At 41.4% G+C, this 122296-nt stretch overlaps 3 protein-coding genes and 1 non-coding gene across 4 annotated transcripts; 2 read left to right on the top strand and 2 right to left on the bottom strand.

Moving 5' to 3' along the window:
* Positions 1-4475: 4475 nt before the first annotated feature.
* On the bottom strand, positions 4476-23406 carry ptcd3 (pentatricopeptide repeat domain 3). Its single transcript, XM_061252451.1, has 24 exons — positions 23269-23406; positions 22953-23005; positions 20798-20837; positions 20657-20702; positions 20450-20518; positions 18121-18225; positions 17111-17234; positions 16764-16867; positions 16563-16627; positions 15592-15679; positions 14130-14190; positions 12143-12225; positions 11915-12059; positions 11244-11294; positions 10977-11066; positions 9663-9691; positions 9415-9521; positions 8432-8510; positions 8240-8330; positions 7872-7957; positions 7643-7791; positions 7428-7469; positions 7141-7299; positions 4476-4675 (listed from the first exon to the last, which is right to left on the bottom strand). The coding sequence occupies exons 1-24, from the start codon at positions 23355-23357 to the stop codon at positions 4624-4626; spliced, it is 2007 nt and encodes a 668-aa protein (XP_061108435.1). The 5' UTR covers positions 23358-23406; the 3' UTR covers positions 4476-4623.
* On the bottom strand, positions 8631-8772 carry LOC133135961 (small nucleolar RNA SNORD94). The gene has a single exon (XR_009709468.1). It is a non-coding gene; the product is annotated as a small nucleolar RNA SNORD94 (small nucleolar RNA).
* A 2846-nt stretch (positions 23407-26252) lies between the features above and the next one.
* polr1a (RNA polymerase I subunit A) lies at positions 26253-80588 on the top strand. Its single transcript, XM_061252449.1, has 34 exons — positions 26253-26459; positions 27198-27402; positions 27842-27991; positions 28087-28194; positions 28749-28834; positions 29672-29772; positions 30291-30377; positions 30746-30848; positions 31557-31719; positions 32825-32992; positions 35570-35692; positions 39152-39379; positions 39632-39886; positions 42103-42294; positions 43410-43559; positions 47013-47196; positions 47564-47646; positions 47984-48142; positions 51520-51618; positions 51724-51876; positions 52049-52131; positions 52215-52380; positions 55222-55443; positions 55786-55964; positions 57981-58148; positions 68117-68252; positions 70541-70698; positions 71650-71779; positions 72024-72140; positions 72897-73154; positions 74168-74368; positions 74445-74562; positions 75026-75190; positions 79895-80588. The coding sequence occupies exons 1-34, from the start codon at positions 26383-26385 to the stop codon at positions 79993-79995; spliced, it is 5076 nt and encodes a 1691-aa protein (XP_061108433.1). The 5' UTR covers positions 26253-26382; the 3' UTR covers positions 79996-80588.
* Positions 80589-82991: 2403 nt separating this feature from the next.
* Positions 82992-92054, top strand: st3gal5 (ST3 beta-galactoside alpha-2,3-sialyltransferase 5). The gene is made up of 7 exons (XM_061253322.1): positions 82992-83358; positions 84811-84931; positions 85983-86100; positions 87943-88280; positions 89539-89725; positions 90095-90253; positions 91392-92054. The coding sequence occupies exons 2-7, from the start codon at positions 84831-84833 to the stop codon at positions 91665-91667; spliced, it is 1179 nt and encodes a 392-aa protein (XP_061109306.1). The 5' UTR covers positions 82992-83358; positions 84811-84830; the 3' UTR covers positions 91668-92054.
* Positions 92055-122296: the final 30242 nt, after the last annotated feature.

Raw genomic sequence — 122296 nt, 5'->3', positions numbered from 1 at the left:
TTAGGAGGATAACATGTACATAGCCAATTAAACCGCCTGGTGAAATAAAGGTAATGGCTAACATTAGCTATGAAGTTAACTACTAGTGATTGATTTGTGGCTTCCAATATGATATAGGTAACAAAGAGGACTTCTCCAGGTTTTTCTCCTTAACTAAAAATTGTCATTCAGCATTTTCACCTGAAAGACCTTGCATATAAACTATTGAATCATGATCACATAACATTTATAATGTGACCTCATTGAAGTGGGTATGGCGATTGTCACCCAGGAAGTAGGCAGGAGACAGGGTACAATAAGCACAGGGACATAACATTTGGACCTGCTATTTGTTAAGATACTTATGATGTTTAACTTGATTAATGTTTAAACTAGGTAATTTGGGACATTCATGTTTTTCAGAAGGATTGATAAGAGGCAGAATGATGGGAAATATTCATTTTTTTATCAACTTTTTAAGTGAATAGATTTGACTTATGTTCTACACAATTCACAAATTCTTCTGAAATTATTTTTGATATTGTGCGTGTGTGTGTGGCATAGGGGTGACAATGGCTCAGGTGGTAAGAGAAGTCGTCTAGCAGTCGGAGGGTTGCCAGTTCGAATCCCACCCTGGGTGTGTCAAAGTGTTCTTGAGAAAGACACCTAACCCACAAATGCTCCTGACGAGCTGGTTGGTACCTTGCATGGCAGCCAATCGCCGTTGGTGTGTGAGTGTGTATGAATGGGTGAATGAAAAGCATCAAATGTACATCGCTTTGGATAAAGGCGCTATATAAATGCCAACCATTTACCATTTTTCTTAATAGAATTAGTCCATTGCAAGGACAATTAACCCCTTCACTATGGTAACAGGATATACCTGTTTGAAACCCATTTTAAGATGTCTTTACTTTAGTAGTTCCTTCTTTTGTAACGTGGGTGGCCAAACAAGCGTTTGACCTCACCCTATCTGCATTTTGGAAATCCACATACTACAAGAAATAAGGTGAAGTCAGTGTCACTTCCACTACAAGGGTCCAGCAAAGTCTAAAGTTCATAATTCAAAAAACACAGAGAAACATCAATATAATGTTCATTGTTTACTTAGAATTTATCTGGAGGAATTCTTATCATTATACTTGTACATAGGAATGTTATTATCAACATTTTGTATAGGCTCTCTTGGACACGATGAGCCTACATATAAGCATCTCTGACCAGTATCGGTAATGTAGTTGCAGGGAAAATGCGTTACTCCCATCTGTGTGTCAGAAAATTCAGTATAACTTCAGCTCATCAAAGAACCATTACATTACATTACATTATTGGCATTTGGCAGACGCTCTTATCCAGAGTGACATACAGTTGATTAGACTAAGCAGGGGACAATCCTCCCCTGGAGCAATGCAGGGTTTAGGGCCTTGCTCAAGGGCCCAACGGCTGTGTGGATTGTATTGTAGTGACACTGGGATTAGAACCACTGACCTTGCGTGTCCCAGTCATTTACCTTAACCACTACACTACAGGCTGACTGAAGGCATGTTATTGAAGTGACGAATAAAAAGTATTTTAAGTAATAACATTACATTTCCAGTGGTGTATAATTTGTTAGACTTGCATAAAACAACACAGCATTTTTTGATTTAGATTTTCTTGACCTGTTGCTGTCTGAGGACAGCTACAAGGAGAGGGAGACAGGCGGGGGAAGTGCAAACGTCTAGTTAAAAAGTGTTATATAGTTGAATAAGAAAAATGCAGTATTTTATACCTCATAAGATCCATGCTATCATTTAGTTTCCACCTGTCCTTTTGGAGTTTTCCAAGAGTCAGAATTACTTCAAATATTACTGAAACAAACCCCAAAGGGTTAGTGAAAAGGGTTCAAGAATAGTAACCATTTTATTTTGGATATATTCATTTCAAGATTGTGTCAAGAAAAGGGGCAATATTTAAGGGATTAAGAATGAATTGCATTTTTTTTTTTCTGATTTGCTGGGAGGATGGGACTATTGGCTCACAAAGGCCAAGTCATAAAATATTCTTTATGACATGGTGAAGGAACAGCAGAAACTATTTGGAAATGTCTGATGCTTGAATAATGATCTGTAAGTTAAGTGAAGTACAGTGGGAGCAATAATTATTTGATCCCTTGCTGATTTTGTAGGTTTGCCCACTTATAAAGAATGGAACTGTGTGGAATTTTAATCATAGGTACATTTTAACACTGAGAGACAGAATATCACAAAATAATCCACAATAACATCATCATATAAATTTAATACATTATCGTATTTTTGCATGAAATAAGTATTTCATCCTCTACCAATCAGCAATAATTCTGGCTCCCACAGACCAGTTAGTTTTCCATTAAGAAGCACTCCTAATCTCAACTCAATAATTACCCAAAACACCTGTGTCAACTCGTTACATCGTTATGTAGCTGTATAAAAGACACCTGTCCACACAATCAATCAGATTCCAACGTTTTCACCATGGGCCACCATGGGTTTTCACCAAGACAAAGGAGCTGTCTAAGGACATCAGGGACAAAATTGTAGACCTGCACAAGGCTGGGATGGGCTACAAGAAAATAAGCAAGCAGCTTGGTGAGAAGTCAACAACTGTTGGAGCAATTATCAGAAAATGGAAGAAACACAAAGTCACTGCCAATCTCCCTCGGTCTGGGGCTCCACGCAAGATCTCGCCTCGTGGGATATCAATGATCCTGAGAAAGGTCAGGGATCAGCCCAGTACTACACAGGAGGAGCTTGTTAATGACCTGAAGGCAGTTGGGACCATAGTCACGAAGAGAACCATCAGTAACACTACACCGTGAAGGATTAAAATCCTGCTGCGCGCGCAAGGTTCCTCTGCTGAAGAAGGCACATGTACAGGCCCGTCTGAAGTTTTCCAAAGAACACCTGGATGATCCAGAGGAAGCTTGGGAGAAGGTGATGTGGTCAGATGAGACCAAAATAGAGCTATTTGGCATCAACTCGACTCGCCGTGTTTGGAGGAAGAAAAATTCTGAGTACAACCCCAAGAACACCATCCCCACTGTGAAGCAGAGGTGGAAACCTTATGCTTTGGGGGTGTTTCTCAGCTAAGGGGACAGGACGACTTCACCATATCGAGGGGAGGATGAATGGGGCCATGTACCAGGAAATTTTGGGCGACAACCTCCTTCCCTCAGTGAAAGCACTGAAAATGGGTCGTGGATGGGTCTTCCAACATGACAATGACCCAAAACATACGGCCAAGGCAACAAAGGAGTGGCTCAAAAAGAAGCATATTAAGGTCCTGGAGTGGCCTAGCCAGTCTCCAGACCTAAATCCCATCGAAAATCTGTGGAGGGAGCTGAAGCTTCGAGTTGCCAAGCGACAGCCTCGGAACCTTAAGGATTTGGAGAGGATCTGCAAAGAGGAGTGGACCAAAATCCCTCCCAAGATCTGTGCAAACCTGGTGAAAAACTACAACAAACGTCTGACCTCTGTGCTTGCCAACAAAGGTTTCTCCACCAAGTATTAAGTCCTATTGTTCTATGGTTCAAATACTTATTTCATGTGAAAATATGATATTAAGGCGGCACGGATGGTGCAGTGGGTAGCACTGCCGCCATACAGCAAGGAGGTCCTGGGTTCGAATCCCCGTCGGCTGGGGCCTCTTTGTGCGGAGTTTGCATGTTCTCCCCGTGTTTGCGTGGGTTTCCTCCCACAGTCCAAAGACATGCAGGTTAGGCTGATTGGAGAGTCCCGTAGGTATGAGTGTATGAGTGAATGGTGTGTGTGCCCTGTGATGGACTGGCGACCTGTCCAGGGTGTATTCCTGCCTTTCGCCCAATGTATGCTGGGATAGGCTCCAGCCCCCCTGCGACCCTGTTCGGGATAAGCGGGTTAGGATAATGAATGAATGAATATGATATTAAATTTACAAAATTTATATGATGTTATTGTGGATTATTTTGTGATATTCTGTCTCTCAATGTTAACATGTACCGATTATAAAAATTCTACACAGTTCCATTCTTTGTAAGTGGGCAAACCTACAAAATCAGCAAGGGATCAAATAATTATTGCTCCCACTGTATATGCGTCTATGTGTTGATGCTGTGTCCCAAATGACCAAACACAAAGGAAAAAAAACTGCCTTTGGCTGAGTGATCACAAAAGTTTGCTATTGTAAAGTAGCTATGTTTGCAATATTAATGTAATATGTGCCTTGATTCTATGTAACAAGTGTTCAATGAAGACAAAAAAAAAAAAAGGTAGTCTACAGTTTATCCATTAAAAGCTTATGAATACAGGCTACAAACATAAAAACAAAAAAAAAACAAGGTTGCTGGCATCAAGACATTATATAAGAAAAAGTTCCCCCAACACTGCAACTAGGTAAATGTCTGATCAGTCTCTGGTGTACACCTTAGGTGCTATGGTATTGTTCAATGAAATAATTTCAGCCCGTTCACTTAACAGCCTATACTATGACACACAAACTGGTTTCATCTATATTTTATTAGATTTCAGACACACAGAGCTTTGTAAAAATGAGTCGTCATGGCCATTAGAGGCAGTTCACCCTAAAAAGGTTGCAAAAGCAGCTGCTGGACATCATTCCTTTTTGCTTTCACTGTCGCTTTCACTGTCACTCACTGTTGCTCTCACTGTCGCTGTGTTCCATTTCTGGAAGAGCATTCCTGTGGGGAACACAATCAGTCATCACAGGCCCTTCCACATGTGACACAGCAGAGACCTGAAGTGAGCTAATGTTCGCAAATATATGCTCACTTTTTTGCCACAAACATTAGCTAACAGAAAAGGTAGTGCACTGCAAACAGAAATGGCTGCTGATGGGGAAGATGTGGAGAGAACAAAAGTTGACATTTACATGATATTTGGCTATTATACAGTTGTGTTCAAATAAATAGCAGTGCGTTAAAAAAATAATAAAGTGCAAATCTTTTTTAATAGCTTTTAGTTCAATATTTCAAATGTAGTGGAAACATTACACAGTCAATTCCAAATCAAAGCATTAGCTAATTTTATCAAATCTGCGTTATTCTTTTACAGGAAGCAAGGAAAGGGACTATTAATCTGTTGAAAAAATGGCAGTGTCGACATTTTTCTCTTCAAACTCTCTTCAAACTGTATGAACTGAAGATTTAACTTCACTTTAAATTACTGAACTAATATTTAGTTGCTTAACCATTTTGATAACTGCTGCACATCTGCGTTGCAAGTCAACCAACATCTGGTACCTGGAAACAGGTATTTCAGCCCAGGATGAACAAACTACATTCTACAGTTCCTGTGAATTTTTTAGTTTTGCTTCAGAAACTGCATTTTTAATGTCCCCCACAAGTTTTCAATGGGGTTGAGGTCAGGGGATTGAGCTGGCCACTTTTTGTCTGGAACCAAGATGTTGCTTGCTTACTTGTGTGTTTGTGGTCGTCGTCTTGTTGAAACATCCATTTCAGGAGCATTTCCTCTTTGGCATATGGCAACGTAATCTCTTCAAATATTTAGATGTATTCAAACTGATCCATGATCCCTGGTATACGAACCCAACACCGTAGTATGATTTTTGTGCCACCATGCTTCACTGTTTTCACAGTGTTCTGTGGCTTGAATTCAGTACACGGGGGTCGTCTGACGTACTGTCGATGACCACTAGACCCGAAAAGACCAATTTTACTCACATCAGTCCAGAGAATGTTATGCCATTTCTCTTTGGGCCAATCGATAAGTTCTAACCAATTCTGCACATGCCCTTTTTTCAACAATGGTGCTTTACGGGGGCTTCTTGCTGATAGCTTCGATCAAACATCTTCTGACTGTAACAGCACTTACAGGTAATTGTAGTGCACTTCTTTATACGTTTTCCCCTCTCCAATCAACTTTCTAATCAAATGACATTGTTCCTCCAGTGTTTTGAATGGCCCATTTTACTTCACAATTCAGAAGGAAATGAGAAACATTTGCTTCCCTTCTTCCTTTATAATTCCTGTTTTTTCACAGAATGAATGAATTCTCTAATTAAACGCCACACTGCTATTATTTTGAACACACCCCTTTAAATGAATGAGTCAATTACTCAGAAAAAGCAGCGTGCATGTCATGTCTGTTGTTTTTCTATTACACTACTACATCTATAAGTAAAGTATTTGCCATGCAGAAATATCACTACTACTAATAACAGTGGTTCATCAGGTTACTGATGTTGTACTGCTATTTTCTTGAACACAACTGTAAATCACTTTAATGTAATATTTGTTCTTACCTTAAAAAATACAGATAAGCAACGAATCAGCTATCTGGCATTGTTAAATCTAAGTCGCATCCATTTGTATTCAAAATGAGTTGGTGGCAAAATAAATGGAACGTTCATTTAAAATCGTTCAGCAGTTACTGTTTGTTGCAAACATAGTTCGCTGTGAACGTTCACCGTCTTGAACGCACCTCTGCTATGATACAGACTCCATGCGACACTGATAAGATACATCTGCACTGGTGGAAAAAAGTTGTACTGTTGTCATTCTGTCTAAGAAAGTGTTAGCACTCATAGGTCAGGCCTTTGGGAAGAAATAAGTAATACTATGTAATTAGGTGTTGTTCAGCTCAAGCCTTATATGATTGACTGATTTATGCTCTTTTAACTGAAAGACAAAGCACGTTCACACACCAGAGCACTGCAATACAAGCATGCCTTTTTAACATTGCTTTCACTTAATCACTCAAGCTGGTCAGTTGAAATCTTATTATGAAATGTTATTGTTGGGGTTGTCCCCAAGGTTCTTTCGTACACTGCAAATGCTTTTTATTGTATTTAATCTTATCTTTTCATTTCCTTTATTCTTTGCTGTCATTCCTTTCTCCCATTTCATGAAAAGCACTTTGAGCTGCAATTGTATATGTGCTATACAAATACAATTTAATTGATTTCAGAGAGCGTAATGGGAGATAAAAAAATGTAAGCGTTTCATGAGTGCTGGACCACACCTGGTGTTCCCTGTGATATGTTGTGACACTTTGTCCATTGACAGAACCCATGAATCCATCTTATCTATTGTGCTGTATGTAAATGCACTGGGAGCTGAAAGATTGCACTTGAGCTGCCTGTCCCTGGTTTGTTTACAACAGGTGGTGCTGTGTGCGGTCTCACTTTTGCTCGTCGCTGAGCAGGAAGTCTTGCGCCACCCTGTGGGAGAGTTTTGCAGTGGTAGGCAGGCTGAAGCTGTTGGAGAGCTGCACCAGCTCAACAGCCAGCTGGGGGTCACCAATGCGCTGGGCATAGTTCACAAACTCCTCCAGTAGTTCCGCCCTGTGGAAGGGACATATCCAGCCAGCTGGCCTCCATCAAAGAATCTAAACACTTAAGCTTTTCACACACACAGGCATATGTACAATAGAATGAGAGAAAGAAAGAAGGAAAGAAAGACGCCAACTTACGTGGGGACTCTGTTGTTTCTGGAGAAAAGCTCCAGCATATCCCTGTGTGAAGTTAAAGTATGTCTGAGATATGATAAAATTATTTTTCACTTCAACAGGCCTGAATATTGTGATTTCTGTACAGTACCTCCCCTGAAACACAACCCCCCAGCCCCCCCAATAATACCCGTGAGACCTCCCACCCACATTGCATTTCCTACCTCCCCCAGTCTCACCTGGCCTCCTGTGTCCTGGAGGCGGCCAGCAGGACGGAGGTGATGTTTCCCAGAGCACTGGCTGTCCATGCCAGAGTCTTGGTAGACTGGTCCCTGTTTTGATACACCTTCTTCACATCCAGGACGCAGTTTGCAAAGGACTCCTGAACCTACGCAGACCAAAGGCTGTGTCAGGCAGTGCAGGCAGACAAAGGCGTGGGCTATGCCCTGCCCCCCCCACGTTCCTCACCTCTGGGCTGTGCTTGTCCCGGGCCATCAGTGCTAGTACCTCCTCCACCAGATTTGCCCTATGCCCGTGACCCATCCACTTTATGTCTGAGGAACAGCCCATAGCAGCAGCTGTTATTATAGTTATATACTGTGCATCATAGACCATAGACCAAATAAAAACATGCAGCTATACAAGTTTATTCGAACCAGACCCTAGGGGTGCAATGCTCTGAATTCATCAGATTTGATTCGACTGACAACTCAAATAACATTTTACTTAACGTTCTGTCCATTAACAATTTTTCAATCTTTAACTATCACTTAACAGAGTAGCACAATGTCAAATATGAGGCTATCGATTAATCTGTCCTATTTTTTTCCACCAACCTTTCCATATCTCTGGAATGAGGTCTAGCCTGTTGTCTGCATCCAACGCCTGGAGCAATTCCATCAGTGCTGAAGAGCTGAGGAAGTACAGCTGCAGATATGACATAAGCAGGTCAAATGACCCATTCAGTTAACCCGAGTCTGAAAATCAAATTCACACTGCGATTTTGTAAATGACGCATTCCTGCTTACCGAGGAGGTGATCTCTCGATACCACTTCAGTATCACATCGATGTGTTCCATCATGCAGAGCAGGTTGAAGAATTTTGCACTGATGAGGAGGGGGGCAGGCAGTGAGAACGAGAGTATAAATGAAGGCAAATCCTCTCGGACAACAGCCCATGAAAAGAATTACAGAAAAACACACACTTGCTCCAATGAAGTGGTTTCTGAGGCTCAGATTTAGGCGTTTGTTTCGCACCGATGCCTCCCCCAGGACAGCCAGCCACATGCCGGCTGAATGGAGTAGCCGCCAGTGCTCAGCCCCCATCATCAGCTGAGGTCCGTACCCCTGCGCCAATCATCACTGCCATACTAGCCAGGACTGAAACCACACCATATTACGGCTGTGATCACACTGGTTGCACTGTCTAGCTTGATGCGAGATACATGATTTGATGAAGCCTAGTTGGTTAAAAAGCAATTATAATTATTTATTTATTTTTAAAAGCACTGCAGGCATCTTTTCTGCTGTTGCTTTGCAGCCTTACTACACTCCTATCAAAGTGGTTAACAGCATTAGTGAACTAATTTCACCAGATTTTGTTTATTTTATTTTATTTTTCTCCCCCTTCAACAGAAGCAAAGAGCTTTTCGCCTTCTGGGGAAGTTTAAAAAAATAAAAACTTTTGTGAAATCGGATGCAGATCGGCCAAAATGGCAATAGCCAATTATGTCTTAATCATTGTTTAAAACAGAACCCAATGCAAAATAAAGGCCCTCCTCTATGTGACTAGACAGCTTAGGGGAGGAAGAGAAGAAGGGGGGGGGTGCGGGACAAAAAAAACAACAACTAAGGGGCAAGGTAGGGCACTTTTTTTCCATCAAAGTAGGCAGCTCCACACGTACAAAATGTGAGGGACACAGGGTAGATAAAAGCTGGTGTGTAAAAGAAGCGTAGAAAACGGCTTGTACTGCTTTTCCACGGAGATCAGGACAAGGGCAGAGACACTCACTAGTATATGCTCTGTTGGCGAGGATCTCCCAGTAGCTGCCAGTTGTTTCCTACTTCCAGGAGCCTTTGCAGTTTGTATGCCAGATCAATATCCTTCAGCCGCAAACACTGAAAAGGCAGAGCCCAGGATGACCATACCAAAACCACAATGCACTACATCTCAAAAATAATCTGACTCAGGATTCATTGACTAAAATTGTACCCACAATTCTGTCCAAATGAAAATGTGCAGAACTTAAAAATACTTACTATTAGCATGGCATAGGCAAAGAATAGCACTGCAAGAAATGAGGAAAATAATAAAGGTACAATAGGTAAGATGTGTGTGTTAAAACAGTTACAGTTACAAGACGATTGTAAATCCCTTCCCATCATTGAAATTGGCTCACTGAAATGTTGACTCACCCTCTGCCTGTGTTTATAATCCTTAAATTTGGGTTTCAAATATACAGTTGTCGGCCTGACACTCTGTACCAAAACACTGTATAACTGTACAATAATTCAAGCTCATTGGTTGAAAATTGGTTCCAATTGCCACAGCCAATGGCGTTTCAACATCAGCGCATTTACAAAGAAGGGGGAGGGTTGTGGTTTGAAGGTGCTTGTTGCTGCTATTCCTCTCTTGACCGTGAGTCCAAAAATGACCCATTGTATCTTTAAGCTTTTGCACCTCCAGCCATTTCTTGCTTTCTGCTACATTAGCCTTAAGAAAAAGATTAAGTTCCATCCATCCATCCATCCATTATCTGAACCCGCTTATCCTGAACAGGGTCGCAGGGAAAAGATTAAGTTAAGAACCAGAAATCATTTAGGCCAGTCAAAGTAATCAGATTAAATTTTCTCCAACAAAAAAAAAGGAAAAAGACTATGAAACTGAAAAATAGTGAATGAATGCCCAAAAAGAACAAAATTAAGCTCATTGTCATTATTATTATTACATGTTATTTAGCTGATGCTTTTATCCAAAGCGACGTACAGTTGATTAGACTAAATGGGAGACAAGCACCCCTGAAGCAATGTTAAGGGCCTTACTCAAGGGCCCAACAGCTGTGTGGACCTTACAGCAGCCATGCTACAGGCTGCTTGTGTATTAAAATCAAGTCATCAGGAGAATTTTCCGTTTTCAATTGAAGTTCCACAAAGGGAGGAGGAAGAGAAAAATAAATAAATAAATAAATAAAGATACATGTGCTAAAGCAGCACTGTAAGGGTTTGCAGTGTGCCAAACTGAAAGTCCAGTACTGAAGGAAACAGGATTTCTTTTGAGAACCCCGAATATCCGACACCCTTGTTCTGAATCTATGTGGTTCTGGCATTGATGAACTGAACATTATGAATTTTTTTTTATTCTACTGCAACCATGTCAAGGAGTTCAGTTAACCATTTAGGGGTCTGGGAATAACAGTTCTTGATGCAAGTGGTCTTTAGAATTTCATGATACTATGCAGGATCATACTTTCCCACTAAAAAACAGCACTGCCAAAGCAAAAACCTGATTCAAGGCCCATTAGATACCCATAACAATCAGAGTGTTTTTGTCTGCTTCTGAAAATACACACATACCGTCATCTGGATCTTGGGCAGAAAAGTGCTTTCCCGACACTTCATCCATCACATCATAGATGATTGTCGTGGGCTTAAGATCAAATGAAGCTGCAACAGAAAAGATGGTGGTGTAGAGGTCAGAGAGGCAGTGTGGGGTCGAGGTAAAGGGGAAGAGCAGTGCAGAGGTGACAGGTACACCAGATGCATGGCAAATGGTAAAATAATGCCAATAAATGCAGTAATCTATACCAAAAATAAATCATTTGATGCAAAACAGATTTGTACCTGTCTTGAAGAAAATATCCAGGACATAATAATAAGTTGCCAAACTGGGTTCTGTAAGTGAAAAAGCAAACCGGACACGTTAGAATGACAGTTCATCAGTAACCGTTTTGTAGCTAATGCGTAATTAGAGTAAATTTAACAAACTATCCCAGTAAAGCTTGAATCTAGACATCTAGGAGTGGAAATCTAGGTTGAGAGACAAGGTTAACCCCAATATAGCTCAGGTTTCAGTGGGATATAGCCCAGCTACGTTCTAGTCGGCGACAAAACCAAATTTACACCTGAATGCCGATACTGCGTTCCACCAAATTCACCACAAAAATCTTAATGGTATATAAAAACACATTTAACATCATTTTAGGTGTTGACATAACATTGCAATGTGAGGGCTTCTGTAACATTCTCCCCTGAAAACAATAAAAGTTTGAAACCGGTGAGCAAAAATAGCCTGCTGCGTATCCACAATAAATTTGCCAAATAAGGTTAATCTCTTACACCTGATAGTGGTTGAATGAATCATTGCACAATGGCAGAAGTTAGGGAACACTTATTTGGAGAGAACCCTGCGTAAGGAATGTAAGAAAAGGACAAGCCAACTGTGTATATTTGGCATGGTGGTCAAGCGTCCTCTCTATTGTCTCAGTGGTTGTGGTTGTGGTTGTAGTACTCACCAATGTGGAGGGCCTTCATCTCAGCGAGCGTGAGTAGGGCCTGAGTTCTACCCAGAGAGCCACATTCACGCAGACTCTTCAGTACTGCATTGAATGTCAGCAGGTTGGGCCTCACCTTTTGCTTCTCCATTTGTTGAAGTAGCTCCTGTGGGGTGAAGACGGACTAAGGTGACTCATGGCGCCTACTAACACCATGGTGGCTTTAAAGTTGGCAGTATCCACACTCACCAGGATCAGGTTCGACCTCTCATGGAAAAACTGCCTGACATTAGGGGCAGCACTGATCAGGGCATTGAAGGTGTGAACATCAGCTGAGGGGATTGGAAACAATGCAGATCATACTTATGATGTGGACCAATGCACTCCAAGATGAACATTTATAGCATAAAGATTCACTCAGAAAAAAACAAAACAAAGATTTTCACTATTCGCAGATAAGGCAAACCTTCAGAGCATGATACATGCACTACCCTGATTACTGAATATTATTTTAATACATAGTAAATAAAAACAAAAATATGATTGTATTTTCTGTACACCCCGATTGAACTTTTTTTTTTTTTTTTTTGGGTTGGCTCCAAATCCTCTGACATGCTAACTAAAACTGAATGATTATGATCAACTAGGTACTCTCCTTTGCATGGCTATGGATCATACATGTAGTTTACGTGGGATTTAGTAAGATAGAAAAGACATTAGAGAGTGATGACCGATTTGTGATGACCGATTTAATTGGATCAACTGCATAAAGACAGCACTCAAGTCCTGTTCAGTTTATTTTTGCCAAAATCGCCCTGCTGGTCTTTAAATATAACAGTTGAATGCAATTTTCTGACATTATTATTTTCATCTATGATGGCTCCCTATTCAGAACAGAAATTTGTCACCCGCTCTGCTATAAAGAGCAGATGAATACTCCTTATATAGGCAAAGGGAGGTAGGGACTCTGCAGGGCCCTTTGCAGGATCACGCAACAAATCAAAATGAATGAAAGTAGGCTACAGGGCCCAAAAACACACTCAGTGAGCACTTTATTAGGTATTCATTAGACTTATTTTTTAGAATTCTATAGCTGTAGCCTATAACGCACCTAGATGATTCCACGGTTAGTCACATTTTCCCCAATTCTGATGGTTACATTACATTACATAATTGGCAATTGGCAGATGCTCTTATCCAGCACGACGTACAGTTGATTAGACTAAGCAGGAGACAATCCTACCCTGGAGCAATGCAGGGTTAAGGGCCTTGCTCAAGGGCCCAACAGCTGTGCTACACTGGGATTTTAACCACCAACCCTGCCTGTCCCAGTCATTTACCTTAACCACTACGCTACAGGCCGCCCTGGTTGATGTGAACATTAACTGAAGGTCCCGACCTATATCTACATGATTGTATGCATTGCACTGCTGCCACACAATTGGCTGATTAGATAATCGCATGAATGAGTAGGTGTAATAAAGTAAAAATGTTCCTAATAAAGTGCTTGGTGAGCGTATATACTCAGATCAAAATGTGATCCAAGTGACTTTGACCATGGAATGATCCACATCCAGTACAATGGCTTATTGCAATTAAACAGTTGGGATTTCTTATTAAAATCATTCAACTTCCACAGTTTGAAAGATAAATGTTTGCCGAAAACATTTTCAGCTGTTTGCCAAATTACAACGCAGCCCTGGTCAAATGAGGTAACCTCATTTATAGTGGGAGATATTAGAAAGACCCAGAGGAGTGACAATTGAAGGCAATTGAATCTACACCTTGCTACATTGTAAAACATTGACTGGTACGGGACGTTAGAACAGAATGATGAAATACGGGAGTTTTGAACCGAAAACACGGCAATTGCAGCATAATTTGTTAGACGGTATTGACGTGGAGACAGTCAAGATTTCATATTTATCACAGAATACCATAACACCGTGAAACAGAACAACCCTAGCTCTTTCATCCACAAGAATATTGCTTACAAAATGCGAGCATTTCTGCTCAGTCTGATTTCACAAGGCTGTTTACATAAGCAATGTGCATTGTTATTATCCTGCTGACTGCAGCTTAAACCTGGGGGTTTGCAGGTTTGTGCTCAGGATACTGTTGCGCCAGCAACAAGCCCGTCTCGATTGTGAAATCCCTTTATGTAACCAGAACACTAGACTATCCCAAAACACCAACAAACTAATCGGGTAAGCAACATATATGAAACAGGACTTACCTGTCAGTCTGTCGTTCAGCATGTCCTCGTAAGTGTTGAAGGCCATTGTGTGAGCTTTGAACTGCAGACACAGAGAACATTTCCATTTATTTAAATAATCCAGAAAGAAGAACTAAAGCGTATTTAAAAATAATAATGATAATAAAAAAAGTCTCACTTGGTCTCATTATAATTTGCCATTCCAAAACATAAAACAGGGCTTATTGCTTACTGCTTATTCGCTGATTTCAAATACTCTAAACAGCTGCTATTCTACTTATAAGTGTTGACAAACAGACTTGCAAAAGTCATGGTTTCACATTACCATGACAAAACAATTACGTCAATAATTACCAAAATATTAGACAAGTTATGCTGGTATTTAGTTACGATTAGTGACTTTCCTATTTGATAATGATTTAATAACAAACTCAAAGTCAAATTTCTTATTTCAGATTTTCATTTTTCATCGATTTTCAGTTTGTTAATTCAATGTTAGTTAAGGCGGGGCCTTTTTTTGTTAAAGCGGCCTGCCTTAACAACAAACCACTGTGGGGAAACACTGAATAGATGCTAGATGCTGTGTTATAACTTTGCCAAGACCATAATCATAATAGCCAACTAGGACATTAAGAATTCTATCCAGACTCATCAGCATTTAAGGAAAACATTCATTTCTTCAACTTGTCAGATAAATGTTGCTACGGCCGTGCAGAAACAACAACCAGCTTCACAGAGTTTCTTGTGTGTTAAGCGGTTGCCCACATTTTCTTCAACCCAAGTCCATCTCCATTCATTTTTCACTTCCCTTTCAATTAGGCTTGTGTCTTCCTGAGTTTTAATGAACTTTGCTTCCATGTTTCAGCGTATATTTAGAATTTTGTGCACAGCACGAAGACTGACATGGTGACAGTAGCTCCCTACTCATTTGATGAAAAAAAACTGCCTTACTCGCACACCATTGTTAATTGAAGAATACATGGTTGTAAGACTGAACGTGATGGGATAGGACACATCCAGAACAAAAACGAAGGCACTTGGGATCGAGTTATGACATTTATGTTTTAAGACCTTGCATGTCACAAAAGGGATGTTCTCATATTGATATTATACATAATTCAATTCTTCCTGTATATACTATAATTTTAGGGGGAAAGTAGCAAAGTTATGTATGTCTTATTTATTTTGCAAGAATATTATTTTGGGGAAAAAACAGGCAAACATGCCTGAGAACTTTAAGCCTTGATAATATTTGGCAACTCAATATTATCTTTACATTTCCCCGAATAAATCAATTTGAAAATTCTAAAATATGAAAAATATTTAGTTAGATTACTGGGGGGGGCATGTCCCCTGCACTTTTACAGACAGTAAACGTAAAGCCCCCACCCATACTAACGACACACCTGCGTGCCCCCACTTTAGACAGACTAAGCATAAATGCGCAACACATCTAGGGTTTCCTTGGTAACCGCTTACCTACCTTGACCATGCCTCGGATCAAAGTGCAGTAGGCTCTCTCGTTTTTTTCAGGCATCAGGTTAAAGATTCTCTCTGCAGCATTGTCCCTTCTACAAGAGATGGACAGCTTTTTTAAAGGCTTTATTCAAAAGGAAGGTCAACCGAGAACCTATTTCTTGAACGGCAGAGAAAGCAAAGGATTGTCAATCAGTGTAGGAGATTATGTGGATGGCCACAATCAGGGAGCCCAATCGACTATATCAATCAATCAATTTTCATTTGTATAGCGCTTTTAACAAAGGGCCTTCGTCAGAAAGCAGCTTTACAGAGAAACCGGTCACCAAGAGTACGCCAAAGGGCAACAGTGGCAAGGAAAAACTGCCTGACTAATAGGAAAAAACCTCATATTGTACCGGGCATTGAATAGTTTAGTCCAGAGAGACAGTCCTCTGCTGACCCATGAGCCAAATTTCCAGCAGCAACTTGGTCTTTGCAGGACTCCCACTCAAATAAACAAGCCCAGTTATTTCCTGCCACTTGCTTCAGAATAATGCTACAGGGAAATTCAGCTGCTGTGATTCCTGTGCACCAATCAAAATGCAGGATTTATTGGCTTTCCTTTTAGTCTATAAAACCAAGATAAAGTATTCGGTCGAGACTTTCAAGTACTATTCTCTTGGTGGGTCTCTGGTCAGCTCCCTCTCCTCCAATAATTATGCAAAAATATGTCACGTGGGAAATCGTTTTACAAACAGCTCAGGAAAATAGTTAGACCCTGAAATATGCACACCTCTACCAAAATTCTAATTGTTTTATATGAATCAGTACACAAATTGAAAGCTCCAGGATGATATGAAAAGCTCAAAAACACAAAAAGTATGTTTGCGGGCCTTTAATGAATAATTAATTGCAATACTTAATGAGATCTACAGGTTAGATACACAACTGTGCAGTCTGAGAAGCAGCTAAGGCGGCCCTCGCAGTGACACGTACCTCCAGCCTTTCTGCGATTTGTTGGTTGCCATACGGTCCCATTCCTTGCCGTTTGAATTCTCCTCCTGTAAAAGGCAGAACAGAGATATCCTCAAAACCATTGGTTCCAAAAAAGCAACTCCACCTACCTCTCCTCCTGACTGTTCTAATGATGCCCATGTTATTCATCTCCTTAAAGTCAAAATATTGTGGAGTACGTACTTGATCCTCCAACTCTTCCTGCAATGCCTCCCCTTGCACAGAGGCTCCATAGAAACAGATCAGATCAAGCAGGTCATTTGTGGAGTCTGTGGACACCACAGTGCCTGTGTGAGGAAGAGACAGCTACTTGAAATGACAGCACTCAGTGTTGTGCCAAACAGACACAAAAAGGACAGGCTCCGAGACCTCCATTATTATCCACTCTATGGTTCTCCAGGTCTCATCTACAATAGCTCTGGAATCCTGTGCATCAGGTGTACATCAGGCGTGCGCCACTTGCCTTAAAGAAGGACGCCGAGCCCGTTTCAGGATTGGGGCCATTAGGGAGAGGCAGCTGGTCCACTCACCATTCTGGAGGAGCTGATCGTACATGTCCACAGCCGCTTTCACCTTCATCAGCTTAATCCTCTCCACTAGGGCAGCCTCACACACCTCCTCGATCTGAGGCTCCAGGTTCTCAGGCATCAGGCACTACAGACGGGGTTATAGGATATAACATATACATACAAAAATGTAATTGTAACTGCATTAGTTGTCGGTTTTGAGGGTGTGTGAAAATGTTGTTCGGCCCTATGTAACCATCTTTGTGATGGCTGATGGAAAGCACTGAACTTGGAAAATAAAAGGGCAATTGCTAATGCTTTACATTTACAAAGGTCACCACTCTACAACATATTTATAAGCAGTTGAAGATATATGTAAAACATCAAGCAAACTAATTTATATATCCCCCACCTTTACAGTTGTAGAACATCTTCTGCCATTCCGATAGCAGCAAGTGGACATTAAGGGGCTGTTCACTCAAAAATTAAAAGTGCGTTTCCACTTACCCAGAGCACCATCATTTTTAAATTTTGACATTTTAGACATTTGGCAAACGCTTTTAATCCAAAGCGATTTACAACTGCATAGGTTCTTCTACAAGTTAAAGCATCACATCCATAACTAGTAAAATACACATGAAGTGCTGTTCTAAACAAGTGCAATTTTTATTTTATTTTGTTACCATCAATCAACACATTTGTGACAAATTTTTGAGATTTCATGACTTTTTGATGCAGTTCACCAGAATATAATAGACAGAGCAAGCAGACGTTTTCTGCCAAACACACCAGTATTCTGGGGAAAAGCGTAAATTGTTTTGAACAGCGTTTTAGCCAGCTGTGTGCTGTGCTTGGCTTGCATATCAAAACATCAAAGTGTACATTAGCCAGCTATTGTAGTGAACATTAGCCAGATAGTTAGTGAAGACAGTATAGAAAGACAAGACAGAAACTCCACACATCAGTAGTCAGACTACAAAGTCATTTTTTCTATTTAGAATTCAGTCAGGATATTCTTCTCAACATGAACTTACAGGGATATGAGGTTCAGCAAAGTCCTTCCGGAAGAATTTAGGGAAAGTGTTGATAACGTACTTCGCAGCATTTCGGCCAGATTCCATGGAAAGAGAACACTGTCTCTGTTGAGAAAAACATAAATTTACAATTTTCTTAATGCATTTTATTCATAAGTCAACAATATGGCCTCATCTTTATTTGCCTGGGACAGTGCACATTAATCAGTTAATTTTCAGTTTCCACATGAATGTAAAAGCTAATGAGCTAATTTTCCATTTTCATAAAGAACTTCTTAAAGGACAACTTGGGCTTTTTTCTGAAAACATGTGGTTTACATTGCAGATATCGTACCATGCACCTTTGTCCAATACAAGTTGGAAATTAAATGTACAGTGGTTCGCAAAAGTATTACATTTTTCCAGAAATGCATCAGATTTACATGAACTAAAATGATACATACACATTTGTTTTCTGCCAGTACCTATAACATTAAACTTTCAAAGTCAAAATCCATTTTTACCTGCAAATCTTTTTATCTGCAAATCTTTTTATCATTATTTATTCAAAACCAGCTTTTTACATTGTCCAGGGGTGCTTTTTCCCCAATGCTTATTGGAAGCTCCAGGTGCTTCAGGTTCTTGGGATGTCTCATGACTCCGATTTTCATACAATGCCACAGATTCTCAATCAGATTCAGATCTGGGCTTGTCACTGTAGAACATCAGGGCTTAAAGAAAGAAAAAATCTTGTGTCTGAAATGGATTGTTCAGAACGTCGATTTCTTATTTCGTAGTTTTCTTTTTAATGGATTTTCATTTTTTAATCCAATGTTAGTAAGGCGGGGCCGTTTTTGTTAAGGCCACCTGCCTTAACTATAAACCACTGTGGGAAACACTGAATACCGCAAGATGCTGTATAACTTTGCCAAGATCATCATCATAATGGCTACCTAGGACATTAAGAATTCTATCCATGTTCAGCTTGTAGAATCATCAGCATTGAAGGAAAACATTTGTTTTTTCAACTTCAGATAAACATTGCTACTGCCGTGTATAAGTTTCCTGTCACACACTGAGTTTCTTGTACCAAGTGTTAAGCGGTTGCTCGTCCCCACCATTTACTTCAACCCAAGCCCATTCATTTTTCACTCCCCCTTCCCCTTTTTGCTGAGTTTGAATGAACTTTGCTTCCAAGTTTCAGCGGATACTTTGAATTTCCTGCACAGTACGAAGACTGACACGTTGACTGACGGACTGACAGTAGCTCCCTACTCATTTAATGGAAAAACTGCCTTACTCGCACACTATTGGTAATTGAAGAATAAATGGTTGCAAGACTGGACGTGATCGGATTGGGAAACATCCAGAACAAAAACAAAGACACAAGGGATTGCGTTATGACATTTTGTGTTGCATGTTACAAAAGAAGGGATGATATCATATTGATATTACACAGAATTAAATTCCGCCTGTACATACTATCATTTTAGGGGGAAAGTAGGAAAGTTATGTATTATCTTGACTTGGCCATTGTGTGAGTGGTTGTTGTGTTTTCCCTTTTATTTTTTATGTATTTTTTTATTTTGCGAGAATATTATTTTGTGGAAAAAATGGCCAAACACCAGAAATCCAGCAAAGTGCCGGAGAACTTTAAGCCCAGGAACATTCACCATTTTTTATATTTAGCCACTCCTGTGTTGCTTTGGCTTTGTGCTTAGGATCATTGCCCCTTGCTACTTTCTTACCATTTATCCAATAGTGGTGACTGGCATGTCCAACCTCTTGGATATTTTTTCAGACCCCATTCCTAATTTATGAAATTCTATTAGTTTATATCCAACTTCCTTGGAATGCTCTATGGTCTTCATCTTCACTCCTTTTCTTCAGACAGTCTTTCCAATGATAGCTAAAATGCGGGGGTGGGAGGGGTTATCCAGAAAATGTGCATTGTTTGGCCAATTGTAAAAAAACTGGGTCATCGTTCAGGCTATATTTTTCATCCGTTTAGGTTTCTTTCATTTGGAGCTTCCAGAGCTTGCACAGCATTATTATTTTTGTAATGCTGACAAATGATTGGTTTTGACTAAGATCATGTACTGTTATAAAATACAAGTTTGCAATAAAAATACTGACAGGAAAGATGTGTATGTATCATTTCTAATTCAGGCCAATCTCAGATTTACAAACCACTGTATATTTTCGGACTGTGTTTCCCTTGGCTTCATTCTTCAAACAACCCAAAGGCCCTTGTGCAAAGCCAATGGATAGGTCAGGTTCATCAAGTTTATATTCTGGGTAAAATTTGACAAGGAGCCTTACAGAGAGGCCGGAAAGCATCATTACTCACAAACTCATTCATTGACCTTGGGATGAGGTAGGAGTCATCTGGAAAGATATAAGGTGCTGCAGTGGGATCCTAAAAATATTATAGACATAATATTATTGTATCACATTATAATAAATATGAATTTATACCACAGAGTATAAAAATGCAACTGCAAGTCATCGGCAGCACTGACCCAAAAGGACAGATAATATAGGCAACTAACCGTACCTTCTTGACAGTGGAGGCAAGTGATTTCAGAATGGCTAGTTTGTCCCTATTAAAGCAAAGAAAAAAAAAAAAGTTTGTTTCTTTTCTACGCTCATCTTGAGCAAATCTGCAAAGTATTTTGAACCACTGGAAAACACCTACCATGTCTTCTTTTTTGGAATGACAAGTTCTTCCACAGACCCTGCAAATAAACATATCCCTCATTCAGCTAACTTTTGCAATGCACAATTTACTGCATATAGTGAGCACCATAATTCATTGGACAGTGACACATTTTTTGTTATTTTGGTTCTGTACTCTAGCACTGAGTTTGAAAGAATACAATGCTTGGTTTGCTAAAAAGCACCTAAAAGACCCCCAGGAATTCTGGATCAAAGTCTTGCGGACAGATGAGACAAAGATTAACATGTACGAGAGAAAAATAAAATGCCCAGGATCCAAAACATACTACCTCAGCCGTGAAACATTGTGGACGGGGTGTTATGGCTTGGGCCTGTATGGCTCAAGGGCACACCTGACTTCATTGATGATGTGAATGCAGACAGAAGTAGAACAATGAATTATGAACTCAACAGAAATATTTTATTGACTCAGATGAAACCAATTGCCTCCAAACTTATTGGACAGCACTTCATCATGCAACAAGACAATGACCCGAAACAAACTGCTTGAGCAGTTTGATGGCCAAAAAAAGGAAAATCCTTGACTGGCCAATCACTGGGGCTGAATCCAAATTTACATGATGAAGAGGAGACTGAAGGCAGAAATAAACAAGCAGGAATTGAAGATTCAGCACAGGCCGGGCAGAGCATCACCAAAGAAGATACCTTGAGTCTTCATGTCTATGCATTGCAGACTTCAAGCAGTCATTGCATGCAAAGGTATATGCAACCAAATATTAAAAATGATTACTTTATTCTACATTATGTTAAACTATCCAGGATTTTTTTAATGCCCAATATTGGGGGGGACTATGTGGGCAATTCCACAGTAATGTCAAACTGAGCATGAGAAAATACTTACTTCCGAACGAAACTTATTATGTCCCAAACAGTCAATCATGACCATTTTGAAATCAGATATAATGTAGGTACAATGTATTATATCAAAACTGACATTCTGAACACAATGGTGTCACATCCATAACGCTGGTATCCCCTCATAAAAATCAAGACAAAGAAATACATCCATCCCATCCGTCCATTATCTGAACCCGCTTATCCTGATCAGGGTCGCAGGGGGGCTGGAGCCTATCCCAGCATACGAAAGGCAGGAATACACCCTGGACAGGTCGCCAGTCTATCACAGGGCACACACCATTCACTCACACACTCATACCTACGGACAATTTAGACTCTCCAATCAGCCTAACGTGCATGTCTTTGGACTGTGGGAGGAAACCAGAGTACCCGGAGGAAACCCACGCAGACACGGGGAGAACATGCAAACTCCACACAGAGAGGCCCCGGCCGACGGGGATTCGAACCCAGGACCTCCTTGCTGTGAGGCGGCAGTGCTACCCACTGCACCATCCGTGCCGCCACAAAGAAATACATATTTTCTAAATTGCTATTTTTATGTTCAGCCAAGCCTCCTGCATTACATGGATATCAAACTTTCTCCATTAGACATTCAAATTCAAAGAGTTTTTAGGAAATGTATAGTCTCTCCAAAATACCTGTCTTTCTGCATCTGTGTCACATTTTGTCTCGCTTAATATTTTTTAAATGATTTTTTTGGGGGAGCTTCCCCTCAGCCAAGTCGGTGCTATGATAATATGCATTAACATTTCTTTTCTTTTTTAATCAAGAAGAGTAATTTTTCTGAAGGATTTATTGTCATTTTGTGTCCAAATGTCACATCCATAACGGTGGAATTGCCCACCTACTAAAGGTTCTAGAATTTTCGAAATGGTTCATCCGATATGGATGAAAACACTCAAATTAAAGGTGACAGTCTGCACTTCAACCATTGTCATTGTATTCTTACACACTCAAAGTGCTGGAGTATCTAACCAAAATAACAAAAAACTCAATCCAATTAATTCTGGTGCTCACTGTATCCGAATCTGTGTTGCCATACCGGCGTGTCTTGTCTGCCCGTCAGTACCAAAACTAGCACGCTAATGGCTATTCGTCTTCACGTCAAATTAAGTATTGGACGAACCACCTCAGCTGCCAGACTTTGTACAAAGCAGAAGGTAAGCGTTACAACTCATTTACAAACTATATTTTTTCCCCCAAAATTAGCCACCGTAGCAAAATTATACCTCTTACCAAACTAGCATCCTAATTACCTGGTTTTGGAGCCGTGGCGTTTTGGTACCATGCTGAGCTCACGGAAAAATTCCTGTAAAATAAAAGGCCAGTTTAAATACATTAATAGAAAACAGACAAAACAAAACCCGTGAGGACAGCTTAAAACCCCAAAACAAAATACAAACGGACCTGAACGTGCATGCTACTTGAACTGAACGACCTAGCTAGCTAAATTAGCTCACGACTAGGTCAAACGATGTCTAACGTTAGAAGCAAAACAAACAACAATTGTGACACACGTTTATTTTTATTTTAAAAATTAAAGCAATATCACGTATGCCCATGTATTCTTACCTCCTAAGCCATAAGTGTTCACTTTTACAAATAAATATTCTACCACTCATGTGGAGATATAGCCCTGCTTTAATACAGACAGCAGACATTTTATCACCTTCTTCTTCTTTGGTCCGGCGGTTAAAGCTAAGATGTACATTACCGCCACCTACTGAATGCGTAATCCTCTCTTTATAATTTACGTTTTATCAACTCAATGACCCTGGGAATGTATATACGATGAAGGATTTTGGGGGTATTTTAAGGCGGTTGCATGGTACATTCGTTTCATTCTTTTTTAAATCTTACAGAAGATATCTCTGAACACACAACGCACCAAACCTCAAGGTGCATAGGCTACAGCAGCAGAAGACCAATACGTCAAAAAAAAGGCTAATAAATACCTAATAAAGTGCTAGAGTATTGAGTGTATACAGTACCAGTCAAAAGTTTGGACACAGCTTGCCTTTTTCTGGCTTTTTTGATTAATGTTTTATTTCCACAGTTTGTAATCATGTAATACATATGTGGTCCTTGGAGTGGTGATGGACAACAGGCTGTCCTTCTCCGAGAATATCGCTTCGGTGACCCGGGCGTGCAGGTTCTTCCTGTACAACATCTGGAGAATCCGACCCTTTCTCACCACCTACTCCACTCAGCTCCTTGTCCAAGCAATGGACCTGTCCCGCCTGGACTATTGCAATTCTCTGCTGGCTGGCCTTCCAGCATCTGCCATCAGACCCCTACAACTGATCCAGAATGCTACAGCCCGTCTGGTATTCAATGTTTCCAGACATTCACATGTCACCCCCCTGCTCAGCAACCTCCACTGGCTGCCTGTTATGGCTCGCATCAAATTTGGTGCTCGCGTACCAGGTAGTTAAGGGATCAGTCCCTATATTCAATCACTTATCAAGACCTATACACCAGCAAGACCCCTCCGTTCTACCACTTCGTGCCGCCTGGCACCTCCTCCTCGCCATACCTGCACTTCTCGCTCACGACTGCTGTCTGTCCTGGTCCCACGGTGGTGGAATGACCTCCCAGTGGATGTCAGAATGGCAGAGTCTCTGACCTCTTTCAAGCGCAGACTGAAGACTCATCTCTTCAGGCTACACCTTTCCCGCCCTAACTCACCACCATGATTAGCCTTATATATGCCATAGACTGTAATGGTACTTATATAGTTGTATAGATATTGTTGTTTTTTGTATGAGCTATTGTGTAGAAAAGGCTTGGCCTTTATATGCATTCCCCGCGATACTTCATTTGTCGCGATATGTTTGTGTTAAACTCACGTGTTTTCCTACTTGGTTTGCTTTTTTTCCTGTGCCTGCAGCGATGAGCAGACGTGCCGACTCAGGACGCTCTGACTATAGTTAAAGTTGTTTACCTGCTGCACTTATCCTCGTAGTTGTCCCAAGTAATCCACTCTCGATATTCCGAGTGTTCCGAGTCACTGACGATAAGTAAGTTTATGTCGTAATATGATGTTTGTTGAGTTAATCCACACGTGTTTGCAACCTGTTCGATAGTACAGTTAAACTTGCTCTTGTTATCATTTCCTTGAAGGAATATAGCGTAAGTTTCCTCTGAGAGCACTGTACTCCGTGTGTAGTCTAAGAATTACCGTACGAAAGCCTGTACGTGTGTGGTGTTGACGCCATTATGCAGTACCGTTTTATGTGCCGCTAGATGGCGACACAGACCGCGGAATAACCGTATTCAGGATTAGCGTTGTATGTTTCCAGCGTATGATTTAAGCATCACATTCATAATGTTAATGTATTTATATATGAATGAGCTACAGAAATATTATTGGTATGTGAATGCAGATACGCCCTATGTACCTAAGAGTTATGGATTTTACTGTTAAGACATAATATCCTAATTGTATTTTTATTTTATTCTTTCAGACTCTCTATATCTCTCTCTATACACCTGTTTGTATTGCAACACTGAATATCAATGCTGGAAAAATACAGAGTTCAACCCCATCTCTCCTCCGTCATATATTCTTACAGATATACCATCTAGTATAGTGTCATTACCCTACCCCGAACTAGCGCAATCCTATCACCTCCCTAATATATTGTATTGTTGTACTCAGGGTATTCTAGCTGCCAACTGTGGTATGCTAGTTTGGAAGTTGGTGTACTCTTCAAAGGTTCCGATTTATATCTGTATGGTTACACTAGGACTCGGAACTGTACTGTCCTCTCAGGTCCTCTTCGCACTTGTACTTGTGTTTGATCTGCACTTCGTTGTATGTCGCTCTGGATAAGAGTCTCTGCTAAATGCCATGTAATGTAATGTGACATATATTTGCAATTTGCAGTAAATAAGAATTTTGTGGATATTAATGTAAGCAAAAATTTGATTAAGAGTATACTTAATCATAGGATAATAAAAGCAGTGAGAAGAAGAAAGAATAGGGTTATATATGCACAAAATTCAAAGAACAATTAGATACATGAGAAGTACAGGGAGAAATAGGAAAGCAAAATTAATAATATTCAGACGAAGATTTGGACATACAGAACTGTATGTGATTTAAAATGGAAAACATATGATTATTGTTGTCAGGAAGAAACTACAGAGCATGTAATATTATATTGCCCAAGATATTCAGAGGAGTAAGAGAGGTAGTAGGCTGCTACTACTACTAGTTAAGGCTTAGAGAGAAAGAAGTACATTTGGAGTTAAGAGCCATTTTGCAGAGAAGTTCCATTTATTTATGTTTTAAGCCAGTATAAGTTAATTGATAGAACTTGAGTTTATATTGTTATTTCGTTTTCGTTTATATTTTTACTTTATGAATTTATTAATGTATGCATTTATTATTATTATTATTATTATTATTATTATTATTATTATGTTTTTATTTTTGTTCATTAAGAAATTATGAATGAATATAATTCCGGCCCACACTTAATTCCAGTAGGTGGCGGTAATGCACCTTTCTGATGATTCACTGCCGTTAAACACCAAGAAGAAGAAGCCCGCTGCTCCTTGCGTCGTGTACGTAATAGGCTTACCACGTGTGATGCGTTCCCCTTGTGTAGCTAGGTGAAGTAGTGGCGCAGCTGACAAAGTAAAAAATTTCAGATTTGTTTTGTTCGGATTACTTTCAAAATGTTTCTTGGCAAAGATGTACCATGGAGGCAACTCGAAGGCATGTCGTTTGGCATGTATTCATCAGAAGAAATCAGGTAAATGATGTTAAAATGGCTTACTTGGGGACTTGCTCGCGAGCAGTGAAGCAATGCAGATGGCGATTTCGGTGTTTACTGAGTAGGAATCGCATAAATTATTTTAAGCTTGCTTTACACACGTTGGTCAAGCCAGTTTACTGATATTTGGCCTCTCTAAAATGACACTTGGCTAGATGTGCATTTGTGGACAGCAGAGCAGTAGCTCCCCAACTCCTTGTTACAGTTTCTTTGAATATAGTGGAGGTTTCACTGGTTGCTCTATCATTGAACTTTTAGTTTCGGCGACCGGGACTCAACATTTAATAGAATCCGATTTAATCTATTAAATAATTCGAATAATTGAATAATTTAAGAAATATAACCTCTACTTGTCACTGACCACTCTTGGATGTTAATAATCGGACCTTTATTCCTCTAGCTATTTTTATGTTCAGTCAAGCCTCCTACATTATATGGATATCAAATGTTCTGCATGAGACTTTAAAATTCACAGAATTTTTTGAAAGTCTTTTTATGTAACATCCATAATGCAAGTTATTTGTCACATTTATTCTGACTTAACAATATTTGGGGAATAATGTTTTTGGCTAAGTGGGTGCTATGATAAAATGCATTAACATTTTTTATCATGTAAGAAGAGTGGGATAGAGTTGGAGGGATTTTGTTTGTCATTTTTTGTATCCGTAACACTGGAATTGCCCTGTGATAAGATTAGAGGTAATTCCCTTTTCTCAGGAAGTTGAGTGTGAAGACAATCACCAACAACAGATTTCTGGATAATGTTGGCAACCCCGCCACCAATGGCCTGTATGATCTGTCACTTGGGCCTCTGGATGCCAAAGAAGTGTGTGCAACATGCATGCAGGATTTCAACAATTGCCCTGGACACCTGGGGCACATCGACCTGCCACTGCCTGTCTACAACCCCCTCTTCTTTGACGTAAGTGATCTGCTCTATTCTCTGTCATTAGTTTATGCCCAGAACTACTGACATTTGGCAAGTACTGATTCTTTTTCCTTTAAATATAGTGGTGAAACCATCCAAGTTAATCTGGCTGGTAGACATCGGTCCGTGTTGTGCAATTCTACTGCGACCCTCTCACAAATTTAATCAGGCTAACAGTGATTCTAATTTGGTCCTGACACCCCATATAAAAATGTTATAGAAACATTCTACCTATGTCTGTAGTAATAGTTCTGGTCATTGTTTGTGCACTGCTTTAAAAATAAAAATGTAAACAGCATGAAAAATAGACTACATCTACAGTGGTCCTGTTTTTCTGTCCAGTTTAGCTGCAAATGATCCCAGTCTCTAGCTTTTGTACAAGTCTATCAAACTGTTCCATGCACTCTGTGCTTCCTGCGTGTCATCTGTTCAGAAATTGTACCTGTTGGTTCGGGGGTCTTGCCTGAGCTGCCACATGCTGACATGCCCAAGGGCAGCTGTCCACCTGCTTCTTAACCAGCTTAGGGTGCTGGAGGTAGGGGCACTGCAGGCTGTGGATGACCTGGAGGCTGAATTGAATCAGGTGAGCCTGTATGGATTGGCATTCTATAGAGTGTTACTGGTGTGGTATAAAGCACACACTGTGCTGCTTGAATTCTCATGCAAGCTTTGTTTCAGTTCCTGGAGGGTAATGCCCAGGCCAGTGGGTTTGAGATCCAGGAAGTGCTGGAGGACTTTTCTACAGGAGTGATTAGAGAGCACAGCGAGAGAGGCTGTGGTTCACCTGTGAGTAAGCCAGTCGCCGACTGGAATTTTCACCCTGTTGATCTGACTTGTCCTCACTAAAGGATGGTTTGTACTCTCCCGTTCCTCAACTGAAATCGCAGAACCTTCATGTACGTTCTGTTGTTGCCTGATGTTGGTATTGAATGTTTTCATTCACAGAAAGTATTAATGTACGCCAAAGACACTTGCCAGTCATCAATAATACTAGCTAGTGGCTGTTTTGTTTTCCTAAAAGGACATGTGTTAAACAAAAAAAACTAAAAAAATTGTTATTATTGTTACTGTTCAGTATTTCAGTGTATTGTTTTTTAATGTAATGTATTTTTATTACACAGAAGTTAGTTTAGTTTACTGAATTGACATGCAGATGTGTTTGTCTTTAATGAAACTGTTATGTGCTTAGCACTAGCAACTTCAGCTAATTTAACAACAGGGACTGATCAATGCTCTTGGGTGTCTAATATAAACATAGGCAGCTTAGACATTAAACAAAGGAATCAACAAGTTTTTATTGTTTTGCCGGACGATTAGCTGCGACTCTTGTTTGTTTGCAGGTCAAACACATCTGTGAGAGAAAGAGCAACCTCATTACAAAGTTTTGGAGGGTGCACATGGTCTCCCGGAGATGTCCCATCTGCAAGTGAGTTCTGGGGCGGCCTGTAGCATAGTGGTTAAGGTACATGACTGGGACCCGCTAGGTCGGTGGTTCGATCCCCAGTGTAGCCACAAGAAGAGGGCCCTTGAGCAAGGCCATTGACCCTACATTGCTCCAGGGGGAGGATTGTCTCCTGCTTAGTCTAATCAACTGTACATCGCTCTGGATAAGAGCGTCTGCCAAATGCCATTTATATAATGTAATGAGTTGTCGAGGGCTAACCATAGCAGTGACTAAAAAGGCGGTACAGAAAACGGGAGGCATTGCAGAGAATGATGAAAGAAGTACTCGACTTTGTTGTCCTTGGTTTACATTTACTGTACACCGATTAAGAGCTACTAAACGATTGGTTTGAAATGTATTTAAATGTTAATTTATGTTTCCAATGTTTTGATTTGTCTTTTAAATAACTAAACTATTTTAAGGGTGAGACGTGCCAGCATTTGTATACATAAAGAATCTTCACACCTATTCTTGCAGTGTGATAATACATGGGGCAGCTGACTTTTGTGGATTTGCCCTTATGCAGTAGCTTCAGGAACCACACACATTCAATTTGTTAAATTACGTTTTGCAATCGTGAGGGCATTTTTTTTTCCAAGACAACTTTGGATGAAACTGGGCTTATTGTGTGCCCAGATGAAAAAAATGTAAGCTTCAAATTTGCATGAAAAGAAATGGTGGTTGACAGAATGCTTCCTTATCTGCAGTGTAGAGAGAAGATTATAATATGAAGATTTGGTGTTATTTTTCATTGTAGGGTAAGTGTTAAGGGATAAGTGATAAAAATATTAAGGTGGCTTGTTGGCTCCTCCCTCACAGAACTGGCCGAACTCAAGTGCGTAAAGAGCACAACAGCAAGCTGATTGTGATTCTGCCAACAGCAATGTGTAAAGGGAACAAGAAAGAGGGTGAAACAGAAGGTAACACCCCCCGCAAAGAACTCCAGGTTCAGATCTCACGGCAAAGATTATGCACTGAGATATCAAGAAAATGTTCCTTTCATCTTCCATACTTCCATTTCAAGATGTTTGATAAGTAGCAGGTAATTGCAAAGCAGGTCACTGTGTTGGCAATGGTAGTGGCAATGCATCTTCTATATTTGGCCATGCCTCTTGGTGAATATTAAAGGAAGTGGCATTTCAGAGCATTTTTAATAATGATAACATGAGTATATGTTGCATATGATTTGCTAGCATTTGACACTAAAAGTGAAATTGTAAGTATATTCTAGAAATGGCATCAGATGAAGGGATTGTGAAAGGTTTAAAATATCAGTCTTAATGAATATTCTGATGCTTCAAGCTGTGGTCAGATTGCTGCTTCTCCCATAAATTTGCTATCTTATCCTGAACCTTGTCCAAATGGTACTTCATGGTTGTAAAGATGGCAGCGACAGGGCTTCTGCACCTTATGAGAGCATTTCTGTCTTTCCTGACAGTAATAGAAGATTCACAGCTTGGGAAAAGGGGCTACCTGACTCCCAGCATCGCAATGGAGCATGTGGCCAAACTGTGGGAGAAGGAAGGTACATGTATATCTCTCCATGGCGGTCAGAGACTTGGCCATCCATCCTCACATTATAGTTATTATAGTTATTATAGTTATAGTTATTATATGGGATAACCAAAAAGGACATTTGTTTTGTTTTGTTCACATTTGCAAAACTTTGCAGTAATTTGCAGTAACAGCCTCTCATGATTATTCCAGACATGAATCCATACACTTTACAGTGTTGTGTATTAGAGTTTTGAGAGTGAATGCGTGAATCAAGCAAGATAATATAACAATGGCAAATCTGGCTACAGTGGAGTGAACTACTGCTCACTGAGGCAACATCAGTGAGCTAACACTACTCTACTTCGAGTTAACCATTTGGAAATGGTTGTGTTCCAGGTTTCTTCCTGAAGTACTTGTTCTCAGGGATGGAAGCTTGCCATAAGAATGGCTTCAGCCCCAATATGTTCTTTCTGGAATTGCTTGTGGTTCCTCCCTCTAGGTAAGGTGGTGCCATTTTACTTTCTCACTCCTTTAAAGCTCTGTTACCAGAATCTACTTGTACAGGTGCATCTCAAGCCGTAATCATCAAGATTAAAACAAAAAAAACCTTGAAATATTTCACTTTGTGTAATGAATCTAGTATATATGAAAGTTTCACTATTTAATTAAATTACAGAAAAAAATGAACTCTGCAAGCAAGACTAGTGCATCAAATGCTTTGCAGTGGCACATTTCCCAACGCACTGCCTATCCAAAGTAATGAGTCTGAGCCTTTCTCATACATGGGTATTCTACACTCAGTGATCACTTTTATTAGGTAGACCTGTACACCAGCTTGTTAATGCAAGTATTCAGCCAACCATGTGGCAGCAACGAAATGCATAAAAGTATGCAGGTGTGTTCAAGAGGTTCAGCTGTTCTTCAGACCAAATATCAGAAGAAATGTGACTTTGACCGTGGAATGATTGTTGGTGCCAGACATGGTCGTTTGAGTATCTCGGAAACTACTGATCTCATTTTCATGCACAACCGTCTCTAGTGCTGAGAAAAAAAAGCAGCAGTTCTGTGGGCACTTCATTTAGTGTTGTTGTACAGACAGAAATGCAGACAGATATGCTTTAAACACAAACCATATAGGGCCTTCGTTCACTGCCCTATTTTGTGTGTATGGAGGGATGAACCCTCACTGCAAATATGATGTCCGTAGGTACCGGCCCATCAACCGCCTGGGCGACCAGATGTTCACCAACGGTCAGACTGTCAACATGCAGGCTGTAATGAAAGACTGCAGCATCATCAGGAAGCTGCTGGTTCTCATGGCGGCTGAGAAGGCACGGTCGCTCAGCAACAGTGGAGAAGAACTGGAGGAGGTGAGTTACGGGGGGGGTCACAGGGAATGACTTTAAGGGCAGGGTTGGGAGGGGGGGCCCCATGCACTTCACCTCCTGATTTTTTTTTTTTTAGTGCATTTTTTTTATGCATTCACTTATTAGGTAGGCCTGTACACCAGCTTGTAAACGCAAATATTTAATCAGCCAAATATGTGGCAGTCACTAAATGCATAAAAGCATGCAGACATGGTCAAGAGGTTCAGCTGTTGTTCAGACCAAATGTCAGAAAGTGACTGTGGAATGATTGTTGGTGTCAGACAGGGTGTTTTGCATATCTCAAACTGCTGATCCCCTGGGATTTTCACACATAACAGTCTAAGATTTGCGGGGAATGGTGAGAAACAAAAAACATCCAGTGAGCAGCAGTTCTGCAGGCAAAAACGCCTTGCTTGTGAGAGAGGTCAGACTGGTGAAAGCTGACAGGAAGGTGACCGTAACACGAACAACCACACATTACAACGGTGCTATGCAGAAGACCATCTGAACACACAATGAGTCAAGCCTCTTAAGTAGATAGACGAATAAGTCTAAAAAATAAGTCAAATACCTAATACCTAAGGGATCAGTGAGTGTATATTTGTTAATGAATCAATCTGATACTGTCACCATATTTATTTATTCATTGACTTTTTCATTTATTAGTGGCCCGACGCCACCCCCACTTTGCAGTTCATCTTTATTATAATTGTATTGATACATAGGTTTATCTACTTTTTTGACCCATTGAGATCCTTGCAGATACCCCTCACAAACAAGACAACCTCTCCAGCCCACCAAGTACAAATAAATTGAATGTTGTTTGGCAAATATTGTCAAAAATGTGAGGCTGCTATATACCCTCAAGATCCTTTTTCCTGAAATTCTGGTTTGCTTAACCAGAATAACCAACCATTCCGTATACAGGGGCCCTCAAAGTTTACCCATATTGGACCCCCCCACCCTACTTTTAAATGCATATAAAAAAAAAAAAAAACCAAAAATCTTGACAATATGGTTCTCTTATTTTTTTGGTTTCACAAATGTAAGCGATGAGGTTAAGATACTGATTCCCCTTGTTTCCCACTTTCTCTTCCCACATTTGCAGGAAGCAACCATCAGCAAGACTGACCAGGACATCCTGGTAAGTCTTCCAGGTCCGACGATCACGGACAAGTTCTACAACGTATGGATCCGTCTGCAGAGCCACGTCAACATTGTCTTTGACAGCGATATGGACAAGATGATGACAGAAAAATTCCCTGGGATTCGTCAGGTGGGTGTGTACACCCCACATCCCCCAACTTTATTTGGTTTATATGAATAGGATATGAACAGAATGAGGAAGCAATCACCAAGTTACTTCGCTAATTGCTCAGGGTAGGGATGTCAAGCCAGAAAATGAATAATTTGAATTATAATCTAATGTAATGTTCGAAATTGCTTTTCCATTTCAACACGTTATTTACTCATTTAAATTTAAACATTGGAGCTACTTGAACCCAACATCTGTTGCACAGCCCTGAGAGGTGTACTACGAAGCAAGTTTAACATACCCAGGGTTTGTTTGCATAACCTGGCTTCACAAAATCTAGCAACTGCTATTGGGGCTTAACTGGTACTACAAAGGTGGTTACCAACTTGCCAAGTGAAGACAGGCTTTGTTAACTTTGTTACTGTTCCTGTAAAGGTGGCCATGTATGAAAAAATGAGCCTATAGCTCTGCAGCTTAGGCTGTAGGCTACTTGAGTGGCATATTTCTTACCTGAGGAAAAAACTGATATGAACGTACAGTGGGGCAAAAAAGTATTTAGTCAGCCACCAATTGTGCAAGTTCTCCCACTTAAAAAGATGAGAGAGGCCTGTAATTTTCATCATTGGTACACTTCAACTATGAGAGACAGAATGGGAGAATCCAGGAAATCACATTGTAGGATTTTTAATGAATTAATTGGTAAATTCCTCGGTAAAATAAGTATTTGGTCACCTACAAACAAGCAAGATTTCTGGCTCTCACAGACCTGTAACTTCTTCTTGAAGAGGCTCCTCTGTCCTCCACTCGTTACCTGTATTAATGGCACCTGTTTGAACTCGTTATCAGTATAAAAGACACCTGTCCACAACCTCAAACAGTCACACTCCGAACTCCACTATAGCCAAGACCAAAGAGCTGTCAAAGGACACCAGAAACAAAATTGTAGACCTGCACCAGCCTGGGAAGCCTGAATCTGCAATAGGTAAGCAGCTTGGTGTGAAGAAATCAACTGTGGGAGCAATTATTAGAAAATGGAAGACATACAAGACTACTGATAATCTCCCTCGATCTGGGGCTCCACGCAAGATCTCACCCCGTGGGGTCAAAATGATCACAAGAACGGTGAGCAAAAATCCCAGAACCACACGGGGGGACCTAGTGAATGACCTGCAGTGAGCTGGGACCAAAGTAACAAAGGCTACCATCAGTAACACACTACGCCGCCAGGGACTCAAATCCTGCAGTGCCAGACGTGTCTCTCTGCTTAAGCCAGTACATGTCCAGGCCCGTCTGAAGTTTGCTAGAGAGCATTTGGATGATCCAGAAGAGGATTGGGAGAATGTCATATCGTCAGATGAAACCAAAATAGAACTTTTTGGTAAAAACTCAACTTGTCGTGTTTGGAGGAGAAATAATGCTGAGTTGCATCCAAAGAACACCATACCTACTGTGAAGCATGGGGGTGGAAACATAATGCTTTAGGGCTGTTTTTCTGTAAAGGGACCAGGACGACTGATCCGTGTAAAGGAAAGAATGAATGGGGCCATGTATCGTGAGATTTTGAGTGAAAACCTCCTTCCATCAGCAAGGGCATTGAAGATGAAACGTGGCTGGGTCTTTCAGCATGACAATGATCCCAAACACACCGCCCGGGCAACGAAGGAGTGGCTTCGTAAGAAGCATTTCAAGGTCCTGGAGAGGCCTAGCCAGTCTCCAGATCTCAACCCCATAGAAAATCTTTGGAGGGAGTTGAAAGTCTGTGTTGCCCAGCTACAGCCCCAAAACTGCTCTAGAGGAGATCTGCATGGAGGAATGGGCCAAAATACCAGCAACAGTGTGTGAAAACCTTGTGAAGACTTACAGAAAACGTTTGACCTCTGTCATTGCCAACAAAGGGTATAACCAAGTATTGAGATGAACTTTTGTTATTGACCAAATACTTATTTTCCACCATAATTTGCAAATAAATTCTTAAAAAATCAGACAATGTCTCTCATAGTTGAGGTATACCTATGATGAAAATTACAGGCCTCTCATCTTTTTAAGTGGGAGAACTTGCACAATTGGTGGCTGACTAAATACTTTTTTGCCCCACTGTATGTACTTGAAGGGAACAAAGTTGGAACGCAAAATACTCATAGGTGAATAGCAAAAAGTAACCATTCCAGGGACAAGGGTTGTGAAAAATGCCTTGTAGCGTGAATTTGTTAGTTATAAACTTATCTACGCTGTCATACCACTCTTAATGAATAAATCTACAATCTCACGAATTGTTATACAGTTTATTTCTGCTGCTGGATTTAGGCTACACATTCTAGAGCTCCTAAAATTTTACTTGATAAAATATATTTTAAATGATTATAAAAATCAAAATCGTATAATTGAGGGAAGTAAGGTTCAAGAAGCTTGCATTATCCAGATGTAAGTAACTCAGCTTTTTAGTATGGGAAACCCGGGGTTAGAGCGCAAGTTACCTCGCTAACCCTGCAATGTTGCTTCGTAGTATACCCCCCAGGAACCTTCAAGCCACTGCCATTTATAGTGACAATGAGGGAATATCTTTCACATTTGCAAACAAAACTTGCTTTTGTTTGTCAGGTTCTGGAAAAGAAGGATGGACTTTTCCGGAAACACATGATGGGGAAACGTGTTGACTATGCAGCACGGTCAGTCATCTGCCCTGACATGTACATTGGAATCAATGAGATCGGAATACCAATGGTAGGCTATTTTTAAAGTGCACAATCACAATTGCATTAGTCCAGTAAGGGGAGGGTCTCTGCCTTATAATCATATAATGCTCTATAAAATGCATTGGGCAAAGGAGTGTAAGTACTTTATAAATGCTAGTATTGTTAACAAATAATGCCAGTTTATTGTAGCATGGAATTAACAGGATGTTACTTTTGTGAACAGTGTCTTGAATCATTGACATAACTGAAGTGTCTGTTTAACCCTGGTTATGCCTTATTTAACAGCTACTTTAAGTATGCAAGGGTAAAAATTGTATGCATTATTCATGCAAAATTTCAGTCTATTATAGTGAGCATGGTAGCTGTTTCAAGACCAATCTTAATGCCATTTCTCAGGTCTACTACAATGGCAACGGGCTTACCAACTACTGAATTCGGTATTGTTACGTTATGCCATTTCTGTGTTATGGATACCCTTAAAAAATTTGCGTAAAACATTTTTATTGATTTTTGGCATTTAAATTCAATGGTTCCCAACACAAGGACCACTCATTCTGTGGGCAATTCAGCAATATATGTGCAATTTCATTACTACATTTTATTGAATTTAAATTCTAAATTTTGATCATGAATTATCCACAGACTTAACATGGGGAGAGACAATGCTAACATGAATGAAGCTAATCTGAAGGTCTGAACTTCATCTTTACAAACAGTGGGAGCAATAATTATTTAATCCCTTCCTAATTTTGTAGGTTTGCCCACTTACAAAGAATGGAACTGTGTAGAATTTTAATCATAGGTACATTTTAACATTGAGAGACAGAATATCACAAAATAATCCACAATAACAACATCATATTTATTATAAATTTATTTTCGTTTTTTTGCATGAAATAAGTATTTGATCCTCTACCAATCAGCAATAATTCTGGCTCCCACAGACCAGTTAGTTTTCCATTAAGAAGCACTCCTAATCCCAACTCATTACCCAAAACACCTGTGTCAACTCGTTACATCTTTATGTAGCTGTATAAAAGACACCTGTCCACACAATCAATCAGATTCCAAGGTTTCCACCATGGGCAAGACAAAGGAGCTGTCTAAGGACATCAGGGACAAAATTGTAGACCTGCACAAGGCTGGGATGGGCTACAAGAAAATAAGCAAGCAGCTTGGTGAGAAGTCAACAACTGTTGGAGCAATTATTAGAAAATGGAAGAAACACAAAGTCACCGCCAATCTCCCTTGGTCTGGGGCTCCACGCAAGATCTTGCCTCGTGGGATATCAGTGATCATGAGAAAGGTCAGGGATCAGCCCAGTACTACACAGGAGGAGCTTGTTAATGACCTGAAGGCAGTTGGGACCACAGTCACGAAGAGAACCATCAGTAACACACTACACCGTGAAGGATTAAAATCCTGCTGCGCGCGCAAGGTTCCTCTGCTGAAGGAGGCACATGTACAGGCCCATCTGAAGTTTGCCAAAGAACACCTGGATGATCCAGAGGAAGCTTGGGAGAAGGTGATGTGGTCAGATGAGACCAAAATAGAGCTATTTGGCATCAACTCGACTCGCCGTGTTTGGAGGAAGAGAAATGCTGAGTACAACCCCAAGAACACCATCCCCACTGTGAAGCAGAGGTGGAAACCTTATGCTTTGGGGGTGTTTCTCAGCTAAGGGGACAGGACGACTTCACCGTATCGAGGGGAGGATAAATGGGGCCATGTACCAGGAAATTTTGGGCGACAACCTCCTTCCCTCAGTGAGAGCACTGAAAATGGGTCGTGGATGGGTCTTCCAACATGACAATGACCCAAAACATACGGCCAAGGCAACAAAGGAGTGGCTCAAAAAAAAGGATATTAAGGTCCTGGAGTGGCCTAGCCAGTCTCCAGACCTAAATCCCATCGAAAATATGTGGAGGGAGCTGAAGCTTCGAGTTGCCAAGCGACAGCCTCGGAACATTAAGGATTTGGAGAGGATCTGCAAAGAGAAGTGGACCAAAATCCCTCCCAAGATCTGTGCAAACCTGGTGAAAAACTACAACAAACGTCTGACCTCTGGGCTTGCCAACAAAGGTTTCTCCACCAAGTATTAAGATCAAATACTTATTTCATGTGAAAATATGATATAAAATTTATAAAATTTATGTGATGTTGTTATTGTGGCTTATTTTGATATTCTGTCTCTCAATGTTAAAATGTACCTATAATTAAAATTATACACAGTTCCATTCTTTGTAAGTGGGCAAACCTACAAAATCAGCAAGGGATCTCATGGTAATCTCATGCAGGTAATGTTAGTAGCCAGATGACATTTCATAGCTGACAGTAGCAGCAGCCCAGTCTCAATCACTTACCAAAGTCACAAGCAAGCACTCCATTTGTGAAAACAACACAGTAAAACAAGGGCGGCCAAAAAGAGTGCAAAATACCACTTTTTGCCAGTAAATGACATCCGCGTATCAGAAATGGGATTATTTTTACTTAGTTAGCTTGTGGACCAAATGGATTCTTAATGTCAAGGGTTTTATTTTTAATGCATATTTAGAACGACATATCAAGTATTAATTGAACCTCCCCGTGTAAAAACCGGGGAAATTAATCACAAAAAACTACTAAAAGCCTTAAAAGACATCAGCCTGCTCTCCATCAAGAGAGAAAGCAGCACAGATCTTTGACAACATGCGACATACCTGTAGTTTATATTCTATTTGTGCAGAACAAGACTCATTTATACCCAATTATTTGCATAGCATTAGCATGGCAGCATATTATTATTTTAATGGATACAAAATTAATAGTATATATTACATATAACATCTATTCCTACAGTGATAATCAAAGTGATTTGCGTCAATTGTACAGCACTTTGGATAAAGGCGCTATATAAATTCCTACCATTTACCATTTGTGGGTGACACTGATTGAGTGACTGTGAATGCACAGTAGTTAGCCATGACTTAAAGGTACAATAGGTTAGATTTTTGTGTTAAAACATTGTTACAAGACCATTCTGTAAATTACAGAATGTAAATCCCTCCCTTGAAAAAGGCTCACTGACATGTTGGCTCACCCTCTGCCTGTGTTTATCATCCTTAAATACGGGTTTCAAGCTCATTGGTTGAAAATTGGTTCTAATTGCCACAGCCAATGGCATTTCCCCGTCAGTGCATTTACAGAGAAGGGGTTTGAGGGTGTATTTGAGGGTTTATTTTTGGGAGGCCAGTTTGCCTGGTTTCATAAGTGGTTAAAATATATTGATCATAATTGTAGTTCTTCACGCTAATGATGGACAAAGCTTTTGGATCACCACAAATAGTGCCTCCGCCCGCCGTCCCCATCCACCTCTGCTATTTATCATGATATGATCTGAGCCTTATTTTTGGTAGTCATCTGTCACACTTTGTAATTCTGCATGGGCGTGGCATTGCCCACCTTGCTTCCCACCATGAGTGAACAGCCTGTGTGTGCCGTGCTGCAGGTGTTTGCAACAAAGCTGACATACCCCCAGCCGGTTACGCCGTGGAACGTGAAGGAGCTGCGGCAGGCAGTGATGAACGGACCCAACATACACCCAGGTGCCTCCATGGTCATTAATGAGGACGGCTCGAGCACTGTGCTGAGTGCCACCAACCACACCCAGCGGGAGGCTATCGCCAAGCAGCTGCTCACGCCCTCCCATGGCCCTCAGAAAATGCCAATGAAAATTGTAAGGGCCATATCTTTTTCTATGTCTGTCTACTTCATGCAGTTCTAGTTATTGTCCGTTTCACTGTTTATTCTGTGCCCTCTATTCACTCCTACTTTGACTGCTTATAGTGATAATGGAGCTACAGTCAGGGTGTCATTTCACTGCTTACTACTACTTAATAAGACTATAATGTGAAAATTCCTGTAAAAAAAACTATTACAGTAGTCAAAACACCAATAGATGACCATAAGCTTTGCACCCTGCCCCCAGGTGAACCGACACATAAAGAATGGAGACGTGCTGCTCCTGAACCGACAGCCCACGCTCCATCGTCCGTCCATCCAGGCACACTGTGCTCGCATCCTGCCTGGGGAGAAAGTCCTGCGACTGCACTACGCCAATTGCAAGGCCTACAACGCCGACTTTGACGGAGACGAAATGAACGCGCACTTTCCTCAGAGTGAGCTGGGCCGAGCCGAGGCGTACGCACTCGTCAGCACCTACCAGCAGTACTTGGTGCCTAAGGTATGAGCCAGAACATGTTCTCAAAAGTACAGGGTTGTGTATTGTCGAGGACCCGGCCCTAGGCCCGCCTGATGAGAGATTGACAGAAGATGGGTTAGGCAGGAATGCATTGTTAACCCCTCGCACACGCCAATGGGGTAGGAGTAAAAGCTCCCATAAGAGGAGAAGTATATGGTACAAGATAAGTGTACAACCGTATATGGACACTGAGGAGTCTGAAGTCAGAGGACTTAGATTTAGGGTTTTAGAGAGCAAGGCTAAAGGTCTGACTGAGGCCATGCATAGAATGTGTTCTAGCATGACCGTGGAAGATGCTCAACATGCTGAACGGGAAATTGGTGACCCAGGGAGTTTGGCGTTCAAGGAAACGGTAGATGTGATAGATCAAAGAGTATGAGGAGATGGAAAAATGTAGGAGAGATAAGGAACACGGAAAGGATGTCAATACCGAAAGAAGATTAAAAGGCTTCAAGGGCCTTCCTGATTATAGCACAAATAATTTATCGGATAGATTCAAAGGACTAACAGTGGAGGAGTTAAATGATTAATTGCACTCAGCTATTAGCTGGATTTCTTTTGTAGATCCCTTAAGGCGCCACAAAAAGGGGCACCTGAAGAGTGTATTGAGATGGTGGCAGGCACTGACTTCTGGACTTCTGGCTTGCATGAGGTCAAGGTGTGGAGGAAGTCAAGGAGAGACTATGAAATTGAAACAGACACCAGTGATGAATAGATTCCTTAAAAAAATACGAAAAAAGCTAGTGTTTTTCCACTCGTATATTGAGATGGTGGAAATTCCCAACCGGAGGGGCACATGAGATAAAGTATTGGGGAAATTTCTTTTGAGGTATGAGAAAATGACAGTGGGACAAACAGAAGTGATGAATATGGTCATTAAAAAGTTGCATAAGAGATAAATGTCTTCCCGCTCAATATATTGGGGACATTTCTTATCAAAAAAGGTACACTCTTATATGCAAAAAGGATATATAAGGAATAAGCTTTTAGACCTTAGGATAGCATCTTAGAATTTTGCTTCACAAGATATCTACGAGCTGTTGAAGAAAGAGCAACGCTGAACAACTATAATCAAGCTTGAGTGGTAATTATAATCTATATTACTTGTATAAGTAGGAAAAGTAGCACATAGAAGTTCAACTTTATAAGTTTCCTTTTATTTTTATGTCTTTTATTTCTCATTAAGGTACTATATAAGGTAGAAAAATGTAGAGAAGTTTTTATAGTTTAGATAAATATAATCTAGGAATAGTTTCTTTTAAACGTACAGAAGGGGGAGCTATAGGATGAGGCTAAGGCCAAAGAGGATGGGTATTTGAGGGGTGTACCTTGAATTTTAACATCATGGTGGAAAGGTAAATTAGAAAGAGCTAAAGGGGTATATGTAACTTCCATGTGATCAGCAAACTGAAAGATGATATATATCCTGTAATCTGTATTACTCTATTCTTTTGATTGATTATAATAAAGTATATCTTACTATAGTCATATGTGATAAAGATTCTTTTAGAGGAATACATTGAATACAGGACATCGTATACCAGATTTGCATCACACCCTTCACTTCGAGACTGGGCTGGAAGTTCAGTAGAACTTACCAGGGCTCCAGAACGTTCGGAGTACTTGAGTTCGTCCCCGAGACACCTCATGGTGAGGTACTGCTCGTGGGGACGTGAGGTCTGAGCTCGGCAAGGGGTCCGTGGCTCACGACAGTATTGCGGAGACAGATTTTACTGTGGAATGAGTAGGTTATAAGGTTGTGTGATGTAACGGTAAGGAACAGAACTTCATGGTCCAGTCCCAAGCTGGGATCTTTTGAGCCACTCTGTAATGTACTGTCAGTTATTTCTATATTTATGGATAATATGACTGTGTTATTGCCTGCAAGTAATTAAAGAATAATTGGGAATCTTAATGATGAAGTTGGAAAGTGTCATGATTTTACATTTTATTCACTTTGCTGTGTATGTTTAATGGCCAGTCATGTCATGTTAGCTGGCAAGATCAGTCGTGTTCAGAGAATGGCATGAAACTCACCTCACTTGAGTCTTCTCTGTAATAAACGTTCACATTTTGGAATTCCAGAAAAAAACATCCATGAGTAGTACACATTCATTTGATATTAAACTAATGGATATGGAGGTCATGGGCATGTCATTTTGTAAGGGCTGCTGGTGATGAGTCTGGTCTCTCCACAGGATGGGAAACCGTTGGCTGGGTTGATCCAGGATCACATGGTGTCTGGTACCAGCATGACCATGAGGGGCTGCTTCTTCACCCACGACCAGTACATGGAGCTGGTCTACCGTGGCCTCACTGACCAAAGAGGGCGGGTGGCGCTGCTCCCACCCGCCCTGCTCAAGCCTCATGCCCTCTGGACGGGCAAACAGGTAATCATTACACAATGTTTGATGAGAATCAGAATGCAAACTGTACAGAAACGGCCATAATGCTACTGGTGCTTGTTTTTTAAAACCGCATGCCTCTCCAGAACCACAGTCCTTGCAGGGCAAGTATAAGGACTATTATATGGTTATTACGGGTTTGTTGCTCCAACTCCGCTGTACGTGAGCTTGGCTGTAATCTGAAAATAAATTTAAAAGAGCAGCTTGTGCCAGCACGTGTTTTGGAGGAGCACAGCACTCTGCACTCTCCCAAATGGGTTGTGGGATTTGCACATTCATATTGCTGCAGTTGCAGATAATTAGACATTCAAATTAGGGTGGGAATTGGACATGTTCAACTCCACATTGGGTGCTAAATTTGTTTGGCAATTTATATTTTAAATTGAAAGCCAAGTCCAAAAATTTGGCTGTTATTGAACTGCAATATCTTTGATTTTAAGTGAAGTTAAATATAAATTAGTGAGCACTAAGATTAGCGAGTTTGAAAATTAGTTGTAATGTCAGCTAGCTAGTTAATATTGAGTTCAAGTTTTAGATCACTCGGATTCTACTGGCTGTTACAATATACTGTCAGGCTCAGAGTTACTGGAGAATAATTCAGCATACCACACTGAGCCTGACATTCCAAAGTAGGTCTGTCCTGGTCCAGTATTTGACTTGCTTTACTGGCATTTGGCAGATGCTCTTATCCAGAGGTTTACAGAGCAAATAGAACTGCAATGATCCGGTATCGAACTGCAGTAATTTCCTAGAGGGGGAAAGTATTATCCCTCAACCGAATTAAAGAGCAGGAAGTGCAGACTTGATTCACAACTAGAACTATAAAAAAGAATACTTACCTTGTTACTTACTTACTAAACTACCCAGCTGAGCAATAACATGTATGTAATGAACAGGAGCATAGAATTAACAGAAATAAGGTGCATCTAATCACATGTTAAGGTGAGGAGAAATGCTTGAGATGGACATAATGGAGAAGGTGAAGGGCAGTCTGTATAGTACAATCTGTTATCTGACCCCAAACAAAATGCAACAGAAATTCTGCAGGACAATTCACTCAGTAATGACCAGAGTAACAACTGCATTTGTCTTGCCTACAGGTTGTGTCAACATTGCTGCTGAATGTGATTCCTGAAAACCACCTACCCCTCAACCTGACAGGCAAAGCAAAGATCCCCAGCAAAGCCTGGGTAAAATACCCACCCCGCCCCATCCCAGGGTACCAGCCCGATTCCATGTGCGAATCCCAGGTGAGACCATCACCCTGTGGTATTGTTCATCAGATTATCAGGTACTGACAGTAATGTGGGGGAGGTGGGCAACACTGCAAGAAACTATTTTTTACTTAGTTTTCTGTCATTTTATTTTATTTTTGGTATCATTTGTAGTAAGAATATTATAATTCTGTCTGTCTGTTCATTACAGCCTGCTTGTCAGAATAGCATCTTTCCCAGAATATATCCTTAGCAAAGGGGAATCCACAAATCTTTTGTTTAAATCGAGAAACTCTAACGGTTGTAGAATACTGTTAAGTTCCCTGAGTGTGAACACCTGGACACATTCATTTTATTGTGTTTATTCACAATTTCAAACATAAATATCCCTGATGCAGCAGTCTCGGGTTTCATTAGGAAATGTTTCCACTCTAAACGTAAGATAAAATATCATTAAAAATGTTTTATGAAGAAATCAGTTGATTGACTTGGCTTTCAACAGTGTTACTAGTTTGACACCTGTGTTACTTCCTTCTAAAACACTGTTGATATTGTTATTACCAACCCCCTCTGCTGGGGCTTTATCACAGAAAGTAAAGTAACTACAATTAAAAAAACGACCTTAATATATAGTTTTCAATACATCAATATAAAATGAGCAAATAAAAACAATGTTTCAAAACTGTAGTCTTCACTTACCAAGCACTTTATTAGGAAAAATGTTTACTTAATCACATGAATAATTAGGTGTAATAATCTAATCAGCCAATTATGTGGCAGCAGTGCAATGCAAACAAACATGTGGATATGGGTCAGGAGCTTCAGTTAATGTTCATATCAACCATCAGAATGGGGGAAAAATGTGATCTAAGTGAGCTATAACCAGTAGTGCATGCAGTATCTGCCAATGTTGCATAAGTACAGGAATACATATTAGTTTCAGCAGAATATGATCATGGAATGATTGTTGGTGACAGACAGGGTGCTTTGAGTATCTCACAAACTGCTGATCTCCTGGGATTTTCACACACACACTCGTCTCTAGAGTTGGCAAAGAATGGTGCAAAAAAAAAAAAATAATTATTATTATTATAATAATCCAGTGAGCAACAGTTCTGCAGACATAAATGCCTTCTTAATGAGGGAGGTCAGAGGAGAATGGCCAGACTGGTCAAAGCTGAAAGGAAGGTGACAGTAATGCAAATAACTACCATTACAACAGTGGTATGCAGAAGAGCATCTCTGAACACACAACGCATCTTAACTATAAGTGGATAGGCAGCAGCAGTAGAAGTCTAAAAAATAAGTAATAAATACCTAATAAAGTGCTCGCTGAGCGTATGTGTAAAATGATTACTACACAATTGCCCTACAATCTCATATACAGCTCTACTTGGTAATTGGTTTTGTCCCGCTGTAGCGGACAGTATGCCCCTGGTTAATCCGAACACCGTGTCAAGAATATACAGTCATGAAAAAATTTGGACACCCCGTTAAATATTCAGTTATTCATTAAGAAATGATCACATATCGATGTCTAATCTTGTTTTTATTTATCTCTGGAAAAGAAAGTGATCTAATTGCAGGTAAACAACAAAAAATTGTGTTTTACTCATTAAACAAAAGACATCAACATAAATGCATATTCTAACTGAGGAAAAAGTTAGGACACCCTACCCCCTAATACCTAGTGTTACCCCCTTTGGCTGAAATAACTTCAGTGAGACGCTTCTTGTAACCATCTACCAGTCTCTGACATCGGTCTGAGGAAAGTTTGCCCCCAGCCCGTTTCAAGTCACCCCACAGCATCTCAATGGGATTAAGATCTGGGCTTTGACTGGGCCATTCCAGGACTCTCCACTTCTTAGTTTTCAGCCTGTCCTTGGTGGATTTACTGGTATGTTTTGGGTCTTTGGCATGTTGCAGGGTCCAGTTACGCTTCAGCTTTAATTTTTTTACAGATGGTCTCACATGTTCCTCAAGCACCCGCTGGTACACTGTAGAATTCATGATAGATTCTATGATGGTGAGCTGGCCAGGTCCTGCTGCAGCAAAGCATCCCCAAACCATGACACTTCCACCTCCATGCTTCACAGTTGGTATGAAGTTCTTTTCCTGGACCGCTGTATTTGGTGTGCACCAAACATGTCCTCTGTTCTGGTGTCCAAATAATTCAATTTTAGACTCATCTGTCTAAAGAACATTATTCCAGAAGTCCTGGTCTTTGTCCATGTTCTCTCTGGTTTGCTCCTTGCACACCTCCCATGAAAGTTAAACTTGTGCAGTCTCTTTCTGATTGTAGAGGCATGCACTTTCACATCAACAGAGGCTGCTGTAGGTCCCGTGATGACATTTTAGGGGTTTTGGAGACTTCTTTTAGCATCTTGCGGTCTGCTCTCGGGGTGAACTTGCTTGGACGGCCAGACCTGGGCATGTTGGCAATTGTTTTGAATGTCCTCCACTTGTAGACTATTTTCCGGACAGTGGAATGGCTGATTTCAAAATCTTTTGAGATCTTTTTAAATCCCTTCCCAGACTCATAAGCTGCTACAATCTTTTTTCTGAAGGCCTCAGACAGGTCTTTCGATCTCACCATGGTGTTCACTCTCACGTCAACAGTGGATGGATATCCATATATCTAAAAATGTTAAAAAAACAAAATTTTCCGTCGGGTGTCCTCATTTTTTCACATGCCTGTAACGTACACAGAATTCATCTTGGCCTACTGAGTAAGTTCATGCTTACTCCTAGTTAATGCTAGTTTAAATGCTTCAAATATGTGTCCAAAATAGATTGTATAGAAATAATGTGTATTTTCAGACCGCAACAATCAATTACCCAGAAATATTCAAACATTAAATTAACTCCCAAGAATCTAAATTTAGCTATCCCATTATGATCAATGGGAGTTTTTACTTCGCAGTGCAAAACGATGGCACTGTTGCTCTATGATAATTAGGAAGAGTGTACACTTTTATTCAAGCTGGAGTAACACTAGAAGCCTTTGGAGCTAGGGAGCACCACTACATGGCCAGGTTTGCTAACAAATTAGATTATGTGTGTGTTTGGGGAGATGTCTGGCAAGGAATGCATAATTACATTGACTTTGTGGGAGATGAGGGAGACTCAATGAGGTGCAAGTGTGTGTTGGTGTCTTTCAAATCTGGACTTCAGCATACCAATGCTGGAGTAGCAGTGAAGGCAACCAGAAAGCTCACACAATAAAAGAACAAAAAGGAAATCTAAATATACATTATAACATTTAGGGTATGTGTTACACCAACACATACATACAGTACTTTTAATAAAATCATTAGCTGTCCATCGCTTCTATTGTATTTTCTTGCTTTAAATTTTAATCTTTGAAACTTCTGCATAGCATTATAAGACCTGCAGGTTGTGAGAAACTTCTGAATCTAAAATATCCTTCTGTGGCAGTTGTGATCATACACCCAGAATTTCAGATAATACTTTGTTTGTTCATCCCAGGTTATTATACGTCAGGGTGAGCTGTTGGTGGGGGTGTTGGACAAGGCCCACTATGGCAGCTCAGCCTATGGACTGGTACACTGCTGCTATGAGCTGTATGGTGGGGAGACCAGCAGCCACCTTCTGAGCTGCCTGGCACGCCTCTTCACTGCCTTCCTGCAGCTTTACCGGGGATTCACCTTGGGTAAGACCACGGAATGAAGTAAATTACATTTATGTTTAGCCACAAATATTCTGTTTCACTTCAAGACGAGCTGAAATTGAAGTTAGTGTCCCTGAGCGTGAACCCAAGGATATCAACGATTCTGAAATGTTCTGAATGGAAGAATGGTCAAAAATCCCTCCAAATTTCTATTTCTCCCTTATTTAGCCAGGTTAGTCTCTTTTACAAGGGAGCCCTGGCCAAGGGAGGAGCAAGCAGAGATTACAAGATAAAATTAAATACAAAAGAATTATGTGTACATATGAGCCATATCTGAACCATTCTTAACCATTTTTAAGCCCCTCCTAACAACCAATAATAAAATCTAAGGGTATGCTCTTTTTCATAGGTGTGGAAGACATTTTGGTCAAACCCAGAGCGAACAAGAAGAGGACTAAGATTATTGCAGAGTCCATTAAGTGCGGTGCTCAGGTACAGAAATGGCCTCTTCTCTCTTGTGTCTTGCTAATGCATAGTGATGTGATGAAAAGCCGCTCTGCTGTTCTAGAATGTTCAGCCCCTCTGAGTGGAGCCATAATACCTAAAAGCCTGATTGACTTTCATAGTGAAGGGATCACATTCAGAATATCGCACATGATGCTTAAATAACAGTGATTCCTGTTGTTGTGGTAATGTCTTTTAATGTTCCTCCTATTGTAAACCTGTCCATACTGTTCAGTTTGCTGTTTGCTGGGAAAGAACAAGGCCCTGATCTGTCTCCATACATTTATTTTACCTGACCCTTTACGTGGTGCAACCCTCACCACAGGCTCTGCGAACGGCCTTCAACATCCCCTCTACTGCCTTGGAGAGTGAGGCACGTGATCGCTGGCAGGACGCCCACCTTAACCCTGACCAGCGTGACTTCAACACTGTGGACCTCAAATTCAAGGAGGTGGCCAGCCTTGTCAACAATGATATCAACAAGGTCAGTTCATGGGAACTTTTTAACAGATTCATTGACCGCTCAGAGACCTAGCAACACACCAGCATGTCGAGCATATAGGAATAATATTCATATATAGTGATAGTATATTATTACTGCAAGTAATTGTATTTACAGTGCAGTCCTTAAGTATTTGGGCAGTGGTACAGTTTCTCTTCTTTTGGCTCTGCATTTCAGCACTTTCAGGATTTTAAATGAAACAATGAATGGTTAAAGTACACACTTTCACCTTTAATTTGAGGGTATTTAACAGCTATATCAGGTGATCGATCGCAGCCCTTTTAATACATTTTAGGGGACCAAATGTAATTGAACAGTTGGCTTCTCAGCTGTTTCTGATTAGTCGGGTATATTCAATTGCTTCTATAGAGGAGCAAGGCTTTCTGTATCTAGTCCTTATTCTAGGTTGTTGGAGTCACCATGATGACCCGAGTTGTGAGACTCATAATCACTCAAATGTGAGACAAGGAACAGCTGCTCCAGTTGCAATGCAGCTCTCTGATCTGAGTATTGATCAGTGTAGTGTGTTGTTGTGAATGTAGGAGTCAGAGATGTGACCAAGTCCCTCTTATCCAAGTCACAAGTAAGTCTCAAGTCATTTGGTCCAAGTCTCAAGCAAGTCCCATGTATTTTTTTCTTGGGCAAGTCAAGTCAAGTCAAGTCACAGGTTATGTCAAGTCAAGTCAAGTCGAGTCCTTGGTTACGGCAAGTCAACGGCAACGGTGACACAACAATAGCTTTTGCTGGTTTACTTCACGCGCTCATACATGGCAGTTGGTGGCAGTTCGAACTGTCAAAAGTGTGACTGTAGCCAGGTCAATATTTTTGCTGGGTACTCGGTATGTCCAGCCTTATAAGTCCAAAGTCCCTGGTTACTTTTTCATAGTTTCAATGGATTTTGACAATAGACATGTCAGACTTCAATCATGTTAACGCTCTCGAGCGTGCGTCAAAGTTTAGGTAGCAAATAACAGTGCTGTATCCTTCTGACGTCATTTACATAGCTACAGAACTGTCCGATCACGCCGAATCACTGATAGAAACAAGATGAATTAATGACGATTCAGAAAATGTATAACTTTTAAAGATTTAAATAAATCCTATGGTGGGACTTCTGCCATTTATGGACGGTACGACAGAAAATTCCGGTGCCGTCGAACTTAATCGAATGCTTTTATTTATATCGTTCGAATGACCAAGTGCCGTTAAAAAGCAAATTGTATGGCTTTGTGCTATTCGCGTATGCTAGCTACATCATGCTAACATCGTACAGGGACCAGTAAAGGCTTAGAACACACTAGCACTTAGTTATTTTAAGTTTGATCACCTCTACTGTAAAGTAAAAAAGTGGACAAATTACGTTTTCTGTGAGAAATCTATTGGCGAGCTCACGTGCACACACAGCGGTCTACATTCTAAAGCTCCATTTTGCCCTCCCCACTAACTAATATCACCTGCGCCTATTTAGGAATCAGTCTGTTTGTTGTTTGCAACTGAGAGAGGGTGAGTTAGGGTGCCGATATTTCTGTTGACCACTAAACGCTAACACTAAAATCTAAGTCCAAATGCAATACCATCTATGCAGAGCAATGTTTTGTCGTAGTATCAATAAACACTCTTTAACTGCAGCTACGGACTCATGCTCGTTCCTTGGACTCGTGTCGGACAGATCCCCCTGTACTCGCCCTCTCAGCGGCTTATAGTTGGTTTTGATAGTCGCATTACAGCCACTAAATTAATCAGCCGTTCCTCCTCCACGACACCGTGTCCTACAGCGCTTTCAAAGCGCGGGGCAGGAGATAAGTAGAAACGGCTTCTGACAAACGTTTAGTACAAGTTATGTTTATTAAATGTGTTATTTCATGTGTATTTGGTGTCTGTGGTCTGTTTTGGGAGCTGGTAATAGAGAGTATTGGGGGTGCAATTGTGTGGGGGCAGCATCACGGTCGGGTGCTGTGGCGGCAACAGAAGGACACACGAAGAAGTAATGCTCACTGAGCCATACCCACAGTGTTCAGACTAAAATAACCGGTAACTTTTTGAAGCAACAAGGATTCCGATCAGAGAGTAGAGTAGCAGTCAATACAAACTAATTTAGCCCAATGTATGGGATGTCCCGGCTAATACGGGATAGTTGGTAACTCTTGGCGGCGTTCCAGGACTTTTTTTTCTCCCCCTGACGCGACGGAACAGCAGCCTCTTTTTGTATCGGGACCTCCTGATTTACAAACTAAGCACTGATTATTTCATTTTATCTGGCTAACGTTAGCTAACATGAGCCACCCCTCACACTTACCGATCCGAATGAGTCCTCAAATGACGAACAAAGTTTGATGTTGTACTCTGGCTGTCAGAAATCGTTGTTGAGCAGGTCTTGCATTCAGCAGTTGGTTTTTTTCCATCACATTTGAAATTTTTAAATCCAAAAGTGATGACTTGGCACAGTCGCGGTCGCCATGATCAGATCACATTCACATGACAGGGCAGTCATCCAATCATGACCATGCCATTCCCAGTGTACGCGCTCGCATACCGGTAACCTTGACAACTTGAACATTTGAATAATATTTAAACTGAAATCAAAACGAACACAAACAAGTCATTCGAGTCATCATGTCTCAAGTCACATCAAGTCTCAAGTCTTTAACTTCCAAGTCGAGTCTCAAGTAAATTATTTTCTGTCAAGTCAAGTTGCAAGTCGTCAAAAAGGTGACTCGAGTCCGAGTCACAATGACTCGAGTCCACATCTCTGGTAGGAGTACTGTTGAATCACACTGAACTGTGTAATGTGTGCTGCGCTGTTGGTGGGTTGTGGACCATGGGAAAATTAACAACCAGGTTGTTATTAGGCAAGCTTATGTTACTTTAAACTTGACCACTGATGTTATGAGATATTAATTACAGTATATAATAGAAACTGGAGGTGAATGACTGAGAAATATTTAAACTGACAAGACTTAATTCATTTATGCTGATGTACCTAATATCAATCACAATATTTATGATTTTGCTGTTGCAGACAGATTTTCAATATAACCGGCAAACCGGTTTTCTCTTCTGCGTTATAGTCCATAATCCAATGATATCACTGATTGGCCAGAGATTGCACACCTGGTGCGTGAGTTTTACAGTAAATCAGTCCCTTATTAACAGGGAAGAATGAAAACCAGAAGTACTACTGGGCCCGTAGGCCTGATTTGAATATCCCTGATCTGTCTAACTGCTATCTAACAGAAGGTTGGTGTTGAGAATGACCTTGCTGTTAAATAGAAGTGTGGTTTTAAGAATGCCATTGCAAAGTTTAGTGGAGGAGTGGCGTTGAGCGTTACTCACACTGTACTTGGTTGTCTTGTATGCAGGTTTGTATGCCGCAGGGACTGCACCGCCACTTCCCGGAGAACAACCTCCAGCTGATGGTGCAATCTGGGGCCAAGGGCTCCACCGTTAACACCATGCAGGTACTGTCTCATAACATTCATAAAGACTGTCTGCATCTTGTAGCTTTAACTAAAAGAACAGTTGTGACCATTTGACAGTCTGAACCATGAGGAAATGTTCCGCAGATCTCCTGCCTACTGGGTCAGATTGAGTTGGAGGGCCGACGCCCACCCCTGATGCCTTCTGGGAAGTCGCTACCATGTTTTCAGCCCTACGACGTGTCGCCCCGCTCAGGGGGGTTTGTCTCTGGCCGGTTCTTGACAGGAATCAAGCCTCCGGTGAGTCACCCATCCTCTCTGTTTTTTGACAGTGTGTGTCCTTGGAGCTGCTCCTGAGGGGTGTTGGGTGAGGGGTCCCTGAGGGGTGTTGGGTGAGGGATCCTGTTGGGTGGGGGGTCCCTGAGGGGTGTTGGGTGAGGGGTGTTACCAAATTCCAATTATTTTTCCTCAGGAGTACTTCTTCCATTGCATGGCTGGTCGGGAGGGGTTGGTAGACACCGCTGTGAAAACCAGTCGATCAGGGTATCTGCAGAGGTAAGGACATGTTGCTGTATTGCTCTGGCGATTGTGGTAGTATTGTAGCTACCTTTATTTATGCATATGGTCTGTTGGGTTAGGTGTGTCATTAAGCACCTGGAAGGCTTAGTGGTACAGTATGACCTGACGGTGAGGGACAGCGACGGCAGTGTTGTGCAGTTCCTGTATGGGGAAGATGGCCTGGACATCCCAAAAACACAATTCCTGCAGCCTCGCCAACTCCCCTTTATACAGGACAACTATGAGGTAGGGGAAGTCTCCTTCTTTTCTCACTAATGAAGGGTAATGGTGACAGGAATTCTACTGGGGGCTATTTTTAGGCATATGTAGGATTTTCAACTTGAAAATATAAAATTAACCTGCTCAGTCATTACTACGACGCACTGGCAATCTGTGTCTGTGTTCACTACTGCTCAGTACCTTGCTTGTTTAACTGTATTTGTTATTCTAAATAGTGTTTGGGATGTTTTTTCTTTGTGCACTGTATCTGAAAAGCTTGTGGCATAGGAGTAGGAGGAGGCACGCAAGAACATGCATGCTTTGGCTTCTACAGTGGTGCCTCGGTGGCTAACCGTTTAGCAGGTGGCTGGCTAGAATTCAGTGACGTTAGGTAGCTGCCGTTACTAACTAAATTCAGTTATGTTTGTTAGCTGGCTGGCCATGATAAGTGCAAGCCCTGCACAGTACTACTGCATATTTCTGGGTGATTCTACCACATATTTCCAGGAGATTGATGTGTTTATGTTTCAGAGGTTTGCCATGCTTCCAGGCAGGTTAAAGCAGCCTTTCACAGGCTGCGTGTAAAAGGTGGCTACCATAGGTCCATTCATTTCCACTAACATATAACTAAAGCTGGCTACCCCCTAACTTCGCTGCATATGTTTTTTGCTATTGGATATGTCAGTACTTTGGCATACTTTTGACTGCCTGTTATGAATGCGGCCATAACTGTATTTTTGAAAGATGTGATTCCAGCAGTCTGCGACAAGGTGCTACATCCCGAGTAAAATATCTAGTTTCATTGAGTGAGTGAGCTTCCATCCTTGGGGAGGTGGGGTTGACAACGCAGGAGTCGTTTTGATGGCAAACACAGGAGTTCAAATTTAAAAACTTTATTGTCATTCAACAATATGTAGGACATACAGGGACGTGAAATATCGTTTCTCCATGATCGCAGCGAAACACATACAATAAACACTAGAATACACACAAAATATTACAAAATATAATTGCAAAAATACAATTGTAAATACAAAATATACACATTTAACAAAATTCACATTATACACTTTTATTGTGATTTCTGTGTAGGACAGACAAAATATATTTATAAAATATGTACAGTGGCTTCAGAAAGTGTTGTAGATTTAATTTGAAATGGATACAATTTTTGCCCATCAATCGACACTCAATAACCCGTAATGACTAAGTGAAAATGTTTTTAGAAAATTTTGCAATTGATTACAAATCAAAAACTGAAATCCTAATTTACATAAGTATTGAGACCCTGTGGCACTCCAAATCGTGGTCAGGTGCATGCTGTTGCTTTAATTATCCTTGAGATGGAGTCCACCTGTGGTATATTTAATTGATTGGTCATAGTTTAGAAAGGCACACACCTGTGTATATAAGGTCCCACAATTCATACTGCATGTCAGCACAAAAACCAAGCCATGAAGTCCAAGCCCAGGGTTTATCTACAACTTTGTAGATACAATTGTGGTGAGGTATAGCTTAGGGCAAGGGTATAAAACCATTTCTAAAGCTTTGAGTGTTCCCAGGGGCGCAATAGCCTCAATATTTGTGAAATGCAAGAAGTTTAGAACCATCAGGACTCTCGTGCATGAAGGGCCATGGTCCAGGAAGTGAAAAAGAACCCACCGGCCACTATTATAGAGCTTTGTAAGTCCTCTGCAGAGATGGTTGTCCTTCTGGTAGGTTCTCCCATCTCAGCATCAATCAGGGCTTTATGGTAGAGTGGCTAAATGGAAGCCACTCTTCAGTAAAAGGCATATGACAGCCCATTAACTCTGGGAGCATGAGGAAAAAGATTATCTGGTCTAATGAGACAAAATTTGAACTCTTTGGGCAGAACTCTTCTAGCACTCTGTCTGGCAAATGCCATCCCTACGGCGAGGCATGGTGGTGGCAGCATCATGATTTTGGGATGCTTCTCAGTGGCAGGGGCAGGGAGACTGATCAGAATTGAGGGAAGGATGAATGCAGCCAAATACAGAGAGATCAAGAGTGTATTCGACCTCAGACTGGTTCACCTTTCAGCATGACAATGATCTGAAGGACAAGGCTGGAGTGGCTTTAGGACAAGGCTCTGATTGTCCTTGCGTGGCCCAGTCAAAGCCCAGACTTAAACCCCATAGAACATCTGTGGAGAGACCTGAAGTTCAGAACCTTCCCATCCAATCTTAGAGAACTTAAGAGGATCTACCAGGAAGAATGGGATAAACTGCCGGAATTCAGGTGTAATAATCTTGTTGGTTTTTGAACTGGATGTGGTTTCAACTGGTTTTGCAGTCATGGGTCCACAGGGTGAACATCCGTACCACATCCAGAGAATCCATTCCTTTCTCACCTCCTACTAGACTCAGCTTCTGGTCTAAGCGATGGTACTGTCCCACCTGGACTACTGCAAGTCTTTTGGCTGGCCTTTTGGCAACTGCAATCCGACCCCTGCAAGTCATCTAGAACACTGTAGCTCGTCTGATCTTCCACCTCCTCAGACACTCTCACGTGATCCCCTGCCCACTACTTGGCTGCCTGCTGTGGCTCGCATCAAATTTAAAGCTTTGGTGCTAGCATACCAGGCAGTTAAGTGGTCAGCCCCAGCATAACTCCAAAAGAGGGGGGTGGGGTTCTTCCTCCGAGGCATGTTGTTCAGTGCCTCAAACTGTGCATAGAACTTGTTCAGCACACTTGGGAGGCAGGTGTCGTTCACACAGGTCTGTGGTAGGGCCTTATAGACAGTAATGGCCTGGATTTGATATATATATTTAATCAGTTTTATGGAAACTGATATCAGTTGCGCATGAAGCGACTTGCATTTTAAGACTCATGTCCCCTGACCTGCAGGTCATCAGGAAGTCCAATTGCTTGGATGAAGTGCTGGGTAGAATGGACTCTGAGGCAGCAGCCAGCCACTTCAGAGCCCTTCGGAAGTGGAAGGCCAGGCGGGTCGTGGCCTCTTCTAGGGATGGGCCATTCTTGCTCTTCTCCCAGAAGAAACTGTCAAAACAGAAACGCCAGAGTGAGCAGGGGGACCTGTCTACTGGACGCGACAAAGCCACACTGCAGGTAAAACTCTGATTTCAGATATATTACATGCAATTATACTTCATTGCTAATGTTTTGAAATGGGAGTGTGGGGTTTCGGGAAAAGGAAGGAGAGAAATCAGTTGACTCCATTTAGATGACCCTACCAAAGCTTTTACTGTGATGTATTGGGTAAATGGGTACAGCCATTGGATACCACTTTTCTACGGTTAATTTCAGTTGCTTCAAATGTTCAACTGTAGACCGATGTAACTACTGCATTCACATTTTCTGCTCTTGGTCCTTCAAACCAGCACATCCTGTTAAAAACTCTGGTCAGATCCAGGGTGTGAATCCTTCTGTTTCTTGCTATTGGTTTCTCAGCTGGTGGAGCGCTGGCGTTCTCTCGATGATTCTAAACGCAGCAAATACACAAGAAAGTCATTGCGCTGCCCCGAGCCCTGTCTGGCCCATTTCCGCCCAGACATCTCCTTTGGGTCAGTCTCTGAGACATTTGATGTCATCATGGAATCCTACCTCTCTAAGGAACTGGAAACTGACAGGTGACTTACTGTCGCTACACTCACGCATGATGACGTTGTTCACCACAAGTACATTATCAACAGAACACCCCTGTAGAGTCTGCAAAATGGGCAAAGCTGGCTCACCATAAAATTGGTACATTAAGCATTAACTATTCATTATTAAACGATTAAACAATTTTCACATGGGAAGATATACATGCACTTTATTAGGAACACCTGTACTCCTACTTATTCATGCAATCTAATCAGCCAATCATGTGGCAGCAGCGCAATGAATAAATCCATGATACAGGTGAGGAGCTTCTGTTAATGTTCACATCAACCATCAGAATGGGGAAAAAATGTGATCTAAGTGACTTTGACTGTGAAATGATTGTTGGTGCCAGGCAGGGTGGTTTGATTATTACTGTATCTGGTCATCTCCTGGCGTGTTCATGCACAACAGTCTCTAGAGTTTACAACGGTGGGCAAAACAAAAATCCTGTGAGCGGCAGTTCTGCGCGCGGAAATGCTTTGTTGATGAGAGAGAGGTCAACAGAGATTGGCCTGACTGGTTTGAGCTGACAGACAGCAGACAGTAACTTGGATAACCACTCAGCAAAATTGTGGTGAGCAGAAAAGCATCTCAGAATGCACAACATGTCAAACCTTGAGGTGGACAGTCGGATTCCACTTCTGTCAGCCAAGAACTGAAGGCTGGGGCTGCATGGGCACAGGCTCACAAAAACTGGACAGTTGAAGACTGGAAAAATATAGCTTGTTCTGATGAATCTCAGATGGTAGGCAGAATTTGGCACCAACATCATGAATCCTTGTGTCAACAGTCCAGGCTGGTGGTGGTGGTGTAATAGAGTGGGAAATGTTTTGGGATGTGGGATGAGGTAGAACAGGAGATTCATAGCATGAATGTGCAGCTGACAAATCTGCAGGAATTGCGTGATGCAATCATGTCAATGTGGAACAGAATCTCAAAGGAATGTTTTCAAGAATTGCAGCTGTTTTGAGAGCAAAGCTCTCAGTATAGTGCTCCTACTAAAGTGCTCAGTGAGTGTACATGACTACACATTACAGGACTATAAGAGTCCTACGAATTGCATGCCAATTATTGAATCAGCCAAAGAGCTGCTTCGTCTGCTGCCTGGTATGCAGACGGAACAGTTTATTTTACTCTATAAAGTCCAAAGCTTTGTTCAGCCAATTTTTGGCTTTTATTTGGACATTTAAATAAACTCTGTGCATTGCAGTATATTTCAAATAGCCTACATTTGGATACGATTCTAGGAACAGGATTCATTCAAATGTCACCATTACTGTACTTTTTGGACCCCATGCTGAGTTTTTTTGCATTAAAAAAAAAAAAAAAATTGCACTTACCAGACTTTCATACTTTAAGATATTAAAAACCTGTGATTTCACCTGTTATTCTGTAATTGAAAGAAATTATTCTAAAGATAACTAAAAATCAAATGAAGAAAAATAAACCTTTTAAAAAATCAGAAACAAAAAGAGCTGTCTACCACATTATACAATTCAGGAGCTAGTCTTTTTCCTCACTTGTAAATATTTCTTGCTAAATCCACCCTCATGTTAGCAGTCCACCAAGGGACAAAAAGCAGTTAAAGGGAATGGAAGATTACATCATGATGGTTTTATTGTATGTTACACCCCGGACACACCTATTAATGAAGCCACAAAGTCCAGCCTTTTTTAACTTTTCTGCCTCCGCTTGAACTGTCCTTCCTGAAACTGGAAAACATGCATCTGACCATGCTGTAAATGGACTTGCCCACTGTGCTATAGGCTTTGTCTTAAGACAATAAAAATAGACCCCTGAATGGTGTATATCAATATGTTATATGGCTTTGGGGATTGTTAAGGATTGATATAATTCTTGATAATAATGATGTAATGTAATTGATATAATTACAACCTTACCACCAAAATTACAACCTTTACATCTGTAGTGCTCTATGATGGCCATAATAATGGTGATAGTAGAACTAAGAATGGTGATCTGCACTCTTTGTGTCCCAGACTGAGGCAGCTGCTTCAGCTGAAGTGGCAGAGAGCACTGTGTGATCCGGGTGAGGCTGTGGGGCTGCTGGCTGCCCAGAGCATCGGGGAGCCCTCCACCCAGATGACCCTGAACACTTTCCATTTTGCTGGCAGGGGAGAGATGAACGTAACACTGGGAATCCCAAGGTAGGCTCCCCCAACTGCAGAGTGTAATTGTAGTGCAGTGTGTATGTCAAATGCGTATTCAGAGTACAGTGCATCTGTGATGTGTGTATTTGGAGCATTGTGTGTGCATTTAAGGCAAATAACGTGGAATTTATCAAAGTTTTCGGATGTCAGTTTTTTAGTTGCACCCAATCAGATGAGTGGTTTAATCTGTTCATATTTTGTTCATGTTTTATGCTTTTATTATTTCATTCATATTTGATATTTTATTTAGATTTAGAATGGCAAATTTTTTAGTAAGCCAATTGAATATTATAATTATTAATTTAATATATTAAAAAAACCCAACTGGATTCAATATTAATATGGGTGATGTTTTCTTTTCGGTAATCCTGATTAAATAATGCTTAATTGCAGTTGAATATGAACACGTTAACGTTAAGGTTTTCTAAAAATGGGACATAGAAGTCATACCTCGCTTCATTCATGTCACAGAAACAGGGCGATGGGAGGATTTCCCATTTCCCTGACTTCATAGTGTAGCCTACTATTCATGCCTTGCACATCAGTTAGGGTCTATTTGCTTGGATTCCAAAACACTTGCCTACATTTTTGACACTGGTGCAGAGGCAAACTCGGGAAAATATAGGTAGAAAATGAATTCATGATTTTGTGAACTTGAACGGTTGCTCAATTTGGTAGGCTAATGGAAGCCATTTCTGTTGTTGCATGTGACTAGTATGTAGGTTTTACCGACAGGTTGGCGATATCAGAGCCGTCAAAGTACCCATATTTCCTACTTGGAATTATAACTGAGAGGTGGACGTAAACTGTTTTTCCCAGTCAGAAGGTGGTCATTTTGGTCATTCCAATATGATGTGAACCCAGCATTCGGCTTTGTTGCTATAGTTGACCTCTCTTTGTTACATTTACTGCTTTATTAGAAGCTTTTGCGCATGGCCACATGACCACCAAACTCTGACTTTCCCAGAGTCTTCCTGCTTACACTATGGAATAAAATATGTTTTTGGCTTGTACTTCCATTAACAGAACTTCAATCTCCGCTTAAGAGAAGCTTTTTTCTTCAGTGTTTTTTCAGCTATCTCTTTAAATGGCCGAAATTTCAAGCTCCTTATATGGTATTTGAGGGTTGTCAATTTATGCTAATCACAAATGCTAATCAGTGAAAGCACTTTTTATGTATTAGTACTTGGTGTTCATCAACATGCACACGTGGATACGAGAAAAAGCTGTATCTACGCATGTTTGATAAATCCGGCGGAATTTGTTAGTCCGGTTCCGATTACACATAATTGCACACAATTCCCACAAATATTGATAAATGAGACCAAATGTGTATAATTGTAGCAGTGTGTGTATTTTGAGCTTTGATTGATCATTTAGAGTACAGTGTAATAATTTTAGTTTAAACTGCAAATGCAAAATTACTTTGCCTGATTAGCAATCAAACAATTGATTCACTCAGTAACTATGAATAGGCAAAACGGCAAATCCGTCGTGACAAGTATTATTGTACAGCTGTCATTGTATTTATTACATTTCAAGATTTTTGGCTGTTCTAGGCCCTTGCTTTACATGGAAATATTGTCAATTAATCTTTAGCTACGTGCTAGCTAGTTCTTCTTTAGCTAGTTTGTTGTGTGACTGACATTAGAAAAAGTGTACATGCAAAAAATCTAGTCAGCTTAGATTCCGAATTGTCTTCAAACTACTGGAAGTAGAAAATTGCGTCTTTTTCCAGTAATTACATAAATATAGCATGACTGTCGTCACAACTTCCACTTACAATAAGCAGGCCACAAGCCAACACTTTGCATATCTCTGTTTGCATGAGAGTTCTAAATGGCATGGAACCACTAATATTGCTTAAATTGTAAATAATTATATTATTCCAAACACTAATTTTCATCTGAGGATTAACATGGCAGTTCACTTTAATCTGCATATTTGTTTTATTCAATCATTTAAATGTATTTTAAAACATATTTTTCTTAGCCTAAATTTCCCAGTATAAAAGGGCGCCCAAACTGTCTGTGTGTGTTAATGCGAACTGTCAATTAACTATGATTGACAGACCCTGCCCATCCTTTCACACATTGTTTTTTGTTACCATAGCTATCTCCCTGATACTCGCTCATCTTGAGAGACTGCATTTTCACAATTTATTTAACTTAGTATAACTATGATGTAGGGACTACAACTTCCACATTCCCACAGGAAAATTCTGGGACGTCCACCACGAATGACGTCTAACTTGGTTCAGCTAATCCCGTAATGGCGGGAGCAATAAACGGTCCCGTATAAGAGCAAGACACGTTCTTGGGATCTCTCTTCTGTCTCTTCTGCTTTTTCTGCCTCTTCTGCTTCTTCTCTTCGACGCACCCTTTTTGGCCATTCGCTTCAGCTCATCTGCTCCGAGACTCGGACAGAGGCTGAATGCTGCACAGCGCACTACCAGGCCTACGGACACACCCAGTTACCTCGCGGTAACTTCGTGGCCTATAGCGAGTGGAAACGCTACTTCAGTTTACCCCTGCAAAGCTCACCAAAGAACAACAGCAACGAACTTTTCCACCCGGAAAAGGGACCAACGAACATCCTTCCAGCAACCGAGCGGACCAGACAACAACGCGTGGCTAAGACGCCCCAGCCTGTGCATCTCTCCAGGACACACATTCACAGCACCATCGCGGTTCCTACAAGGACAGCACGTCTTTTGGATCCAATGCGTATGGACTCAGTAAGAGAACAAACATTCAGGCATAGCCAGTGTTTAGTTTAGTCTTGACTGTTTTTGTGAATCTGTGTTTCAATATTTACCATCCAACCATTGTAATGTGTTTGGTTAGCTACATATATATGTACGTGAATTGAATTGCGTCTTTTGCGCATATATAGAGTAAAACTACGCAAGTAGTCCCTTCTCACAGCTAACTCTAACTCATTACCACACCCAGAACTCTAGCTTACTCAAGCTAGCTACTCCCACTTTTACCTTTCCTTTGTTCAAGCGACACGCGCGCTTGCGCGCGCCACACACACACACACACACACACACACACACATACCCAATTAAATTTCCTTACTAACTTCCCGTTAGTTTATCTGTTCTGTGTTTGTATGTTTGTTTAATAAATATATTTTATTAAACCCCGGTGTCCGTTTTGGAATCGCATAGACATGAGAGCCGAGTTAAAGCAGTCTTTCGAAGAACTTCCAACCTTCAGGTTATCGGTATGTTTAATCATTAATATTGGTTATTTTAATTATTAATTAAAATACTAAATTTGTGGTTAGATATTCTGATAATAGTAATTTTATGAGACTGGTTACTTTTTGCAGTTATACTGCTACACAACGTTTAACTGGCGCCCCGGTTTCGTAGAGCGTAAAATCCCTGCGTTATTTGGCGGCCCGTGCGAGGACCCTACATAATTTGGAGTCCCGTGCGAGGACCCCAACATATTCTGGTGCCCCATGTGAGGAAGACTAGCTTTGGCTCAAATTTCATGTCTTGTGACTTCATAACGAATTCCCCTTCCTAATTTGGAGCTCTGCATGAGAAAGACGAGCTTTGGCTCATGTCACGTGACTCCAGAACGAATTCTTGGCATTCTTTCTCAGCTAAATTGCCACCAGTGCAATTTTCTGAAAAGACCGCTAGATGTCACCCTTGTACCATTTTTGAAAGCCTGCATGAGCCGCTTTCTCAATATACTGCCCCCTCGTGTAACATTGTGGCATTACATTCGTAATCTTACACGGTAGTTTGTTGATTGGCATTTACCTTCTGGTATAATACGTATTATCAATAATAGTATTATTAGCCGCACTGTATTATTAATTATAATTACTTTGTCAAAGTAATTTTAATAATTAATTGAATTTTACATTTAAATCCAAATTTAATTGTAATTTCAACCAATCACATTCTGGTATTTAGGGTTAATGTGATCAGCATCACAGTTCCTATTTTACGGTCTGAATATCCACCATATGTTCGGTCATTTTGCTGTTGTTGCATTGCAGTACCGCTAGTGCAACTCGAGTCCCTGTGTGATGCTATAGCTACCTTGTACTATAGTTATAGAGAATATTCAAAGAGCGTTTTAAATTCCTTATCCTTCATCACAACTTGTATGTTGGATTGTGATATTGGGAAACAATTCATTGCCAACTGTTAGGAGCTCAAGGCCCTTGTCAAATAACTTCAAGAGTACCCTCTTAAGTTACTGATTTTAGCTTTTAGCTTTATTTGGCTTGAGATATGGAACCTATATCTATTGATGAGTACCTTTCCTTTTTAGCCCAAGGTTTAGCACCTGGCTACATAGCTTTCCTGAATCAGATGAACCTCACTGATTGTAGGAAAGAAATGTTCTCCTTAATCAACGAGAAAGGTCACTCCCCCACCCAGTCAAAAGACCCAATTCTAAGTTGTCTGGTCTTGAATTTTGCCAGACAGATTAGTCTTGCTCTTCAGAGCAACAAAAACTTAGAATCAGAGATGGCATACCTCAAAGGACAACACACCAGTGTTTTACTTGAGCTTCAAACTGTTGGCAAGAAAGCAGTACAATACTTGTGTGATCTGCATTCAGCCGAATCAGATCTTTGTTCCTACAGAGAGGAATTATTTCAGTTGAAGAGTGGATGCCACAAGCTACCACATCCACTCTCTTCTGTAAGCCTGCTTTCTCAGGCTTGCCCAACTCCAGCTTCTCCTGCTTCCTCCTTACACCACAAGGCAGGGGAAGGGGGGTCACAAATTGATTCGGGTTTGTCAGATCCCGGTTCCACAGCTTGCTCTGATGGAGACTCGTCAGTCTCCTCAGATTGCAGTGCTGTTGACCACCCATGCAATGGTTTGCCCACCTCTTCCCTGGAGAGGGAAAGGGGGGGACTCCATCCCAACGGTGGTCCATCTCCGCAAGGGAGAAACAGTCAGGCAAGTACAGGACTGCACCTTCCATGCCCACCCCTCTCGTGAGGAGGTCAGGGAACCCTCCCGTGGACACGGTAGAGGAGATTCTGCGTTATTAATTGGGCACACAAAAAGCAACGCTAATCCCGCTAGCTTTCCCTTTATAACTGAGAGGATAGGTGACAGCTCTGTACAGTACACTGACAGCGACAATTCATCTTCTGCCAACCATTGTGAGAATGACTGTTTTGTAGCTCCGCCCCCTAAACCTAACCGAGGACGTCGAGCTCCGCATGAAACGCATTCGCATTCAAATGTGATTTCAGTCTCTCCTTCTCCAAACAGGCAGACTAGTGCAACTTCACATGGTCTTCGCTTTGAGGAGCTAGAGGCCATGGCGAAGTATATCCACACATTTGACCCCAAGGACTCTGAATTTAACATTCAGAGTTACTTGAGAGAAGTTGACTACTGTCTCTCGGATCTGCCCAGGGCAACCGATCGAGAAAAGGTACGACTTGTATGGAAAACCTCTACCAGAGAGATCCATACATTTATGGAACAACTTCCACCACAGGTTCGTTCCAGCTATCCCAAGGTTTGTGAAGCGTTGGTAGCTGAGTACCTGCCACGGTTTGATCAGGCCACAGCCATGATCAAATCTGTGGAGGTTAAACATAGCCGTACAGAACGACCAAAAGACTTTTATCAACGACTTAAACATGCATTTTTCCAGGGCAGAAACGGACCAGGCTTAGATGAAGATCAAGCCTTCAAATCCCTTTTTGTGCACAACCTGCACCCCTGTGTCCGAACTCATGTTTCACTGTTTTCAAGGGGCCAACACTCAGCCCTTGAATTAAGAAATGAAGCCCAAATGGTCTGGGACAGTTTAAGGATTGTGCCCAGGAACGAGGTATTGGAAACAGCTAAGCACGTTGTTCCAACCAAGCCCGCCGGCACTTCCCAAGTTGCCCCATTAAAGTCTAATGGCTCAAAACAACGGCATGTGAGTAAGTTCCCGGTTAAGAGCCACCGTGGTCGCTTCTCACACTCTGATTCCAGCCGGAATTGGAGAGAAGACCGACCCGGTAGGCCCAAGCCTCAGAGTCACCAGCATGACTCTGATAGGGAAGATACCTTGTCTGAAGAGAGCTTCTTCAGTTCCTCTGAGGACAACTAAAGCCTCTAACCTTTGTTCAGTAGTGTGTATGCCTTGAGTAACCACTCCAAAGAGCTATCTGGTCTTGTTCAACCTCCATCAAAAGACGTTGAATAAGACTGATCTATAGCCGTGGTCTCCTCACAGGCAGACTCCCAGCTGAAGCTTTGACCACTTTCTTTTGCACACCTTTCCTACCAAAGGGGGGTGGCAAAATAAACTGGTAGTTTATAGCAGCCACTTAGATTTGCATGTAGCAGCAGCAAACGCAGATCGTAAGTAGGTACTGTACAATTAAATCCGACACCTGTTATAACTCGTAAACATTCATTGCTTCTTTCTACACCTACTGAACCATCGTAAAGTATTGCATGTAGAAACTACAGTCTAATCTTTACAAGTATATTGCCACACCCCAGTGTGCCTTAATCCACCTCTTCCCCAAGCAAGACAAGACCACTTGTGAACTTACCACATAATTTAGAAATGAGACCACCTCTCCATTTCCTTCCTGATGACACAGCCATAAGGTTAAGCTTGGATACAGAAAGCTGCCCTAATTTGAAAATGCCCCCACATATTTCAGATGACAACCCTCGTCAGCAACCTGACTGTAGGGGCTAGAACAATTGGTCAGTCTGAACAAGACTTCAAAAAAGGCTACAGCCTCTCCATCCTAGACCCCTACATCATCTGAGCATTTTCATGGCTGGGTCATTCCTGTTGGTGCTCCACCTTCTGGACACCATCCAATAACTAACAAAACACCTGAATTAACAAAACGACTAACCCTTTCACCAAGGTTTCTTATGTTTTGTGACAATGTATTCACTGTTCGACCTTAGTGTTTCACATTGTTTGTATCATGTGTTTTAGACCAGTTTAGTTCATTGTTGATAAATGCCTGGATGTTTGTCAGTCAATTGTGAACTGTGTTACCGACCCAATGTACTTGACCTGTGGACTGTGAACTGACTTTTGTGCTCTCAAGGAACACTGGCTTCAGCCGCATCCTGAGACCACAGGGGGGATGTAGGGACTACAACTTCCACATTCCCACAGGAAAATTCTGCTACGTCCACCACGAATGACGTCTAACTTGGTTCAGCCAATCCCGTAATAGCGGGATCAATAAACGGTCCCGTATAAGAGCAAGACACATTCTTGGGATCTCTCTTCCGTCTCTTCTGCTTTTTCTGCCTCTTCTGCTTCTTCTCTTCGACGCACCCTTTTTGGCCATTCGCTTCAGCTCATCTGCTCCGAGACTCGGACAGAGGCTGAATGCTGCACAGCGCACTACCAGGCCTACGGACACACCCAGTTACCTCGCGGTAACTTCGTGGCCTATAGCGAGTGGAAACTGGTGTACGCGGAACGCTACATCAGTTTACCCCTGCAAAGCTCACCAAAGAACAACAGCAATGAACTTTTCCACCCGGAAAAGGGACCAACGAACATCCTTCCAGCAACCGAGCGGACCAGACAACAACGCGCGGCTAAGACGCCCCAGCCTGCGCATCTCTCCAGGACACACATTCACAGCACCATCGCGGCTCCTACAAGGACAGCACGTCTTTTGGATCCAATGCGTATGGACTCAGTAAGAGAACAAACATTCAGGCATAGCCAGTGTTTAGTTTAGTCTTGACTGTTTTTGTGAATCTGTGTTTCAATATTTACCATCCAACCATTGTAATGTGTTTGGTTAGCTACATATATATGTACGTGAATTGAATTGCGTCTTTTGCGCATATATAGAGTAAAACTACGCAAGTAGTCCCTTCTCACAGCTAACTCTAACTCATTACCACACCCAGAACTCTAGCTTACTCAAGCTAGCTACTCCCACTTTTACCTTTCCTTTGTTCAAGCGACACACGCGCTTGCGCGCGCCACACACACACACACACACACACACACACACACACACCCAATTAAACTTCCTTACTAACTTCCCGTTAGTTTATCTGTTCTGTGTTTTACGTTTGTTTAATAAATATATTTTATTAAACCCCGGTGTCCGTTTTGGAATCACATAGACATGAGAGCCGAGTTAAAGCAGTCTTTCGAAGAACTTCCAACCTTCAGGTTATCGGTATGTTTAATCATTAATATTGGTTATTTTAATTATTAATTAAAATACTAAATTTGTGGTTAGATATTCTGATAATAGTAATTTTATGAGACTGATTACTTTTTGCAGTTATACTGCTACACAACGTTTAACTGGCGCCCCGGTTTCGTAGAGAGTAAAATCCCTGCGTTATTTGGCGGCCCGTGCGAGGACCCTACATAATTTGGAGTCCTGTGCGAGGACCCCAACAATGATAACTAAGGTAAGGATGCTGACTTATTCAGTAATAATTTTTGCTATCTAGCTAGCCAAGTGAAGATAAAAGCTCAACTATGACGTCCTTATGAAAGCAAACTAGTTAGCTAGGTAACATTAGCTAGCTAGCTAAATTAATATAACCAGAAATAGTCTAATAGTCCTTAAAAGGCAGTCTAATTTAAGTGAACCTAACGTCAAGTATCTGCATTGGCTTGCCTGTAGGCCAGCAGCACAAATTGAGTGGATGGGGGATTGGTTATCCTCGTGTGGTGCACTACCATTCTCAACCGGTTGAAAATAGGACAATACATTTAACACATGTATTTATCTAATAAATAATGCACAGACATATTTCATCCTTTAATGACAAACTACTTTTTTATTTATTTAAGTACATGTATGTTGGAGTAGAACACATAATAATCAAGTTATGAAAACTAATTTTGGCATGTCACTTTTGGAAAATTTCCATTTCAAATATGTTCTACAATATATAAATGTTTTGGTCCATGTCCACCTTTTGGTTGTTTGCCCACCGGTTTATTTTGAGATCGATCAACCAAACTATCTTTATAAAGCACATTTGCTACAGTGGGTGCAACTCAATGTGCTGCACAAACATTTAAGACAAGACAGAAATAAAGATAAAATTATACAAATTTGAGCAAACAGCTGCAGTCGTGAAAGTGGCACAACAACATACACAGCAGACAACAAGGTTAGATAAATGGCAGAATAAGTAGTTAAAATAAAAATGTATCAAATCAGTAGTAGTACTAATAAATAAAATGTGTATAAAATGTTGATCAGGGAGGTTAAGAACAAGGCTCAACCCAGGTAAAAGCCAAGCTAAGGGAAATGAAAATAATAACAACATAAAAAAAGAAATTAAAGTGGTAGTAGTAACAATGAAATAAATAATATATATACAACGATCAGTTGTCAACAGATGATGGTTGAGTGGAGATGGGCAAGTTGTTTTTACATACAATACAATTCTTCAGATGTCTGATAATGTCTTTTTACAGTGTGTTCATTGTTGTGCTGAGGAACTCGTGTACATACAGTGTACATACAACTCAAGTAGGCATCAGACAATTTCCTGTAACTGATGCATTATTTACAGTCCGAACCTGCTTATGACCACGTATGACCACGGTTATGGGTTGGGCCATTGATATGCTGACTAAAACCCAGATCATTCAATAAATTTAATAAAAACCAATTGCCATTTTGTCAATTTCAGTATGCAGGTTGAAATCACCAGTGCTTATTATCTGATCATAGTTTGTACTACCAGTATACAGTAGCTCAGAGAACTCACTTGGCCTCATGAACATGTGCAGCAGTTTCCTATTCATGTTTATGATGTGTAATTTTTAGTTTTGAGTGTGTGTGTAATTGTAGTGTGGTGTGTGCAATTGGAGTTTTGAGTGTGTAATTGTAAGAATAAGAGTTTGCAGTGTGTGGAGCTTTACGTAGTTGGTGTACATTGGAGTACAGCATGCGTCATGGTTCTCCAGAGTCATGCTGCTTCTTTTGTGTCACAGGCTGAGGGAGATCCTGATGATCGCCAGCTCCAGCATAAAGACCCCCATGATGCGTGTTCCCGTGCTGAGCACTAAAAGAGCACTGAAGAAGGTCCAAACCATCCGGAAGAGGTTAACACGTGTTTGTCTGGCAGAGGTGAGTGTGTCTGGTAGAACTGATGGATATCACAGCCGTGTTGCTTGACTATGTTGTATTCGCTTGCTGTCCTTAAGTGGACTGTCATCAGTACGTCATCAATAGCCGTGTTTGAAACGCCATACCACATCATTATGTATATAAACATGTGTGCTGCATACTTACAGTGCTACCTGTTATTTAGTATGGATGTCAATTCGCAGACCCATATTCCTTTTTCCCAGAGCTATTTAAGTTTCCCATTGTCATTGCCCAGCTTAATAACTTACATTAAGTCTTTCCACTATTTGCCCTGATCATTATTCTCTACAATAGCGAGTCAAGTGACTGAATTTAGTCATTTTAATAGGAGTTGTAATTGCCTTAACAAAATAATTGCTCGGTTGCAATCTTGCTAACAGCAAGTCTGCTGTGGTTAGCCACAGTTATTGGCTGGCTAATTAGTCAGCTGACATTACAATGACAAGGGCAAACACACACCCTGGATGTACATCTTTGCTTGTTTGCTAGATTGTTTGCTACCAGCTCTGCTGTTGCTGCTTACTGCTATTTGCTGCCTCGATGGCAAACAAAGTGAAAGCTAACATGACTAACAAGCTATAAGTAGAACTTCAGTGCCCTCCATAATGTTTGGGACTAAGGCCCATCATTTATTTATTTGCCTCTGTACTTCACAAATTGTGATTAACAAATGGCATATTTAATACATTTTGGTTTCACCATGTAGAAATTACAGCAGTGTTTATACATAGTCCCCCAATTTCAGGGCACCGTGATGTTTGGGACACAGCAATGTTATGTAAATGACAGTAGTCCTGTTTAGTATTTTCTTGCATGCAATGTCTGCTTGAAGCGTAGTCATGAACTTCACCAGTTGCTGGGTGTCTTCTCTGGTGATTCTCTGCCAGGTCTGTATTGCAGCCATCTTTAGATCATGCTTGATGGCTTGCAAGTTTTCTCGATTGTCTTCAGCATATGAAAGGCATGCTCAATTGGGTTCAGTTCAGGAGGTTGACTTGGCCACACAAGAATTGACATTTTTATAGCTTTGAAAAACTACTCTGTTGCTTTATCTGTATGTTTGGGATCATTGTCTTGCTGTAGAATGAACCGCCAGGCAATGAGTTTTGAGGCATTTGCTTGAACTTGAGCAAATAGGATGTGTCCATATACTTCCATCAGCAGTTAAATCGTCAATGAAGTACCTTTGGCAGCCATACTTTCCCAGGCCATAACACCCCCACCACTGTGTTTAATAGATGAGGCATGGTATGCTTTGGATCTTGGGAAGTTCCTTCTTGGGAAGCCATCGCTTTGCGATAAGTTAATATTCGTCTCATCTGTCCGCAAGACCTTTTTCCAGAACTCTGCTTGCAAATACTTCTTGGCAAACTGTAACCTGGCCATCCTGTTTTTGCGGCTAACCAGTGGTTTGCATCTAGCAGTGTAGCCTCTGTATTTCTGTTCATGAAGTCCTCTGCAGACAGTGGTCATTGACAAAACCACAGCTGACTCATGAACAGTGTTTCTGATCTGTCGGACAGGAAAATCTTTATTATGGAGAGAATCTTTCTCTCATCAGCTGTGGAGGTCTCCCTAGGCCTGCCAGTCCCTTTGTGATTAGTAAGCTCACCGGTGCTCTCTTTCTTCTTAATTATGTTCCAAACAGTTCATTTTGGAAGGTTTGGCTGATGTCTCTAACCATTTTATTCTTGATTCTCAGTCTCATAATGGCTTCTTTGACTTTCATTGGCACAACTATGTTCCTCATGTTGATAAACAGCAATAATAGTTTCCAAAGGTGATCGAAAGACTAGAGGAAAAACTAGGTACGGAAAGCTCTCTCATACCTGCATTAAGGAGGCAATTAAACACCTGTGAAGCCATGTGTCCCAAACATTACGGTGCCCAGAAATGGGGGGGGGACTACTGTACTTTCTACATGGTGAAACCAAAATGTATAAAAATACCCATTAGTAAAATCTGAGAACGTGCACTTCAACCACATGTTAATTGTGTGATTCCAAATCTAAAATTGTGGCAAATCAAGCCATAATGGGTCTTTGTCCCAAATGTTATGGAGCACACTGTATATTTAAATGATATGGATTATTCCATTTTTAATGAGTCCTTATGGAGGTTTAGGTTTATTTAAGACTAGGATTGAAATGACTCAACAGTATAATCATACATATGAACATGTAATCATATAGATGAGTGTTTACCATAAATGTTTCCCCTGGTATTCTGCACTCTGTAATGTCAGCTCCACACCACTGTGTTGCCAGGTGTTGCAGAGGCTAGATGTGCAGGAGATATTTCGGGTTGATGGAAAGCGTCAGAAAAACCGGGTCTTCAAGCTCACATTCCACTTCCTGCCTCCAGAGCGCTACCAAGATGATAATCTTCTGTCCCCCCAGCAGATTCTGCGCTATATGGAAACTAGGTAATCCTTCCTTCTGCAGTGTATTGCCATTCAAAGCAGGGCTTGGAAACTAGGCAGGGTATTCTAAAGTATGCCCGTATGTCATCTATGATTGGCAACATTTGAGAGAAGAGAACAAAAGCTGTTACCTGTCCAGAATTATCATCTGTATCTTTATCAAAAGGCTGGCACTTCCACAGAACTGCATTATGTTTCATTCATCTATTTGCTGCATTTCAGTTTAATATAAAACTTGCAATTAGCTGACCATTTTTCCATTTGACAAATTATTGGTTGAAACAAGTTTTATCTCGCCAAATTTTCCCAAGTTGTACCATGAGCCATGCATTTCCCCAGCGCAGTAACAATTGCCGTCCAATATAGTCAATAAATAATTTATTTGTGTTCCGTTTCTGCTGTTTTGTGCTGTGATCTATTTTGCTACATTCATTATTATCAGTTACAAACAGGGCACGAAAGCTAATGGTAAATGGTAAATGGCAGGCATTTATATAGCACCTTTATCCAAAGCGCTGTACAATTGATGCTTCTCCATTCACCCATTCATACACACACTCACACACCGACACACCGACGGCGATTGGCTGCCATGCAAGGCCCCAACCAGCTCGTCAGGAGCATTTGGGGGTTAGGTGTCTTGCTCAGGGACACTTCTACCGGGCTGGAACCACCAATCTTTTGGTTCCCAGTCATGCACTTTAGCCACTAGGTTACAGGCTGCCCCTGTATTAAATTGAATACCACCTGGTCTGTCCTGAAAATGATCCATCATTCCATTGACCATTTTGACCACATAAATTAGTTTCTTCTAACAAAACGGAGCAAAACGAATGTCTCAGTTGAAGTGAGATACAGTATGTATGGTATGACCATAGATGAAAAGAAACCCAGTCTGGAAATGGATAATGTGCATGTTGTAGTTTGAGTTAATTCCTTGTTCTGTCCCTACAGGTTCTTCCGCATCCTGTTGGAGGCCATAAAGAAGCGGAGTGCCAAGCTGGCATCCATAAACAGGGTAGACATGCGGAAGGCCACTCAGAAGGACAGTGACCGGGACACTGGTGATTCCCAGGACAGCCTGGTAAGCTGTGTGGGCATAATATTCTGAGCTTTAAAGGGTAGCGGCACAGTTCATCAAGGCCCTACCCTTCCAATCTATTAAAAATACTCAGTATTGTCTTTCTCCCATCATCACAAGATGCGTTTACCACTTCCAGTACAGTTTTGCTTTTTAAAAACGTGAGGAAACCTTCCTCATTATCTTCTCGTGCAAAAGGCTAATTCTCCTATTTGCATGATAGCAGTGTTATTTGCCTTTTTTGCAGGGTAACAGCGATGGCGAAGTGGTAGCAGAAGAGGGCGGTGAGATTGTGGACGGCGAAGCCGATGAGGGAGATGCTGATGCTACAGACACCAAACGGAGGGAGAAGCAGGAGGAGGAGGTACAAACAGGAAGTGCGAGGAGACACTGTGATATCACTGTTACGACCTCAAACCTGGCTCATTTACTTATAAGGCAAATAACATATTTCAATACCAGACTCAAATTCAGAAAGACAAACAAACATGTATTTGCTTACAAAAACATAGACTTTATTGTCCTTCTGAATAAATTGGTGCAAAAATGCTTAAGAAATGCATTTGTGCACAGTCAGCATTAGTATGCACTCTGAAATGGTGTGCTGCAATTGTTCACTGGAATGATGAATGATGCTTTCACAACTTTCTATTAAGTTTAGTAACCTTGCACATCAAGTGACCCTGTCCATGATTAGCAATGGGGTGCACAAACGGCATGAGTGTCCATGTTTGACAAGTATGCCAAGGAGGCTTGTCAATATTCTGTGCATCTAGAACGTTTCTTTACAGACATCAGAAAAACACAAGTACATGTAAATGCACTCATGCAAGTGTATACATTTAGCAGACTCTTATCTCGGCGGACACTAGACCTGGCTATCAACATTCAGATTCTAGCGAGCATGCATGCAACATCACTAGATTGCTAATTAATGCAAATGAATTATTCTAACCATACTGAACACCTACATATTACATCCATACAAGCCCTAAAAACAAAATGGCAAGCTGTATCAGGTAGCCACTGAAGTGAGGTGATTCTATCCCCAAGTACATGTTTACTCGTCAACACATGTATAGCTTGCACATGTGACCATCCCCTGTGCCTCATGTTGCAGGTGGATTATGAGAGCGAAGAGGGGGAGGATGAGGATGAGAGGGATGAGCAGGCAGAGCAAGAGGAAACGTCTATGGAGATGGAGGTGGAGGTGGATAAAGAGCAAGAGGAGGAGTGTACTGTGCCACCTGGGCTTGCTGACTGTGGCAAGCCAGATGAGTCGCAGTCCCAGGATATGCTGAGGGTTAATGCTGTCCTTGACATAAGCCCAGCCATCGAGACCTACACATATGACTGCGAGAACGGCCTGTGGTGTGAGGTGTGTGGATATGTGTGGGTATTACTGTGTGTGTGTGTGTGTTCAGGTGTGCCGTGTGATCATGGATTACTTTTCAGTTAAAAATAAATAAATAATATATATATATATATATATATATATATATATATATATGATAATAGAATAATATATACACTCAGTGAGCACTTTGAGATATTTATTAGACTTATGTTGTAGACCTCTGCTGCTATAGCCTATCCTAGGTTCTTGTGTGTTCAGAGATGCTCTTCTGTATACCACTGTTGTAATGCATGGTTATTTGCATTACTGTCACCATCCTGTCAGCTTCAACCAGTCTGGCCCTTCTTCTCTCTCATTAAACAGTTGAACCACTTGACCACATCTGCATGCTTTCATGCATTTAGTGGCTGCCACATGATTGGCTGATTAAATATTTTCATGAACAAACTGATTTACAGGTCTACCTAATAAAATGGCTGCCACTAAATGCAGTGTCAACCACAATGGTTGGGACAGAGACCCATCATTTATTTTAAAAATTTGAGATTTGTCATAAGAAATCACTGAGTTCAATGGGAAAATTTGTCCTGCCAAACAATTATTTTCATATCTACTGCATATCTGGCAGCAGCGTGGTGGTTTGAGACTTATTTAATACCTTGGACCCTTGAGGACACAAATATCTTCCATGCTGTATCAGCATAATTTGCAGCTGAATCTTGTCCCACGCCCCAATTCCCATAGAGATGGATTCATGTGCACATTTTTGTATCGCTTGTAGGACAACCTGAAAGTAAGATATCCAGACTCTGATGATGTGGATAGGTCACAGACATCAGAAAGTCATGGCATGCAAAGGATATGCAACAAAATACTGAAATACTACTTTTATTTACCAAAGATTGCTGTGTCCCAAATATTATGGTGCCCTGAAATGGGGGGGGGGGGGGGGGGCTGGAACAAATGGTGCCACATGCACAACAGTCAACATGCAGTCACCTACTTCAAGCACTGACTCCACCTTGTTTTTCCAGGTATCGCTGGCTCTACCTGTCAGCAAGGTGCACTTTGATCTGACATCCCTAGTAGGGACACAGGCACAGAGTGCGGTCGTGCATGAGACCAAGGGCATCACTCGCTGCCTGCTGACTGAGGTGACCACACCACAGGGCACCAAAGAGCTAATGCTCAACACTGAGGGCATCAACCTACAGGAGCTTTTCAAATACAGCGAGGTGAGTCCTGCCTTACCCTGCCCGTCCTACCCCCAACAATCTGCCCCCAAATGTCTCACCCTGTCTCCGCCCACAGATTTTGGACCTGAACCGGTTGTACTCCAATGAGATTCACGCCATGGCCAACACATATGGCATAGAGGTGGCACTGAGGGTCATTGAGAAGGAGATCAAAGATGTCTTTGCGGTCTATGGTGAGGATGCCTCGCCTCCCTTTTGTTCTTAACTACTAATTTAAGGCGATCAGTGTTTTGCTACTGTCGGAGCAGTCTCGTTGATGGGATAATAAGCCAAAAATTGTATGTGATGGCTCCATATGACCACCACACACCAAAGTGGTTCGCGCCACCCTTCATTTATTGGAGTAGCTGTATATTCTGTCCGCTTACAGAAAAGGGAGGAGGATTTACTTCCTCACAATACAAGAGATGAGCTCTATTTCATAACTGTATTGGGAGAGAGGATTATTGTTAACATATAAGAGAGAGAAAATGTCCTGCTTTTTGAAAATGCAGGGAGTTGATCACTGATAGATTCTCCTCCCGGCCACATACATCAAATGAACGTGGAATGCCAAAAACCCTCAATCAGGAACAAGTTGTGGTTTTTGTCATCATTGATGTGGTTGTGATTTTTCCCACTCCCTACCGCACACAGGTATTGAGGTAGACCCACGGCACTTGTCCCTGGTGGCAGATTACATGTGCTTTGAGGGCATGTACAAGCCCCTCAACCGCTTTGCTATCCAGTCCAACTCCTCCCCTTTGCAGCAGATGACGTTTGAAACCAGCTACAAGTTTTTGAAGCAGGCCACCATGCTTGGTGAGTGTGTGCATTCTCTTGCTAACTGGTGCCCTTTCATAGCATTCCTTTCATTTTACATGCTGTGTCTATACAGCATGATTTTATATGCTGTATAGACACAGCATGTAAAATGTCAACTGTTTCTCTCTAACAGTTGGAGAGAGAAAGGCATTTACACCTTTTTATAGCACCAACTATTGGCAAAGTGCTCCACAGAATTTAGTACTACATTATTTTACCAAATTTGTTGATCAAAGTTTTCATGAGTTATGGCTGTTTTAGTTAAATTGACCACGCCCACAAATATTTATTGACTATGTGACGGCCATGTTGTTTTGAAAAGTCTACATTTTTTAAATAATTGAGGTTCAGATTCCACAGATTCTTTCAAGCCAAAAATTTGTTCGCGAAAGTTGGTTTTGCAAAAAATTTAAAAGGCGGAAAATTAAAATGGCTGCTGATGTTGGTTCTTGAGGCAAAGTTCAGCTGAAGGAGGTCAATCTAATGATGCATGTTATGATATCCCATTAACCATTGGTACAACTGCATATTTTCTATAGTGCCCTCTAATAGCTGACAAATTCCAAATAGTGTAGAGGTCAATATAACCACCGAGTTTCATGCCGATCTACCATTGCTAAGCCCATCAAATGACAGCTGATAGCTCAGCTGACAGCTAATTAATTTTAGCAAAAAGTATTAGCATTTTTCACATTACTATTGAATTTAATGACACCACTTTTTTGCCACTGATCAACATAAAAATACCACATAATAATTAGCAAATTTCTGCAAATCAATCTATATTAATTACAAATATAAAACAGAACATAATTGCATAAGTATTATTACTATTACATGTCTAAATCAGCTCTAGTGCAACCAATTGTTTTTAGAAGTCATATTTCGTTGAATTGAGATCACCTCGGTGAAATTAAGGCATTTCAAATGATGTTAGGTTAAATACACCTGTTTCAAGGAGATTGCACAGTTGGATAGTATATTGACTTGGAGAAACTGAAGATGAAGGAACATTTAAAAACGACTTTGAAATCAGGTTATTGAAAAGCATCAATACAGGATACAGTAAATCCTCGAATTGTGTCCGGGATTCTATTTGAAGCCGGGCCTCGGATAATAGCCGGGGGCGTGGTCGATTCGGACAAATAAAGGCCGGCCCCCAAATACAAGCCGGAGTAATATTGCCTACCAGTAGGGCTATCAGTCCATGAGCACTAGAAGACATTGTTTCGATTTAACTCAATGAAATAAAAGAGCTCTTCTTAATATTTTATATTGTTGGTTGGTTTAATACTGTTGCCAATGAAAAGTCGTTGTCCTACACCATGGGTCTCCAACATCTTGCTCTCAAGCTACCAGTCGCTTGCCGCCCCCTGTGAGTAGCTTGCCAAAGACTGGAGCAGTATACATTTCAACACAATTGTTGCCGCGAGGCATTCCAGCCTACGAATTTAATAAAAAGTAAATCAGGCAAAATTAACTCAATTTAGGCTGTGTACAGCACAGCGCACGTTCAATGAATGAATGAAAGCGGCTGCCTTGGCTCGCAATAAACAGACGGGTGGAAATCCCAACAATCTTTCAACTACATAAAGCTTAACAGTGAACCATCAAATACCCCCCAGATTTCAGTGCCCATCAGTCCCAACATTTAGCAATAGAATCAAACAGTCCAAGAGTCAATTAAATCCCAAACCAAAGCGAAAATATTTTGATAGCCTACCAGTATGCTGCTCCAAACGAAATGTATGTCTCACAATAAAACGCACTTTAGGAAAAAAAAGATCCTTAAGAATAAAATTCTACAACAGAAGCTTAATAAGAAATAAAAAGCCTGCCTCGAATACAAGCCTGCCCCAAATAAAGGCCTGTGCTTTGTGCAGCCTAAGTAAATAAAAGACCCCGGCCACAATTTGAGGATTTACGGTACAACATAATTTTGAAGGCACTTAATATCCCTCGGAGCTCAGTAAAGTCCATTCTAAAGAAATGGAGTGAATATGACACAACAGTGCGTTTGCCTAGAACAGGCCGACCGCAAAAATTGAGTGCCCAGGTGAGAAGGACACTAGTTGGGGAGACTACCAAGAGGCCTTGGCTAGAAGGCATGTGGGAGATTCTGAGACCAAATGGAGAAAAGTTTGATGGTCTGATGAGGCAAAAGTTTAATTTTTTTCGAAGCGCTATGTTTGGCACAAGCCGAACACCGCACATTACCATGAACAGACCATCCCTATCGTGAAGTATGGTGCTGTGACATCATGCTATGGGGATGCTTCTCTGCAGCGGGACCTGGGAGACTTATGAAGGTAGATGGTAAAATACAGAGAGAACCTACTGCAGTCTATGTTCTTCCCTTCAGAGCAATGATGGGATTATGTGGAGGTCCCCAACCTTTTTACCACTTTTTACCTCAAATCAGAATGGAGGTTTTTTGGGAACTTATAAAAGAAAATTGGTGCTAGGGTCATAACCACTGGGAAATGCCCAACTGCCTGTTGTAATGTAAGCATATCCCTTACAGTTGCTGCAGGATCGTGCATAGCCTGGCAGGAACACACAACTGTCCTCCACCTTTAATTTTGAAAATTGAAAATCATTCAGGAATTTAATTGAGGCCAAAACCTGTACAGAAGCAGAACCTGTACAGGTACAGACCTGTTCCGGTACAGGAGACCCATGGTGAAGCAGGTTTGTCTCGAAAAATGTGAGGTAGTGATCCAGGTCCTTGGGGTATGGCTACGGGTAGGAAATTAAGAGACCGAATCCTCTGTGCACACTATCAGCAGCAGATCAACCCCCAAATGTTTACCATCTTGACTCTCTGGAAGTGTCGGTGTGAATATGCCATCCGAGTCAAGGAAGGTCAGCATTTTATTTGCTTGCAAAAAATGGGGGAATCTTGCCCTAAAAGGGGCACAGCTGGAAAGGAAACTGACTGAAACTGGCAATCTACTTATTAAGGTTCCCTCATGTTGTAGAAGCAGGGACTGAGCAGTATAATATTGTCATTATAAGATTCATGATTTTAGTCTCTTTGTAAGGAGGGTGCAGGGTGGGAGCAGGATGGTGTGTAGTCTTCTTGCCAAGCCATAAAGTAAGAAACTGTCCTTGGAGATTTATACCACAGTAGGTTTTTATTACTTCCAGCACTTTCCGGTGTTACAGTTTTGGTTTACTATAACTACATGTCACGCTGGCAGCAGTGCTGTTAATGTCACTGTAGTTTCCCGTGGAATATGTATGGAAATGTTGTTCCGTCATCCCTAAACCCCTATCTACTAGATACTGCTATAGATACCGCACCCTGTAGCCTCATAGAGTACCTGGTTCCTTGACTGACCACATCCATGTGGTCTTACTGAGCACCAAACATGTCATTACCAAAAGCCACTGGTGTGCAAAGATTTGGGCACCCCTGGTCAAAAAGCCGTTCACAATGAATATCTAAGTGGACAGAAGCTAATCTGACCTCTAAATGGTACAATGTTAGACATGACATTCTGTAAGAAACCCCCCAAATACACCAAAAGGCGGAAGTATCAGAGAGGTGAAGGAAACGCGTGTAGTTTGACCAATGCTACTGGAACAGGGTTAATTTAATTTAGTTCTCGTTTATCTGACTCCAAAAGATAAGTTCAACAAAAGGAACTGCAAATGTCTGCCAATAGTGTGGCTCTACATGATCGCTATCTATTTGTATAGACGCGGACGTGTCTGTGGCATGTATAGCCTACAATGATTCACTTAGTATGTATCTTGTGACGGCACTGGTGTATAGGCGAGTGACTACGGGGTACAGGTATCCTAGGTTGTCTATGTGTTAGGACTCGAAACTGCTAAGTGTGCAGTGGTGCGAGCCAAGAGGATGCAGGTTCAAATTAATACAATTTATTAAACAATGTGCATTGCAGAAATAGAATGACAATGTGTTACAAGAATTACAAGTTGTAATATGAATGGCTATACGCAAATTGTGCGCAGGAGATCGTATTAGCGAGTCTCCTCAAACCATTCCACGTTCCCCTCTATATACCCAGGGTTTACAGGAAAACAACAAATCATCAAATAAAGAGTCACAAGATGGCGGTGACAATGATCCTGCTGACGTCATCTCTGTATGTCCAACAAACCTGGTTAACCTTTGTATTACAGCTGCATGCTGACTCACAGGTCACTTGCATTACCTGTGGTTTATTCCTACAAGATCTTTATTCAGCAACCAGTGTACTACACCACCAATGACACCAAACTATTTCCCACATCATTAGCTATCTAAGGACACCAAACACTGTATGTGGAAAACCCAGGGTTTATACAGTGCTATTTCAACTCATCAGTTCTGGGAGCATTCCACTGAGGTGGCAGAATTGCGCAGAGGCAGCACAATGATGGGAGCAATTGTCCTGTATTGACGAGCACTGTCTTTTCATCAAACCTTGCTGTGTCAACATGGTCAACACAGTCCGTTTCCTTTTGGGGGTCTGCAGAGAGGCACACTTATGTAAAATGCCCTACAGTTTCTTCACATTTTAATTTTTGACAGTTTCAAAATAATTTAAAAAAGGAAAAATGCCCTTTGCAAAAGTTTGGGAACCCTATCAGTTAGTACTTTGGAAACTATAACGGCTTGCAAATGCCAGATTTTCGCCCCCCACTACATATCCCTACTAAATATAGTTTTTTCCCCTTTCTTTCCAGGTTCCCATGACAGCCTGCAATCTCCTTCAGCCCGTCTGGTGGTTGGGAAAGTGGTGAAGGGGGGCACGGGGCTCTTTGACTTGAAACAGCCACTCCAGTAGTATCTGTGTTGGTCACGTAGTAGCATCAACAGCACTGCAGTATGCACCTCGAAGCCCACCCTGGTGCTGGGAAGGAAATGGGCACCACCATTCCGAGTGCCTCTGCACACCAAGCCATACTGCAGTCATGTGAACAATAGCAGCCCCATGCAGATTGGGACTCATTTGTTTCAGAGGCTTTTTCAAAGATATTTTTAAATGAGCTAATTTCATTGCGTTGTTGATTCTACGTTTGTACACTTCACCGTTGATGCATTCATTTGAAAATCTAAATTGACTGCTTGGGTTTGTATTACATTTGTTTGAGTAAGTTATTTATGGGGATACACTGTAAGTGCAAGTGTATAAATAATGACATGGTGTGAGTGTCCAATAACACAATGCTTCTGAGTGCATTTTAAACTCTGTCTGCCCAACACATTCAAAAGTATTTCATATCATTCATATGTAAGTATTTTTATCTAAGAAAGTTATCACTGTGTGATAAATGTGAAATTTGGAGGAAGGGAATCCTTCCTTTGGAGTTTCAATGCAATAACGGCACATGGTAGATGTACCTAATAAAGAGTGTATGTTTGTTGCACTGACAGCAACAGTGGTTTTTGCCTCTTTGTTGGAAATGTGATGTAGTCAAGGATGGGGAAAATACCAGATACAAGATACTGCAGGCCGGGGTGGCCACTTAGCTCGCATGACCCTTTCATGATTTGTATGGTCACGGAGCGAAACCCTGCAGGAAGAGAAGAACATGCACAAACTCCGAAAATTACTTTAATTGTTTTGTATTCACCCTTTTGTAATAACCAATATTACAAATTACAAAAAGTAATATATTCTATTTCTTTGAGAGCTCACATTAAATACAGTATATTTAGGTTGATTTTGAATCCAAATGTTTTCAACTGCATCAAGGAACTGCCTGTGGGACTTTGAGATCATGGGAAACAAAATGCTGGAGAAGATGTAAAAGCAGTGGAAAAAACATTACACAACTTGACAAGACTGGCAATTGTCAGAAAATGACAAAGAGGCCAGATACAGAGTTGCACAGCTGATTAGTGCAATAAGAAAAAATGTAGTGAGTGGCAGTATGTTACTGAAAACACCTTGTTAATGAGAGAGGTCAGGTACACTGGGTACATGCTCACCAAAACTGGAAAGTTTTGAAAAATGTTGCCTGGTCTGACAAATCTTTATTTCTGCTGTAACATGCAGATGGTTGGGTCAGAGCATAAATGGCATGAATCCATGGATCCATCCTGCCTTCTGTCAACAGTGCAGGGTGTGCTGGAGGTATAATGGTGTAGGGAATGTTTTCTTGGCACACATTAGGCCTAATAATTGAGCAGCATTTGAATGGCACAGCATACCTTACCATTGTTGCTGACCATGCTTTGCATCCCTTTATGGCCACAGTCTACCCTTTTTCAAATGGATACTTACAGCAGGATATTGCAAAGCATGCGTCATCTCAAGCTGGTTCTGTGAATATGTTGGTGACTTCAATTTACTCCCCTGGCATGCACAGTTCCAAGATCTCAATCCAATCCAGATTTGCATCCTCAATGTGTGGTTGAAAAGTCTGCATGATGCTATGGAGTCAGCATGGACCAAAACCCCTAAGGATTCTGTCCAGAACCTTGTTGAATCCATGCTGCAAAGAATTCAGGCTGTTCTGTAGGCAAGAGGGTCCTGCCTGCCACACGATAGATAGATGTACCTAATAAAACTAGTGTGTTTGTAGCAGAGACGGCAACAGTGGTCCAATCAGGGATGGGGAAAATACCATAAAAATGACGAACTAAATACCAGTTGGACTCAAGATACTGCAGGCTGGGAGGGCTTAAATTTGATATAAAAGTAAACTTGCAGAAGTAAAAAGCTACACAAGGTCTCTCAAAGGTACAATAGGTCATTTTGCACTTCTAATGGTCAAGAGAGGAATAGCAGCAACAGACTCCTAACCACAGCACTGTCTATCCCTCCCCCTTCTGTTTTTGGTACAGTGTCAGATGCCAACTGTATATTTTGAAAGCCGAATTTAAGGACTATAGACACAGAGGGTGAGTCAACATGTCATGTGAGCCTTTTTCAGTGATAGGAAGGGATTTACAATGGTAAATGGTTAACACAAAAATCTTACTTTAAAATCTTGGCTTTAAAATCCTGCTCATAGGTTTGTCGTAATGACAATCAAAGGTAGTCCGGGAGACACTCGCTGCATAAACAAAGGCGTCTCCGAAATTTGTAGACTAGGTAGTGCGTAAATCAAGCGTGGAAGTGAACGGTCATGTGATCAAGTACACCCCAAACCTATTTTATAGCCTAGTCTATTGTAGCTCCGTGAACCGCAACCATTAGACTTCCTGTACAGAACTTCCGGTCTCAACTTCTTGTGATTTTCCGTCAAAATAAAAGCTGCCGAGTAACGTTAAATAATTAGAACATAGTTACCGCGTTTTCTGCGCTTTCTCACATAATTACCATTGTTTAAAATAATTTTTAATACAACTTATGAAAGTCAGCAAGCAACTGGCTTGCTATTTGACTATGATGTAGGCCAAGCATAAATTGCTTTACATTGTCGGTTCATTAACAGCTCATTTGCATACCTGCTCACTGCTTGAAAAAAATGTTGCTGAATGAAAAGGGGCATAGATTAAATCTATGTATAATATCTATAATACCTTTACCTACCTGCCTTTCGCCCAATGTATGCTGGGATAGGCTCCAGCCCCCCTGCGACCCTGTTCAGGATAAGCGGGTTAAGATAATAGTTGGATGGATGGAGTGTACAATATCTCTATGGATTAAACGTATACCACCTTTTAGTTGGTAACAATGTATAGCAATACTGTTTTTATAGAAATTTTATATTCTCTGCAAATACATCACAATTATATCGAACTGTATTAATTTTTAAAAGAAATATGACAAAATTACAGTTCAGAAATTATTTTATTTTATTTTGATAAATGCGAACCGGAAGTCTCCAATTGTGGCCAGCAACATTTGCCAACTTCACGGAGCTGTCTTTAACTACATTACGGTCAGAAGAGTCATGACGTTATAGTACATGTGCATCTCAAATTTACGGATCTTTTATATTGTTGTATTCTAAATAGTTGACTTGGTTCACTCATACGAGTGCACAAGTACACGAGAGTGCAACTTCAGACACAGCCAAGGACGGCCTCATCGTATATGCAGCCTGTGAAGGCGGAGCAGATGCACCATCGGTTTTAGGGAATTCGGAGTTTAAAATATATAGCCGTGTGGGAATGAATTTGATAAACATGACCAGAATCCACACTTATGAAGTTCGTAACGCGGCAGTGGTGGGATCTCAAAGTCAATAGAACGGTACGTTTCTTGCTAACGAAAGTGCCCTGCGAACGATGTCTCGCTAGTTAGAGAGCCGTTTGTTTAGTTGGGTAGCTAACATTGATAATGGACAGCGTTAGCTAAAGGTTTTTATTCCAGTCTCAGAACTTGATTATGGGCAATTCCACAGTAATGTCAGGCTGAGCATGAAAATATAAACTTATTTCCCAACCAAATATAGCGTGTATATTTTGGTGAACACACTTAATTTCCTTTGTATTAATGAAACGGCATGCTATTCCCATTATAGTGCTGGATGTATTGTCACAAAAATAGGTATTTTCAGTCAACTAAATTTAATGGCTTTTTGAAAGAGCTCACTGAACTTGTTCTTTCTGTCATCTGCGCTCCAGTGTTTTATTAGGAAATTGAAAGGCAAATAAATAGGATAAATTGGATTGGTTAAGAACGATCCATAGCTTGCCAAAGCCCTGGTTTGGCACAGCATGGTTTGGTATGGCTCACATAGTAAAGTTAGCCGTAGTAGGCTAGCTTATGCTATTAATTTAGAGATTTTCCGACTCAAACAGTGGGTTAGGTAGCCTCCTGCTGCAGCCAAAAACTGCACAACCACACTACTTGGCTCGTAACCTAATGTTGGATGTTGCTTTGGCTAAAAGCATTAAATGTAATGTAATGTTGGTCTGACAACATGTTTTGTCCTCAACATATTACAATAACATAGACTCGCTGTGTTTGGTTGTTTGTGTTTGGTGTCTCCTTTTTTGAGCCATAATTCATATGTTTTCTCTTTACTTTCATGTTTTTTAGGCATGTTAACTCAACTGCATTGTCTCTTCCTCACTACCTAGTAGCTAAATGACCTTACTTTCACTGCCAAAACTAGCAGTCCGTTCAATCTTTATGTACATAGACTGTAGGGAAGTGCATTGCCACTAGAAACTTGACACAGCCATATTTCCCAGCAATCTTTGCATATCAGAAAAGAAGACAACACTAGGTCCACCAGTGTTAGAGTCCAGTTAACCAAACCAAAAAGCCCTGAAAATAAATGTTTTATATTACCATCAATATTGTAGGACTTATTCTTGCTAATGGTGTGTTTAAAACTGAAATATTATATGTGGATATGGCTATAACATGGGCATCTCGAATCTCGAAATCTGTCTTATTCTGTCCACAAGTATTGTTCAGTATAAATGTGTTTTATTAGAGATTTGTACATTGACACACCTACTCTAAAAATGTAGAATATTTACAGCCATATTGGCTTGGCACTGTAGGGACACACTGCAGGGTTTAGCGTTTGGAACACTCAGCACTGCAGGCTTATTTTTGCAGAACACTCTGGCATGGGTTAAAAAGGATGCCATAAGCATGGTAATGTGAACTGATATGCTGGCGTTAGCTGTGCTTTAAAGTGTTTCAGGTGGCTGGTGCTCTAATGAAAGTTGTTGTCTTTGATCACAGGGACTGCAGGGTGTGGTCACATGAGGAGCAGGGAGAAGAACAGCGAGTCCCGAGACCAGGTGTCTCACACACCACAGGGCAGCATGAGGACACCCAGAATGATCTACTCCGGGTCATTCAGGTCCGTTGTATCCACGCATCACACTCCCAGTCAATGTAATATCTAGACAGTAAAATGCTGATTGAGTTTTACTGCTCTGATACAGTTTAGTTTCAGTTTAAGTGGGGGTGACATTAGCCCAGGAGGTAAGAGTGGTAGTCTGGTAGTCGGAAGGTTGCCTGTTTGATCCCCCTTCCTGGGTGTGTCAAAGTGTCGCTGAGAAAGACACCTAACCCCCAATTGCTCCAGACGAGCTGGTTAGTGTGGTCTGTGTTTGTGTGGGAATGAGTGCTTTAGATGAAGGCACAATACACAGTAAATCAGTAAATAGAGGGAACTCATTTGTAGGCATTTTAACCCGTACCCCTGGAATTAAAACAGCCCCAACACATCACTAACCCACCACCATATTTCACCGTGGGTATGAGGCGCATCTCTTTAATGCATCTTTCTTTCATGCAAAACGTGCCAATACTGTATCTGACCAAAATATTCAATTTTGCTCTCATTTGGTCAGTTAAAGTATGATTGAATAAAGGTGCTGTGGTCAGATGAGATACATATACAGCATCGGTATGTTTGGAGTCAGAACAGAGATGCATAAAAGGAAATGCGCCTAATTCCACTGTGAAATAGGGTAGTGGGTCCGTGATGTTTTGTGCCTGTTTTAATTGCGGGTTTTAAATGAGGGCCAGGGACACTGGTTAAAATCGATATAAATTTTGTAAGCTTTTTACAGGAAACGGCTCCATGCTGTTGTCCTTGCCAGAGGTGGATACACCAAGTACTAAATCAGGGGTGGCAATAATTATGGTTATTGATTTTTGTGAAATCAATTTTTTATTATATTATTTGATTTTGAAATGATTGATTTTGTGTGGTTCTATTGAAACTTTTATAGTACAGTATTAGTCACATGTTGGCATTTTTTGGTTTATCTCAATAATTATATGGTTTATTTTTGTGCATTGCCAGTCAGGGGTGACAATAATTCTGGTGCTGTAGCAGTATAAGAGAGTCTGTCTTTCATACACTTGTCTTCTTGATCATTGTGCAAGTGTGTCCCTTGCAGGCATTTCCTAGTACTGTTGATGGCTCTGGGATTGCTTTCACTTGGAGTCTTGCATCTACCACGGTTTAAGACGGAACCTAAGCCCTGCTCATGGAGGGTTGACCACAGCCACAGAAAAGTACTGCTATGTTTTTATTCCTTTATTCCTTTATTCCTATTTTATTTCTCCTCATGAGAGTGCCCTGAAGCCATTATCCCAAGTGCATTAACCATGCTCTATAGATGGTGACACCAGTTAATTTAGGGCACATGAGCCAAAATGATTTTAACTGGCATTACCATCTATATCCCTATGGTGTCAATAGTCAGGTGATTGTGACGAACCAGTGCCTATAATTATACAATTTCCGATCACTTCTCACATTTATCAAAGCTACTTGTTGACGTAATGAGCTTCCCCAGATAGGAAGGAATATGACCTGGATGTAATGGGAATCGCATGACTGGATGACTGGATATTTCCCTCCTGGTACACTGTACACCGACAGTCAATTTGTTTTGCACAGTTTTCAGTGAATTCATACAGGCACAGAAATAACAATTGACCGCATTTCAAGGTTCTGTTCATTTCAAAATCACATTTTCAGTGAAATTTACTTTTTACAGTTTACTGCTGCAAATCATCCCTCAACTATTCAACTTTCAGTATAATGCTACCTTTTGAATCATTACGCCATGTGTATGGGGAAATCAGTGTCATTATTTACCATTTCTAGCTTTGGAGGGGATTTTCTCAAAACCTGATTTTGAAGAATATTACAGGACTCTAAGTGCATAGTCATTCTATCTGAAACTTTTCAAACCTTTACTCCGTATACAGGAGAGTGTTTTGAGCCATTTATTTTCTTGTTATACGCTTTAGGGGCAGTTACAGCATCACAAATCCCTTTTTTAGATCCAGAAATGTCAAAATTTTTCTTCATGAAAAATATGAAATTTATAGTGTAATGACTATTGGGTAAAAATAATGGCTCAAGACCATCTTCAAACATGTCTCATTTAGAATCTGAACGAATTATAGCGATATCTTAGTTCAAATTATAGACCAATTATAAATGTTCTAATTTCTCATTTCTGCTATCTTTAATAAAGTATGCAAATCGGCTAAATTACATATCTTGTCAGAATGTATCTTTGTTTATTCATCTAAATCCATACTTCATAATAATTTAAGCATGCAACTCTAAAGGCCCGGACACACCAAACAGACGGTCGGCCGCGGAGCGCCGACAAAGATCGCCTCACGTCAATACGCGTCGTTAATGTTGGCTGTGCCGAACACACCGCAACGACGGTCCGTCGACGGCCAAGTTGCACGTACGTTCTGTGCCTGCGTGAGAGGTAATAACTGTCCACACCAGCAGGTGCCGGTAGTCTGTATTTGTCTTTCAAAAAATGGAAACCGGAAGACCGGGGAATGCGTTTGCATTGCGTTGGACCTAGAAGCAGCCATTGTCTCGCTCACAACAAACAGTTTGCAGCAATTTCCTTGTTCTCTCGCTATTTAGTAATACTAATCGAAAATTATGTCTGGTAGTGATAGTAACTTTGGAATGGCTTGCTTTCGTCGCTTCCGTTTCTCTTCTCGTGCACTGATTTGCTAGCTGGACAGCCAATCAGAGAGCTCTCTCATCGACGGCTCCGGGGGCTCCGGCGCCGATTCAACATGTTGAATCGGCGTCGGAGCCCTCCAAAACACACGGGACACACCGGAAAGACTCGGCCGACAGGGCGCCACCGACGGCCGACCGTCGGTTTGGTGTGTCCGGGCCTTAAAATGATCTTGAATACCAAAGCTGTGTTTTCGCTGGAACCACAAAACCTTTTGATATCCTATAACTTATGAAAGTGGTTGTGTACAGTGGGAAATTCAGAATTTGACAATTTCACAATGTATAGCAGCCGCCTTCAGTCTGTAAATATCACTCACTTGCAAAATGTCTTTGCCCCCCCCCCCCAGCTACTTCACTCCTTTGTCAGAGGTGTACTGACAAAGGAATGTAGGCCAGCTTTTGCCAGGAGGGAAATGCAAACCAGGTTCAACCACTCAAATCATGTGACCGAGCATTTCCTGTGGGAGGACACTGCCCTCACTGCGCCCATGTTCCAGTATCCACCACCCTTTGGCTTCCAGGACCTGCGAAGCAAACTGACCGATGTCCTTGGTTTGCTGCCTGCCCCCGCTCTGCAGTCGGGTGGCAGGAAGGCATGCCAGAGGTGTGTGGTCGTAGGCAACGGGGGAGTACTGCGTGGCCTAGCCCTGGGGCCGCTTATCGACCAGTTTGACATTGTCATCAGGTTGGTGTCTGCCTGCTCTGTGCTACGACCTCAGTACAGATAACCAAGGCTTCCTGCATTGTGGTTGCATTCAAAATTGACCTCTTAAAGGAAAACGCCAACATTTTGGGAAATATACCTTTTTTCCGACTTTCCCAGATTTAGACGAGATGTTCGATTTCATTTTCATTTTTGTGCATTCACTGGTTCAATTTGCATGTTATCAAAACATGTTAGCTTGGCATAAAGATTTGAAGCCCATAGGACCCTACCTCCTTCAAAGTTAAGAAATACATCTTACAGCTACTCTGAAGCTGTCTTATTTGCATGTGTATTTGAAATACACGTGTGGGAAAATGAAAAAAGTTGGAAAAAAGGTATATTTCCCAAAATATTGGTGTTTTCCTTTAACCTCCTAAGACCTGGCGTGGACTCCACATTTTGGGCTGTACAACCATAATACTTAATTCTTAAGACCGAGAGTCCACATATGTGGACATCATTTTTCTCAAAAACTACATCATGTCAAAAGATGATGCTTAGTTTTTATACTTATCAGGTCCCAATAAGCCCAAATAGCAAAGAGAAATTAAAAATGCATACCAAAAAAGAGTGCGGGTCTTAGGAGGTTAAGCAAGACCCTTAGCCCTGCATTGCTTCAGGGGAGCATTGTCTCCTGCTTAGTCTAATCAACTGTATGCCGCTCTGGATAAGAGTATCTGCCAAATGCCAATAATGTCATGTAAAAGTGAAAGAGTGCGCCCAACTTGGCCCAAGGATGCCCTACAGCAACTCCACACTGGTTTACAGGATGTTTTCTTGGACTTGTGCTGGCGTCATGTGGCACATTCGCCAAAGAATGCAACAGTAGCGGTGCTCCACTGTGTAATGATTTGTTGAACCACTATCAACTGTAAGAGATCAGCTTCATTTATTGTGGATATGCAGCAGGTAATAATAGCTCACCGGTTTCAATCTTTTACTATTTTCATGTGAGACCATGAGAGAGGTTATTGGTATAACATTGAAATAACAATATAAAATGCTGTAAAATGTGCTTTTGTATCCCAGTGAACATTTTTTGCAGTGAAAGGTTCTGGTTCAGAAACTGTTTATATTTTGTTTGAAAGAAAACGTTTTCTAACCTACTAGAATGTAACCAGGCTATATCCGGTTAATCCGGAGCTATAATGGGTCTCCTCTTTGTCTATCTATTACCTGGCAGCCATCTCCCACGCCCAGCAGAGCAAATTTGTCTCACTCATGTCTTTGACCACAGGTTGAATAGTGGTCCAGTGCGAAATTTCAGTAAGGATGTGGGAAGCCGCACCACCATCAGAATGAGCTACCCCGAGGGCAGCCCTCAGACATGGGATGATTTGGATTCGAGCCTACAGTTCATCGTTGTTATATACAAATCGGTGGATTTCCATTGGCTTAAATCCATGATTACCCACAAGCGAGTGGTGAGTAAGAAATAACAGTTTTATATTGACAGTTTTCATATGCAAATGGTTGCAATGACAGACAGCATTTGATGGTTAAGCTTTAACCAAACAATCTTTGGGTTTCTCAGTATAAGCAAACCGCAGTATAAGAAATAGGTGACTAGTTCAGGATAATTCATTGGTCCTTGGGATTGAAGAGCTTGCATTGCTTGAGAAGGAAAAAAATGGCAAGTGTATTTAAGTATACACAACCGATTTTTATCTAATTTATGTGTCCTCATTTGCCAGTGCCAGGTCAGAACACCAGGCTAATGTGCTGTAACAGTTGGATTATCATGTGTGGTTTACAAAGTGAAATATGTTTGCATTTCTGTTTTTGCCCTGTAGTCTCTGTGGGATTGGCTGTTCTTCTGGCAGAAGGTGCCGGATAAAATCCCTATTGAGCCATCTCAATTCCGAATCCTGAACCCTGAGATCATCAGAGAGGCGGCGCTGGACCTGCTGCATCTTCCAGAGCCACAGCCCCGCCTCTGGGGTTGGGATCAAGTCAGTTAGCCCACCTCTGACATTGGGCTATGTAACTTGGTACACCTGTAGGGGTGGGATTGGGTACACTGTGTAGGGTCACTCAACATTATCAGCTTTTGTGAGGAAACAAGGCAGGGGTGTATTTGAACATACAGCTTGAAGAGACTGATCATAGCTCTTTCTCAGAACTGTAATCCTTTAGCATTCGCATGCTGAAAATGGCTGGTATCGTGGAGGTTTATGTTTGCATTCCTAGCACGCCTACCACATCTTTTTTGCCTCTATTTTCCTGATGTCTTGAGTCAGTACAGTTCCTCTCCCAATGCACCTCTCCCAATGCAGCACACTCACTGGTGCCTCTGTGCAGCCTGGCAGTCCCAAATGGACTGATGTCATGTCTGACTTTCCTGTAACAAATAACTTCAAACAGTACCCCTCCACACAAACCCACTCTTCTTGTATTGATAGAATCGAAACTAGCCTTATTAAATCCTTGAACCCTGATTATGCCAATTGGTGTCAAATCACTCTAATCTCCGTTGTAACTGTTATTTGAGAACCAAGGATCGTTTTCTTTCTCTCGAAGACACCTTGACAATTTTTTTGATGAAAGATCATCTTCAGTGACTCTTCAGCATAGCCAGAGTTGAGAATGGTGGCAAATTTGTTACATCCCTTTTTGGGGGTTTCAAAATGTGCGCAAATTAACTTAATTTTTCATGAGCTATTTATAGCCTGATTATTTTTTATAGGAGACAAATCTCACATATGACTTAAAGACCAATATCTTCTCAATGAAAAGCGATTAATGTTTTTTGAAAGCAGATTTGAATTGTAGACTCCCAAGATACGAAATATCAAATATAATATATTTGGTAGCTTGCTTGTATAATTTCATGCAATTTGGCACTTTTAAGTGATGACCCCCAATATTTTAGAAGGCCATTGCACAAAAGCCAAGCAGCGTATGAAGCTCCAATAGTCAGGATTTCTATTCCTCATTGTTGCCGACCACCACCACACAAAAGAAATCGAGAAATTGAAGAGATGCTGCGGTGCACTTAATTTTAGTTACAGTATTACATTACAGTTACAGTTACAGTAATTATTATTATTATTATTATTATTATAATGAGTTACATTTTTTTTTTTACAGAATGTCCCCACCATCGGCATTTCTGCCCTCAACCTTGCCACATACCTCTGTGATGAAGTTAGCCTGGCAGGATTCGGTTACAACCTGAGCCAAGAGGGGGCTCCGCTCCACTACTACGACAGTCTTCCCATGACCAGCATGCTGCACCAGCCCATGCACAACGTAGACCGTGAAGGGGCCCTCCTGAGGGGATTGGCGAAGGCCGGGGTCATCTCTGACCTCACGGGAGCAGTCCACTGCAGCTTCTGTCCCAACAAGGAGGGCAGGGTAATCTGATGAGCTGCTCACTAAAGGCTCCAGCCCAGCACTTGGCAATATGAACTTTCTGGAAGAGCTTTGGAAACAAAGTATTCCTGCTCCTGTCATCGTTCACTGTGACAAGACTAAGTGGTGTTCGGAAAGTGGTCTGGATCCACTGTACCAGGAACATAATTTACACGTTAAGTTTGGGTACTACTGACTGCAGTATAGTAAACTCATTTAGGTTGGAAGTATAAAGCCATTAACTACTGTACTGAGTACAGTATTGGCTCCCACGTATCTCGCTGCCCTGAAAGGGCTGGTACAGAGTTTTGATGATGCTGTCCTGGAACTGAGCAAAAACGTCACCGCTCCAGTGTTTGCCAGTTTTAAACAAATGTCCCACCAAAATTTCACATTGGTTTATGCAGTATGTATTTTATATACATTTAAGCTGAGCTTGATATTGCAATGACAATGTCTTAAAAATCAAGCTCAGCTTAAATGTATATAAAATACATACTGCATAAACCAATGTGAAATTTTGGTGGGACATTTGTTTCAACATGGCAGTCTCAGTAGTTTCAGGTATTGGTTTCCTTGAAATCTATTCTTAATGAGCCATAACAAGCCTCTGCATTTTCCATAATGTTGGAGTGCTATTAATATTAGAGTTATGGTATATTTATTAAAGTGGTTTCAGTCAAATCTCTATAGAACCTGATGCTATACTGTGAATGGCAAATCTGCTGTGAATGTGTTGTGGAAAGGGAAAAACCATAGAATGCAATATTGCTTTGTGGGGCATTAGTAAATTGGAAATTTTTACATTTTGTAAGAATCTTTCTGTGACTACTGTTGGCCTTTGGCTCAAATGACCTCATGCTCCATGGAATTGTGATCAGCCTTTTCCCCCCCCTAATTTTATAATATTGAGATCTTTGCATAAACATACAAGTTACCTGTTAATATCATCTCCATAACTAGCATACCCCAACCTCCACCACAAGCAAACCAACGCTAGCAATTTTATTTTTATTTTTTATCATTATTTGCTAGTAAAGCAATTCACTGCATTTGTCACATTCCATACAGTTCTCCCATATGAAACTCTTAATGGTCCTTAATGTGGAACATTAGTAAGTCGTAATTGTATTATCAAATAATTTGAAGAATATTATTTATTTGTAAATGTGTTTTCTGTCAGTTTGCATTTTTGCAATGTTATTATAATGTTATATTAATGGAACAGTTTAATCTTTATGATTTTTTTATTGATTTTGATCATTTATCCCATTGTATAGTTTTCCCTCTTTTTCTATTTTTGTAGATTTTTCTGTTTGTAGCTTGTTGAAAATGCTTGCAGGCTTCAGTTTCAGACTGCTTGGTCATTCAGAGTAACTTGGCTATGGTGCCCTTGAGAAAATTGCTCCCTGACTGTCCCTGAAAGCTGAAAATGAGCTACATGCAGAGCAACTTCTAAACAAGGGTCTGCAATCATCACAAGAGGATGCAATTTAGGACAGAGCTAAATACATTTGTGAGAAACCTGCCCAAACTAGAAGGCAATAAAGTATTATTTATTGTGCAAGGCTACTGTAAATTAATATGCACAAATGAGAAAATAACTGGGACGTCTGTGCTCAAATGTGAAATTTGTTTCAGCTATGAAAGGATCTTCATATTTAAGGTTTGGTCATGCTTTTTTGTGTTTCTAGTGAAAAGCACAGGGCATTTGTCCTCCCTTGGCTTTACTTCCATGAAAACAACTGGTAAATAGCAATCAGAACATTAAAAGGAGCAAAGCAAAACAATTTTAAGGATGCAAGAACTGCTGTTCTGTTTGTAAAATGTGATGTGTCAGAGTTCTGCTTTGTGTGCAGCCCTTGTGCTTTGTTATAAGAAAGGCGCCTGAGAGGGTTGTACAGACATTTAGTTGGCAGGGAAGCAATGACCCTGACATTGCTTAATTATTGGTGGTTTTCATTGTACTGTATATCACTATTAGATGATTACTTTACAGTGGCTTCAGAAAGTATTCTGACCCCTTTACATATTGCAATTTATTGTGTTGTAGATGACAAAGTGAAAACAGGTTTAAGAATTTAAGCAAATTTATTAAAAATCTCAAACTGAAATCTCATTTACAGAAGTATTCAGACAATTTGCTGTGGCACTCAAAATTGTGGTCAGGTGCATCCTCTTTGCATTAATTATCCTTGAGATTTCTAGAACTTGATTTGAGTCCACTTGTGGCAAATTGAATTGATTGGACATAGTTTAGAAAGGCCACACACCTGTGTATATAAGGTCACACTGCAGGACAAAAACCATGCCATGAAGTCCGTGATAGACTTGTGGCACGGCATAGATCTGGGCTTGGGTATAAAAGCATTTCTAAAGCTAAAGAACATTAGCCTCAATAATTGTGAAATAGAAGACGTTTGGAACCTCCAAGACTCTTTCTAGAGTTGGTTGTCCGGCCAAACTGATTAACTGGGCAAGAAGGGCCTTGGTCACAAAGGTGACCAAGAACCCAACGGCCACTATCAGAGCTTTGGGCGTCGTCTGCAGAAATGGTCATCCTTTGGGCAGGTTCTCCCATCTCGGCTGCACTCCATCAATCAGGCCTTTATGGCTAGACAGAAGGCATTCTTCGGTAAAAGTTTGCCAAACCACATTTAAAGCACTCTGAGAGCATGAGGAAAAAGATACTCTGGTCTGATGAGGCAGAAATTGAACTCTTTGGGCGGAACTCTGGCACTGTCTGGCGAACACCAGGCACTGCTCATCACCTGGCTAATACCATCCCTACAGTGAAGCATGGTGGTGGCAGCATCATGCTATGGGGGGTGCTTCTCAGCAGCAGGGGGACTGGTCAGAATTGAAGGAACGATGAATGCAGCTAAATACAGAGAGGTCCTTGAAGAAAACCTGCTCCAGAGTGCACATGACCTCAGACTGGGGTGACTGTTCACCTTTGAGTACGACAATGACCTGAAGCATAGAGCCAAGTCTATGGAAGTGTTTGAGTGGCCCAGCCAAAGCCCAAACTTATACCCCATAGGACATCTGTGGAGAGACCTGAAGATAGCTGTTTACAGACCCCTCCCATCCAATCTAAAGGAGCTTGGGGGGATCAGTTTTAGATTTTTAATACATTTGCAAACATTTCTAAACATTTCCATTCACTATATTTTGATTAATTATTGAGTGTAGATTGATGGGCAAAAATGTCAATTTTATCCATAAAAAAAAATGTACAACACAATTTGCAAAAAGTGAAGGGGTCTGAATATTTTCTGAAGCCACTGTATTTTGGGTGAGGGGTAGATGTAACGTGATTGTAGAGAATGGAGTTTACCAAAAAGGACAGGCGTCACAGCATAATTTTGAAGTTTGATACACAAGTGCAATATGAAACTGCAGCCAATTAGTGCACAGTACAGGTCTGTTCTAAATCCCCCATGTTCCATGTCACACCTGTGAAAAAGTAATTGCCCCCTTTAATGTGTAGGGACTACAACTTCCACATTCCCACAGGAAAATTCCGCGACGTCCACCACGAATGACGTCTAACTTGGTTCAGCCAATCCCGTAATGGCGGGAGCAATAAACGGTCCCGTATAAGAGCAAGACACGTTCTTGGGATCTCTCTTCTGCTTCTTCTGCCTCTTCTGCTTCTTCTCTTGGACGCACCCTTTTTGGGCATTCGCTTCAGCTCATCTGCTCCGAGACTCGGACAGAGGCTGAATGCTGCACAGCGCACTACCAGGCCTACGGACACACCCAGTTACCTCGGGGTAACTTCGTGGCCTATAGCGAGTGGAAACTGGTGTACGCGGAACGCTACATCAGTTTACTCCTGCAAAGCTCACCATCGAACAACAGCAACAAACTTTTCCACCCGGAAAAAGGACAAGCGAACATCCTTCCAGCAACCGAGTGGACCAGACGGCAGCGCGCGGCTAAGACGCCCCAGCCTGCGCATCTCTCCAGGACACGCATTCACAGCACCATCGCGGCTCCTATAAGGACAGCACGTCTTTTGGATCCAATGCGTATGGACTCAGTAAGAGAACAAACATTCAGGCATAGCCAGTGTTTAGTTTAGTCTTAACTGTTTTTGTGGATCTGTGTTTCAATATTTACCATCCTACTACTGCAATGTGTTTGGTTAGCTACATATATATGTACGTGAATTGATTCGCCGTCTTTTGCGCATATATAGAGTAAAACTACTCAAGTAGTCCCATCCCACAGCTAACTCTAACTCATTACCACACCCAGAACTCTAGCTTACTCAAGCTAGCTACTCCCACTTTTACCTTTCCTTTGTTCAAGCGACACACACACACGCACACACACATACCCAACTAAATTTCCTTACTAACTTCCCGTTAGTTTATCTGTTATGTGTTTGTATGTTTGTTTAATAAATATATTTTATTAAACCCCGGTGTCCGTTTTGGAATCGCATAGACATGAGAGCCGAGTTAAAGCAGTCTTTCGAAGAACTTCCAACCTTCAGGTTATCGGTATGTTTAATCATTAATATTGGTTATTTTAATTATTAATTAAAATACTAAATTTGTGGTTAGATATTTCTGATAATAGTAATTTTATGAGACTGATTACTTTTTGCAGTTATACTGCTACACAACGTTTAACTGGCGCCCCGGTTTCGTAGAGAGTAAAATCCCTGCGTTATTTGGCGGCCCGTGCGAGGACCCTACATAATTTGGAGTCCCGTGCGAGGACCCCTACAAATGTAATAACTGGTTTCACCTTTAGCAGCAATAAAATTGCAATTTTCCATTCTCAGATGATGGCGCATCATAAATGTGTTTGGGGAATGTGACCATTTCTTCGGGACCCTATTTTAAAAACCTGTAGCAATACTATGGATTTTATCTCCTGAAGATTGAATCTACATGTCCTCTAGCCAAGTAACCATGTCTTAAATCTTGCAGCCTTTGAATGAAACATTAGGTGGCACTTGAGTGTCAACAGAATAAATACATATGCTCATTCTGTCCTTGTGGGCATGGCAAATGTCTTGTTGCAATATCTGCATTAAATTTTGAGCATAATGTACTGTACTTAAATTATATTATGAGTATAAAGCAAAGCAAAAGCTTGGCTCTGTACTCCAAAATTGTAGATTTTGGAGTACAGAAAAATCTGTACCCCCCCAGGGTGCCATTAATGTTATGTAAATAAAGGAGCCATGTGTAATGTTGTACTATGCATTTTTTGGTTGATGTCTGTGACCCAAATATAAGCAGGTGTTCGGTATCTTCTCTGGTGATGCTCTGCACTGCCAGGCCTGCACTGCAGCCATTTTCAGCTCCTGCATGTTTCAGGAGCTAGTTGGTTCTGTTCCACTGAAAAAATTTACTGCTTACAATTTTCAGGATAAATACCACCTTTTGAATGATTACACCCTGTCTATGGTGAAATTAGTTTTATTATTTCTGTCTTTGGAAGCGATCTTCTCAAAAGCAGATTTTTGATGATATTACAGGACAGAACCATTTCTCTCAGTGCATAGTCGTCCTATCATTATGAAACTTTGCCTTTAGTCCATATCCAGGAGTGTGTTTTGTTATTTTCTTGTTATGAGCTTCAGGGGTGGGTACAGCATCATAAATCCTGAAATTTCTGAAAAATATGATTTCTTGATGAATATTGGGTACTGGTGATAAATGTTTATAAAAATAAAACAATCTCCTACATGTCTCATTTAGAATCTGAAAATTATAACAATATCTTACTTGGTTCAGATATAGACTGCTACAAAAAATTTGGAATTTGTTATTTCCGCCATCTTGAATAATGTATGAAATTGAGCTAATTGACATATTGTGGCAAAATTTATCTTCTCAAGTCCATACCTCATGATAATTGATGCATTTTCGGTGTAACATAACCGTAAGTTCTTTTCTTCAGGATATGAAGCGCAGGTTCAATTGGATTCGGATTCTGAGACCGAGTTGTTGAGAATTTATTTTCCAGTTGTTGGCTTTTCAAAAACCCCTTTAGCGGCATGTTTGCTGTAGCATGAAGTGCCATCCAATGCGTTTTGAGATAAGATGCTTCTGTATACTTAAGAATTCATTCAGCTGCTGCTACCTTTCAGCTGTTACATCATCAATGAAGACTTGTGAGCCAGTACTTGTGGCAGCCATACATGCCCAAACTGTAACACCACCACGTTTCACAGATGAGGGGAGATGCATCCTGATTTTGAGAGTAGTGGTTTGCATCTTGCAGTGTTGCCTCTGTAGTTCTCTAGTTCTTTTGGAGGCAGGTGTGGATGTGTTAATGACAAGTGTCCACATCCACGCTTGCCTCGTGAAGTGTTTCTGATCTGTCAGACAGGTGATTGATTTTGGCAAGCCTGAAGTTTGGCCAATGTTTCTGACATTTCTCAACCTCATAATGACTTTATTGATTTCCCTGGCACAGCTTTGATCCTCATTGGTGAACGGCAATACCAGACAATACCAGGCAATCAAAAGCTTAGAATCAAGACCTCATGAAACAGAAAACATACTAGATGTCAAACCTCTCCAGCCTCAGCTAATGTCAGTGTGCAATAAGAAAGAGACTGGGCAAAGAAGGGATGCATTAAAGTAAAGCAAGATAAAATACACTGCTAACTCCACAGGGCCCCTGTAAAGGTATCTCAATCAACCGTTCAAAGAAGACTTCGAGAGAAGCAATATAGAAGCTATACCACAAGATGCAAACTGCTCATCAGTAGTAAGAATCGGAAGTCAAGATTTGCAAAGAAGTACAATTAGACCAAGATTAACCTCTACCAAAGTGATGGAAAGGCTAATCATGGAGAAAGAAGGGATCTGCTCATGATCCAAAACACACAAGCTCATCTGTGAAGCACGGTGGAGGAAGTGTGGATTGGGCTTGCATGGCTGCTTCTTGAGAGGGCTCACTGAATGGTAAATGGTTGGCATTTATATAGCGCCTTTATCCAAAGCGCTAATCTTTATTGATAATGTAACTCATGATGGTAGCAGCAGGATGAAGTCAGAAGTTACAAAAACACTTCTGTCCATCAATTTATGGAAAAATTCACCAAAACTGGCGGCATGGATGGTGCAGTGGGTAGCACTGCCGCCTCACAGCAAGGAGGTCCTGGGTTTGAATCCTGGTTGGCCGGGGCCTCTCTGTGTGGAGTTTGCATGTTCTCCCCGTGTACCTCCGGGTACTCCAGTTTCCTCCCACAGTCCAAAGACATGCAGGTTAGGCTGATTGGAGAGTCTAAATTGCCCATGGGTATGAGTGTATGAGTGTGTGAGTGAATGGTGCGTGTGCCCTGCGATGGACTGGCGACCTGTCCAGGGTGTATTCCTGCCTTTCGCCCAATGTATGCTGGGATAGGCTCCAGCCCCCCTGCGACCCTGTTCAGGATAAGTGGGTTAACATGATGGATGGATGGATGGATGGATGCACCAAAACTAATTGGGAGGAACTCTATCATGGAGCAAGACTCATGATGGTAGCAGCAGGATAAAAAAAACATTGTCTTCAAAATTATGGAGAAATGTGTAAAAACTAATCATCACATCATAATCATCAGTAATCACTTCATCATCCAGCAAGACAATGACCCAAAATACACTGTCAACACAACAAAGGACTTCATTAGAGATAAAAAGTGGAAGGTTTTATACAGGAAAAGTCGAGCACCAGACCTTAACCCAATTGAGCATGCATTTTACCTCCTGAAGAGGAGATTGAAGGGAAACCCCCCCCAAAACAAAGAAACAAATGAAAGAGGCTGCAGTAAAAGCCTAGAAACGCATTACAAAAGAAGAATGCAACCATTTGTTCAAGTCAATGGGTCACAGGCTTGATGCAGTTATTACAAGCAAGGGATGTGATACTAAATATTAAAGGTACAATAGGTAAGATTTTTGTGTTAAAACATTGTTACAAGACTAAATCGCTTCCTATCATTGAAAAGGCTCACTGACATGTTGACTCACCCTCTGCCTGTGTTTACAGTCCTTAAATTCGGGTTTCAAAATATGCAGTTGACGGGCCAGCACCCTGTACCAAAACATAGTATAGCTGTACAATAATCAAGCTCATTGGTTCTGACTGCCACAGCCAATGGCATTTCAGCGTCAGTGCGTTCACGGAGAAGGGGTGGGATAAACAGCGTTGTGGTTTGAGCGTGTTTGTTGCTGCAATTCCTCTCTTGACTGTTAGAATTCCGAAATTACCTATTGTACCTTTAAGTGTAATTTACTTTCATTTACTTAAATACTCACCTAAAAATTGGGTGGTCTGATACCAAAGGTGCTATGTTCCAAGTAGTTTAACACATCTAGGTGTAAATACCAGAAAATAAAAGCTGAAATTCTGAACTCTTGTCTCGTATAAATTTTTTGTCTCTCAACTCCAAATGTATTCAGTGTATTGCAAAAACAAAGGAATTGGGCTTGATATTCCCATACTTTTGGAAGGGACTGTATGTATATTTGTGTGTGAAATATTCAGCAACTAAAAACCCAGTTTAATCTCTTCCTATAGGGCATCTTGAAATGAAAGACATACACTCACTGAGCACTTTATTAGGAACATCTTTACTTTATTACACTTACTTATTAATGCGATCTAAGAGACTTTGACCGTGGAATGATTGTTGGTGGCAGGTTGGTGGTTGGTGGTTGGTGCTGGTGGTTTGAGTATCTCAGAAAAAAAAAACCAGTGAGCAGCGGTTCTGCAGACAGAAACTCCTTGTTAATGAGAGATATCAGAGGAGAATGGCCAGACTGGTCAAAGCTGACAGGAAGGTGACAGTAATCCAAATAACCACAACAGTGGTATGCAGAAGAGCATCTCTGAACACACAACACATCAGTGGATAGGTTACAGCAGTAGAAGTAAAAAAATAAGTATAATAAATAGCTAATAAAGTGCTCACTGAGTATAGAAACATATTTGACTGAGGGTGGCATTTTTCTAGCTGTAATAACACAATTCAATCAAGAGGTGGTGCAGTTACATTATAAAAGAGAGAGTAACTGAACATGCAGGGCAATGCTTACATTTAGCTGTTTTTGTAAGATCCAGTAGAACAAAGTGCCTTCTTTGGAGCCAGGTTCAGAGTCAACATCACCCTTTCTATGGCAACTCTTGGGGAGAAAATACAAAGACATTCCGTGTAGAGCTGGAGTTGAAAATATCAAGTCCATAAAGATTTTACCACAGCGTTTGGTGAAAGTAGTATACAGTGCATCCGGAAAGTATTCACAGCGCTTCACTTTCCCCACATTTTGTAATGTTACAGCCTCATTCCAAAATGGAATAAATTAATTTTTTTCCTCAAAATTCTACACACAACATCCCATAATGACAACAAGAAAGAAGTTTTTTTTTGTATTAAAATAAAAAACTAAGAAATCACATGTACATAAGTATTCACATCCTTTGCTCAGTACTTTGTTGATGCACCTTTGGCAGCAATTACAGCCTCAAGTCTTTTTGAATATGATGCCACAAGCTTGGCACACCTATCTTTGGGCAGTTTCGCTCATTCCTCTTTGCAGCACCTCTCAAGCTCCATCAGGTTGGATGGGGAGCGTCGGTGCACAGCAGTTTTCAGATCTTTCCAGAGATGTTCAATCGGATTCAAGTCTGGACTCTGGATGTGCCACTCAAGGACATTCACAGAGTTGTCCTGAAGCCACTCCTTTGATATCTTGGCTGTGTGCTTAGGGTCGTTGTCCTGCTGAAAGATGAACCGTCGCCCCAGTCTGAGGTCAAGAGCGCTCTGGAGCAGGTTTTCATCCAGGATGTCTCTGAACATTGAAACATCCCCACAGCATGAGGCTACCACCACCATGCTTCACTGTAGGGATGATATTGGCCAGGTGATGAGCGGTTCCTGGTTTCCTCCAAACATGACGCTTGGCATTCACGCCAAAGAGTTCAATCTTTGTCTCATCAGACCAGAGATATTTGTTTCTCATGGTCTGAGAGTCCTTCAGGTGCCTTTTGGCAAACTCCAGGCAGGCTGCCATGTGCCTTTTTTCTAAGGAGTGGCTTCCGTCTGGCCACTACCATACAGGCCTGATTGGTGGATTGCTGCAGAGATGGTTGTCCTTCTGGAAGGTTCTCCTCTCTCCACAGAGGAACGCTGGAGCTCTGACAGAGTGCCCATCAGGTTCTTGGTCACCTCTCTGACTAAGGCCCCTCTCCCTCTATTGCTCAGTTTAGACGGGCAGCCAGCTCTACGAAGAGTCCTGGTGGTTCCAAACTTCTTCCATTTATGGATGATGGAGGCCACTGTGCTCATTGGGACCTTCAAAGCAGCAGAAATTTTTCTGTACCCTTCCCCAGATATGTGCCTCGAAACAAGCCTGTCTCGGAGGTCTACAGACAATTCCTTTGACTTCATGCTTGGTTTGTGCTCCAACATGCACTGTCAACTGTGGGACCTTATATAGACAGGTGTGTGCCTTTCCAAATCATGTCCAATCAACTGAATTTACCACAGGTGTAGAAACATCTCAAGGTTGATCAGTGGAAACAGGATGCACCTGAGCTCAATTTTGAGCTTCATGGCAAAGGCTGTGAATACTTATGTACATGTGATTTCTTAGTTTTTTATTTTTAATAAATTTGCAAAAATCTCAAAAACATTTTTCACGTTGTCATTTTGAGGTATTGTGTGTAGAATTTTGAGGAGAAAAAAAATAATTTATTTATTTATGGGACTTCCGGTTATGGCGAGGAGATAAGAGGTCGCACGTTTTTAGCTCTGCTGCTAGTTTGTAATTAATCCTATGAATTACTAATCAGAACTGCATTCAAACCCAAGCAACACGTATATAAGACAACCGGAATTCAAAAAATGTCACGAAAAAGTAGTAGAAAAGACAAGAAAAAGGATGAGGCTGAAGAAATAAGTGACAGCCTGGCTAGCGTGGAGGAGGGCGCTGACGAAGACAATGGCGGAATGTTGGACTCGGGCGAGAGTAGCAATCAAGACATCATGAAAGCCATAATATCCCTGAAAAGTGGACTTAACAAGAAAATTGATGTTGTGCAAGCAATAGTTACCGATGTAAGAAAAGAGGTGCATGAATGCACAGGGCACATTGCACAAGCGGAACAACGGATATCTGAAGCCGAAAACAACATCGAGGGGTTAACGTCAAAAATCGCCACATTGGAAAGTACCGTTAAAACTCTGAACAGTAAAGTGGAGGATTTAGAGTGCAGAAGTCGTCGGAACAACGTGAGGTTGGTGGGCCTACCAGAGAAGGTGCAGTTGCATTTCTGGAAAAGTGGTTACCGGAGGCTCTGGGACTGGAACCACGGCAGGACATGATAATTGAACGGGCTCATAGAATAGGCACCCAGTCAAACAACGACACGTGCACGGCACGTCCAAGAACACTCATCGTGAAGTTTTTGAACTTTAGAGGCAAGGATCGAGTACTGAGTGCAGCCAGAACCAAAGGGAAAGTCCTGCACAACAACGACCAAATTCGCTTTTACCCGGACCTCTCTGCTGGAGTACACAAGATGCAGCGTGGTTATGATGAGGTACGAAAGATGCTGCAAGACAAGGGGATCCATAAGCATAGAATCATCTTTCCAGCGCGACTATTGGTGACGCACAACGAGAGGTCTCACACTTTCCAAACTCCGGCTGAAGTGGACAAGTTTCTCAAGTCTCTCTGAATGATTTTTTATTTTTCTTTCTCTCGGATAGGCTATACTATTCTATAGGCCTACTTTCTTCAGAGACGACTCCAGGACTAAGTTTTGTTTTCTTACCTTGTTATTTTTTATTGCTATGGAGTGGAAGGAATTAAGGGAAAAAAATACGGACGACATAAGCCTACATCCTCCAGGTATTGAACAGTTGAAATGACATTGGAATGACATGACATGGGAGGGCAGGGGGTGTCCAGAGGACACGGGGTACATGGGAGTCAGCGGGGTCTTTGTCATGTTTATTATTATTTTGATTTTTCTAATTATTATTAGAAGTCGCCGGGTGTAGATGAGATTCGCCCTGAGATGCTGAAGGCTCTGGACATTGTTGGGCTGTCTTGGCTGACACGCCTCTTCAGTGTCGCGTGGAGTTCGGGGACAGTACCTGTAGAGTGGCAGACCGGGGTGGTGGTCCCCATTTTCAAGAAGGGGGACCGGAGGGTGTGCTCCAATTACCGGGGTATCACACTCCTCAGCCTCCCTGGGAAAGCTTACTCTAGGGTACTGGAAAGGAGGCTCCGACCGACGGTCGAACCTCGGATTCAGGAGGAGCAATGTGGCTTCCGTCCTGGCCGTGGAACAGTGGACCAGCTCTTTACCTTGGCAGGGTTGCTGGCGGGGTCATGGGAGTTTGCCCATCCAGTCCACATGTGCTTTGTGGACTTGGAAAAGGCTTTCGACCGTGTCCCCCGGGGAACCCTGTGGGGTGTACTGCGGGAGTATGGGGTACCGGGGCCGTTGTTACGAGCCATCAGGTCCCTGTATAACCAAAGTGAGAGCTGTATCCGCATTCTCGGCACAAAGTCAAGCACGTTTCCGGTGGGTGTTGGACATCTCTGCTTTTTGCGGATGATGTGGTTCTGCTGGCTTCATCGGATAATCTATCTATAATGTTGCTTAAAGAATCAGAGAGGAAAAATAGTCATGGTTATGCTTCTATTTTCAACCCGACAGACAATGTCACATATCTGGGTATAAAAATTGTCCCTGAGGTGAATAAGATCACTCAGATAAACTATGACCCAGTTCTGGAAACTACTACCTCATCAATAGAACGTTGGATGTCTTTACCTATTTCAATGATTGGCAGGATAAACATTCTAAAAATGAACATACTCCCTAAATTTCTCCACTTGTTCCAGAATATCCCCCTGCCACCTCCATCATCCTTGTTTACTAGACTTAAAAAACTGTTCACCAACTTTATTTGGCAAAATAAACGTCCCAGATTACGTCTTTCCTTATTGTATTTACCATATGACCGGGGAGGTCTTAAGTGCCCAAACATCCACTGGTATTATTGGGCAGCTCAACTGCGGTCCATTATGTTTTATTTCTCCTCTGAAAGCCCCCCTGCTTGGCTAGATTTGGAATCTAGCTCTGTTAAGCCAAGTTTACCACTACACTTGTATTTATACTCAGCGGATTATAAATACCTGAGAAAAAATACAGCCAACCCTCTAGTATTAAATATGATTAACGTCTGGTTTGACACTTGTAAATATCTGAAAATAAATCCTTCCTGGTCGCGCTTCAGTCCTATCTGGGGGAATGTTAACTTTAAACCAGGGAAGAGCGACACAGGTTTTCGGATAGGGGCTGATTAAGGAAAGTTCAGGATATGTACAGTGAAGACTAAGTACTTATGTCTTTTGCAGAAATATCAACCAAATATAACATACCCAAAAAGGACTTTTTCAAATATCTTCAACTTAGGAGTTTTATTTCCGCATCTCAAAACCATTCATTAGATATACCTGTCATCTCTCCATTAGAGGTAGCACTTACAGGACATTGTTATGATAAAGGTTTAATTTCATCTCTGTATGACAGCTTTGTGGCAGCATCTGATGAATCCTCAGAATCCAAGCTGAGACTATGGAAGGAGGATATAGAGGAGGAAATATCTTTAGAAGATTGGAGAGTGGCATGTAAGGAGGCTCAGGGACAGTCAGTCAACTGTAGCTTGAAATTATTCTGTATAAATGGCTGATGCGTACATATATAACTCCTGTTAAATTGCACAAGTTTAATGATAACATTCCTGATACCTGTATCAAGTGTAATGAGATAAGAGGGACTCTGTACCACTGTATATGGGAATGTGCGAAAGTGAAATCCTTCTGGCAAGATGTTGTAACTTTAATTGATCAAATCCTATCAAAGAAATTACCTCTAGATCCTAAGCTTTTTATTCTGGGTATATATCCTCCCAACCCACACTTACAAAGCAAAGAGTTTAAACTCATAGACATGTGTATATTACAAGCTAAATGTATAATTGCTCTTAACTGGAAAAATGCTGATGGGCCCAGAATTGGAATGTGGATTAAAGAAATGGCGTCAAGCATGTCAATGGAAAAGATAACGTATATTGTTAGACGTAAACAGAATGTTTTTGAGATGTATGGAGACCCTTTAAATGTTTCTTAAGACATGATGTAAATGTGTCTAACATGTTGCAGCAGGAACAGGATCGGAGGGAGTAGGGTGATGTCACTACATTGATCGAGAAACACCCTTTATTTTATTTATTTTTTACTATTATTATTATTATTTATTATTAATTTTTTAAAATATAAATACACTTTGTTTTGCTTTTAGTATTATTATTTTTTTTTTTTGTTAAGTCTAATTAAGTGTTAGGGCTGGGGGTGGGGGGGAGGGAGAATGGGGCAAAAAAGTTTGCTGTACTTGACATATCTTGCTGATTGTATTTGATCTTATTTGCAAACAGAAAATGAATAAATATATTGTTAAAAAAAAGAATTTATTCCATTTTGGAATAAGGCTGTAACATAACAAAATGTGGGAAAAGTGAAGCGCTGTGAATACTTTCCGGATGCACTGTATATAGGTCAGAAAAAAACAAGGTGTTTATTTTTACAACTGCTTATATATTTATCTAGTTAATGTTTACAGTAAATGCAGTACAATCAGTTTCCATTCTTCTATAGTTAATCAAATCTCTCTATTCATAACTCATAAACACACTTACAGTTCACGGTATTTCCCATTCCAAAGCAAAGGAAACTGAAATGTAAGCTAACTAGAGGCTACAATTTTGGGAGAAAACAATAAAAAAAAACTGTAAAAAGTGATTTGGGGTATGTTATCCCCCTAATGTGAGTAGCCATTTTGTACCATAATTTGTCTGCGGGTTATGGGATGTTTTCCATTAAATGTTAAGGTCCAACAATGGTAGTGTTTGCGTTTACAAAGGTAGAGCCCAGTCACTGAAGATAATATAAGTGTCTTCTACCTTCACAGGTTATAAAACATTAAGTATAAACCATCAGAATAATGCAGAAATAAACATGATTCCGTAAAAAAACCTTTAATTCATTTTGGTCTATTTATTGGAGCAGAGGTATGTCTTTACTTTGAACTGTGGTGTATTTGCACTGTCTCAATGAAGTGAATCTTGTCTGACTGAAAATGGGATCGATTCCCAGCCAGCTCTGCATGCTTTCCATTTGAGCAGCCTTTTTTCCGACAGACAGAAGTTGTATATACAGGATACTAGTATTTCCTCTCCGGCTCCAGACCCAATTTTAGGGACGGTAGAAGAACGCTTTCCAACTCTGAGCGCTTGGTCGATTAAAACATGCCACAGACAAGAACGAAGTGTGGTGAAGTTTGCTGGCAGAATCACTTCACAACTCAGCTTTTGTTTCCAAGGCAACTTACCAAACTCATCCACATCACGAATGGTTTCACATCATTCCATAGTTTTATTAAGTTGAAACAAAAGCTAAGACAATGGGGTTAAATTAAATTCACCACTGTTGGGTTATAAAATATTAATCATACTGAAATTAAATATTAAGTATTTCTACAGTACACTTAAAAAGACTACCTTTGACTACCTTTGTGTTTGCATAGAATGCAGTACAGTTAATAATGGCTTACTATTTTTAAAAAAACTTAAGCTATTTATTCTTCAATATCCATGTTTCGGTTGGTGAAGTGCACATTTCAGCAGTGATGCCAATTACAGTGAACTCAAGCACAAGCTGTTCTGAAATGGTTACCATGAACCTCCACAGATTGGCCAACTATTTACAATGCCAACCATAATGTTTAGGACAAAGGCATTTTCTTCATTTGGCTCTGCAGATTGTGAATTACTCAAGTTATGCTTTGTTTTAAGGGGCCTAATGTGTGCCTAGAACTTTCCCCACACCACCAGCAACCTGAACCATTGACACAAGGCAGGACAGATCCATGGATCCACATCACAGCAGAAATCCAGTTTCCTCAGACCAGACAATGTTCTTTCAAATCTTCAACTTTCTGTTTTGGTGAGCCTCTGCCCACTGTGGCCTCAATTTCCTGTTTTTAGCTTACAGGAGTGGAATCCAGTGTGTTCTTCTCCTACTGTAACCCATCCACTTTAAGGTTCAACGTGTTGTGTGTTCAGAGATGGTCTTCTACATACCACTACTGTAATGCATCGTTATTCAAGTTACTGTTGCCTTCCTGTCAGCTTGAACCAGTCTACACATTCTCTGACCTCATTACATTACATTACATTACATGGCATTTCGCAGACGCTCTTATCCAGAGCGACAGGACAGAACAAAGTGCAAATCAAACACAAGAACAAGTGCAAAGAAGACCTGAGAGGACAATACAGTTCCGAGTCCTAGTGTAAACATACAGAAAATCAGAACCCTTGAAGAGTACAATCAACTTTCAAACTAGCATACCACAGTTGGCAGCTAGAATACAACAATACAACAGCCAATAAAAAACAACAATACCGATACAAGTAACAATATCTAGACAATCTATACATAAGAGCCATTACAGTCTAAGGCTAATCATGGTGGTGAGTTGGGGAGGGAAAGGTGTAGCCTGAAGAGATGGGTCTTCAGTCTGCTCTTGAAGGAGGTCAGAGACTCTGCCGTTCTGACATCCACCGGGAGGTCATTCCACCACCGTGGGACCAGGACAGACAGCAGTCGTGAGCGTGAAGTGCAGGTGTGGCGAGAGGGAGGTGCCAGACGGCATGAAGTGGCAGAATGGAGGGGTCTTGTTGGTGTATAGGTCTTCATAAGGGATTGAATATATACAGGGGCTGATCCTTTTGTAGGGACTACAACTTCCACATTCCCACAGGAAAATTCCGCGACGTCCACCACGAATGACGTCTAACTTGGTTCAGCCAATCCCGTAATGGCGGGAGCAATAAACTTTCCCGTATAAGGGCAAGACACGTTCTTGGGATCTTCTGCTTCTTCTGCTTCTTCTCTTCACTCTCTTCGCTCACTTTTTCAACGCACCCTTTTTGGCCATTCGCTTCAGCTCATCTGCTCCGAGACTTGGACAGAGGCTGAATGCTGCACAGCGCACTTCCAGGCCTACGGACACACCTAGTTACCTCGCGGTAACTTTGTGGCCTATAGCGAGTGGAAACTGGTGTATGCGGAACGCTACATCAGTTCACTCCTGCAAAGCTCACCAACGAACAACAGCAACAAACTTTTCCACCCGGAAAAAGGACAAGCGAACATCCTTCCAGCAACCGAGTGGACCAGACGACAACGCGCGGCTAAGACGCCCCAGCCTGCGCATCTCTCCAGGACACGCATTCACTTAACTGTTTTGTGAATCTGTGTTTCAATATTTACCATCCTACTATTGTAATGTGTTTGGTTAGCTACATATATATGTACGTGAATTGATTTGCCGTCTTTTGCGCATATATAGAGTAAAACTACGCAAGTAGTCCCTTCTCACAGCTAACTCTAACTCATTACCACACCCAGAACTCTAGCTTACTCAAGCTAGCTACTCCCACCTTTCCTTTGTTCAAGCGACACGCGCGCTCGCGCGCGCCCACACACACACATACACGCCCTAACTTAACCTACTAATTTACCCAACTAAATTTACGTTAGTTTATCTGTTATGTGTTTGTACATTTGTTTAATAAATATATTTTATTAAACCCCGGTGTCCGTTGTGGAATCGCATAGACATGAGAGCCGAGTTAAAGCAGTCTTTCGAAGAACTTCCAACCTTCAGGTTATCGGTATGTTTAATCATTAATATTGGTTATTTTAATTATTAATTAAAATACTAAATTTGTGGTTAGATATTTCTGATAACAGTAATTTTATGAGACTGATTACTTTTTGCAGTTATACTGCTACATAACATTAACTGGCGCCCCGGTTTCGTAGAGAGTAAAATCCCTACTTTATTTGACGGCCCGTGCGAGGACCCCACATAATTTGGATCCTCGTGCGAGGACCCTACTTAATCTGGAGCCCCGTGTGAGGACCCCTACACTTTAACTGCCTGGTATGCGAGCACCAAAGTTTTAAATCTGATGCGAGCCATAACAGGCAGCCAGTGGAAGTTGCTGAGCAGGGGGGTGACAAGTGAATGTCTGGGAACATTGAATACCAGACGGGCTGCAGCATTCTGGATCAGTTGTAGGGGTCTGATGGCACATGCTGGAAGGCCAGCCAGCAGAGAATTGCAATAGTCCAGGCGGGACAGGACCATTGCTTGAACAAGGAGCGGAGTGGAGTAGGTGGTGAGAAAGGGTCGGATTCTCAGGATGTTGTACAGGAAGAACCTGCATGCCTGGGTCACCGTAGCGATGTTCTCGGAGAAGGATAGCCTGTTGTCCATCACCACTCCAAGGTTTCTTGCACTAGGGGATGAGGTCACTGTGGTATCCCCTAGTGAGATGGAGAAATCAGAGAAGGGAGAGGTTAAAGCAGGGATGAAGATTACCTGTTTTACCTGGGTTGAGCTTGAGATGGTGGTTGCCCATCCAGCTCTGGATGTCTCTCAGGTAGAGACCTGTGTGTCTGATGGGGGGAAGGAGAGAAAGAGTTGGGTGTCATCGGCATAAAAATGATAGGAGATGCCATGAGCAGAGATAACGGGGCCAAGGGATCTCGTGTAGATGGAGAAGAGGAGGGGTCCGAGGACTGAGCCCTGGGGGACTCCTGTAACAAGGCGTTTCCGCCCACAGAATTTCTGCTCACTGGATGTAGACTTTCAGCCACCAGAACATCCCACTACACAGGGGAGTCCTGGTTGCCATTATAAAATAATTTAATTATGCCCATTTCCCCTTTACCTTGATATAAAATATAACAGAAATAATGTCAACAGAAAACATAGATAATTATGATGATAATAATCTAATGACAAAAAACTACAAGTGCTTGCCCCTACCCCCTCCAAAACATAAATGGACTTTTAAATTAAATGGAAATATGCAAATAAATAAAAAAACACACATCAAACGAAGATCAACGAACATGATCCTTGATCACCGGTTAGCTATTAAAGGGTACCTGTACTCAATGATCTGTATGCCTAGATCTGTTCAATATATCATAAAAATAACTTTTCTCATCCTTAAGCTAAATAAGTGTAGGGCTCCTCGCACGGGCTCCAAAATATTTTGTAGGGTCCTCACACGGGGCTCCAAATAATGTGGGGTCCTCGTACGGGCCGCCAAATAACGTAGGGATTTTACTTTCTACGAAACCGGGGCGCCAGTTAATGTTATGTAGCAGTATAACTGCAAAAAGTAATCAGTCTCATAAAATTACTGTTATCAGAAATATCTAACCACAAATTTAGTAGTTTAATTAATAATTAAAATAACCAATATTAATGATTAAACATACCGATAACCTGAAGGTTGGAAGTTCTTCGAAAGACTGCTTTAACTCGGCTCTCATGTCTATGTGATTCCAAAACGGACACCGGGGTTTAATAAAATATATTTATTAAACAAACATACAAACACATAACAGATAAACTAACGGGAATTAGTAGGGGAAGTTAGTAGGTTAAGTTAGGGCGTGTATGGGTGTGTGTGGGCGCGCGCGAGCGCGCGTGTCGCTTGAACAAAGGAAAGGTGGGAGTAGCTATCTTGAGTAAGCTAGAGTTCTGGGTGTGGTAATGAGTTAGAGTTAGCTGTGAGAAGGGACTACTTGCGTAGTTTTACTCTATATATGCGCAAAAGACGGCGAATCAATTCATGTACATATATATGTAGCTAACCAAACACATTACAATAGTAGGATGGTAAATATTGAAACACAGATTCACAAAAACAGTTAAGACTAAACTAAACACTGGCTATGCCTGAATGTTTGTTCTCTTACTGAGTCCATACGCATTGCATCCAAAAGAAGTGCTGTCCTTATAGGAGCCGCGATGGTGCTGTGAATGCGTGTCCTGGAGAGATGCGCAGGCTGGGGCGTCTTAGCCGCGCGCTGTCGTCTGGTCCACTCGGTTGCTGGAAGGATGTTCGCTTGTCCTTTTTCCGGGTGGAAAAGTTTGTTGCTGTTGTTCGATGGTGAGCTTTGCAGGAGTAAACTGATGTAGCGTTCCGCGTACACCAGTTTCCACTCGCTATAGGCCACGAAGTTACCGCGAGGTAACTGGGTGTGTCCGTAGGCCTGGTAGTGCGCTGTGCAGCATTCAGCCTCTGTCCGAGTCTCGGAGCAGATGAGCTGAAGCGAATGGCCAAAAAGGGTGCGTCGAAAAAGTGAGCGAAGAGAGTGAAGAGAAGAAGCAGAAGAAGCAGAAGATCCCAAGAACGTGTCTTGCTCTTATATGGGAAAGTTTATTGCTCCCGCCATTACGGGATTGGCTGAACCAAGTTAGACGTCATTCTTGGTGGACGTCGCAGAATTTCCCTGTGGGAATGTGGAAGTTGTAGTCCCTACATCCCCCTGTGGTCTCAGGACGCGGCTGAAGCCAGTGTTCCTTGAGAGCACAAAAGTTAGTTCACAGTCCACAGGTCAAGTACATTGGGTCGGTAACACAGTTCACAACTGACTGACAAACATCCAGGCATTTATCAACAATGAACTAAACTGGTATAAAACACATGATACAAACAATGTGAAACACTAAGGTCGAACAGTGAATACATTGTCACAAAACATAAGAAACCTTGGTGAAAGGGTTAGTCGTTTTGTTAATTCAGGTGTTTTGTTAGTTATTGGATGGTGTCCAGAAGGTGGAGCACCAACAGGAATGACCCAGCCATGAAAATGTTCAGATGATGTAGGGGTCTAGAATGGAGAGGCTGTAGCCTTTTTGGAAGTCTTGTTCAGACTGACCAATTGTTCTAGTCCCTACAGTCAGGTTGCTGACGAGGGTTGTCATCTGAAATATGAGGGGACATTTTCAAATTAGGGCAGCTTTCTGTATCCAAGCTTAACCTTATGGCTGTGTCATCAGGAAGGAAATGGAGAGGTGGTCTCATTTCTAAATGATGTGGTAAGCTCACAAGTGGTCTTGTCTTGCTTGGGGAAGAGGTGGAGTACACTGGGGTGTGGCAATATACTTGTAAAGATTAGACTGTAGTTTCTACATGCAATACTTTACGATGGTTCAGTAGGTGTAGAAAGAAGCAATGAATGTTTACGAGTTATAACAGGTGTCGGATTTAACTCTACAGTACCTACTTACGATCTGCGTTTGCTGCTGCTACATGCAAATCTAAGTGGCTGCTATAAACTACCAGTTTATTTTGCCACCCCCCTTTGGTAGGAAAGGTGTGCAAAAGAAAGTGATCAAAGCTTCAGCTGGGAGTCTGCCTGTGAGGAGACCACGGCTATAGATCAGTCTTATTCAGTCTTTTGATGGAGGTTGAACAAGACCAGATAGCTCTTTGGAGTGGTTACTCAAGGCATACACACTACTGAACAAAGGTTAGAGGCTTTAGTTGTCCTCAGAGGAACTGAAGAAGCTCTCTTCAGATAAGGTATCTTCCCTATCAGAGTCATGCTGGTGACTCTGAGGCTTGGGCCTACCGGGTCGGTCTTCTCTCCAATTCCGGCTGGAATCAGAGTGTGAGAAGCGACCACGGTGGCTCTTAACCGGGAACTTACTCACATGCCGTTGTTTTGAGCCATTAGACTTTAATGGGGCAACTTGGGAAGTGCCGGCGGGCTTGGTTGGAACAACGTGCTTAGCTGTTTCCAATACCTCGTTCCTGGGCACAATCCTTAAAGTGTCCCAGACCATTTGGGCTTCATTTCTTAATTCAAGGGCTGAGTGTTGGCCCCTTGAGAACAGTGAAACATGAGTTTGGACGCAGGGGTGCAGGTTGTGCACAAAAAGGGATTTGAAGGCTTGATCTTCATCTAAGCCTGGTCCGTTTCTGCCCTGGAAAAATGCATGTTTAAGTCGTTGATAAGTCTTTTGGTCGTTCTGTACGGCTATGTTTGATCATGGCTGTGGCCTGATCAAACCGTGGCAGGTACTCAGCTACCAACGCTTCACAAACCTTGGGATAGCTGGAACGAACCTGTGGTGGAAGTTGTTCCATAAATGTATGGATCTCTCTGGTAGAGGTTTTCCATACAAGTCGTACCTTTTCTCGATCAGTTGCCCTGGGCAGATCCGAGAGACAGTAGTCAACTTCTCTCAAGTAACTCTGAATGTTAAATTCAGAGTCCTTGGGGTCAAATGTGTGGACATACTTCGCCATGGCCTCTAGCTCCTCAAAGCAAAGACCATGTGAAGTTGCACTAGTCTGCCTGTTTGGTGAAGGAGAGACTGAAATCACATTTGAATGTGAACGCGTTTCATGCGGAGCTCGACGTCCTCGGTTAGGTTTAGGGGGCGGAGCTGCAAAACAGTCATTATTCTCACAATGGTTGGCAGAAGATGAATTGTCGCTGTCAGTGTACTGTACAGAGCTGTCACCTATCCTCTCAGTTATAAAGGGAAAGCTATCAGCATTAGCGTTGCTTTTTGTGTGCCCAATTAATAATGCAGAATCACCTCTACCGTGTCCACGGGAGGGTTCCCTGACCTCCTCGCTAGAGGGGTAAGCATGGAAGGTGCAGTCCTGTACTTGCCTGACTGTTTCTCCTTTGTGGAGATGGACCACCGTTGGGATGGAGTCCCCCCTTTCCCTCTCTAGGGAAGAGGTCGACAAACCATTGCAAGGGTGGTCAACAACACTGCAATCTGAGGAGACTGAGGAATCTCCATCACAGCAAGCTGTGGAACCGGGATCCGACAAACCCGAATCGATTTGTGACCCCCCTTCCCCCGCCTTGTGGTGTAAGGAGGAAGCAGGAGAAGCTGGAGTTGGGCAAGCCTGAGAAAGCAGGCTTACAGAAGAGAGTGGATGTGGTAGCTTGTGGCATCCACTCTTCAACTGAAATAATTCCTCTCTGTAGGAACAAAGATCTGATTCAGCTGAATGCAGATCACGCAAGTATTGTACTGCTTTCTTGCCAACAGTTTGAAGCTCAAGTAAAACACTGGTGTGTTTTCCTTTGAGGTATGCCATCTCTGATTCTAAGTTTTTGTTGCTCTGAAGAGCAGGACTAATCTGTCTGGCAAAATTCAAGACCAGACAACTTAGAATTGGGTCTTTTGAATGGTTGGGGAGTGACCTTTCTCGTTGATTAATGAGAACATTTCTTTCCTACAATCAGTAAGGTTCATCTGATTCAGGAAAGCTATGTAACCAGATGCTAAACCATGGGCTAAAAAGGAAAGGTACTCATCAATAGATATAGGTTCCATATCTCAAGCCAAATAAAGCTAAAAGCTAAAATCAGTAACTTAAGAGGGTACTCTTGAAGTTATTTGACAAGGGCCTTGAGCTCCTAACAGTTGGCAATGAATTGTTTCCCAATATCACAATCCAACATACAAGTTGTGATGAAGGATAAAGAATTTAAAACGCTCTTTGAATATTCTCTAACTATAGTACAAGGTAGCTATAGCATCACACAGGGACTCGAGTTGCACTAGCGGTACTGCAATGCAACAACAGCAAAATGACCGAACATATGGCGGATATTCAGACCGTAAAATAGGAACTGTGATGCGCATCACATTAATCCTAAATACCAGAATGTAACAAATTGAAATTACAATGAAATGAGAATTTTAAAGTAACATTCAAATTAATTATTTAAATTACTTTGATAGAGTAATTATAATTAATAAAGTACGGCTAATAATACTATTATTGATCATACGTATTATACCGGAAGGTAAATGCAAATCAACAGACTACCGTGTAAGATTACGAATGTAATGCCACAGTGTTACACGAGGGGGCAGTGTATTGAGAAAGCGGCTCATGCAGGCTTTCAAAAATGGTACAAGGGTGACATCTAGTGGTCTTTTCAGAAAATTGCACTTGTGGCTATTTAGCTGAGAAAGCCAAAGAATGCCGAGAATTACGGGATTGGCTGAACCAAGTTAGACGTCATTTGTGGTGGACGTCGCAGAATTTTGCTGTGGGAATGTGGAAGTTGTAGTCCCTACATAAGTCACGCATAACAACAATTTATTTTATTGCAGGACATCCTGTATGTTCTGCTTTTGGGTTTCGTTCAAAGCATGTCGGTTTGAAATTATCCTCACAAACAACGTTCCTACCAAATAGGAATGTTTTTACAGTGTGATCTGTTCCTAGGTTATCTAACTAGTTTTTGACAAGTAATGCCTTTTCCATTGTCACTCGCTTTGGTGCACAAAAGTATGTTTTCTCCTTGTTATTTGGCTTATTATTACAACAACCATACGCCTACCACTCCGCCATTTTGCACTCAAATGTCTCGGCAATACAGGCGATAACATAAGTGGAGGCAACAGCTGAGGAGGTAAGCAGAGTCGTCTGGCAGTCGGAAGGTTGCCGGTTCAATCCTGCCCTGGGTGTGTCAAAGTGTCCCTGAGCAAGACCCCAAATTGCTCCTGACGAGCTGGTTGGTGCCTTGCATGGCAGCCAATCGCCATGAGTGTGTGTGAATGGGTGAATGAGAAGCATCAATTGTACAGTGCTTTGGATAAAGGCGCTAAATAAATTCCAATTGTTTACCGTTTATAAGTGGCTCACATTAGCTCCTGGCAAACAATGACTTGACATTACTCCTTCATCAAGTATTCGGCATTATGTCTGCTCACTGAAGTGTTCGGACCGATGTAGTCCGATAAATATGAAATATGTTGTTATACCTGAGCATATGCTCATTTGGGGTACAGGTACCCTTTAATGAGGCACACATCGTACGCCTAAGCACACTTTCCAGGCATAGCACATTACCTGTAGTTGTTCTAAGAATGAAGGGAAAGTGGGGGAGCATAAGTTGGCTTTACCACATTTCCCCCCACCTCAAATAGTCAGCAGTTACATTTCCTTTCCCTACTCTATACTGTACCCTGAACCTATATGACTCTCTCCGAAGCAGGTAATATCTGAAAGTCTCTCAGGGTAACTTGATGGCTAAGCACTCCAACTCCACTGCTAAGAAACGGGTTTCTCTTTGGAACAGTTTCCTACACACATAGGTCACTGGTTGCTGAATACCTGGCTCCCCTTGGACGAGGACAGCCCCTAAACCATCCCTGAGGCATCCATCTGAAGTGCTTGCCAAAGTCAGGGCTTTTCAGTACCGATTCATGGCAAATGGCTTCTTTCAGATTCTGGAAGCCTTTTCATGTTTGTCCTACCAGATGTCCTGATTGGATCCTGACTTAAGCGTCAGCTCATTTGGCACTGCAGCCCAGGTGGCAAAATCTGGGACAAAGCGCTTGTACCATCCCACCATTCATAAAAAGGAGCATACCAGTCTCAGGCCTGGGCCTCTTCTGAATTGCCTCCACCTTGTCTTGCTGGGGTTTGATGAGGCCACCGCCCAGGATGTACCCCAAATACTAGGCCTCGGCATGTGCCAGGGAACACTTCTTGGGATGGATTGTAAGGCCTGCCCCTTTGATTTCCCCAAAAACCACGTGCAGGTGCTGTAGATGTTCCTCCCAGGAGTTGCTGTAAATCACAAAATCATCAAGATAAGCAGCTGCAAACTCTTCTGTGCCCACTAGCACCTGGACCATCAACCGCTGAAAGGTTGCAGGCACCCCCTAGTACTCCCATCCTTCTTAGGGACAAGAACAACTGGATTACTCCATTCACTGGTGGATGGTATGATTACCACAGTCTGCAGCATTACCTCAACTTCTTCCTTCAGCAGAGAAAATAATCTGCAATACAAATACAACTTTTACATACGTATTATACTGTCTGACATTGATCTTTCAGCAGATGAGGCTGAACTAGGGTTTGCATGCTTCCCTGGTTATGGGTATGCACTTTGCACTTTGTTATGCGTCGCACTGGATAAGAGCATCTGCCAAATGCCATTAATGTAATGTCATGTAATGTACGTGTATCTAGCAGAGCATGGCAGTGGTCCCACCAAATTTTACAGGAAGTAACTGCACCCTCCCCAAACTATAACCATTGAATTCTCCTGGTCTGGGCAAAAGACACAAGTGTATTGGTTTTGGCTACCTTATCGGACAATTCGGTTTAATGTGTCCCTCCTGTCCGCAAAGGTAGCAGATGACTTTACCAGTCTCAGGGTTAATCCCCTTGGCATTTTCCGATAACTTTCAGCTGCTTTGACCCCCTCTGTACCAGTCTGTCAGTGCTCAACACCCACATGCCCCGCCCATGGACCACAACCAGAACCAAACCCCACAGACTTACCAACTGGAATGACTTTGAGCCTTGTCTGGCGGCCGAATGTTTCTACAAGCTAAGCTGCTCTCTGGGCAGTGTCAGGGTGGTGCTTTTTAACCTACACTCAGATTTCTGGATTGAGGAAATTGTAAAACTGTTACAAGATGAGCATCTTACCCACTTCCTACGCCGTCTTGCCTGCAAGTTTGATCCATTTCCAGTAGAGGTCTCACAATCGGTGGTGCAATTCGTTGGGAGTATCGCCAGAGTGCACCTCTGGGTCCTGGAATCTCTGACAGTACATCTCCTGGTTGATTTCATATTTTTCTAAAATGGCCTCCTTCACTTGATCATAGTCCATGGCATCCTCCGCATCCATAGCAAAATATACACTTCTGGCTTCCCCCCGGAAGATATAGCAGCACTGTCCATCCCCCCCAACTTTAGCCTTGGTTTCACCCACGGCATCCTCTCTCACTCGCTTCATCACTGGACCGGTGATCAGGCCTGTAGAGATCCTCCCATGGACGGTGGCTTGTCTTACTGGGTTCCATCTGTAGAGGGTAGCTGGCTTGAGTCATTTCCACTGCTCAATGCCAGTAGTGCTCCCTCCCTACCTCCCTGTAAACCTTAATTGTTTATATTTACTTGTGTATTAGGATGATATCTTTGCTAGTTTTGTTTGGCTAGGTAAGCGGTTTGTTCATACATTTGTGTGTTGCAGTATTACGAAAAAAAAATAAAAAATAGAAATTCCGATGATCAAATAGGCCCTGGTCCTTATCTTTGTTGTGAAGATAGCAGTTGAAATTGTACTTCCCTCTAGGGTCTTTCAGCGCACTTATCCCTGGTTATGGGTATGCACTTTGCACTTTGTTGTTCCTCTCTCTGGATAAGATTATCTGCCAAATGCCATTCATGTAATGTAATGTAATGTAATGCTCCATCTCCTCCTGGAACTGCCCAATTTAGACCTGGATCTGCCACCTTCATTGTTCCTGCGTTAGCCCTTCCTGGTCCATTCTGCTCCCCTGCTCATGATGAAAGTCATCCTCTCATCGGCTGCTCCTCTTCAGGTATAAGTTGCTGAGCTAGGGAAGCTCCGCCCATTGCTCCATCTTCTCCTGGTGCCTACTCCATTTCCTGCTGGTATCGCGTCTTTGGACCTCATCCAACTTCAACTTACCATCCCACTTCTAACATCACTTGTGAGCAGCAAACCTTGGTCTCCAGGATGGTACTGGTGGCTGGCTAGTGGTGGTGTCACAGATATGAGGCAGGACAACAAATAGATTTTATTACAAGAAGACTGTCGCGTGATCAAAAAAAAAAACAAAGCAGAAAAAAATCAAAAACTGAAAATAAGAAAAATGAATATAATCCAAACTTAACCTAAATGAACTCAAATTAACACAACTTCACACAACAGCTGCAGTAGAATATCCTGCGCCAGCATAGCTAGCTTTCCAATTTTCCACGGACCTTTTGTAGACTTTCAGCCATTAGTTCATCCCACTACACAGGGGAGTCCTGGTCACTATTATTAAATAATAATAATAATAATCACTGCCACCTCACTGGGTTCGAATCCTGGTCGGCCGGGGCCTCTCTGTGTGGAGTTTGCATGTTCTCCCCGTGTTCGCTTGGGTTTCCTCCAGGTACTCTGGTTTCCTCCCACAGTCCAAAGGTTAGGCTGACTGAAGAGTCTAAATTGCCCATAGGTATGAGTGTGTGAGTGAATGGTGTGTGTGCCCTGCGATGGACTGGTGTATACCTGCCTTTCACCCAATGTATGCCGGGATAGGCTCCAGCCCCCCTGTGACCCTGTTCAGGATAAGCGGGTTAAGATAATGGATGGATGGATGGATAGATAATCACCAAAAATTAGCTAGAGCTTTTTGGCTATCACCAGCACAAAATTGAGACAGTGACTATGTTGGCTAAATTGTGTGCTGTTTGTGTAATGTGAGGCCCAAGTTGCTGTGACCGGGAATTACAAATAAAAATTATAATTACAAATAAAAAGTTGCAAATAAGAAACCAATTTAGGACACATATAAAACTTTGAATTTAAAAAAATAAAACCTGGGGTGTCTCGGTGGCGCAGCCTGCAGAGCACTGACCGCATGCTCATTGTGAGCCGCGACATCAACGGTTCGAATCCGACTGTCTGACAATTTGTCGCATGTCTTTCCCTCTCTCTCGCCCCCATTCTTCCTGTCTCTATATACTGTCAAATAAAGCTGAAAAAATATCTTTAAAAAAAACCAAAAAAAACCTGGCTAGCCTCTCTATTTTTACCAGAACGTAACTAACATATGTTTTAAGTTTTATTTTGATGGTGAATTGGCCAAAAATATTAACCCTGCTTATATTTTTATCTGTGGTAAAAGACCATGGATTCAAAGATCAGAGTCTTCTATCATCTTCTGTAGAATAGCAGCAAACACCAAACTGCTTAACTCTCTGAGTGTTTACGTAACTAGGTCATATAAAACTAACAGTCTTCATCATACATTTCAGTTATTGCAATTAGCTAAGTTGATATTCTATCAGGGTCAACCAGTGTCTGAAATACCGTTAGCCTATGCTGATAGCAACATTATCTAATGTTACTGATGCGCATAACTTTACAAATCTGAGCATGTGATTCACCTACGATCATCAGTATAGGAATAGGAATCAACTGCTGATAATTGATGTTAATATTTACATAGCAAATAAAGCAATGCAACTGTATGGCTTCACTTTTATGTTATAAACTGACCGTTTACCCACCCTTGAATGAAGGTTTGGGAAGCGGTGGGAGGTGTTGGAGGATGTGTCTCTGGCGACACTCCCGACCCCAGAAGGTTAACTGATTTCCCCCGAAACATTGCAAGATAGTTCGGATGAAACCGATTTTTGCCCAAATTGTTTTATTTTCTGACTGATATTTCTCTGCCTTTGGAATGTTTTTGAAATTAAAATCTATTTTGGATTTGGTTCTCTGGACCATTGTTGTGAAAAGAATACCAATTGTAGCCTGGTTCATGTGGTCTGTGAATTCTAAAATGCATAGTAAATGGTAAATGGTTGGCATTTAGTGCCTTTATCTGAAGCGCTGTAAAATTGATGCTTCTTATTCACCCATTCACACACCAATGGCAACTGGCTGCCATGCAAGGCACCAACGAGCTCATCAGGAGCATTTGGGGGTTAGGTGTCTTGCTCAGGGACACTTTGACACACCAAGGATGGGATTGAACCAGCAACCATCTGACTGCCAGACAAATGCTCTTGGTCACTGCAATCAAGCCAGCGAACACGCTGGGTTCACCAGCACCCAGCAAAGAAAAGACATGTGTACTACAACACTAGCTAGACCACAAAACCCAGAGACTGTGTGTGAAAATCACAGGGATCAAACGAGTTCAACAGCATGATGTAAGGCTTTCGGGTTGAAGAAATGGTATCTGATCTCCAACAACAAACTAGCCTATTAATGCTTGCAGTAGCTGGCTTAATGGTAAAGTAAACTCACCGTGTACCGGACACCAAGTCACTATGTTCTGAACAGTGCAACTTTCATGATGAATAAATAAAATAAAAACTTCCTGATCAGCTTTGGTTTAGCTGTGTGTAAATTCTAATTCCTACCATTTTCAGAAAGATTTGGTATGAGTCACATACCCAATCCATTTCAGCATAGAGTGACATGGTAATGGTGATCCACTGTGACATTGTGGTGGGGAAGCTGTTGCTAACCAGAGACTACGAGCCTTAGCCTGCATAACGATCATAATAGAGTGAATTAGTGTTTGGACCATCGCAAGCTAACACAGTCTTCCGAACACAGGGACGTTGTGCAGCTACTTGTCGTTTTCTCTATCAATATTGGTCCAATTCACATCACAAGTGTTTCAGTGTCTGGGATGGTCAATAAGCAACCGAATCATAAACCATATTTCCTGGGAGAAAATGGAATGGATGTTCAATTGTGGTGGAAGCAGGCGTTTCCCTGGTGAGTTTACATTATGGGTAGCGCCATCTTAAAGGAATATTTTGACCATAGTCGCTAGAGTGGGCGAGGCTTAGGAATGGTCAATTAACATATACATAATATTTGTCACCACTTATTATTGTGCTTTTTAAAAAGCACAATAATCACAATAATATCTTGTATATATTGACTGAAGTCCATTGATTTGAAGTTTGTGTAAAATACCAAACCCCCAATTCTAAAATAATAATAATAAAATAATAATACTAAAATTATTATTTATGTATTTAGATATAAAATGGGGTCATATCACTGAAAATGCCCTCGATTGTGGAGTCAAAGGTGTTGTCACTGTAAGAAATATTCACCCAGACGAGAGATTCCTTGGAAATCCTTTATTTAGATGTAGGCACCGCAAAATATTTTTTA

This window comes from Conger conger, chromosome 8 (assembly GCF_963514075.1).
Source record: "Conger conger chromosome 8, fConCon1.1, whole genome shotgun sequence".
Lineage (NCBI taxonomy): Eukaryota > Metazoa > Chordata > Actinopteri > Anguilliformes > Congridae > Conger > Conger conger.
This window is presented reverse-complemented; position numbering and strand designations above follow the sequence as displayed.

Bases quoted from the DNA above. Each gene is read 5' to 3' on its own strand.
- st3gal5 (XM_061253322.1), top strand. From the start codon at position 84,831: ATGAGGAGCAGGGAGAAGAACAGCGAGTCCCGAGACCAGGTGTCTCAC. The intron at 86,101-87,942 runs GTACTGCTATGT...CCCCCCCCCCAG, and splicing joins TTGACCACAGCCACAGAAAA to CTACTTCACTCCTTTGTCAG. The intron at 90,254-91,391 runs GTCAGTTAGCCC...TTTTTTTTACAG, and splicing joins GCCTCTGGGGTTGGGATCAA to AATGTCCCCACCATCGGCAT.
- polr1a (XM_061252449.1), top strand. From the start codon at position 26,383: ATGTTTCTTGGCAAAGATGTACCATGGAGGCAACTCGAAGGCATGTCG. The intron at 39,887-42,102 runs GTATGAGCCAGA...GTCTCTCCACAG, and splicing joins AGCAGTACTTGGTGCCTAAG to GATGGGAAACCGTTGGCTGG. The intron at 42,295-43,409 runs GTAATCATTACA...TCTTGCCTACAG, and splicing joins CCCTCTGGACGGGCAAACAG to GTTGTGTCAACATTGCTGCT.
- ptcd3 (XM_061252451.1), bottom strand. From the start codon at position 23,357: ATGTCTGCTGTCTGTATTAAAGCAGGGCTATATCTCCACATGAGTGGT. The intron at 20,519-20,656 runs GTACGGTTAGTT...TAATATTTTTAG, and splicing joins TTGCCTCCACTGTCAAGAAG to GATCCCACTGCAGCACCTTA. The intron at 11,067-11,243 runs GTACAAATCTGT...TTTCTGTTGCAG, and splicing joins GGATATTTTCTTCAAGACAG to CTTCATTTGATCTTAAGCCC.